The 138079-nt window shown below is 45.6% G+C and overlaps 2 protein-coding genes across 2 annotated transcripts; one reads left to right on the top strand and one right to left on the bottom strand.

The window, feature by feature from the left end:
* The first annotated feature begins 25867 nt into the window (after positions 1 to 25867).
* Positions 25868 to 36666, top strand: LOC142733368 (putative hydroxypyruvate isomerase). The gene is made up of 8 exons (XM_075849535.1): positions 25868 to 26263; positions 27371 to 27482; positions 28900 to 29014; positions 29579 to 29657; positions 30986 to 31035; positions 31425 to 31494; positions 32789 to 32923; positions 34395 to 36666. Exons 1-8 carry the CDS (start codon positions 26062 to 26064, stop codon positions 34463 to 34465), a joined length of 834 nt encoding a protein of 277 aa, XP_075705650.1. The 5' UTR covers positions 25868 to 26061; the 3' UTR covers positions 34466 to 36666.
* Positions 35144 to 136003, bottom strand: LOC142733369 (KICSTOR complex protein SZT2-like; the record flags this gene model as incomplete). Its single annotated transcript, XM_075849536.1, has 72 exons — positions 35144 to 35570; positions 37150 to 37218; positions 37680 to 37796; positions 38668 to 39118; positions 39710 to 39832; positions 41532 to 41929; positions 43715 to 43774; positions 51499 to 51573; positions 51656 to 51739; positions 53420 to 53498; positions 54047 to 54243; positions 54405 to 54527; positions 55518 to 55597; positions 57124 to 57385; positions 58067 to 58249; positions 58346 to 58476; positions 64687 to 64814; positions 64910 to 65042; positions 66712 to 66809; positions 66894 to 67054; positions 67158 to 67324; positions 68074 to 68259; positions 68341 to 68526; positions 68739 to 68817; positions 70067 to 70231; positions 70321 to 70439; positions 71908 to 72019; positions 72100 to 72217; positions 73979 to 74081; positions 74160 to 74312; positions 75323 to 75452; positions 78199 to 78298; positions 78381 to 78519; positions 80009 to 80083; positions 80755 to 80962; positions 82025 to 82255; positions 85318 to 85503; positions 85831 to 85894; positions 90693 to 90809; positions 91641 to 91779; positions 93180 to 93449; positions 93528 to 93609; positions 94888 to 94980; positions 95986 to 96133; positions 96232 to 96502; positions 96636 to 96748; positions 100038 to 100091; positions 102801 to 102990; positions 104508 to 104624; positions 105310 to 105445; positions 109498 to 109601; positions 110173 to 110364; positions 111704 to 111817; positions 112538 to 112652; positions 113994 to 114162; positions 115734 to 115825; positions 116212 to 116290; positions 117521 to 117751; positions 118763 to 118968; positions 121896 to 122010; positions 122895 to 123047; positions 124538 to 124680; positions 124766 to 124895; positions 127651 to 127876; positions 128305 to 128475; positions 129795 to 130005; positions 130359 to 130465; positions 130555 to 130693; positions 133963 to 134094; positions 134180 to 134350; positions 134958 to 135131; positions 135878 to 136003. Coding segments are annotated over 72 exons (10647 nt in total), but the record flags the coding sequence as incomplete, so codon positions are not given.
* Between the last annotated feature and the right edge of the window lie 2076 nt (positions 136004 to 138079).

The raw sequence follows: 138079 nt of genomic DNA, 5'->3' as shown, positions 1-138079 counted from the left end.
ACGGAGAAACTACCCGGGCGAGCGTATAACACGGAAACGTCCCGGGCGAGGGTATAACACGGAAACGTCCCGGGCGAGGATATAACACGGAAACGTCCCGGGCGAGGGTATAACACGGAAACGTCCCGGGCGAGGGTATAACACGGAGAAACGTCCCGGGCGAGGGTATAACACAGAGAAACGTCCCGGGCGAGGGTATAACACAGAGAAACGTCCCGGGCGAGGGTATAACACAGAGACACGTCCCGGGCGAGGGTATAACACGGAGAAACGTCCCGGGCGAGGGTATAACACAGGGAAATGTCCCGGGCGAGGGTATAACACGTAGAAATGTCCCGGGCGAGGGTATAACACGGAGAAACGTCCCGGGCGAGGGTATAACACAGAGAAACGTCCCGGGCGAGGGTATAACACAGAGAAACGTCCCGGGCGAGGGTATAACACAGGGAAACGTCCCGGGCGAGGGTATAACACAGAGAAACGTCCCGGGCGAGGGTATAACACGGAGAAACGTCCCGGGCGAGGGTATAACACGGAGAAACGTCCCGGGCGAGGGTATAACACGGAGAAACGTCCCGGGCGAGGGTATAACACGGAGAAACGTCCCGGGCGAGGGTATAACACAGGGAAACGTCCCGGGCGAGGATATAACACAGAGAAACGTCCCGGGCGAGGATATAACACAGGGAAATGTCCCGGGCGAGGGTATAACACAGAGAAACGTCCCGGGTGAGGGTATAACACGGAGAAACGTCCCGGGCGAGGGTATAACACGGAGAAACGTCCCGGGTGAGGGTATAACACGGAGAAACGTCCCGGGCGAGGGTATAACACAGAGAAACGTCCCGGGCGAGGGTATAACACAGAGAAACGTCCCGGGCGAGGGTATAACACGTTTCGTATAACACAGGGAAATGTCCCTGGCGAGGGTATAACACAGGGAAATGTCCCGGGCGAGGGTATAACACAGAGAAACTACCCGGGCGAGGGTATAACACAGAGAAACATCCCGGGCGAGGGTATAACACAGAGAAATGTCCCGGGCGAGGGTATAACACAGAGAAACGTCCCGGGCGAGGGTATAACACAGAGAAACGTCCCGGGCGAGGGTATAACACAGAGAAACGTCCCGGGCGAGGGTATAACACAGGGAAACGTCCCGGGCGAGGGTATAACACAGAGAAACGTCCCGGGGCGAGGGTATAACACAGGAAAACGTCCCGGGCGAGGGTATAACACAGAGAAACGTCCCGGGCGAGGATATAACACAGAGAAACGTCCCGGGCGAGGATATAACACAGGGAAACGTCCCGGGCGAGGATATAACACAGAGAAACGTCCCGGGCGAGGATATAACACAGGGAAATGTCCCGGGCGAGGGTATAACACAGAGAAACGTCCCGGGTGAGGGTATAACACGGAGAAACGTCCCGGGCGAGGGTATAACACAGAGAAACGTCCCGGGCGAGGGTATAACACGTTTCGTATAACACAGGGAAATGTCCCTGGCGAGGGTATAACACAGGGAAATGTCCCGGGCGAGGGTATAACACAGAGAAACTACCCGGGCGAGGGTATAACACAGAGAAATATCCCGGGCGAGGGTATAACACAGAGAAACGTCCCGGGCGAGGGTATAACACAGGGAAACGTCCCGGGCGAGGGTATAACACAGAGAAACGTCCCGGGGCGAGGGTATAACACAGGAAAACGTCCCGGGCGAGGGTATAACACAGAGAAACGTCCCGGGCGAGGATATAACACAGAGAAACGTCCCGGGCGAGGATATAACACAGGGAAACGTCCCGGGCGAGGATATAACACAGAGAAACGTCCCGGGCGAGGATATAACACAGGGAAATGTCCCGGGCGAGGGTATAACACAGAGAAACGTCCCGGGTGAGGGTATAACACGGAGAAACGTCCCGGGCGAGGGTATAACACAGAGAAACGTCCCGGGCGAGGGTATAACACGTTTCGTATAACACAGGGAAATGTCCCTGGCGAGGGTATAACACAGGGAAATGTCCCCTGCGAGGGTATAACACAGAGAAACTACCCGGGCGAGGGTATAACACAGAGAAATATCCCGGGCGAGGGTATAACACAGAGAAATGTCCCGGGCGAGGGTATAACACAGAGAAACGTCCCGGGCGAGGGTATAACACAGAGAAACGTCCCGGGCGAGGGTATAACACAGAGAAACGTCCCGGGCGAGGGTATAACACAGGGAAACGTCCCGGGCGAGGGTATAACACAGAGAAACGTCCCGGGCGAGGGTATAACACGGGGAAACGTCCCGGGCGAGGGTATAACACGGAGAAACGTCCCAGGCGAGGGTATAACACGGAGAAACGTCCCGGGCGAGGGTATAACACAGAGAAACGTCCCGGGCGAGGGTATAACACAGAGAAACGTCCCGGGCGAGGGTATAACACAGAGAAACGTCCCGGGCGAGGGTATAACACAGAGAAACGTCCGGGCGAGGGTATAACACGGAGAAACGTCCCGGGCGAGGGTATAACACGGAGAAACGTCCCGGGCGAGGGTATAACACGGAGAAACGTCCCGGGCGAGGGTATAACACAGAGAAACGTCCCGGGCGAGGGTATAACACGGAGAAACGTCCCGGGCGAGGGTATAACACGGAGAAACGTCCCGGGCGAGGGTATAACACGGAGAAACGTCCCGGGCGAGGGTATAACACGGAGAAACGTCCCGGGCGAGGGTATAACACAGGGAAACGTCCCGGGCGAGGATATAACACTGAGAAACGTCCCGGGCGAGGATATAACACGGAGAAACGTCCCGGGCGAGGGTATAACACAGGGAAATGTCCCGGGCGAGGGTATAACACGGAGAAACGTCCCGGGTGAGGGTATAACACGGAGAAACGTCCCGGGCGAGGGTATAACACGGAGAAACGTCCCGGGCGAGGGTATAACACAGAGAAACGTCCCGGGCGAGGGTATAACACAGAGAAACGTCCCGGGCGAGGGTATAACACAGAGAAACGTCCCGGGCGAGGGTATAACACAGAGAAACGTCCCGGGCGAGGGTATAACACAGAGAAACGTCCCGGGCGAGGGTATAACACAGAGAAACGTCCCTGGCGAGGGTATAACACAGGGAAATGTCCCGGGCGAGGGTATAACACAGAGAAACTACCCGGGCGAGGGTATAACACAGAGAAACATCCCGGGCGAGGGTATAACACAGAGAAATGTCCCGGGCGAGGGTATAACACAGAGAAACGTCCCGGGCGAGGGTATAACACAGAGAAACGTCCCGGGCGAGGGTATAACACAGAGAAACGTCCCGGGCGAGGGTATAACACAGAGAAACGTCCCGGGCGAGGGTATAACACAGGAAAACGTCCCGGGCGAGGGTATAACACAGAGAAACGTCCCGGGCGAGGGTATAACACAGAGAAACATGCCGGGCGAGGGTATAACACAGAGAAACGACCCGGGCGAGGGTATAACACAGAGAAACGTCCCGGGCGAGGGTATAACACAGGAAAACGTCCCGGGCTAGGGTATAACACAGAGAAACTACCTGGGCGAGGGTATAACACAGAGAAACGTCCCGGGCGAGGGTATAACACAGAGAAACGTCCTGGGCGAGGGTATAACACAGAGAAACGTCCCGGGCGAGGGTATAACACAGAGAAACGTCCCGGGCGAGGGTATAACACAGAGAAACATCCCGGGCGAGGGTATAACACAGGGAAATGTCCCGGGCGAGGGTATAACACAGAGAAACGTCCCGGGCGAGGGTATAACACAGAGAAACGTCCCGGGCGAGGGTATAACACAGGGAAACGTCCCGGACGAGGAAGCACATTATATCAGGACTGTAAGCAGGACGCACATTATATCCCGGGACTGTGCAGATGATACATTATACATCAGGAGACAGTAAATGTGCAAATCTGTATGTGACATGATGACGTCAGTGCTGCCTCCATGGAAGGCTATAGACCGGAGCTGGTGGAGATATGCTGCCATCTGTAGGTGACAAGGAGTATGACACACAGGTCTGCAGTGCTCCAACTATTCAAGGACAAACAAACTATTTATCTCTGGTCCTGACAGTGAAATTATATACATGGAGTCTGCAGACAATGAGAGATCCTGCACCGTGACACGAAAGCTAACCGCCAGGGAAACCCAGTCAACACAACAATGTTATTTATTCCCTTACAAAAGTGGAAAACCAAAATGGGACCTGGTTAAAGGGCATCTCCGGGGTCTATTAAAGTAATTGTAACATTCGGAAGTCATACAGATGACTCTTACTGATATGCATTACATCCTAAATCTGCAGCATTTTCTTCAGGAGGTGGAAACAATCATGTTGCACTATGGTGGCACCTAAATGATTTATCACTACCCTTCCCCTTTAATGGGATACAGATCTCCAAACTTGTAAAGAAAGCGTACCCAATATAGAAGTCTGCATGCTTCGTCTTGAATAGAAACGTGGTGACCTCCCTCCGGAAACTGGAGATAGAAAAGATGGACAAGTGCCAGTGGCGGGCACAAGGGGCTGAACAAATGTCTTCAGATGTAAACCCCTCCTGGAATCGATTGGTGACTCCATCTAAACCAGTGGTCTCCAACCTGTGACTTTCCGGCTTTTCTTCATCAAGACTGACAATGCTGATAGTGCTGCAGTGCCAACAATGCCAACCTCATAGTAGTGCCAACCTCATAGTAGTGCCAACCTCATAGTAATGTCATATTTGACAATCCCGGTAGAGCTCAGTATTGGCTCTACTTCCATTTTGTTGGAGCCTTCTGTCAGGGAACACATTAGGAGAATTTCCCAACATCTACCTCCAATGGACGGCTGCGACCTGTGCCACTATAGTCATACAGTGGCATACGTCATTAGTGGGCTCCCATGGTAAAAACGTATACCATGCAGTATACTTTTTTGGGGGGATGCCTCTCTATAGAATAGCATAGTAGACTACCCATTTCTATACAGTCATATTAACGTGCCGGCCTGAACGATGCCAAAAGAACAGTCTTTTCACATCCGTCAGGTGAATGGAGCACTATGGGTACAATTGCAGCAGGAGATTTCCCAGGGCGTTCTCTAAACGTGATGGAAACAACGGCTAAAATGTAAGGGGAAACTCTTTATCTGACACTGCTTATGGGGGCACACTGGCATTTATTATGGGGGCACTTTGTCACCGTTTATGATCTCTGTATATGGGGCCACTCTGGCTCTATTTATGAGGGCACTCTCTGTCTTTTTGGTGCATGCCCAGTGTTTGAGTGAGGGAATATCATATTTGGAGTCACCCTGTAGCTATTGACAACTGTGGTATGGTAGCCTTTCAATAGCCCCCCCCCCCCCCAGTGCCAGCCTCCATGTAAGACTCTAGCCGTTTTTCAAGTCCAAACTGCACCCGTTTTCACAGTTCCCCATAGCATATCTCCCAAACGTCCCGGATTCCGGGCAGTGTCCCACTGTCAACTGTATCTGCATCTTCAGGACGCAAATACAGTTAAACCCAATTCTGAAGAAGGGAACCATTAGCTCCCTGCTTCAGAATTAGTTCATAGCCGAGGAGCAGAGGGAGCTTCTCCGCTAGCCGAGGACTCACCGGGCACAGTACTACTTTAAGCTCTGAGCTCGGGGAAGCCCTTGACGTCACTGTCCATATATTGACAGTGACGTCAGTGGCTACTCCTTGAGGGGAATCCCCATTGCCAATGATATGGCCGGGGATTCCGCTCCTAGAGGAAACACCTGAGGTCACTGTCCATATATGGATATTGACGTCAGAGGCTCCTCCTGGAGTGGAATCCCCGGCCAGAGTTGGCAACGGGGATTTCGCTCAAGGAGTAGCCACTGACGTCACTGTCAATATATGGACAGTGACATCAGGGCTTCCATCTAGGAGCGGAATCCCCGGCCTATTCTCTGGCTGGGGATTCCGCTCCGAGAGGGAGTCCCAATGGCGCTATGTACAGGGTGGGTGGCGCTGTCTACGAGGTGTGGCGCTATCTTCAAGGGGAGTGTTTCACTATCTACATGGACACTGTGGCACTATATAAGGGCACTTTCTACAGGGGACTCTGTGGCGCTATGTACATGGGCACTATCTACATGGACACTGTCACTATCTACAAGGGCACTGGCACTAGGGGTAGCTAAAGGGGCGTTATACTGTATGGGGGCAGCTACAGGAGGGCATTACGCTGTATGGGGGAATTTGTTTGGGCATTATACTGTATGGGGGCATCTGTGTTGACTTTATACTGTATGGGAGCATCTATGGGGGCATTATACTGTGGAGGGCAGTTATGGGGCATTATACTGTCTGGTGGCAGTTATGGGGCATTATACTGTATGGTGGCAGTTATGGGGCATTATACTGGGTGGGGGCAGCTATTTGGTAGTATACTGAGTGGGAGGCACTATGGGAGCATGATACTGTGTGGGCTGAATCGGGTGTGTATGGGCGGGGATTGGGTGGGAATAGAGGCGTGGGTTAAAATAAAAAAAAATTGCACTGACGCGCTGCATCAATTGTTCCTCTGTGGAACTTGAAAGTTGGGAGGTATGCCATAGACTTGCGTCCATTGAGGGATATGTGGAAACGGAGGAAAATAGAACATGTCCTATTTTTCTACAGATCCTTTACACGGTCCTGTGAACGTCCCCAAAGAAATACATGCAGCCGTGTGACGGCCGTTGTTGTAACAGCCATCACTACGGTCGTGTGAATAAGCCCCGAAACACAACACACTGATCCCTCCAGCTCTGTCAGCAGCCAGCGTGTAGCATATGAGCCTATCAGCAGCTCTTACGTGTAACTTCCTCTTCCTGTCCCGATGCAGCAGAACCTCATTACTACTGATTGATGCTCTTGTAAGGTTCTGAAAAAAGCTGCAGGACGTACTTATCAAAATGCTGCCCCCTGCAGCCAGGAAACGAAGAAGCGGGCCACAGAGCTTATATCATCAGCACTTTGGCCCCAGAGAGATTAAGGCTCTGTTCACATCTGCGTCAGGAGCCTCTTTTGCAGATTCTGTTGTTTTTGAAGGACAATATAGCACAGCAAGGTGACAGAACCCATTAAAACCATGAATTCCGTCGGGCGCCGTTTCCATCATGCAACAGATCCAGCAGCTCAGCTTTTTTTTATTGTTGTGCTCCTATAACGGAGCAGAACAACAGGAAGCCTTGACGCAGATGTGAACGCAGCCTTAGATGGCGGCCAGGACCCAGTGCCAGATCCTGGATCTCTTTGGCAAATTTTGGAAGTTCTGGGCGTTGTGTGTCCTTGCTGGAGTCCCTCTCTAGATCCCGGTCTCCTGCCCGGACTTGTGGACTATTCATGCGATTCTCAGTGATTGGAGATGTAATTGTTTTTCTGGATTTCAATCCTGTAGAAGTTTGTAGATTTCTATTTTTATTACATACAAAGTATCTTATTATATTGCTGTAAAGGCGAGCGGTTTATAGGACTTCAGGGAGACTTTGTGGGGTCTCTTATTGTTACTTATTACAGATTTATTTCACTATTTTACGTTTTCAGATATGGATACAAATGTATCAAATGCAAACAGCGATCACTGACCAATCACAGTGCAGCTTCTAATAGCCCTACGTCAGTGGTCCGCAGTCTGTCGTGGGACTTGTAGTGTCACAATAGCTGTAGAGCCACTGATGGAATAAAGTCAAGACTGAGAAACACAGAAAGGAGCTAATAATTGGAGGACTGTGGTGGAACCAACTTTTATGTAGACTTAAAGGAACAGTCCAGGCAAAACTGATACACTGTGTGTTGCCTAGTGCAGGGGGCGGAGCATAAAAAAACGGATTCAAAGAACCCCAAAGAAAGAAGACCTGTGTCATGCTCCGCCCCCTCATGTCCAGCACTATGGTTACACAGCGTATTCATTTTGCCAGGAGAGTTGTTTTTTCAATCCTGTCTCATACTGGACTACACAAAAATAATTCTCCCCTTTAAAAGTTCAATATTGTGTTCCTTAAAGGGGTCGTCCAACTCCCATCATTCAGCAGCTCCCTCCATGATCAGCTGATCGTTGGGGGTCCCACTGCTTGAACGACCCTTCCACTGCTCATGTTGAGTAACTATGAGTAGCTTTCCATTGCTTATCTGAAATTACACAATGTTTTCTTCTCCATTCACCTCCAAAGCGAAAGGCCTTGATCACACAGTGCAGATTTTGCATCCATTTCTTTAAGCCAAAGCCTGAATTAGACCAGGAGAGCAGACCCATCAGGTCTTCCTTTATATATTTCTTCTGTTTAGGTTCCATTCCTGGAAAATACATGCAAAATATGCATCAAATCTGCACTGTGTGAACGAGGTCTAGCTTCAAATTCTGCTGCTGATACTCTATTTGACATAGCTGCAGCAATGTGGCGCGCTGCTCACACACCGTCATTGCTCCATCCGGCAAGGAGTATAAAGATGGGCTAATATAATAATATTATTACCGGAGGACCATAAATGTAGACAATTCCCGGATTCGCCGGCTCCTCGGGATTAGCGGTGACCTGCGTCTGGTAATAGTTAATTTCTTTCGCTTTCATTTGCAGATCTATTGAGCAGGTCCTTCGGAGGTACAATATAATTACACGGCACGCAGCGCGGCCACCGCCATCCATACATCAGGGACGGTGGCATTTGTCTCTCCACAGGTTGCAATTGATCTTGTGCCAAAGTGGCATAATGTGTCTTAGTCTGTTCACCGACTGAATGCGAAATGTCACCGCGTAGACGTGGCCGCCGCGTTTGCTGCATCGGGCTCATCTCTAAAACACACGAGACGCCGTCTCTCAGGCAAGATGCTCCGGTTACAAACATCATGGGGTTGAGGATGCACTGGGACTTGTAGTTCCACAATTGCCGTAGGCTTTAAGTTGCTTCTTTCTGATCAATAATTCAACTTTTAACAATCTGCAGAACGGATTTTAATTATTTTGCTTTACTGGTTTTGTTCCGATTTTGAGTCATTTTTTGTTATTCCCTCCAGTCACATCCAAAGCTGCTTTCAAAATTCATCTGGTTACCCTGGGAGACAGACAGCAACTCAGCTCCACCCCACGTGACCTAACAGCCGAGCTTTATACCTGTCATCTGAGCTCTCGCAATGTATTGCTCTCTGTAACTGTAAAGCAGCAGAATTCTGAATATGGCTTTGGAGGTGAACGGAGAATAAAATTTAAAAAAAATGTAAATAGGATCGGGAGGGGGTTTAGTCGTATTAACAATAGCTTTATATTTCTCCTCCAGCTTGAATCTGACCCCAGGTTTGGCCGATGATGGAAAACATAATACAACTGCAGTCTCAGGCCCCATTCAGATGGCCGTTATGCGTCCGAATTTTAGTGGCTGCAGGAATCGGACTCTTCGTGCTTCAAGTGAATTGAACTTAAATCATCGTAGGATTCTTATGATTTAATTTCGGTTCACTAAAACCGCAGGGAGTCCGGGTCATACGTCCGTAATACAGTCGATAAGAAGCGAATTATGGTCCCTGAACGGGTCCTTAGGTCGATTTCACACGAGTTCTATCAGTGCATTTATCTGTATGTACTACAGCCGCAAATCTAGGCTGGACCGCGGGACTTATGACCCAAACTAACAGCATCCTAGACCCCTAGTTCGGGTCATCAGACCCCCGGCTGGGTCAGGACTTGAGGCCATATATAGATATTACTTCCAATTCTTTGTTAGTATCGATTTTAGTCTTAAAATTTTGCCATCATTAAATCTGCCATCTTTTTGTCATGGTAAGGGATGTCTGTGATGTGTGTCAGTCTTCACTGTAGTTCTGGCATTCTATTCGTGAACCAGGCAATCAGGTATAGGTCCAGCCCATATAGTGGAGGTAATTATGGAAAATCACAGCAATGCCGCACCCCTGCCTGCAGTCTATAAAAATTTGCACAATAGCCTCCGCAGTCTGACCCTTCTGAAGTGTTTTTTTTGTGGCTATTGTCCTTGAAACCTATCTTGGCACAAAAAGCAATCAGCGCAGATTCCACTCCGCGTGATGTCACCTCCTTCACTTCAGGCACTTTACACAGTAAATATCCATATCAGGAATTATTTTCCTAGCAATCACTTGAAGATTGCAAGAAAGGAAAAAAAGCCCCAATGTTTAATCTCGGAGTGCAGAGATAATCTCTTCCTTCAGCTCCTTCCCGCATGACCATCATTTTTGTGAAGGGGTCGCGGGACCTCCTCACGTGTTTATGACCCCACCACCTGCCGGAGCATCCGTGGCGAGGCTGATGACTTCATCATGTCATATTTATATACGGCAGAGAGAGAAACGGGCCAGAAATAAATGAATTGGGATAAGGGATGGAAATCGGAGCCCGGCCTCTACCTTCCGTAACCATAGAAACGCTGCAACCTGCCGAGATGCTCGGTCTGATAGATGTCACCGCGCACCTTCCTCCGAACACACCGCCTCTCAGACACTTCATCTCCGGGATTTTTTTTTCTTTAACCCAAACCAAAAACTCATCTTTCCCCCTCCCGTCTACGCCGAAGCTCAACAGGAGATTTATCAACAATTCCCTTTCTGAGCACGTCCGCCCTGCTCACTCAGGGTATATATAATATTCATTTCATTTATCACATAACGCTGCAATTAAAAGTGATGGAAGCCGCGCTGCGTGCTGGCTCCGTAGACACGAGGACTGTGGTGTAGTATTGGGTTGCAGAAGCCGCAGTTGCAACGGGACCCTATGTCTTGAGGGCAACATGAGAACGGCCGGGTGACACGATAAATATCTTGTTAATTGCAAAATAGTAGTAGACACAGCTCTGATACACTTACTGTAACGAGCCAAGCACCTGTGTGTCCCTCACATGACCCTGTAACGAGCCGTGCACCTGTGTCCATCACATGACCCTGTAATGTGGCTGGCACCTGTGTGTCCATCACATGACCCTGTAACGAGCCGTGCACCTGTGTCCATCACATGACCCTGTAATGTGGCTGGCACCTGTGTGTCCATCACATGACCCTGTAACGAGCCGTGCACCTGTGTCCAGCACATGACCCTGTAACGAGCCGTGCACCTGTGTCCATCACATGACCCTGTATCGAGCCATGCACCTGTGTTCATCACAGGACCCTGTACGAGCCATGCACCTGTGTCCATCACATGACCATGTAACGAGCCGTGCACCTGTGTGCCCATCACATGACCCTGTACATGCCGTGCACCTGTGTCCATCACATGACCCTGTAACAAGCCATGCACCTGTGTCCTCATCACATGACCCTGTAACGAGCCGTGCACCTGTGTATCCATCACAAGACCCTGTAACGAGCCGTGCACCTGTGAGTCCATCACATCACCCTGTAATGAGCCATGCACCTGTGTGTCCATCACATGATCCTGTACAAGCCATGCACCTGTGTCCATCACATGACCCTGTAACAAGCCGTGCACCTGTGGCCCCATCACATGACCCTGTAACGAGCCGTGCACCTGTGTATCCATCACATGACCCTGTAACGAGCCGTGCACCTGTGTGTTTATCACATGACCCTGTAGCGAGCCGTGCACCTGTGTCCATCACATGACCTTGTAACGAGCCGTGCACCTGTGTGTCGATCACATGACCCTGTAACGAGCCGTGCACCTGTGTGCCCATCACATGACCCTGTAACAAGCCTAGCACCTGTGCCCCTCACTTGACCCTGTAACAAGCCGTGCACCTGTGTCCATCACATGACCCTGTAACGAGCCGTGCAGCTGTGTGTCCATCACATGACCCTGTAACGAGCCGTGCAGCTGTGTGTCCATCACATGACCCTGTAACGAGCCATGCACCTGTGTACCCATCACATGACCCTGTACATGCCATGCACCTGTGCCCATCCCATGACCCTGTAACAAGCTGTGCACCTGTGTCCATCACATGACCCTGTAACGAACCGTGCACCTGTGTATCCATCACATGACCCTGTAACGAGCCGTGCACCTGTGTGCCCATCACATGACCCTGTAACGAGCCATGCACCTGTGTATCCATCACATGACCCTGTAACAAGCCATGCACCTGTGCCCATCACATGACCCTGTAAGAAGCCGTGCACCTGTGTCCCCATCACATGACCCTGTAACGAGCCATGCACCTGTGTATCCATCACATGACCCTGTAACAAGCCGTGCACCTGTGTGTCCATCACATGACCCTGTAACGAGCCGTGCACCTGTGTGTCCATCACATGACCATGAACAGAATTGTATCCGCTGGAAGTGAACAATGAATGTTCCAAATGAATGACAACAAGCAGAGATCTTGAAAAACATTAATCTGCTAAAACCGGACAACCCCTTTAATTAGTTGTAATTAGTGCTGATATTTGCCATTGTTAAGTGTGTGAATCAGAAATGTTCCTCCTCTTTACTACTCGGTCAGATTCATCCGGAGGCCGGGAAATGCTGCAAAAAATCCCGATAACACTAAGATGGAGCGATCAAGAGAAAATTCTATTTTGTCTTGAGAAATCAACATACTTTTGGACCCTACTCAGGGTGTAGTTATAGGTAGTACAGAGGTAACACTCAGCACCGGGCCCTCGTGGCTGGGGGCCCAAAGTCCACATAACAAGTCACCAGTAATAGAAATGGTAGGTGGGGGCCTATTACAGATTTTGCATTGGGGCCCCGGGAGCTACAAGTTACGCCTCCAGTCATATCAGTCTCGTCCTCACTACATTGCCCCTACCTCTAGAGTAACTGCAAGTTGCGGCCCACCGGTGGGGGGGGGGGCTATGATTAAATCCCATTGGTTATGGTAAGGCCACACGTAGCGGCCGCCAGGTTAATGCTGCATGATTTTGGGGGTAAAACTGCTCTTTACTTGCAAATCCAAATCACCATTAACGAAACCGTGCCGATTTATGCAGATCTCCGCCACCCGGCGGCCTCTACGTGTGGCTCTGCCTCTAGTCAAGGGCATCAAATCCACTTTAATCTCCAGCAAACATATCTATAAGCACAATGTATAAAAACAATGGCGTAGTAACCATAAAGCCTGGCTACAACTGCCGCGTAGGGCCCGGAAGATGGGGATCCCAGCACTGACCCGCTCCACCCCAAATGACTTTGAATCTTCTACTTGGAGAGATGTTTGGGAGACCCGGTCCACCATTGTTCAATTGTCATCGCAAGGCGGAGAGGGGGGTATGGAGAAATAGGTTTCATGGAAGGTGGGTGCAGTCTACTGTGGATCTGCAGCGAGTGGGGGGGGGGGGTGGGGTGACATTTTGATTCAGTCACGGGGAACTCTTAAGGGTATGTTCACACGGCCAAATTTCAGACGTATACGAGGCGTATAATGCCTCGTTTTACGTCTGAAAATAGGGCTGCAATACGTCGGCAAACATCTGCCCATTCATTTGAATGGGTTTGCCGACGTACTGTGCAGACGACCTGTAATTTACGCGTCGTCGTTTGACAGCTGTCAAACGACGACGCGTAAATATACTGCCTCGGCAAAGAAGTGCAGGGCACTTCTTTGCCACGTAATTTGAGCCGTTCTTCATTGAAATCAATGAAGCACGGCTCAAGGTTTACGAGCGTCTCAGACGCCTCGTAAATTACGAGGAGGAGCTTTTACGTGTGAAACGAGGCAGCTGTTAACAGTCTGTCTTTTCACACGTAACTGCCTCTCAGCGTGTGAACATACCCTTAATCACTGCTCATATCTGTATAAACAGAAGAGACACTTATTAGGCAGCAAAGATAAGATAAAGATTAACCGAGATCAGAGTCATTTAATCACTGGTATTTGCTTTTCGGGTCTCTTTTCCTCTCGTATCTATAGAGCACAATTTACGTTTGCAGTAGAAGCCATAAAAGCCATTTACACGAGAACCCAGGTAACGGAGAACTGCGCCAAGTCAATCTCAGACTCAGTCGCTTTGATCTACCGGCACTCGTGATGGATTATTTCTTAAATTCTGCCATTTGTGGCACTCCAAGACCACAGTTTCATACTGCGGAAAGCAATTCCGACTGTCAACGTCTACCATAGAGCTCCACAGACGATATTACTGCCTGCTCCCGAGTAGTAAAAAATTACTTATACCGTGTAAGAAAATCCATTCACTTGGAATAATTTATTAAACAGGAGCTTGAACACTTCCCAAATTCAGCAGTAAATTTAGTGCACGTCACAGATCATGTTTCCCCTCATTCGAGGAGAGAAGTCTTCTCGTTTGATTAATTCAAATTAGTCAATTGGTTATGTTTAAAGAGATCCTTTAAAGAGGGTAGTCCTAAAGGTGACTTAAAGAGGGTAGTCCTAAAGATGACTTAAAGAGCGTAGTCCTAAAGGTGACTTAAAGAGCGTAGTCCTAATATAAAGGATCTGCCAGACACAGCTTCTGTGTCGACGCCCGTGAGTAATCAGTCTGCACCTGCTCCTAAGTCTGAGAGAGTGACACGATCTTCTACCAGTCAGGCTGGGAGGCTGAGGAGTGGGAGAGCCTATCACAGCCTGGCCAGACGGAGCTAGCTCCCGCCCTCTGTCTATTTATACCTGCATTTCCTGCTCCTCCTTTGCCTGTGATTCTGTCTGTTTCCTGGCTCTGCTGCTGCTGCTTGAACATTTTGTCCTCTGCTTCATTTTGACCCTGGCTTTACTGACAAGTGACAGCCAGCACGGTTTTACAAAGGACAGAAGCTGTCAAACCAACCTGATTTGTTTTTATGAAGAGGTAAGCAGAAGCCTAGACAGAGGGGCCGCTGTGGATATAGTGTTTTTGGACTTTGCAAAGGCATTTGACACTGTCCCTCATAGACGTCTAATGGGTAAATTAAGGACTATAGGTTTAGAAAATATAGTTTGTAATTGGATTGAGAATTGGCTCAAGGACCGTATCCAGAGAGTTGTGGTCAATGATTCCTACTCTGAATGGTCCCCAGTTATAAGTGGTGACCCCAGGGTTCAGTGCTGGGACCACTATTATTCAACTTATTTATTAATGATATAGAGGATGGGATTAATAGCACTATTTCTATTTTTGCAGATGACACCAAGCTATGTAATATAGTTCAGACTATGGAAGATGTTTGTGAATTGCAGGCAGATTTAAACAAACTAAGTGTTTGGGCGTCCACTTGGCAGATGAAGTTTAATGTAGATAAATGTAAAGTTATGCATCTGGGTACGAAAAACCTGCAAGCATCATATGTCCTAGGGGGAGCTACACTGGGGGAGTCACTTGTTGAGAAGGATCTGGGTGTACTTGTAAATCATAAACTAAATAACAGCACAATGTCAATCAGCTGCTTCAAAGGCCAGCAAAATATTGTCGTGTATCAAAAGAGGCATGGACTCGCGGGACAGGGATGTAATATTACCACTTTAGGGTATGTGCACACACACTAATTACGTCCGTAATTGACGGACGTATTTCGGCCGCAAGTACCGGACCGAACACAGTGCAGGGAGCCGGGCTCCTAGCATCATAGTTATGTACGATGCTAGGAGTCCCTGCCTCGCTGCAGGACAACTGTCACGTACTGAAAACATGATTACAGTACGGGACAGTTGTCCGGCAGCGAGGCAGGGACTCCTAGCATCGTATATAAGTATGATGCTAGGAGCCCGGCTCCCTGCACTGAGTTCGGTCCGGAACTTGCAGCCGAAATACGTCCGTCAATTACGGACGTAATTAGTGTGTGTGCACATACCCTTACAAAGCATTAGAGGCCTCATCTAGAATATGCAGTCCAGTTCTGGGCTCCAGTTCATAGAAAGGATGCCCTGGAGTTGGAAAAAATACAAAGAAGAGCAACGAAGCTAATTAGGGGCGCGGAGAATCTAAGTTATGAGGAAAGATTAAAAGAACTAAACCTATTTAGCCTTGAGAAAAGAAGACCTAAGGGGGGACATGATTAACTTATATAAATATATTAATGGCACATACAAAAAATATGGTGAAATCCTGTTCCTTGTAAAACCCCCTCAAAAAACAAGGGGGCGCTCCCTCCGTCTGGAGAAAAAAAGGTTCAACCTGCAGAGGCGACAAGCCTTCTTTACTGTGAGAACGGTGAATCTATGGAATAGTCACCGCAGGAGCCGTCACAGCAGGGACAGGAGATGGCTTTAAAAAAGGCTTAGATAATTTCATAGAACAAAAAAATATTAACTGCTATGTGTAGAAATTTTTTACTTCCCCTTTCCCATCCCTTGGTTGAACTTGATGGACATGTGTCTTTTTTCAACCGTACAAACTATGTAACTATGTAACTATGACAATTCTCCTGCCCTGCGTTTGGTACCTCGTACACTCCTGGTTTGACTCGGCTCGTTCACTACTCTTGTTGCTCACGGTGTTGCTGTGGGCAACTGCCCCATTTCTCTAACTTCTGTGTACCGTTGTCTGTTTGTCTGTCGTGCACTTATTGAGCGTAGGGACCGTCGCCCAGTTGTACGCCGTCGCCTAGTACGGGCCGTTGCAAGTAGGCAGGGACTGAGTGGCGGGTAGATTAGGGCTCACCTGTCTGTCTCCCTACCCCATCATTACACCTAAAGGTGACTTAAAGAGGGTAGTCCTAAAGGTGACTTAAAGAGGGTAGTCCTAAAGGTGACTTAAAGAGGGTAGTCCTAAAGGTGACTTTCAGAAGGTAGTCCTAAAGATGACAAAGAGGGTAGTCCTAAAGGTGACTTTTATGTCAGTCAAGTTGGCGGAGGTCTAGCAGCTGAGACACAGATGGGTCAGGAGAACAAGCTAATCCCAGTCCTGACTCTCGACAGTTGGCCATGAAGTTATGGAAACACTTGATGGAAGGCCGTTGAAGACTGTGAAGTCAACCCCTCCAGCAACACACCGGACAGTGATTGGCTACTGAAGTAAGGGCTCCATACACAAGCACCTCCAAAGAGTCTTGTCCAACACTGTCATTCCCTCCCCATCAGTCACCATCCACCAAGTGGAGCCGACCGTGATTGTTTAAGATGTCTAATCCATTTATTAGCAGATATCTGTTGGGTCCTGGGCTTGGAAATGATTATTTTTTATCTGGTGCCGTGTGAGCTTTAAGATGGAACACCGGAGCCTGTTATGTGGGGGACAGGGCAGAGTTATGATGAAGACAATTGCATGCACCACGCCACATCTTCTGGAGTCCGAGAAAACAATGACGGCTTGCTCCATCCCTCCAGCTACTTCCGTCAAAATTTTTTATCAGTTCCTTTTCACCTACATTAAATCACAAGGCCTCGGGAGAGAATTCAGGAGGATTTTGTGGTTTCCTTTCTCAATTATATCATCATTTTCAATTCTTGATGGAATATTTGCAGGAAATCCTACCTTGCAAACCGTCTATTTTTAGCAGGAATCTTAAAATGCCAAATCAATAAAACTGTTGTTTTCTCGAGTTGTGGATTCCCCTCTCTGCCGCGAGAGCACAGAACGGGGCCCGCGTGGAGCGCAGTATGATATGCATAAACAAGTTACACTCCATTTGTCCTCATTAAACATCCTCTTTGATGTCTAATTGTCTGTTTTTATCAGGCGTGACTGTCAGGGAGCGGAATTCCACTTGTCCCCTGAGAGGACCAAGGAAAGACTCCGTTACATCAGTTTCTCGGGAGAAGGATGGAGCGATGTATAAATAATAAAAGCCGACAAGACTCAAACAGGAAGCCTCCGACTAATGAGGACAGCTGCCAAACTTTACTTTATTATAAGTTTTGCAAAGAAAGAGGGAACAATTTTCTCTACTGGGTATTTACAGCAAGTCTACAGTCCGCTGAGCGACCTACAGGATCAAGTGCTCAAGTCGATTCCAATGCTTGAAGACCATATAAATAACCTGCCTCTGGAATGTTCCGACTTGTGTTCGCTTTCCAGTCTTCTTAATGGAGTGTTGATGATTTCCATGATCATCTCCATCCATCTTGTTGCCGGTTGTCCTCTTCTACTTCCCTTCATTTCTTTAGAGTATCATTGTCTTCTCCAGTTGGCGGAGTCTTCTAATAATACAAGCAGAACATAAAGCTTCAGGCTGATCATTGGAAGGTTCAGATGATCTGGTCAATGACCAACATCTTTGTCTTGCTGGCCGACCACCGGTTTCTCAAAACTCTACCAAGTATAACTACCTAGTGCAATAATCTGGGTCTTCTCATAATATGTCCAGAATAAAGTTCCATCGGGTCGATCAGGCTTCAACTGGAAGGTTCAGATGATCTGGTCAAGACTTTACTGGTTCATCTTCCATGTCGAAACTTCCAGGCATAATTGTCCAGTTTGTTCTCCTAATATATCCAAAAACAGAGGTTGAGGTTCGGGCTCTGTTCAGCCACTCGAGTTCCTCCACAACAAACTCCTTAACCCAATGTCATTCTCGAGCTCGCTGTTTGCACAGGGTCGCAGTCATGCTGGAACAGGAAAGGTCCGAACCCCAAACTGAAACCACAAAGTTGAAAGCCACAATGGTGTAAAGTGTCTTTGTATAAATTTTTCATTATTCGGCGGCTCCGCTCTGTGAGTTACGTGGTCTACCGCTTCGCAGCTGAGCTGTTGTTACTCCTAGACGATTCCACTTCACAATACTAGCACTTACAGGGGACTGGGGAAGATCAGAAATGTTACAACTTGACTTGTGGTAGAGGTGGCATCCTATGACAGTGCCATGGGTAAAGTCACTGAGCTCTTCAGTACAACCCATACTACTAGCAATGTTTCTCTATGGAGATGACATGACTGTGTGCTTGATTTTATGCACCCGTTTGTTATTGCTTAAACACCTGAACTCAATAATTAGAAGTATCCACGTACTTTTGGCCATATGATGGACCATTCGTGAGCCCCATATGTGCGCCTGGCGCTATCATAGGCACCATTTATGAATACGTTCTTGTCTACACTGTTTTATTTTCATTACTTTCTATATTTTGCCTTAAAAATGAACAGATCTCAGCAGAGGAAAATAGAAAAACCCTTCACCCAACATACACGTTCTACAAAAAAGATCAGATAGGTAGGTGGCTGATTCGCAGACCTGCTGCCATACCAGGGGCTCCGGAGGTATGATGGCCCACTGCCCTTCCCCAAGCACTGCATTCCAATTTTTGGAGTTTGGGAGAGGGATGTTCCTGTGTTGGATTCTGCTTATTGGGCAAGTTCACACAGGGGGGATAAGCTGCATAAAAGGTACACAGCATATCCGTCCTGTTGCGAGCAGGGAGTTCCGGATGAAAAACCGCTCCAAGTTGTGGTGCAGTTTTTCGCAGGGAACGTCCACTGCGGAAATCCTGCAATGAAAGAAAAGATGGATATTCTTACCATGGCAAAACGTCCTGCAGCCCTGGGATGATGTTTCATCCCATGTGACCGCTGCAGCCAATCACATCGGATGAAGCATCATCCCAGGAGGCCGGCCTGGATGAAGAAGCACCGAATTCTGGGTAAGTATAAGATGTTTTTTTTTCCTGAGTTGCGATTTTTGTTTCTTTTCCAGCGCAATAATCTCAACATCTGCTATTTGTTGCGGGTTTTACTTCCACATTGAATTCAATGTGGAAAACCCGCAAATAAGCGATTGCGCAAATACAATTGACATGCTGCGGATTTAGAAACCGTACGGCTGGTCAATTTCTGAACGTTTTTTTCCGCTCAGCATTTACGCAGCGTGTGGAGATTGGTTTAAATCTCATCCACTTTGCTGCTACTGTATTATGCAGCCGATTTTCCGCAACAAGATCTGTTGCGGAAAAGTCGCAGTATTTACGCTCCTCCGCTCGCCGAGGAATCCCTGGGCACAGCGTCCATATATGGACAGCGACGTCAGTGGCTACAGATTCAGCGGAATCCATGTTGCCGATGATCTGGCCGGGGATTCCGCTACTAGAGGAAACCCCTGAGGTCACTGTCCATATATGGACATTGAGGTAAGGGGCTCCTCCTGGAGCGGAATCCCAGGCCAGAGTCGGCAACGTGGATTCCGCTCAAGGAGTAGCCACTGACGTCACTGTCCATATATGGACAGTGACATCAGGGTTTCCCTCTAGGAGCGGAATCCCCGGCCTATTCTCTGGCTGGAGATTCTGCTCCGAGAGGGCGTCCCAATGGCGCTATCTACAAGGCAGGTATGGCACTATTGAGGGGCAAATTCTACAGGGGATACTGTGTTGCTATCTACAAGAACACTGTGTCACTATCTACAAGGGCAGTGGCACTTGGGGCAGCTAGGGGGCATTATACTGTATGGGGCATTATGCTGTATGGGGGGCAGCTATGGGGAAATATACTGTATGGGGCAGATATGGGGGCATTATACTGTATGGGGGTATCTGTATGGGCATTATACTGTATGGGGCAGCAATGTGGGAACTATGCTGCATGGGGGCAGCTATGGGGAATTATGCTGTTTGGGGGAATTTGTTTGGGCATTATACTGCATGGGGGCATCTGTGTTGGCATTATAGTGTATGGGGGCATCTATGAGGCATTATACTGTATGGTGGCAGCTATGGGGGCATTATACTGTATGGTGGCAGCTATTTGGTATTATACTAGGTGGCAGACACTATGGGAGCATGATACGGTGTGGGCTAAACCGGGTGCATATGGGCGGAGATTGGGTGGGATTAGAGGCGTGGCTTAAAAGTAAAAAAAAAAAACATTTGCCGTGACGCATCGTTGTCCCTCTTTCTGATACTTGAAAGTTGGAAGGTGAAGTGTCGGGTTTCTTAGTATCTGTCATCTTGAGTCAATCTTCAAGTATTTCCAAATATGACACTCGATTTTCCACACGCCCTCATTTACCAGAGGAAAAGTCAGGACTTGTTACCACCGGTGACGGTTCAGACAAACATTAGGTGAGTTAGGTGTCAACACAAGAAATTAAAAGCTGCTCATGACTAAGGAGCAGATGTTAGATGTTGCACGGCGCGGTGGGGAATGGTGTGTACCCAGTGACTAGATAGGAGAAGACAGTGTCAACTGAGGTCACGGCGTACGTGTGAAACGTGTTAATATAAAATGTATAATGTTGGTGGAAGCGAGAGGTGAAATGACGGCAAAGCATCAGATGGCGCTCGGCACTTCAGATTCATCAGGATAATGTGCGATACGGCGAGATCGTCAAAGGACTCGAGCACCTTCACTGCAGATTACAGATAATGGACAGCTCTCGAGACCGTAGTCATTTATTAGTGAGTAGGTCTAATATACGCGGTTGATCTCTGGCAGCGCAATCACACCCCGGTGGAGTGTCGCCTGCTAAAAAAATTATAGGGGTTTTCCAGGAGTTTAAAAAATTAGCCTGACAGTAAGAAATGGGATAAAATAAAAGAAATAACCAATATTTGCCTGTCATAATCCCCCGCCGTTACAGCGACAGCGCTCTGGAGTTCCCCGCCGCTCCAGTGATGATGTGCCGTATATCCACATGACCGCAGCAGCCAATCACTGGTCTCAGCCGTGATGATATCATGTACAGCACAAGTGATTGGCTGCAGCGTCATCACTACCGGACAAGTAAACAAATATTGGCGTGAACCAACGGCGGGGGATTTAACGAGCGAGTATTGGTTATTTTTTTATTTTATCCCATTTCCTAATGTCAGAATAATTTTTTAAACTCCTGGAAAAAAAACAAACACACCCAAAATATAACTGTGGTCAACCCCAATATATCACTCCCCTACGTCATATCTGCTGTATTTACGCTACGTGTGAACTCAAAGGGGTTCCAGGAAGCTGAGATATGGGGAGCTGTTTGGAGGGGTCTTCACACACGAAACCTGAAAAGGAGGGGGGGGGGTGTACTTAAAGGAATATTCCCATCATCCACAGAATATGCCATAAATGTCTGATAGGTGCGGGTCCCGTCCAGGGGATGATTGGAGAGGTGGCTGCGCACATTGAGGACATGCATTTTCCTGATAGGTGTGAGATCCGCAGCTATCAGACATTTATAGCATATCCTGTGAATACCCCATAAATACCTGTGATGGGAATATCCCCCTTAACCCTCAAAATCCTAGCCGAGCCAGCTGTGATATGGGGTGCTGTGTGGAGAGACCCTCACACTAAAGAGCGTCTTTGGCTGACATTGTGGTCAATATTCCATGTATATGTATCGTGAAAAATACAAACTCGTCCCCCAATATACAAGCCCTCTATACGGCTACGGCAACAGTCAGATATAAAAGTCAGGACTCTTGGAATGCGTGAAAAAATTAGCTGCGTTCATAGCGCCAAAACGGCTTAATTTAATGTGTTCCAGCCCCCATTGTTTTAAACTTGCCGTTCGAACAGTGGCAAATACAATGGACCCCAGTATAAGGCTCTGTCCATGATATCTATAACCACGACGCAGCGCTTGATCCGTCATACGAGATGCCATCGGCGCCCGACAGACCCCATTGACCTATAACAGGGTCCACTGGGTTCCATTGTTGTGACGGGGAGAGTAGCGCTGCACGCAATATTATTCTTCCTATTAAATCTGATGGAAACTGCGATACATACTGTATGTCAACAGATTAGGGGGTCCCCTGCACGCCATTTGGCTTTCTCATACGACGCTTTCAGCACCGCGTCATGGCTTATTTGTATGCATGGAAGCCATGATGCCGATGTCAACCACTCTGCTACCCGCTACATCTCTCCGCTCATACCTACCAACCGTCCCAGATTCAGCGGGGCAGTCGAGGATTCCGGGTGTTGTCCCGCTGTCCCGGGCAGCCAGGGGTATGTTCCGCTGTCAACTATATCTGAGTCCTCAGGACGCAGCTACAGTTTAACCCAATGCTGGAGCAAGGAACTGTCAGCTCCCTGCTTCAGCATTAGTTCAGAGCGGAGGAGCAGAGGGAGCTTCTCCGCTTGCCGAGGACTCCCCGGGCACAACTCTACTTTAAGTACTGTGCCCGGGGAAGCTCTTGAAGTAGAGCTGGGTGATTAATTGAATTAATTTGATTAATTCACCCTCAGGGGCTCTCACGATTCCATTTTTTAACAAAATTGTTGAATTGATTCTTTAGTGCCGCTGTGCTGCAGGAGGAAGCTCTGCCCCGCCGCCTCGTCACTGCCTGGTCTGCCCCGCCGTCTCGTCACTGCCTGGTCTGCCCCGCCGCCTCGTCACTGCCTGGTCTGCCCCGCCGCCTCGTCACTGCCTGGTCTGCCCCGCCGCCTCGTCACTGCCTGTTCTGCCCCGCCGCCTCGTCACTGCCTGGTCTGCCCCGCCGCCTCGTCACTGCCTGGTCTGCCCCGCCGCCTCGTCACTGCCTGGTCTGCCCCGCCGCCTCGTCACTGCCTGGTCTGCCCCGCCGCTTCGTCACTGCCTGGTCTTCCCCGCCGCCTCCTCACTGCCTGGTCTGCCCCGCCGCTTCGTCACTGCCTGGTCTGCCCCGCCGCCTCCTCACTGCCTGGTCTGCCCCGCCGCTTCGTCACTGCCTGGTCTGCCCCGCCGCCTCGTCACTGCCTGGTCTGCCCCACCGCTTCGTCACTGCCTGGTCTGCCCCGCCGCCTCGTCACTGCCTGGTCTGCCCCGCCGCTTCGCCACTGCCTGGTCTGCCCCCATCTGTCTCTGCTTCCTCATGGAACTGCTGTTCTGTACTGAACAAAATGATACAATACAGAATAGCGGTTCCCGCGAGGAAGCAGAGACTCCTAGTATATAGCCACACCGCCCCATTGTAGATAGCAACCCCCTACCTTGTAGATCGCAACCCCCCTCCCTTGTAGATCACAACCCCCCTCCCTTCATTGTAGATCGCGCCACTAGGAGCTGAATCCCTGGTTTAAAGCGTCGACAATCTGCTTGGAGATTCAGCTCCTAGTGGCAGCTTCAGCGGCACGATCTACAAGGGAGGGGGTGCTGCGATCTACAAGGGAGGTGGGCTGCTATCTGCTTGAGGGTGTGGCACTATCTACATTGGCACTGTGGCACTATATTGGGGGAGTGGCACTATGTGGGCACTGTATGTGGCACTGTCACTATATGTGGGCACTGTGGCACTATCTACAGGGACATTGCGCCACTTTCTAAATTATTTTTTTAACGGCCATGAAAAAACGGACAGACAGACTAGAAATGGATGAGAATTTGGAGACACTGATGCAAAATCGACATGAAAAACTGACAATTGATCAGTTTTCAATGGCCATTTTTTTCTCACAGTCGTTTGGAGTGGCCTAAATGACTGATGCCAGGAGTCCCGTTCACATGTACCGTGTCTGGGCTGGGAAATCACATGGATAATTTTTTACGGTCGTGTGAATCGGGCCTTAATGTCATTCATTTAACACCCCATGGTGGGGCCGGTAGTGACAGGGTCCTGCTCAGAATTCAGACACCGTAATGTGATCTCGCCCCAGAGTGACTGCTCAGCGCTATCTGCCCGGCCCTGCTGCTATTTACACTGCTCTCGTCTGCAATGTCGGAGTCCGGCTGAGGGGGTGACGGGCAGAGGGGGATGTTAGTGCACTCAGTATATAATGGATTATAGATTCTGTTAACCTGTTCCCTGCCGGGAACACAGAAGTTATAATTAGATAGACATTTTTCCAATTGTATTTATGATTTAAAAAAAAGTATTTGCAGAGCTTAAAAGTTGTGAAGTTACGTACAATAATTATAGCAATATATGAAGTTATTTATATAGAGAAAATTTATTCAATTATCTCTTGGTATTACTGATAAATCAGAAAAAAAATAAGAAAAATCGAGATTCAAATTGAAAATTGTCCAAAAAATATATCAAAATTTTTTTTTTGGGGTAAAATCGCCCAGCCCTACCTTGAAGTCACTGTCCATATATGTACAGTGACATCAGGGGTACCCTCTAGGAGCGGAATCCCCGGCCTATGCTCTGGCTGGGGAATCCACTCCTAAAGGGAGTCCCAATGGCGCTATCTACAGGGAACGGTGGCCATATATTCAAGGGGGTTGTGGCACTGTCTACATGGGCACAGTGGCACTATATAGGGGCAATAGCTACATGGGCACAGTGGCACTATATTGGGGCAATAGCTACATGGGCACAGTGGCACTATATAGGGGCAATAGCTACATGGGCACAGTGGCACTATATAGGGGCAATAGCTACATGGGCACAGTGGCACTATATAGAGGCAATATCTACATGGGCACAGTGGCACTATATAGGGGCAATAGCTACATGGGCACAGTGGCACTATATAGAGGCAATATCTACATGGGCACAGTGGCACTATATAGGGGCAATAGCTACATGGGCACAGTGGCACTATATAGAGGCAATATCTACATGGGCACAGTGGCACTATATAGGGGCAATATCTACATGGGCACTGGCACTAGGGACTGCTAAGCAATATACTGTATGGAAGCATTATACCATATGGGGGCATTATGCTGTATGGTGGCAGCTATGGGGGCATGATACTGTGTGGACTGAACCGGGGGTGTATGGGCGGGGATTGGGTGGGATTAGAGGCTACGCACGCCGGATCGGTTGTCCCTCTTTGTGATACTTGGAAGTTGGGCGGTACGCTGCCTGTTTTTTGTTTTTACAAATGGCGCGACCTTGGCAGCCAATCAGTGCAGAGTGCGATGATTTTTTTGTCCGTAGTGACGTCACAGTGGCGTACATCGACCTCTGATCGCTGTGCTGTGTACGAATGCGTTTTTATTATTGAAATTAATAAAGAAAACCTGGAGAAAAAAAAATGTTCATTCAGTTCGCACTGTGTTTATAGTATTTTATACACGTAGCCGCCTAGACTGTGCGGGAAATGAGACAATACAGAATACTCCACCTGCGCTTACATATATACACATATATATATGGAGCGTATATAGTAATGGAGGGAGGACCGGAGCTGCTCTCTTCCTTTACTTCATGGATCCCCGCCAGTTATCGGAGCTGTCAGGACTTTGCCCCCTGGCTCAGTGCACAGTACAGGCCGCGGCCTAGCTCCTCCCGCACATCCCCGGACTTTCCTGACAGCCGCACCTCGTCCTGCACCGCCCCCTCACCCGCCTGGTGCGCACCGGAGCCGCTCTCCCTCCATCCCCAGCTCGATGCCGCCGCCATTACGCTTCGCAGCCAATATCTCCTGGTTATTCCAGGACATTCCCGACCTCCCCGGGAGGATCACAGCTGCGGCCCGGGCCGGCTTCCAGGCGGTGGAGGTGGCCTGGCCCTATGCCGCTGATCTCGGGGCGATGAGTGCCGCTCTGAGGAAGAATAACGTGGAGCTGGTGCTGATTAACACTCCTGCAGGTGACTCTGTGTAAACATGGCGTTTGGGGGCTGCTGTGTGTTGCTAGGTTACAGGACGGTAGGCGCCATTTTTAATTTGCGCCATTTTCTTCGGTTTGACGCTAATTGATCACATAACTTATATTTACGGGAAGGTGTCCGGGCCGTATAAAGCTGTCCTTTTTTTTTATTTTACGGACCGTGCTGCCATACTTTATAATGGAAGCACGCGTGACTGTCCGCGGCCAGCCGTGCCCTTAAATACCGTGATTACGGGCATGGGGCCTAACTTCTTCTGTTACGGAATATTTTGCGCGGTAGTGGGCGACGTTTGGAGAACGTTGGTAAATCAGTTTCCTTGGCGCCGCTATAAAGCCACGTCTATTTTTCAGCACAGTTGGCAATTTTTTTTACGTCTGTAAATATGGGGCGGCCATCATCAATATCGCGATCAATTTGAACGCTATTTTCTAGACAGAGATTTCAGGAAAATTGGCGTCTCATTGCGTTAATTTTCTCACCAATTGAGTGAGTTTAGTATTGTGTGGTCTGGTTCCCATTCACTGACAGTAAGCAGAGATACAAAGTCACAGAACTTTTCATTATACAATGAATATGTGACGGCCGGGGAGGTCGGTGTCGTGTCTGGATCATTGGATGCTGGATAATTGAAATCCTTATTTTTTCAGAATTCTTGCGTTGTAAATTCGATCGTTCAGAAAATCGGCGCCATGTCAGCAGCGTGTAATATAAATCTGCCTGTACGTATCAGACCCGACCACACCTGCGGTAACGTGGCGTTCACTATTTGCGTCACTATGTCCCTTATAGGAGAATCTAACAAATCGGCTGTATGCTATAATGAGATTATCCTTATGGCGCAATAGTGCAGTTACTTAGCCACACCCCTAAAAAACGGTTAACTAAATATGGCGCTTATTATGTGAAGTCATTGCGCGATTTCTCTCAACAGCGGCTGAAATTCAAAATGGCTACTACGGTAGGGGAAAATTAACGTACAAACTAATAGGCTCACGTGCTGCGGCGCCTCCGGTCGGACATTTTTGTATTTAGACATTTTACTAATAAATCCTCATTGCAAAAACGGAAAATCCTTCTTCTGTGCAGGAGACGTGCCGGCCAGGGAACTGGGGCTCGCTGCTTTACCCGGGATACAAGATGAATTCCGCGCCGGTCTGGACCAGGCAGTTACTTGGGCTCGTGACTTGGGCTGTAAAAGGTAACTGGAGGGTTATAATATTTTTTCATAATTACATCCTGTATTTATACTCCAGAGCTGCACTCACTATTCTACATGCATCAAAGCTGAAATCTCCCAGCATTCCTTGCGTGTTCAGCATCTGCACAGAGCTCTGATGAGTTTCTTTGTACGGGGCCTGAGGTAGTCATCTGATATGGGAAAAACAAACTGACCCTGCATTATAGGAGCTCAGCTTAGCTGTTAGGGTGTGTCTGTCCACAAGCCTGCTGACTGTTTCCAATAACAACCAGCAAACTAGAGAATACAGCTCTGGAGTATAATACAGGATGTAACTCAGGATCAGTACAGGATAAGTAATGTAATGTATGTACACAGTGACTCCACCAGCAGAATAGTGAGTGCTGCTCTGGAGTATAATACATGATATAACTCAGGATCAGTGCAGGATAAGTAATGTAATGTATGTACACAGTGACTCCACCAGCAGAATAGTGAGTGCAGCTCTGGAGTATAATACAGGATGTAACTCAGGATCAGTACAGGATAAGTAATGTAATGCATGTACACAGTGACTCCACCAGCAGAATAGTGAGTGCTGCTCTGGAGTATAATACAGGATATAACTCAGGATCAGTGCAGGATAAGTAATGTAATGTATGTACACAGTGACTCCACCAGCAGAATAGTGAGTGCAGCTCTGGATTATAATACAGGATATAACTCAGGATCAGTACAGGATAAGTAATGTATGTACACAGTAACTCCACCAGCAGAATAGTGAGTGCAGCTCTTGAGTATAATACAGGCTGTAACTCAGGATCAGTACAGGATAAGTAATGTAATGTATGTACACAGTGACTCCACCAGCAGAATAGTGAGTGCAGCTCTGGAGTATAATACAGGAGGTAACTCAGGATCAGTACAGGATCAGTAATGTATTGTATGTACACAGTGACTGCACCAGCAGAATAGTGAGTACAGCTCTGGAGTATAATACAGGGTGTAACTCAGGATCAGTACAGGATAAGTAATGTAATGTATGTACACAGTGACTCCACCAGCAGAATAGTGAGTGCAGCTCTGGAGTATAATACAGGAGGTAACTCAGGATCAGTACAGGATCAGTAATGTATTGTATGTATACAGTGATTCAACTCTTAGATCATTGTCTAATGAAGACTTTTGCAACTTTCTAAAAAAAAAGTCTTTCAGTTCCCCATTTTTTAAGATCTCTGCTTGCTGTCAGATAATCTAATAAAAAAATGCAAAATCACATGTACTGAGATGCAGTTTTTCCACTGTGGCCTAAGGGAATGTTCCCACCATACACATTGAAGTTTGGGATAAACAGGGATTTAAAATAACAGTGCACCCGAAAAACTGGGCTGCTCCAATTGGCAGCACTGACCTTTCCTGTGGGCGTCCTCTCTTACAGGATCCACGTCATGGCAGGGCGGGTACCAGCAGGCGTTGACAGGGCAACTATTGAGAAAGAGATGGAACAGACGTTCATAGAGAACCTGAGATATGCAGCCGATATATTAAACCAGGTAAATGTGGGGTTAAGACTTGTCACCAGCCCGGGGTATGATGGGGGCCGACACGTCAATGTCACCCCCCCATAAAATGCAGAATTACAGCAGTACAGCCTGTATTCACTATTCTGCAGCTTCAGAGCTTAAATCTCCCAGCATTCTCTGCTTGTCCAGTGTCTGCACAGAGCGTGCTCTGGTGATTTGCATTCTGGGAAGTGTAGTCTTTACTCCAGGCTCCGCACACTTATCTGATGTGGGAAAAACTAACTGCCCGCCCCCCCCCCCCCTGCATTATATCATCTGAGCTAAGCTGCAAGACTGTCTCCGATGATAAGCTTGCTGACTGTTTCCAATAGCCATCAGCAGAATGGTGAGTGTATACGATATGATATGTATGTTATGTACAAAGTGACAACTGTTCATGTAGAATCTTTCTATAAACTGTAAAACCGAGATCAGACGGGGACAATGACTTTAAAGATAGAAAGCAAATAAGAAATTTTAAATTGGGAGGGGGGTGTGGATACTTTTTCGATGTGCTGTGTCCTGTCCCCGGTGTAACCTTCACTTCTCTCTCAGGCTGGGATGGTCGGTCTTATTGAACCTATAAACTGCCGCATCTCGGAGCCCAGGTATTTCCTAAACACCCCGCAGCAGGGTAAGTGAGAATCCGGCGGGTTATGATTTTCTGGCTTTTTAAAGCGAATGTTACGTTTTAATATCGTCATTTTCAGGTCCAAGATGCTTTGCTGTTTTTTATTTAGTTTCTCTGATACAAATCTCCAAATCCCCTGCATAGAATAAATGATACAATTCTGTCTGCCTGCAGTCACCACTAGAGGGAGCTCAGGATATCTTATTAAAGGGGTTGTACCACAAAACACATGTATCCCCTATCCACAGGATAGGGGATACATGTGTGATCGCTGGGGGTCTGACCGCTGGGATCCTCAACGATAAGGAGAATGGGGTACTGAGAGTCCCCCGAAGTGCTCCATGAGACGCATGGGACTTCCGGGGTCTGTGTCTGGCAGCTCCATAGAAATGAATGGAGCACTGCTCGGGCTTGTGCGCGTGCGTGACTGGCGCTCCATTCATTTCTATGGAGCTGCTGGACACACAAGCCGGACACAGACCCCAGAAGTCCCAAGCTTCTCATTAAAGGAACAGTGTCATCACAAATTATTTTTTAATATGTTAAAGATGTTAGTGCTTTATTAAAAACGTTTATATTTATTTGTGTGTTTGTGTTTTACTTTTTCTTATTTTTACACTTTTTCTTCCCTATGGGGGCTGCCATTTTTTGTTCCATTTCTGTATGTGTCGATTAACGACACATACAGACATGGAATACGGCAGCCACAGTCCCATAGGGACTGCGAACGGCTCCCGTCCCATTCACTTGTGTGTACGGCGTCTGTGTGGGAACTTCAGGGTACTCTCGGTGATCCCTGAGGGTCCCAGCGGTCGGACCCCCAGCGATCACACGTGTATCTTGCGGATAGAGGATACATGTGTTTTGTATATTAATATTATATAGTATAATATATTAACAGTATTTAGTCAGCTCCCCCTAGTGGTGGCTGCAGGTAGACAGAATTTCATCATCTAAGGCCCCATGCACACGGCCGTGCTCGTAATCTCGGACCGCGATTGCGAGCACGGCCGGCTGTCTGTATTTTCGGCCCGTGCTGTGACATGTCCCATCTTTTGCGTTACACTTCTACGGCCCGGACACTTTCCTGTAAACCAACGGGCAGGTGGGTCCGTAATTGCGGTCTGCAATTACGGATGATTTTTACAGTCGTGTGCACGGCGGCCTCAGTCTATGTGGAGGATTTGGCGCTCTTTGTCAGGAAAACTGAGCAGCTCCGACAGATGTGAAGTTATATAATGGAATCTCTGATCTATTTATATATAATAATATAATTTGCTGCTCCAGGGAGGACATTTCCTTTAAGTTTGGATGTATTTTGTTTCTTCCAGGGGCCTTGATCTTAGAGAAAGTGGGGAGACCCAATCTGAAGATGCAGATGGCAAGTATGAGAGACCCGGCCGCTGGAGCAGATTCCATTATCAGAGGCGACTGGTCACACAGGGCAGATTTACTGCAGATTTTGCATGAATTTTTTTTAAGCCCAAACCAGAATTGGACCCAAGAGAGCCGACCTATAAGGCCTTCCTGTAGATATTTCTTCTTTTTTGGTTCCGTTCCGGGTTTTGGCTTCAAAAATAATGGCAAAATTTGCAGCAAATCTGCGCTTTGTGGCCAAGGCCTTGGTATCATAGCTGATAATTATCATTAGTGATTGTTAACGCTGTTTCATTGTTTGGATCGTTAATGATCATCGCTTCATCTATGGACGGCTGCGACCGCCTGCCTGCGGCGTCTTCATAACCGGAAGTTTGTTTTTTTTTGTCGCAGGATCTTTATCATTGGCAGATAATGGACGGAAATCTCACTGAGAATATTAAGACGTATTTTCCGCTGATCGGTGAGAATAACGTTGTTACTGTTCCTTACCGCATAGATGTTCTTATATTAGAAGACGGTGTCTTAAAGGGGATGTCCATACAGAACTCTGATCGACCGCGCCAAAATGAGTGTGACTAACTGCCTAGCAACAGGCCCCACCCCCACAGGTGACCACCCTGGCTGGAGCCCACGGATCTGTGTTTTCTGTCCTATTAATCCACGGACATCGTATATTTCACAAGATGCAATCGTTGCTCCCCCCGTCACGTGTCTCTTGTCCACAGCCTCATTACTCGCCATCAATAATCCATTCATCATCCTGTTATATTGCACATGGCGGACCTTCCCTTGTAGCTTCTGGGCCCCAGTGCTAAATCTGTAACCAGACCCCCCATCTACCATACTCCATTTATAATACTGGTGTCTTATGTGGTAGAGGGGGCTTTGGAGCTCCTCGGGCACCAGGGCACGGCTGCTGCCTTTACACCCATTATAGCAGCGCCCTGACTGAGATGCTCTAATTAGCTTGTGCAGTTATTAACATACATGGTACCTTTAAATGAATGATTTACAGATTTATTTGCAATATTTTATTACAAAAAAAAAAGAGAATCCAGGATCCCAGCTCCTCCCCTTTGTTGAGGCCCCTCCCTCCTTTTTAAGGCTCCTCCCCTTGGCCTGTGTGTGGTAGGTACCTGATAATTTTTCTCATTGGAGGCTTAGTTGCTTTTCGTTTATAATCATTCTGTTCTTGCTTGAATATAACTAAGCAGCAATCACTGGTCATAGTTGTGCTCGAATGGAGCAGAGCTGCAGTGTAAAGCATTGAGGGACAAAGCCTCTTGATGAGAAAGGTGGAGGAATTCAGACTCCAATAGACAATGCGGATCAGCTGGAGTCACTTATCTTAGCTGTGGCCTAAATAGAGCAGATCTAAAAAGCAGCCGACACTGAAGAAATGAAATATCAGGTAATCAGTTCCCAGACGCTTGTTTATAATAATCCGGGATTCCGGGCTGCAGGTGCCGGATTATCAGATTATTATTGAACGGAAAAAAATGCCTCAACGAGTGTTTTGACAAGTTTTTGTCAAACCACTGTGCAAAAAACGTCTGGAGCAGTTTTTGCAGGAGGAATTTTCCTCCTGCAAAAAACTCTGTGTGAACACAGCCTTAGAATCGCTGATCTATTCACTGCGGGTTTTCTCCGGGTTATCGACTGATGTTTGCGCTTCGCTCTTTTCTACTATAACCCCCTCCGTCTCTGACAGAATGAGAGGTCACTGACGCCGGCGTCCTCTTATCTCTGCGCAGGTCACGTTCAGGTGGCTCAAGTGCCTCATCGCAACGAGCCAGACAGTCCCGGGGAGCTGAACTTCCTGTATCTCTATGACCTCCTGCAGGGACTCGGATACCAGGGCTACATCGGATGTGAATACAAACCTCGAGGTGAGTGTCCCTGAACCCCAGGCCGGATGTAGACTGTCATATAAAGGGGGCAGGAGGAAAAGTCAAGAAGCAGGGGGCACCGCAATGTGGGAGACCCTTGATTAGTTGGCACTCACCTTTTTATACAATCCAGACAAAAATCTGACCTTCAGACTCCTCCCCTATTATTGAGGCTCCTCCCCTCAGTCTATACTGCATTTTCCCAAAACTTTTTTTCGTTTCTTGTGGTTTAGAATCATTCTGTTCTTGCTGTTATTTTATCTCTATGTTCTGACTTCATGCTCAGCTTATATACAGCAGCCAATCTGAACAAGCAGAGCTGCAGTGTAAAGCATGGGGACAGAGCAACAGCATGAAACTGTGGCACAGTGGATTTCAAATGGAGGGGTGCTAACTGTGCAATACCCTTTCAGTGTGTTTGGTGCAACTTTGTAAATACTTTTTATTAAAAATTCTTTTTACTTTTTGAGATACAGCTGCTTTGTATCCGACCGTAGTGGTGTGCACGGCTGTGATTTTCGGCTCGGAAGGCTGCGGAGTGTCACCCGCGTGCATTCATTTCTATGAGCCTGGACCGCAGAACACGGGCCGTGATAAGGCATGTCCATTCTTTTTGCGGTCCAGGCTCCTGGGCAATGCACGGACCGTGGAAACCGCGGGCGTGTGCATGGGCCCATAAAAATGAATGGGGCCGCAATTCACCCGCAGATGGGGCCTAAGTGATTCACACGGCTGTGTTCAGATTGTGATATACAGACCGTATGGCGTTCTTATTTCCTGGACCAACCACAGTTCCGGGAGCCGGGCTTCCAGCATCATAGTTATATATGGCGCTAGGAGTCGCTGCATCGCCGCGGTAACACGGTCCCGTGCTGAAAACATGATTACAGGACAGGTCAGTAGTCCCACGGGGAGGCAGGGACTCCTAGTGTCATAGATAACTATGATGCTGGAAGCCCGGCTCCCGGAACTGTGGTCGGTCCAGGAGACACGGCCGACATACGGTCCCTATATCATGGACCGAACACGTGAATCCGGCCTAAGGCTCCATGATGATACGGAGCCACTCGTGATTCGTGGTCGTACAGAAACTCGCAGACAACTTAAATGTTTCCCTATGGAAAAAATGTTGCAAAACGTGGAGTCCCGGTGGGGTTTGTTGTAACGGTCACAGGAAAACATTGAATTCGTCTGCAATTCTCGGACGACTCCAATATTATAAAGAGCCGAAGAACATTTTATTGGATAAAGGATTCAGTGGGAGACATTGGGCAAGGTTTAAAAAATAATAAAGAAAATCAGCTACTACTCCCTAGTATAGAGGGATGCTGCCCCTTTAAAAGGGAGCGGATTGCACTTAAGTAATTGTGCTAGCAAAGTGTATATAAGCGCAATAATAAAAACGTGGATCAAACCTGAATTGAACGCCACACGCTGAGGTCTCCGACCGTTATTATTGTTGTTTCTTCAGGAGATACGGTGACCGGACTCAGGTGGATGGACACTTACAGGGGACGTGGAGATCAAGACGGAGCCGAGTAATCAGGAGATGGAGAACGTCAGCAATATCAAGACAGAGCCGAGTAATCAGGAGATGGAGAACGTCAGCAAGATTCAGTAACTTCTGCCTTGAGGAATCTTCTTCTGTGAATTTGTTACAAATCCCATTCAGCTGTGTCTTAGTCCTATCTTTTCTTGGGAAAGCCGGGTGACCACAATATGGCCAGAGATGACCTCCTAGGTGGTATATATGCCTAGTTATGCAACAGTAGAGGGGCAAAGAGATATATCACTGCATACCTAGACAGATTGACACTGGGAAAGCTGGGTGACAAGCAATATGGCCGCCATTAAAGCTACTAGAGAGATGGTCACCCAGCTTTTCCTTGCGCCTGTATGTCAGATATGCCTTGCTATGCATCTAAACAGGAGCAAGAGATAGATCACTGCATAACTAGGCAGATTTACCATTCAGGAGTCTGTGAAAGCTGGGTCACAAGCAATATGGCCCCCGTTAAAGCTACTAGAGCGATTCTCAACCAGCTTTTCTCCGCTCCTGTATGTCAGATATACCTTGGGATAGATCACTGCATGACTTGTTAGATTTGCCATTCAGGAGTCTGGGAAAGCTGGGTGATAACCCCTGGACTTCACTATAATTCAGACCATTAAGGAGACCAGTCAGCTGGTTATGATCACGTCAGACAGCGCTCGTGAAGCTTCTGTATAAGATAACATCATTTATTCATATAATTAGGACTCTGGGACATTTACATATCATTTACATAAAATCTTACAATTGTCTAATTAACTCCACATTTGGCTTCATCAGTTTTAAAAGTAAAGAAATTTGTAGTAACTCGGATTGTGGACACGACTTTCCTCCCTCCCGGTGGCGATCAGCAGAGGTTTATAGCAGCAGATACCCCTCCCCCATCTTACGGGATTTAGTCCTTTATAACGAGCGGCGGCGGTCAGAGGAGGCAGCGAGCGGCGGCGGCGGTCAGAGGAGGCCGCTCCACAGGTTGAAGCATGCAGTATTAATAACAGACTCCAGGTGGTGGTACGTAGAGACCAGCTGCGGTAATGGACTCTCGCTGTTCTGCGGCTGCTCCGGAAATGGCTCTCGGAACACGACCTTCAGACTCTGAGAAACGAGAGAGAAAAAGGTCAAAATAGGAAACAAACGAGACCATAAAGTTACACCGGCAGATATGGCCACGCCCCCCGCGCCAAAACAAAAAGACTAAAGTTGCAAAGTTTATAAATATTAGAAATGAGCCCCATTGTATTATTAACCTTGTTCCGGTTTTGCTTTGCTATGTACCTAGTGAATATTAGTGTCCCTGGACATGAAAACCTCCATTCTTTACACTGCAGGCTGCATCCAGAGAATGGCACCAAATAGAAACAAGGTTTATATTACAAAGTAACTTCTCTTACTTTAAGCTTTTATATAAAGAAGTTACATATGGGGGTAACAGAGGGTTCCCCACTAGGGACCCAGCGCTATGTAATGGTTTTAATCGAAGACTTTCAGCATCGAAGGCGATGGGACGACCGATGGGAAGATGGACGACGTGCCCTCCGCTCCGCTGACAACAGATTAAAGGAAGTTTACTGTATACTATTGCACTAGATGATTACAGGGGTCATCATTGAAAGTCTTATATAGATTACCACCCAGCTTTCCCAGGCTCCAGTGCGGCAAATTTGCCTAACTATGCAGCAATATAGGGGGTAATATGCTGTATAACTAGCCAGATTTGCCATGCAGGAATTTAGGAAAGCTGAGTGACGAGCAATATGGTCCCTATGACAGCTCTGTAGGAGGTTACCACCCAGATTTTCCAGGCTCCTGGGTGTCAATACAGCTCCTGTGTGGCAAATCTGCCAGCAATGCAGGTGATGTATTACTGTATAACTAGACATGTTTGCCATTCAGGGGCTTGAAAAAGCTGGGTCACTACATTTCTATTTTCCAGCAGATTTGCTGACTGCCCATGTTATTAGCAGCGCGCTCTTTTATTCGTGTTAATCGGATAATGACCGTATTAACGCAGCGACAATTTTTGCCCTCGGTGACCGTTTAAGTGACAGACTCCTGGCGGCGCCGCTTTCAGCGCAGGATTAATTTGTAATCCTCAAAGCTTCCTGTTCTGCGGATCCAGGCAGAAAAGAGACAGACAGACTGACACCTCTGAAATCTCCATCTTTGAGGATAAATTTATTCCGCTCCAGAACTTTCCCATTTGCTTTGATTTCTGTTTTCAGCCGTTTAATATACAAAAATGAAAATAACAGCAGTTCACAGTTACAAAAAGCGAGGACAGACGCGGGAGGCGGGGCTGAGCGGCCACGTTCTGCGCTTACACTGCATAATCCAATCATCTCACCCTCACATTTACAATTACACTTGTACACAGTCTAGACAATCCTCTGTGAGCGGAATACAGCAGCAGCGCAAATCTCTCTCCTGGCCTTAAAGTTTGTTACAATGTATCAGTCTGGATTCACAGATTATTGTCTAGAAAGGATACAATTGTAACAAATCCTCAGCTGTGAGAAACATAAGGTCGAGATGGGTTGTCAGCCTCTGGGTGTAAACAACAATAATGTTCCCATTCACTCACAGCAAGCAGAGATGTTGAAAATGGTGAGGAATATGAACACAAAAGTCTATTAGAAAGTTGCAGAAGTGTTTACTATACAATAATATCACTTACCGTTTTAGCAGAATGGGAGTCTAGAAAAACCAGTACAAAGCAATCAGTGAATTTCTGGTTGAGGACGACCTGTGCGGGAGGAAAAGCACAGATGTGAACGACGCCTTATATACTTTACAAGGTTTCGATGTTCCTCTGCTCCCCTCAATAATGTAGAAATCTCTGCTACCTGTTGTGACCACTAGGTGGCAATCTGTATGAGGTGCCTGTTTAGTCAATGGGAGCCATATACAGTTGTTTACAGAGCGCCTCCTAGTGGTGGCAACAAGCAGGTGAGATTCTTGTATGTGTGTGTACAGAGGAACAGCACTAAAGAAAATGCTACAGACATTCGTGCTGCTGGTCCCTTTCATCCTGATTGCAGCTTCACTTCATGTAGGAGCGGGAGTGAAACATCTACCATCCAAACCTAGGAAAACGCTGAATGTAAATCTGTTTCCTATACAAAAGCCCCAAGGAGGTTAAAGGGGTATTCCGATGTCATCCACATGATATGTCTTAGATGGGTCTTATGGGATGGGGCTACTCACCAGGTACTGCGTGCCACTGTCCGCGCTGTAGAAGTGCCGGCAGCTCTGAGGGAAGCGGCTCAGCAAAACTTTGATGAGACTCTGATACCACTGAACGTTCATGGAGAGGAGGAATTCCTGCGGAGGCGTAAAGAGTCCGTCATACACAAATTCAGCTCTGCTGTGCGGCATTGCAGAGGAAACGGTGTATGGCAATCTCACATAGAAGAAACATATAGCAGGGCATTATAGGATCAGCTAAGTAAGGTGTATCTGTCAGAACATTGCAAATGCAGCTCTGGATGTGACTAGACTATAGGACATGATGTTACAGCAGAACTGCAAAAGCAGCTTTGGATGTAAATGGAGTATAAGGGTTCACACCAAGTAGATTTCTTGCAGAAATTTCTGCGACAACTTCAAAACATCCGAATGTGGTTTGTAAAAATCCATGCACTTGCTGTAGAATCAACCTCAGTCAGATGTGTGAACATACCTTAAGGCATGATGTAACAGCAGAATTGGGAATGCTGCTTTGGATGTGATTGGAGTATAAAATATGATGTAATAGCACAACTATGAAAGCAGCTTTGGATGTGATTGGAGTATAAGATATTTATACAGCTCTGTATGTGACTGGAGTATAAGATATGAATACAGCTCTGGATGTGACTGGAGTATAAGATATGAAAGCAGCTCTGGATGTGACTGGAGTATAAGATATGAAAGCAGCTCTGGATGTGACTGGAGTATAAGATATGAAAGCAGCTCTGGATGTGACTGGAGTATAATATATGAAAGCAGCTTTGGATGTGACTGGAGTATAAGATATGAATACAGCTCTGGATGTGACTGGAGTATAAGATATGAATACAGCTCTGGATGTGACTGGAGTATAAGATATGAATACAGCTCTGGATGTGACTGGCGTATAAGACATGATGTAACAAGTTCAGTACATGATAAGTGAAACAATCTTCTCCATAATATAAAATCTCTTCCATCTTACCAGCTGGGGGTCAATCTCCGCCACGCTCCTCCCATGTACGGCGTCCAGCAGCTCCTTCAGTTCGCTTGAGCTCAGCTTGCCCAGCCGCAGCTTGTCGGAGGCGAGCGGTTCTAGGAGGTAGAGACGCTTCCATAGGTTGTCCCTGCGGCAGTGGCACTTTGCGAGCTGCACCATCTCTACCAGCTGCCTCCTGGCGGCGCTCACCTCCGTACCCAGCAGTGGGAACAAATGGGCATTATAGAAATTGCCGGAGCCCGTCCTGCTCCGATCCCCCTCACTGCCCTCTTCCTGGCTTTCCATTTCCAGTCTCTGGCACTTTGTGAGCTCCGGGGCCCCGTCCAGGTCCTGTGGGTCTCTCTGGAGCCTCGGAGGTTTTTTGAAGCGTCTCATGTCAGCGGTGAGACGGGGGAATAACTCGCGCTGACTCGTCATGATGACATAGAATCTGAGCCTGACAAACAGAGGAGGAGGGGAAGGGGTTAATGAGGTTCAAAATCTAATACCAAATTATTGATTGTTTTTCCTATAACTTCTAAGATCCCAATCAACATCTACATCAATATCTACGTCCTTGCAGGCAAATATGTGACTATGTCCGGACACTGATGTGGATGAGGAGTTGGATCCATACAGGGTTTTCAGGACAAGATGAAAATGGCAGACAACAGGGAGCAGTAGACGGCCGTAGACCTAGAGTGGCCACACATGGGTCCGTTTACCCCCAGTATAGCAGTAGAGCTCTGATATTTTTCACTTTTGGTTGTCATTAAAGGGACATACACGGTCAGATATCCACATGATTGGAATGATTCTCCTGGAGGTGTCGGATCATTACAAGTTATACTGGAGGAGCGTAAAGAAAAGTCCGTATCAGCCACGACGCGTGTTCTGACGGACGGAGCCGATCACTTTAGTAACGGACACAATCATTATCAAATGTTTTTCTGGTTGTCCCCATTATCATCATTAAGGGTTGTTGTCACTTTAAGAACGGTTATAATAATCAATAACCACCAGACCCTCCTGTAGTTCTTGTGGGTACCTGAGGACGTGTCTCTCCTGTTCAGTTTGCTCTTCGAATGGCGCGGCGCTGTGGCAGACCAGTAGCGATACGTCAAAGTCATCGTGGTGTTGGGCGCCTTCCGAGTCCTTGTACAGCCCGGAGCTGCCGGGCGGAAGATGCGAGGAGACAAGCAGAGGGCGGTCAGTGAGGAATTCATCTTTATAATCACAGAAACTAATAAAAAAAATCATCAGCGCCGTATAAAGAAGAAGTTCTACAACTTTCTAATAGACTTTGTTTAGACTTGACCATTTTTAAGATCGTGGTTTGCTGTCAATGAATGAGAACACGGTTTACATTCAGAGGCTGCAGACCTATATATACCAAGTCCTGCTCTCAGCTGAAAAGAGGATACAATGTATCCGTCCAGGCAGCGCTCTGTGAGACGGACGCCTCAACAGCACAAATCTCTCTGGTAGTTTGTTACAATGTATCAGTCCAGGCAGCGCTCTGTGAGACACCTCAACAGCACAAATCTCTCTGGTAGTTTGTTACAATGTATCAGTCCAGGCTGTTTATCTCAGAGCATTGTCTAGACTGGAAACAATTGTATCCACTTCTCAGCTGAGAGCAGGACTAGGTATGTAAAGGGTTTGCTGTCTATAAATGTAAACAAGTGTTCTTATTCACTGACAGCAAACATCTGGGAAATGGTTGTAGAACTTTTCATTTATACAGTGATTATGCTTTATTTATACAAGGGGCACAGAGTGTAGTACGGCCCTGTTCACATCACGATTCAGCGTTCCATCAGACGTACTGTATACCTGCCGCTGTATAGGCGTACATTAGCGTACGTCACTCATAGGTTTCCATGTTAAAAAAACAAATACTGCGCGGTATAATTTTTTTTTTGCGGGATACCTCTGCATAGAATAGCGTAGTGCGCTCCACATTTCTATACAGCAAAAAAATAATATATACCAACGTATACCCGCCTGACAGAGGCCAAAAGGTCACTTTTGATTTTCTTGGCGCATACGCCAAACGCAGGGCTCCATCGAGGTGTGAACAGAGTTTAAGAAGAACGCTAAACGAAGGAGAAGTTACACGCTTGCCGCAGCCCCTAGTGCGGCACCTTCGGCTACGTCCACACGGTGGAAACCGCCGCAATAACTCTGCATCCCATTCATTACAATGGGAGTCGGACACTTATTTTTCCCTCTGATTTTTTCAGCTACCGGACAAAATAAGCGGCCGGATGATCTTCCGGCGGATTCCGCCCAAACCTCCCATTGAAGTGAATGGGAGTAGGAATGGCAGGATGAAGGCTATGTTCACACAGATTTTTTTGACGCGGAAACCGCGCCGCAAAACTCGTCAAAAACGGCCCGAAAATGTCTACCATTGATTTCAATGGGAGGCGGAGGCATCTTTTCCCAGCGAGCAGTAAAACCGTCTCGCGGGAGAAAGAAGGACATGCCCTATCTTCGGGCGTTTACGCCTCTGACCTCCCATTGACATCAATGGGAGGCAGGAGAAAGCATATTCTCAAGCTTCCTCAATCTGCTTCCAAACGGAATTTTGAGTCAGAATTTCCGCCTGCGAAAAACTCTGTGTGAACACAAAGCGGATCTTTGGCGGTTTATGACGATTGCGATGAAGTCATCAACCCAGGCACCGGCTCCAGCATCAGGACGTCAGTGCCGGTTCTTGCGTTAGGGACTTCGCCGGGATCTTGAGGACTGACCTGGGCAGCGCATATTCTGTGGGTGATAATGCTAGAAGTGTCCGATAGTTTGGAATATCTGATAATCCAGCACCAGAGGATGCCAGATAATCGGAGCTCCTCGGGCCTCACCTGTTCCAGGCGGACACCAGGCCGTACTCGTTCTGCTCCGCGCCGCTGCTTTTTTTGCCGTTGCTGCCGAGGACAGACGGACGAACCATTCTTAGCGGCTTCATGTGGTAAGTGCTGGCGTGGTCCGCGATGTAGTTGTACAGCTGGTGGGCAGCGATGATCTCGGTGGGCACGGACAGCAGGCTCTGGTACACGTGGTTGCGGCCGTACTTGGGGATGTCGGGGTGCTGAGAGATGAAGAGTTGCAGGAAACTTGCGAGATCGTAGCTCTGGCGTAAGGACATCATGGATCCCAGCAGATACTGGTGGACGACGCGCAGGTGGAAGTCGTAGCTGAAGGAGTGGACGTGCATCAGGTCCCGGACCTTGTCACACTCCTCCGTGAAGAGCATGGAGAGCTGCGGAGAGAGAGGACATTATACAACGTATGTACGAGCCGGGTGAGGGTCCTGACAGATGCCCCTGTGCCCACCAACATCGCCTTTGAAAAGTGACCCAATATTCATGACGGTATACCTTTAAGGGGAGCTCCCTGAATGCTACAGTATCATCTACATATAATGTAACTTTGCTTTATGTATCTTGTTCTGATCCTGAGCTACGTCTAATACTCTACTCACATCCAAAGCTGCATGTGTTACTTTCATCAAGACCGTGACGTCTCCCTGCTGCCCCCTGTAATTGTACACAGTATGCCCCGCTGTAAGGCATTGATAGAGATGTAGCTCTTACACCAATCACTGTACAGCAGAACTAAACGTCTCCCACAATGCAACACAACTAAGCGAAAATTATAGGGATGTGTCTATTGGTAGAGTAGTGTTAGACTCTGAGATGCAGCTCTGGATGTAACTGGAGTATAAGACAAAATGTAACTCAAGATAAATCAAGTTCAGTGAAATTCCCTTAATCCGGCATCCGACAATCCAGAAAGTCTAATAATCCAGCACAGAACTAAAGGATCATCTTCTATTTCATTAGACGGAGCAGCAGATTTTGTAGTTACTATTTATTTTGGGCGTTTCTACGACCGTCTGATAATATTTGATAATCTGGCAGGTATCGGGTCTTGTTGATTCTGGATTAAAGGAATTTTTCTGTCGTTGCAAAGTTTCTCTGTAGATTTAAGCTGTAAAATGTTCAGAACAGGAGCCGCCGTGTCCGCGCTACATTCAGTGGCGGCGAAACCATTACAATGGCGTGTACGGGAACCGCAAATGTCCAATATTGGAGGAAATAAGAGTTGGATTTCAGCCTGTCCAATCCTTTGTCTCTCTCAGGGTATGTTCACACACAGTGGTTTCAGGCGTATTTCGGGGCGTTTACGAAATGCCCCCGTTTTTCGGGGTGGAGCCGTTTTTCATTGACTCTATAGAAAAACAGCTCCAAAAACGCGAGTTTGATTAAAAAAACACCTGAAAGTCAGGCGCTGTTTTCCCTTGAGGACCGCTCCGTATTTTCAGACATTTTTTTGTAAGCGTGTGAACATAGCCTTAGAGATAACCGGCGCCGGATGTGTTTGGCAGTCCCTTATCTCTCTGTACCTATGTTAGAGTGCATGATTATTTTGCCAACAGCTCCTTCACGTGTCCAGCCGTCTCGCAACGTCACTGAGACACGAGGTACCGGACGCCTCATTGGCTCTTAGTGACATTCTCATGAATATTGGTTCACCTTGAAGAACATGTAGGTGACAGGGGCATTATAATATACCGAGTAACACCTGCACATTGTACGGCCATTTTGCACCATCACCGATCTACCACAGCGCCCCCTTGTGGTTGTGAGCAGTGCATGAACTGATAAACGCACAAAACCAACCGTCACCGGCGCCACTGCCTGCGCTGCTTCCCCCGGCCAGCCAGCCAAGATGGCAAATCCACCTCTTGCCATCCAAAATTTTCCCGACACCAACACCAAAACAATGCCCAAAGCCCAGCACAAAGGAGGCAAAACCCATCCTGACCGTCTCAGGGGAGCGGCTATCCGCAGAGGAGAGGCAGGGTCCCCGGAAGCGCAGTGGTACACGGAGGGTTAAGGTGACAACACAGGACAGGGCCGGAGACAGGCGGATGGATGAAAGCGTGACAGGCGGCAGACACGACACACACTGCGCAGCATCAACACCAGGGGGAGACGTGCAGAACGGGGCGTAGCAACCGGGGGTGAAGCGGGGGACGTACCGCAGACTCAGAGGCGCTTTCAGCGGTACTCCTGCAATGGGATCGGATGGAGATCGTCCCCTGATAAGAGAGGACGGGAGACAGGTACACAAGAGGAACACGCGGCCGCTACAACCAAATCTGGAGCCTTAAAGGGATTGTCCACTTCCCAAATCACCGTATACAGAAAAGTTCTCCAGCTCTCTAACAGACTTTGCGTTTCAACGTCTCAGTATTTCCAAGATCTCCGCTTGCGGACATGGAATGGAAACATTCATGTTTGCACCCAGAAGCTTGAAAACCTGTACAGACCTAATACTCCACACAGCTGAGATTTTGCTACAATTGTACCCAGTCTAGACAATCCTCTGCGAGCTACACGTATCAGTAGCGCAACTCTCCTTCCTGCTCCAGCAAGCAGAGATCTTGAAACTGGTGAGAAATTGAAGCACCAAGCCTATTATAAAATTGCAGAACGTCTCACTATACAATGATTCAGCTTCATGTACATAAGGCTGGAAAAACGTTAATCATCTTATAATGGAAATAATATTGTGAAGATGAAGATGAAGAGGGAACGGCACACAATGTATATTCTGCACGGGGGGAGATACCGCAGGGGACGTTTATTGTAGTTACTTCTTTGCCGAGTTTCCATCCACATCAATGTCCACATGTATACAAAACGATCACTCAAACCAGTAAGGTGTGGACAGTTACATAGATCGTGATTGAGATATAAACAATGTCCCCATGACAAGGCTGATCAAGGCCGGTGCACAAGACAGGAAGTGTTGTCATGAGGACATAGGAGTAGTAATGCTGCCGGCAAGGAAGTAAACTATTAGTCTACGGCAGCGTCCTTCACCCAACATCTTTATCATTCTCCTTCGGGCGGCACCCGGGGTGATAAGTAACGAGCCCCCGTTTTCGAACGTCTTCTCTGATTTTCACACAATCTGATTTATTTCCTTGGACAGGAACAATTTTAGTGCGGAAAAAAATGTTTCCAATCCAATAAAAAAAGTTCCAAACTGACATGAATGACAGAAAAATAAACTGCCCTGTTTTTACATTGCAAACTGGAGAGAGCCTGAGAAGAAAATACAATCTACAGTTCTCTGTTATCAGCCATGTCAGTCCGGCGAGTCCTGAAGCTGCTGCACTGGGGTCTCCTCCGTCCAGTCGCTATTTATACAGTCACATTATAAGACAATAACTGCTGTAGTGATTTACATTATAAGAAACTTCCGATAATCCGGCATGTTCAGGACCAGCGCAATTCTAGCGCAGTAGAAAGACGCCGATACAGAGACAGTAACGCACGCTGCCCCGTCTCCCTCCCGCCGCCATCTTACTGAACCCTCTGGTGCTGGATTAGTGGATTTTTAGTCCGGGATCTCTAGACACACGAAAGACCAGAGATTTATGGACCACTGGATGTTATAGGCAGGTTACTGCATGTGCGCACATATATATATATTCATTGTATGCTGCAGCCCCCCTCACTATGGTATACAATACCTGCCGGTCACACATTCGTGGCTTCTTTCTTTCTGTTGGTCCAATCTAGAAATAAAATATACCGACCCGACAAATATTCTAAAAACTCATCGCTATTCAGCCATTTCCTGTTTCCCAATTCTGCGGGGTGCATTTAGAAACAGTCAGCGAGCTCCATATTAGACTTCTCCCTAACAGCTAGAGCGCTGTTCACATAATGATCATATGCACCAAGATACTCCCGCTGCATATGCTGAACAAGCTCATAAAACCCTATAGCCCCAGCAGATGTCAAAAGTATGTCCCTATGGCATCTGCCGGCAGGTAAACGTTATTATACTTTTCTATTTTTTTACTGTATGGAAAAAGCAAAAGTCTGCTTCACTTTGCTATACAGTGGTGAGTGCAGCTCTGGAGTACAATACAGGATGTAACTCAGGATCAGTACAGGATAAGTAATGTAATGTATGTACACAGTGACTCCACCAGCAGAATAGTGAGTGCAGCTCTGGAGTATAATACAGGATATAACTCAGGATCAGTACAGGATAAGTAATGTAATGTATGTACACTGTGACTCCACCAGCAGAATAGTGAGTGCAGCTCTGGAGTATAATACAGGATGTAACTCAGGATCAGTACAGGATAAGTAATATAATGTATGTACACAGTGACTCCACCAGCAGAATAGTGAGTGCAGCTCTGGAGTATAATACAGGATATGAGAAAAAAATGTGCCGAGGCACAGAGGTCCCAATTTCCCAGCCACCATAGAATGGTGTCAATGGTAGCAGTTAAAATATAACTTTTATTAGTGAATCAAACAGACAGACAGCAACACAAAGTTAAAATTGTATCAAAAGACGGCTCATGTGTATCGTAAAGATCAATGTGCACGCACCCAGCACATCGCTGGATGCAATGAGATAGACTGATTAGGCAGCTGCAGACTGCCGTTCGTGGGATCAGTCCCACACAGTTAGAGCAAGTAACTGAGCCGTCAGTGATTATTAAGATGGCGATAGCCCCCCCGACATGTTTCGTTACAGAAGTAACGTCCTCAGGGGATAACACGGGGCTAATGAGCGCGCGTGTAGAATCCTGCTCCTTATATAAGCTCGTATGCCTGACATATGTGTGACGTGTGTGGCAACGGCTCTACTCTCTGCCAATCAGGCAGTCATAAATGACGAGCCCCCATGCCGAGGAGAGTGACACGGCTGGGAGCCAATAGAGCACCGTGGCAATGTGTCAAATCATAACGGGAGCTGCGCGCGTGCGCACAGCAGCCGAAATGGGTAACTGTTATCCGAGAGTCTCTGTATGCAGGAAGAGTGACAGAACGGGCAGCCAATAAAGAGTTCAGAACGGCACTCAAATGAGGCAGACGAATCAAACGAGTAGATAACGCCGGGATACCCAATAAGTGGTGGCAATAAATGTCACACAAAAATTAGCGTATAAATTACGCATCAATTACAATACGAATGTCACAATATCCGAATAGAGAGCTCAGATACAATCGCGAGTGTCACACATAGGATAAATGTACAAAGGTACATAATAAGAAATATTCCCAAAAGGGTCTAATAGATATAACCAAATAGTAGGGAAGAGCAAGGAGCAAAATGGAGTTGTCTGTTATGACAATGACAACAATCAATAGTAATATCTACCGAACATTAATGTAGTGAAACTAGATATGCATCAGGACTGTATGAGTAGTAATCAGTGTGTCTCATAAACTGTCAGATCGACAGAGGTATCACACAAAAGAAAAAGTGATATTCAGCAAGAGTGGTATATATAGCAAAAAAAGGGTTTACTACGAGGGAAGAAGATATTTTAATATTCTCTACAGGAAGGCCATAAAGGTAAAACCCTCATTAAGGCCATTGGGGCTCAGAGAACCGAGCCTATGTATCCATCGAGCCTCCTCCTGTAATAGTCTCTTGTCTAGGTTACCAGCCCTAGGGCCAAGTTTTAATTGCGTAATGCCCCAGAATTGAAGGATCTTAGAGTCGCCCCCATGAACAGATCTCACATGTCTCGAAATAGAGGTATCCTCTTTCATATTAACACTGCTGACATGTCTGGAGATCCTTCTCCTGAGTTGCTGAGTGGTTTTGCCAACATACAATTTGGGGCACGGGCATCTGGCAACATATACAACATCGGTGGTTTGGCAATTAATAAAGTGTCTGATGGTAAATTGACAACCGTTTAGATGGTTAGTAAAACACTTGGTTTTGGGCATGTATATGCAGAAGGAACATCTGCCACAGGGGAAGGATCCCACTGCGGGAGATGAAAGCCATGTATCACGAGGGATGAGTGGTCTGGAGTAATGGCTCCGCGTTAAGAATTCTCGAAGATTTCTTCCACGTCTGAAGGTCACATTCGGAATGTCGGAAATAGCATCCGCTAAATCCGGATCAGACCGTAAAATGGCCCAATGCTTCTTCAAAATACAGGATATAACTCAGGATCAGTACAGGATAAGTAATGTAATGTATGTACACTGTGACTCCACCAGCAGAATAGTGAGTGCAGCTCTGGAGTATAATACAGGATGTAACTCAGGATTAGTACAGGATAAGTAATGTAATGTATGTACACAGTGACTCCACCAGCAGAATAGTGAGTGCAGCTCTGGAGTATAATACAGGATATAACTCAGGATCAGTACAGGATAAGTAATGTAATGTATGTACACAGTGACTCCACCAGCAGAATAGTGAGTGCAGCTCTGGAGTATAATACAGGATGTAACTCAGGATCAGTACTGGATAAATAATGTAATGTATGTACACAGTGACTCCACCAGCAGAATAGAGAGTGCAGCTCTGGAGTATAATACAGGATGTAACTCAGGATCAGTACTGGATAAATAATGTAATGTATGTACACAGTGACTCCACCAGCAGAATAGTGAGTGCAGCTCTGGAGTATAATACAGGATATAACTCAGGATCAGTACAGGATAAGTAATGAATTGTATGTACACAGTGACTGCACCAGCAGAATAGGGAGTGCAGCTCTGGAGTATAATACAGGATGTAACTCAGGATCAGAACAGGATAGGTAATGTAATGTATGTACACAGTGATTCCACCAGCAGAATAGTGAGTGCAGCTCTGGAGTATAATACAAGATATAACTCAGGATCAGTACAGGATAAGTAATGTAATGTATGTACACAGTGACTCCACCAGCAGAATAGTGAGTGCAGCTCTGGAGTATAATACAGGATGTAACTCAGGATCAGTACTGGATAAATAATGTAATGTATGTACACAGTGACTCCACCAGCAGAATAGAGAGTGCAGCTCTGGAGTATAATACAGGATGTAACTCAGGATCAGTACTGGATAAATAATGTAATGTATGTACACAGTGACTCCACCAGCAGAATAGTGAGTGCAGCTCTGGAGTATAATACAGGATGTAACTCAGGATCAGTACTGGATAAATAATGTAATGTATGTACACAGTGACTCCACCAGCAGAATAGTGAGCGCAGCTCTGGAGTATAATACAGGATATAACTCAGCATAAGTAATGTAATGTATGTACACAGTGACTCCACCAGCAGAATAGTGAGCGCAGCTCTGGAGTATAATACAGGATATAACTCAGCATAAGTAATGTAATGTATGTACACAGTGACTCCACCAGCAGAATAGTGAGTGCAGCTCTGGAGTATAATACAGGATGTAACTCAGGATCAGTACAGGATAAGTAATGTAATGTATGTACACAGTGACTCCACCAGCAGAATAGTGAGTGCAGCTCTGGAGTATAATACAGGATGTAACTCAGGATCAGTACAGGATAAGTAATGTAATGTATGTACACAGTGATTCCACCAGCAGAATAGTGAGTGCAGCTCTGGAGTATAATACAAGATATAACTCAGGATCAGTACAGGATAAGTAATGTAATGTATGTACACAGTGACTCCACCAGCAGAATAGTGAGTGCAGCTCTGGAGTATAATACAGGATGTAACTCAGGATCAGTACTGGATAAATAATGTAATGTATGTACACAGTGACTCCACCAGCAGAATAGAGAGTGCAGCTCTGGAGTATAATACAGGATGTAACTCAGGATCAGTACTGGATAAATAATGTAATGTATGTACACAGTGACTCCACCAGCAGAATAGTGAGTGCAGCTCTGGAGTATAATACAGGATGTAACTCAGGATCAGTACTGGATAAATAATGTAATGTATGTACACAGTGACTCCACCAGCAGAATAGTGAGCGCAGCTCTGGAGTATAATACAGGATATAACTCAGCATAAGTAATGTAATGTATGTACACAGTGACTCCACCAGCAGAATAGTGAGCGCAGCTCTGGAGTATAATACAGGATATAACTCAGCATAAGTAATGTAATGTATGTACACAGTGACTCCACCAGCAGAATAGTGAGTGCAGCTCTGGAGTATAATACAGGATGTAACTCAGGATCAGTACAGGATAAGTAATGTAATGTATGTACACAGTGATTCCACCAGCAGAATAGTGAGTGCAGCTCTGGAGTATAATACAAGATATAACTCAGGATCAGTACAGGATAAGTAATGTAATGTATGTACACAGTGACTCCACCAGCAGAATAGAGAGTGCAGCTCTGGAGTATAATACAGGATGTAACTCAGGATCAGTACTGGATAAATAATGTAATGTATGTACACAGTGACTCCACCAGCAGAATAGAGAGTGCAGCTCTGGAGTATAATACAGGATGTAACTCAGGATCAGTACTGGATAAATAATGTAATGTATGTACACAGTGACTCCACCAGCAGAATAGTGAGTGCAGCTCTGGAGTATAATACAGGATGTAACTCAGGATCAGTACTGGATAAATAATGTAATGTATGTACACAGTGACTCCACCAGCAGAATAGTGAGCGCAGCTCTGGAGTATAATACAGGATATAACTCAGCATAAGTAATGTAATGTATGTACACAGTGACTCCACCAGCAGAATAGTGAGCGCAGCTCTGGAGTATAATACAGGATATAACTCAGCATAAGTAATGTAATGTATGTACACAGTGACTCCACCAGCAGAATAGTGAGTGCAGCTCTGGAGTATAATACAGGATGTAACTCAGGATCAGTACAGGATAAGTAATGTAATGTATGTACACAGTGACTCCACCAGCAGAATAGTGAGTGCAGCTCTGGAGTATAATACAGGATGTAACTCAGGATCAGTACAGGATAAGTAATGTAATGTATGTACACAGTGACTCCACCAGCAGAATAGTGAGTGCAGCTCTGGAGTATAATACAGGATGTAACTCAGGATCAGTACAGGATAAGTAATGTAATGTATGTACACAGTGACTCCACCAGCAGAATAGTGAGTGCAGCTCTGGAGTATAATACAGGATGTAACTCAGGATCAGTACAGGATAAGTAATGTAATGTATGTACACAGTGACTTCTTATTAATACAGGTTAGATATATAATTCATCTACATAAAGGTGATCAGAGGTGGTTATGGGCTCTATTTTCTGATGCAGAGAAGTCACCTAAATCCTGTGCTGAACGCTGAACATTACATAATAATGAGCTTGTTACATTAAGAGCTAATAAATCCCGTCATACAGTGATAATCAACCAGGCCAATTAACCGTGATCACAACATCTGTGTAGTAGACTGAGAAGCGCCGGGGATCCCCAGTGATGGGAGCGCTGAGTGTTTATACCCCTACAAAAATATAAATCTGCGCCACTTTACCTCATTACCGGTAAGATAAATAAGAAAAGTATTCAGCCATCTGCATCTGCTGACTCCACCATCCCCCGCACATCAACTATACTTCAATTTCAAGGGCTTTTACCAGTCCAACCAGAGAGCAGCGGTGACATCACTGAGAATGCAGCCTATCCATTCACTAGAGAGCAGTGACATCACTGAGAATGCAGCATATCCATTCACTAGAGAGCAGTGACATCACTGAGAATGCAGCATATCCATTCACTAGAGAGCAGTGACATCACTGAGAATGCAGCATATCCATTCACTAGAGAGCAGTGACATCACTGAGAATGTAGCCTATCCATTCACTAGAGAGCAGCGGTGACATCACTGAGAATTCAGCCTATCCATTCACTAGAGAGCAGTGACATCACTGAGAATACAGCCTATGCATTCACTAGAGAGCAGTGACATCACTGAGAATGCAGCCTATCCATTCACTAGAGAGCAGTGACATCACTGAGAATGCAGCCTATCCATTCACTAGAGAGCATCTGACAATTGTCCAGTACCTGGGAGTTGACGGACTGGCCCATTGGTATACGGGAACACTCCAGAGCGTACTGCTTCACACAGAAGTAACAGCCCTGTGGGATAGATACAAATTATTAGAACAATGAGACCAGCACCACTGTACCCAGCATTCCCAGTTACCTTCCACTTTACAACCTGGAAGGAGAGTTCCATCAGCACGATCCCTCCAGGCAGCGCCCTCTGCAGGTGGTATGTGGTCACTGCAGAACTTGTACTCTGCTGGATATAAACACAATATAGATACAATAATACATCTTGTAAATGGACGCTATGATCTACAGATACCAGGCCGGCTCATGCTTTACTGTTGCTGGGGGTCTCAGCACATCTTACATACCCTCCTCAACATGGAAATTGTAACACCAAGAAGGAAAGGTTTTGGAATTGTGGAAATCACAGGATCGATAGACATGTTAATGATATGCAAATTATAAAAAAAACGGAAACAAAATAATCCAAACATCTTGATTTATTCAGTACGGAGTATAAGCGCCACGCGCAGAAATCCACGCACTTCCACGCCTTGGCAGCGATCGATGAGGTTATTAATGGTTGTCTGACGAATGTTCTGCCACGCTGAATGCACTTGGGAACGTAAATCATCAGGATTAGCCGCTGGCCCCTACCCTTGCAACTGCCGACCAATGACGTCCCAGATGTGCTGCATGGGAGACAAGTCCGGAGACGCTGCAGGCCATGGTACCACGTTTAGGCCACGCCGGCTGCTCACAGCAGCACGAGCTACATGCGGCCTGGTGTTGTCCTGCTGAAAAATGGCTTCTGGGACACTTTGGAGAAATGGCCATCCACTGGTTCCACAACCAAATTAATGTAGCGCCGAGCTGTTAGTGAACCTGAAATAAAGACTAGAGGGGTCCGGCTACCGCACATTATACCATCCCACACCATAATCCCGGGAGTAGGACCGGTGTGACGTTCCCTTGTGAAGGCCTCTTCATGGCAATGCCCACGTGGTCTCCAGACCAATCTCTGGCTATCATTGCGTCCAAGACAAAAGCGGGACCCATCGCTGAAGAGGATAGACCTCCATTCCAGCCTCCATTGCCGTCTTGCTGTGCACCATGATAGCCTTTGAGACAGGTGGCGTGTGGTCAATGGAACACCTGTAGCTGGACGTCCGGCTCGTAGCCCAATGTCGTGTAAAAGCCTTCTGATGGTTTGTGTGGACACTGTTTGCCGCCCTAGGCTTGGGATGTGACGTCCAATTTCACTTGCAGTACAGAATGTATCACTACGCGCCAATCTTCCAATCAGACGATCCGTCCGTGCAGAGGTTCATGCCCGCGCACCTCTTGTTGTCATTCCCGTTCGTTTTTCTCCCAACCTCCGGGACACACAACGTTGAACAGCGCTGACATCTCGGCCCAGGAGCGTAGTGATCCGCCGGAGTGATAAACCAAGGTCTCCAGCTCAAGGATTCTGTCCCTCTCAGTTTGCGACAAGTGGCGATAACTGGTACGTCGACCAACAGGAGGCGACGCACAATCACCCAAAACCACGCAATCCGATTTTTGAGGTTACACGAAGCTAAAAAACTTTGCTTTCAACCTGACTTTTATGCCCCCCCCCCCCCCCCGACCACCACAGATTGGAGCTCGGTGCTTGACAATATCATAATTTTCAGATTTTAGCGACACCTGCGACTTCGTCGATTTGCAGAATCTCACGGCTCGTCCTTCTTGGTGCTGCAATTTCAATGTTGAGAAGTGTATTTATGGACAAGCGAGACCTTTGCACTACAACCCCTATCATAAGTGCACAGAACCGGACTGGAGTGCAATACTCTGCTATACTCCTTTGTACCTGCATCTGGCAATGGTACATGGGTAACACTTGAGTCCCTGCCGTTCCTATATGGACAGCGGGGACAGGACTTACCTTAGGACTGCCCTCGTTTTTGGGTTTGGAAGCTCTGCTCTCCGGAGCCAGGGAGGCCACAGCTCTAATCCGTGCCGTGCTGCAAATACAGGATGAAAGCTCAGAAGAGACCAGAAATGATGCCGCCTAATCAGCTACTTTCTTGATGGGGATTCCTCTCCCATAAGAAGGGGACCCCCTGGTCATGAGGTCTTCCTGCGGCCAGCGAGGCTCGGTGGGACCTGCCTAATGGATTGGGGGGGTCCAGTGCCATCAACTGAATTTCTGAATCTTAACTTAAAAAACGGAAAGATTCAGAAACTCCGTTGATGTCGCTGAATCCCCCAACCCATTAGGCAGGTCCCACCGAGTCCAGCTGACTGCAGGGAGTCCTAACGACCTTGTGACCCAATATAGATTTACCCACCTCCCACTAAAATCAATGTGGGTCTATGTAATGCCAGAACGGCAGTGGTACTGCAGAGTAGACTTTTGTGCAGCAAAGACAATCCGTTTTAAATATGAAGTCTTAGCCCGATATTTCCTAAATCCAACCCATCGGTTGTTCGAGCGACTGAATAGGTTTCCTTCACTGGAGGATTTCGTTGCTGCTTCTCATTGGTCACAAGTCACATGACGGGCACTCACCTGCGAGCGGGGGAGGCAGGGCGCAGCTGCACAAGAATAAATCCGGTGCTCTGCAGGTACTGAATGTATTGCTGCATGAACGCGGTGCGCAGCTCCTGCAGCCAGGGCTCTTCTTTAGCTTTGCTGGGGGGCATGTCCGCCGAATCGCAGCTGTGACTACGATCTCTGCCGGATGAGTCATTGGACCGGTGTCTTTTCTAGAAAAAAAAATATTAACCGTTATGAAATGTGAAACTTTGTCCTGATCTTATCGACTGTGTCAAGTCAAGCAACCGGCTGGGGGTTGTAGAACTACAAGTATCAGACTGAGAGTTGTAGTACTTCACAGGTTCCAGGAACCCGTGTCATATCACTATACCTTGCCCTCACTCCTTTCCTGGTCATTCTGGACTTGCGCTTGAAACGATGGATCAAAAAGCAGAGGGGTGGCACAGTAATGAACCAGCCGGGCAGATTGTTTCAGGGTGTCGAGGTCCGCCGCCTGCAGGAACAGATGTCAAATATAAGATGAGGAAATACCAGCTCAGAATAACTGCAAATCTATCAGACAACGGGTGCGGTGGCAGGAATATAAATCAGACGTCCCGTCCACCACTCCGAGTAAAGGACACGGCAGTCGGCGCTTTCCCTTATACTTATGGCTGATAACATAGAACAACAGTTATAATTTGGATACACACAAGAAATCCTTAATTGTACCCCAGTTTGTACCCTAGTACTTACATTGTCCAATGCCAAGCAGCACCCATGTACTCAGATGCATAAAGTGCCCGGGCAGTGCCATTCATTGCCCAGATACATAGTGAACACTACATACCGGACGGATATGGGTTGAAGGTTGTTGTTCCTTATATCGGTTGTCTCATGAACACAAGCCCTGTCCACATGTTCTATTAGGGCACATGGACGTCATAGAAGGGGCTACCCTGTTCGGGACCCCTCTCTATGAGACAGAAAGGACAGCCGCTCTTTAAGAGCAGTTACCGCTCTGGCAGATCGAAGTTGTCCACGTATCACATCTGAGCGGCCGCCATGTAGTGCTACAACGCCTCTTTATTTCCCTAAGCAAAATCAGCTGTTTCCGGGAGATGGATGCATCCGAAAATGGTTGAAGCGGATGAGACAACCCCTTTAAGAGGCCGGACATCGACTTACAGGGTAGTCACCTATAGGTGGCACTAGAGAGACGGTTTTATTTCTTCTGGGGAGAACTACTTTGCATACTTTTTTCCCAGGGAGCATTGCTCTAAAGGCTGGGTCTCCGCAAGTAAGTCTCTGAATGGCCGAGGCCTCCAACGGCAAAATCAAAAAGATTGTATCCCCACACAATGTGACACATCTGCACGGACAGGGGGCCAGTACATTTTCACACATTTCTCTATGACTTATGTCTGTGTATGTTCTTTATAAGTCCTGTAATGAAATGTATTGATGGAGCGTCTGGGAGGAGGGGACAATAAGCGTCACTCACACTGATCGGCATGTTAGACTGCGCTGATCTCTGCTGCCAAGTCACAAACAGATTTTCGATCTTAAGTTGTTTCTCCACCTCTACAAAAAACAAAAAGAATAAGAGATGAGAACTTCTAATAACTACGAACGACCCCGGCCCAGGAGGGATCAAGCATTTAATGGAATCGCCTTTTTTTTATTTTTATAAAGCTTAATCGTTGTATTGGGAAAAGTTCAGCAATTTTCTAATAGACTTTGTGTTTCAATTCCTCACTATTTCCAAGACATCTGATTGCTGTCAGTGACTGGACACACACTATTTTACATTCACAGACCTAATATTCTCACAGGTGAAGGTTTGATACAATTGTATCCAGTCTGGCTAATCCTGTCCAGAGCTGTACAAACTGCACTGCAGACTGATACATTTACCTGCACTGATACATTGTAGCAAACACAGGACAGCAAAGATTTGTGCAGCGGATGTGTAGCTCACAGAGGATTCTCTAGACTCCACAACATTTTTACACACCCTCGGCTGCGAGAAGTATTAGGTATGTGAATGTAAATCAGTGTGTCCATTCAATTACAGCAATCAGAAAGCTTGAAAATGATGAGGAATTGAAACAAAAAGTATATTAGAAAAATTGCAGAACTATTCATGATACAATGATTAAGCTTTATTTATATAAAACCGGAAAATTATTATGATTAGTGTTAGGTCAAGATGGTTTTCAGCCTTGGGAAGCAAACAAAAATATTTCCATTCACTGAAAGCAACCAGATCTCTGGATGAGTATATTAGAAATGATCAAAAATCTTCACTAGACAAAGAATAAAGGCTATGGACACCTTTGCACTGAAATTGTTTAATCTTTTTTTTACTGTGCAGCTCCTGTACATAGCTGGATGTGCCGCTGCTTCTGACATAGATCCGACACACTGCTGGTGGACCTACAGGGCTGATCAGTGGTGAGAGGGGGTCAAGCATTGGTCTTAAGGTAGGGCATATCACACAGGTGGTGTATGTGTGTAATGACAGAGCAAAGCACCCACGGCAGAGTCTGCCTCATGTGCTATAGAAAGCAAAGCAGTACAGGGATGAAGCTGTGACGATACATGAGAACTAGTGAAGACAGCAGCATCCTGGACACACGGACCTCAAATCCAGCATGTATTACGGGACGTCCTAAGAAGTTTGAAACTAAGAGCAGAATGCAAATTTAATACCCGGGGGCCTGAAAATAAATGAAGGAATGAAGACTGCAGGCTGAAACTTAGTGCAATGTTTTTAACTCCCGGTAACTACAAACATCTATAAAAATCATTCCTTCCATGTCGAAGGTGTCCACAGCTTTTAGGCTTTACTTATAAACAACTGAAAACCCCTTTAGGCTGGTGCTCCATGGCGACTTACGTTGCGAGACCTCAACGTCCTTAAGGGACAAAAAGTCACGTGACAATTACAAGATTTCCGACATTCTTCCCCATTGAGGAAATATTCGCGTTGCCTGGCGGTCGCAGGATCCCGTGATTTTACCGTGACCAAAAGCCGCCATGAAGCCCGACCATTAAGCCGCTCTGTATATTTAATATGTCTGCTCCAAACCGCTTTCCCTTCTCACCTCTTTTTTCTGTACTTTTAATTTCCAGAAACTGAGCTCCATGGCGGGAGACGATGTCCATCTCCGGGGAGAGGTGCAAAGGTTTTACGGGGATGACGTCCCTGAGAACCTCATCGAAAGGCACAATGTCTGGGGGATAGTGCAAGGATGGGAGGCTGCGTCCGGAGGTACCCAGCCGTGTCTGCTCCTTGTAAGGAGGGGGTGTGGGGCTTTTGATAAGGGCATCGACTTCTAGGGTGGAATTTAGGAAAAGGTTGGGATCCTGGGAAGAAGAGGAGGAAGCACAAGGTAACAACGATGATATGAAATATTATGTGCCCTGTGCCGGGTTGTCTCACAGTCTCACTCACAATCACTGGATAATGAAAAGTTCGGCAACTTTTTAATATTCTTTAGCTTTCAATTCCATTTTCAAGATCCCTGCTTTATGTCAGTGAATAGAAACATTCATTCTTTACATTTAGATGCGGAAATCCTCGTGGCCTAGTCCTGTTCAGTGTATCAGTTATCCCTTCATATGAGCCATTCAACTGTGTGAGCAGGACTAGGTCAGAACAGGTTTCAGCCTCTGAATGCAAACAATAACTGTTTGAAGTCACAGACAGAAAGCAGAGATATTGAAAATAGTGAGAAATTGAACAAAAAGCGTATTACAAAAGTTGCAAAACTTTTCATTTTGAAACGATTAAACATTTACATAAAAAGTAATAGGGGTTGTCCAGGATTAGAAGTAGACGGCTGCTTCGCTTCCTTCCAAAACAGCGCCACATTTGTCAATGGGTTGTGTCTGGTATTGCAGCTCAGCAACATTGAAGGAAATGGGGCTGAGTTGCAATACCACACACAACCTGTGGACGGACGTGGCGCTGTTTTGGAAGGGAGCAGCCATGTTTTTTCTAAAAATGAAGAAGAATTTTTATCACATTTAGTACACAGGAGTTACCTGCTTGCTCTCTTCATGCCAGGGGGTGTCCGAAAAACTGTAGTGATGGAAGAGTCCCAACTTCTGACTTAGAAGACAATGCACCACGTGCGCCCGGGCATTCTGCCACTGGATCAGACGTACCAGGGAGCGGCTCAGTGATGCGCCCAGGTCTGGAGACCAGTTGTACGTGTACAGGGTAAGCTGACGAAGGAGAAAAACGGAGATGTGAATCCAGCCGCAAGGAGAAGCGGGGGAGGGGAGTCATAAACCCTGGACGCGGTTATATAAACGCGTCACCTTTTTATCTTGGATGTCAATGATCAGGAACCTTTGTCGAGGAACCAACCCACGCGGTGAGGAAGACGGGTCCAGAGGTCTATCGGCCGATTCCAGCTCCATGGCCTCAAAACGCTGGAATCCTTTCTGAGCTGCGAGTATAAAAATAATCCATGAGAGTCAACAGATCACAGTAGCTGCATTATTAACCCCTAGACCACCACAGTGTATATAGATTTATGTTCCAGCTGCCCCGGGAAGTTAGATCGTAAATAAGTAGTCTTTAACCCCTTGGTGACACTTGCTGTACATTTACGGTGCTGACGCTATGTAGTTTGTTCCAAACGCAGTAAATGTACGTCACGGGGATTGCGCCCGCACCACCTGAAACGTGTGTGTCAGCCGTATCTTACAGCGAACACTCTGCTGCAACGGCCGGGAACAGAGAAACGCTCCAACAATATAAAATAAATAAAAATAATAAAAAGCGCCTTTATTTTTTTCCCCTTTTTCCCCCTATATAAAACGTAAAAAATGTAACGATGCCGGTTCTGCTTTGGTATCACATTAAAGCTCCATCTGTTCCGTAAAAAATAAAAGAATGGATTTATGGCCAAAGTAAAAATACAAACCTTTATCCTCCTCAGGTTCAGTTCACACGTGTAAATTATGCGGTTTTACAGCAACGGAATTAGTTGCGGAAAATCCGCAGCAAAGTGGACGAGATAAAACAAATCTCCTCCGTACGCTGCGTAAATACTGAGTGGGAAAAACGTGCGGTGCAGAATTTTATTCCGCAACATGTCAGTTGTATTTGTGTAAACGCGACGCTGCTTATTTGTTGCGGGTTTTCTTCATTGAATTCAATGGGGAATTAAAACCAGCAAAAAAATAGCAGTTGTTGCATTTTTTTGCGGCGGGTTCGTAGCGATCCCGCTGCAAAAAACGCAACTCCGAAAAAAACAAAAGCTCATACTTACCCAGAAGTCTGTGTTCCTCCCTCCAGCGCGGCCTCCTGGGATGACGTTTCATCGCTAGCTAAGTGCTGCCGTTTTCCGCAGCGGAATTCCCTTCGGCGCACAGGGCGGATACGCTGCCTGCTTTAACGCAGCATATCCTCCCCGTCTGAACACGGCCTTAGAATGTGGCCAAAAGGTGAAATTTTGCTGCGGACAATCAGACATCGGAAGGCCTTGGCCTTGAAAGGGTTAAAAAATATTCCTAATGTGATATGGAAAAACCGTCGTTTTTCTTAAACGTTTTCTTAGTATCATCTGGGGCTTTTAGGGCAATGGTCAACTATATTCAAGTCAATGGGAAAAAAATTTGGCAAATATACAAAAAATAAATAAATCAGCATTTCCTAATAACTGTAGGGTTTTTTGTTACAGGATTTTTTAAAAATGCTGTTCACTTCCACGTAACATCCGTCTGCCACGTAAAAATACTGCAGCGGCCAAAACAGCGGTATGTGACTGCATCAAACTCTGAGCGGTTACATAGACACAGTCCACATCAATGTCCACGGTGACCTGATCAGCAGCAGTCAGGATGTGGACATTGATGTGGATGGTGACGTGGACTGAGGTGAAGATGTGCATCGGACAAGGGCCCATAATGTGATGTTTGGGGAACTGGTCAGATGGGGGTTCCAATAGTCTTGGTAGGTAAAAAAAAGTGGCATAAAAAAAGATATTTCAAATGGTGTAAAGGATTAATGGAAAAACTTCCAGTATAGTGGACACAATGACACTTCCTTTGGTCTGCAGCTTTGCTGTGTAGACTGAGACAGAATCAGCAGAGGGCGGGGGAATTAATGACAGATCTATTGTACTACTGGAGACCTAGACAAGGCAGGATAGTAACACTATACGCACAGATAAGGCGCAGTATGCAGCTCCCCTGTAACTCCCCGGTATCTGGGGGAAGGGATATAACACTCTTGTAAATTTCTCTGTAAAATGAATCCCATTCATTGCAGCTGCTATTAAAGCACGCACACCCTGCTGTACAGTATATACAAACAAGACAGGAAGGAAGTGTGTGCCTCCAATATGTCCTCCCCCATACAGAGAATACAGGAAGGAAGTGTGTGCCTCCAATATGTCCTCCCCTATACAGAGAATACAGGAAAGAAATATGTGTCTCCAATATGGGGATATTGCCCTTGGGATTTTTTTTAAAAACAAAATAATAAGTAGCTCTCCTCCAGAAGTACCACGTATAGGTGACTACATAACGTTCCCAGATATCGACTGACGGGCTGGTTCCCGTTAGTTACTTCCAATTATAGTATAATATAGAGGAAGTATTCATTATAAAACGTTGGCTTTTATTAAGCTTGGATAAAACATGGAACATCACATGCTCTGTAGTGACCCATGTACCGACATACAAACATATAAGTATCGGAGAGGCAGTGGTATATATCACTAGGCTTTGTGGACAGTATTCTTATCTAGCATGCTTAGTCTTGTGGATTACTGTGCACTATATCTGTCCTATCTATTATCAGATCTGATAGACTCTCTCAAAGCCGGATATCTAGTCTGCCTAAATTATATTCTGAGTGCAGCGAGCAACTCCACCTCCTACGCGTTTCACCCTATTCTGGGTTCGTCAGGGAGACGTCAGGAGTTTATATGATCTGACTCATTGGTGTTTGGCAGTGAATGCTTCATTTCCGCGTCTTTTTGTGTATCAGTAAGACCCTCCCCTTCCGGAGGTTCGGCCGTCCGATAGCCAATCACTGACAGGTTTACTTACTTCCTCACCCTTCATGATTCCCAGCATCTCATTGGACCGATTCTATTTCCGTCATCCTGGAATGTTTATGCATCATCCCTATTGGTCTAGAGCTCTGTCAGTCACTGTGCCGATTCTGAGTATTCGTTCCCATGTAATGTATTGTCACATTAAGTTTATATCGCTATGTGCTGTATAAATGAATGGAGAGAAGTGCATGACGCTGATTGGTCGCTGACTGGTCGCTGATTGGTCACCGATTGGTCAGCGTCATACACTTCTCTCCACAACGCCCACTTGGTCATATAGTAAAACACGCACAGTTGTCCATTAAGAAACTCATTAGCATAAAGCTAAAATAGGTCATAACTCCGTCAAAAATGATTGTTTTTCTAAATAAAAAAAACACTGCTGTAATCTACATTACAGCGCCGATCACATCATGTACAAGAGAGGCCACTTATAATGTGGTGACAGAGACTCTAAGAACAGTTCTCGCTCTGGTCGGTCGTGAGCAGTCAATGTATTACATGAAGGTTTTTTTTAATGTGAATGGCCTCCATGTCATACTACACTTCCCAGGCAGCGGATTGAAGGGGGAGCTGGGAGCCGGAACCATGACAATCAGCTGATCGTCGCGGAGGCTTCATTATCAAAGTGATCATCCCTTAAGACAACCCTTTTAAGGGCCGGACATTAAACTTACAGGGTAACCACCTTCTGGAGGAGAGCTAATTTGCATACAATTTTCCCAGGGAGCATTGCCCTAAAGACTTCCTACCAGCTGGATCTCCGCAAGGAGAATCAGTACCTTACTAATAAATACGTTATTTCTCTTCTACACATTCACATCTAATTAATGAAGCAATCATGACATACAAGATCAGAGGGTCACAGAATAATTATGCGGGGCCTCTCTCTTTTAAGACTAGGGCTGCGATAGACCGCATCATTTGTGCACTTTTTTTGAACTTTGGGTGATAGACCGCACGACTCGAGCTTTAAAAAAATAAAAATAAAAAAATATTTCCCCTTTAAATGGCTAAACTGCTTTTCTGATAAACGAAATGGTCTTTTATCCATAACTTGCAGGAGAAGCAGCGTGCTCGGTCTAGACCTGACTCTTTGTACCCCTGGATTTCACAAGCAATTGAGTTGTATTATATCCCAGGGCAGCAGACAAACACTTTATTCCTGGAAGAATGTCGTAATAAACTTAAGATGCAAGAGAGTTTCTGAACAAACAATAAAGTCGTCTGGAAACGGTAATTTATGAGAATTACTCTTGTGCACCCATCTGTGTGTCTCATACCACAACCATCACCCGGTGCAGTGCTCAGGGCAACAACGACAGAGAAACTTACACGTTTTCAACTTGCAGCCCTCATCATCATATTTATCCTCATCCCAATCCTCATCATCCTCACTCGAATACGCTGGGAGTAAAGAAAAAGTAATCACCTGTATACTAGAACATCAGTCCTTTATCACTCAAAGCATATGTCCCCCTTTAAACATAATTTATATATACATACATATACACACACACACACACACACACACACAAAAACACACACAATCTACATGATAAGTGGTCACTGTATATTATATTTCAGAGCTGAACTCACTTTTCTGCTGGTGAAGTCACTTATCTTGTAATGATCCTGAGTTATACTCCAGAGCCACACTCACTATTCTGCAGTCTTCAGAGCTGAAATCTCCCAGCATTACCGGCTTGTTCAATGTCTACCCAGAGCTTGCTCTGGTGATTTTCATTCTGGCATGTGTCAATTTTACACCAGGCTCTGCAGAGTTATCTGATGTAGGAAAACCAAACTGCCCCCCTGCATTATAGGAGTACAACTAAGCTGTAAGGGAAGTGTCTGCCAACAAACATACTGACTGACTGTTTTCAATATCAGCAAGCATAATGGGGTATTCAGCTCTGGAGTATAATACAGGATGTAACTCAGGATCAGTACAGGATAAGTAATGTAATGTATGTACACAGGGACTCCACCAGCAGAATAGTGAGTGCAGCTCTGGAGTATAATACAGGATGTAACTCAGGATCAGTACAGGATATGTAATGTATGTACACAGTGACTCCACCAGCAGAATAGTGAGTGCAGCTCTGGAGTATAATACAGGGTGTAACTCAGGATCAGTACAGGATAAGTAATGTATGTACACAGTGACTCCACCAGCAGAATAGTGAGTGCAGCTCTGGAATATAATACGCGATGTAACTCAGGATCAGTACAGGATATGTAATGTATGTACACAGTGACTCCACCAGCAGAATAGTGAGTGCAGCTCTGGAGTATAATACAGGGTGTAACTCAGGATCAGTACAGGATAAGTAATGTATGTACACAGTGACTCCACCAGCAGAATAGTGAGTGCAGCTCTGGAGTATAATACAGGGTGTAACTCAGGATCAGTACAGGATAAGTAATGTAATGTATGTACACAGTGACTCCACCAGCAGAATAGTGAGTGCAGCTCTGGAGTATAATACAGGGTGTAACTCAGGATCAGTACAGGATAAGTAATGTAATGTATGTACACAGTGACTCCACCAGCAGAATAGTGAGTGCAGCTCTGGAGTATAATACAGGGTGTAACTCAGGATCAGTACAGGATAAGTAATGTAATGTATGTATACAGTGACTCCACCAGCAGAATAGTGAGTGCAGCTCTGGAGTATAATACAGGGTGTAACTCAGGATCAGTACAGGATAAGTAATGTAATGTATGTACACAGTGACTCCACCAGCAGAATAGTGAGTGCAGCTCTGGAGTATAATACAGGCTGTAACTCAGGATCAGTACCGGATGAGTAATGTAATGTATGTACACAGTGACTCCACCAGCAGAATAGTGAGTGCAGCTCTGGAGTATAATACAGGATATAACTCAGGATCAGTACAGGATAAGTAATGCCATGTACACAGTGACTCCACCAGCAGAATAGTGAATGCAGCTCTGGAGTATAATACAGGATATAACTCAGGATCAGTACAGGATAAGTAGTGTAATGTATGTACACAGTGACTCCACCAGCAGAATAGTGAGTGCAGCTCTGGAGTATAATACAGGATGTAACTCAGGATCAGTACAGGATAAGTAATGTAATGTATGTACACAGTGACTCCACCAGCAGAATAGTGAGTGCAGCTCTGGAGTATAATACAGGATATAACTCAGGATCAGTACAGGATAAGTAATGCCATGTACACAGTGACTCCACCAGCAGAATAGTGAATGCAGCTCTGGAGTATAATACAGGATATAACTCAGGATCAGTACAGGATAAGTAGTGTAATGTATGTACACAGTGACTCCACCAGCAGAATAGTGAGTGCAGCTCTGGAGTATAATACAGGATGTAACTCAGGATCAGTACAGGATAAGTAATGTAATGTATTTACAAAATGACAACTATTTCTGTAGATTAATTCTATATTTAAACTGTAAAATGGTGTTTAGAGGAGGACATGCAGTTTAAGAGGTCCATAGTATACTGTAATTCCCACCAATAAGGTTCAGCTGCCCATTTTCATAGTTATCTGGGGTATATTACAGAAAGATCGGGGAGTATGGAGGAAACTCACCCTGTTCAGTGTTGTATCTCCACTGGCGAAAGTTACGCCCCAGAAGGATCAGCTCGCGAGCTGCCGCTGGTCGAGATGGGCTATGCTGGTTAATAGAGAAAGGCACAAACGCTGGTCCTTCTGGGCCACTGATAAAAAAAATAATAAAATAAAATGGATTCAGCAGATGCCCACCAGACGCAGAATTCAGCTCATTACAGTCCACAAGGCCCTCACAACTTACTTGCTTTTTTCAAATACTTTGACGCTGGTGTCGCTGGCCAGGGAGGTGATGATGTTGAAAAGTTCTGTAAGAACGGATGGAAGAAGGAACCGAGAAACAGTCTGTGCGGAGCAGAGTTGGATGGAAGGACACCCTGCACGAGAACAGAAAAAACAAACACCTTCAAAGATCCCCCCACAAGGAACTAACACCGGGAAACAAGGAGACCCGATGCAAACGAGGACGAAGGAATCGGACACCAAACAGCAGCAACCGCTCTATGTCCTGAACCAACATCTTTACAACACAAGGTCTAATGTAATGACTTAAAGGGGGACTCCAACCAAAACCAAAGCCTTCTGTGTGTCAGTTTCTCCCGTTTTCTTTTACTATGTATGCAGCCTCCTGCCACGAGGTTATAATAGAGAGGATCACAGCTCGGCCTCCCTGACTATATACTTATAATCTCTTATTTAGGAGAATTCGGAGGGAAGGATAATCACACTGTCCTCCCCAGCAGGCAGAGTTGGTCATGTGATGCTGTGCTGAGGCATCATGGGATTGATAGCATAGAACAGAGGAAGAAAAAGCAGGGAGAAATCTAAAATTCAAGATGGCGTCTGATCAGATGCAGACAGGAGGCCGGACCGCAGGGGAGTAGAATATACATAAAAGCAGGACAGAGCTGCAGGGACCAGCTGTGATGTCATTATGTAGAGCTGCAGAAAATCCACGCTAGGAATATACACTGTGCTGTGCGCATTCTTATAGAGCAGTGTGCAATACAGTGAACCTTATAGGGGTTGTATCTTCTGGGCGACCTCGTTTCATATGCCCATGACCGGGCACCGTGTAACACTGAACTGTGGTCGCCCACCGGACAAACAGCGATCAGCTAATTATCCCGATTAGACAACACCTTCTAAGTGATTCTCCAGTTTTATGTAACTAAAGTTCATGAATTGTATAAGGAAAATTTCCACAACTTTCCAATATATTTTGAGTTTTAATTATTGACCTTTTTCAAGATCTTTGCTTGCTCTCAGTGAATGGTAGAATTCTTGTTTGCATTCAAGAGCTAAAAAAAACATCCAGATCATATCCAACTGACAATGGTGCGGGACTCGTTCCAAAAGAGTGTGCGGATACACTGTAACGAACCTTGCAGGACATGATCTGGACAGGTTATCAGCTTCTGAATGTAAACAACAATGCACCTATTCACTGACAGCAATAACGTTGAAGATGGTAAGGAATTTGAACAAGATATAGGAGAAAGTTTCAGAATGTTTCATCTTACCATAATAATAATGTTCACACGTCTTAACAAATTACGTCTGAAATTACGTCTGAAATTACGGATGAATGTCAGACGTTTTTGCAAGTACTTGCGTTTTTCGTGGCGTCTTTTACGGACGTAATTGGAGCTGTTTTTCAATGGAGTCAATGAAAAACGGCTCCAAAAACGTCCAAAGCAGTGACATGAACTTCTTTGATGCGGGCGTATTTTTACACGCCGTCTTTTGACAGCGACGCGTAAAATGACACCTCGTCTGAACAGAACACCGTAAAACACATTGCAGGTAATGGGCAGATGTTTGCAGGCGTAATGGAGCCGTCTTTTCAGGCGTAATATGTGGCGTAAAACGCCCGAATTACGTCTGAAAACAGTGCGTGTAAACATACCCTGAAGTGGTGGACCCCACTCTATTACCCATGCCGGCACATCACAAGGAATATCTGAGAGCAGACTACAATCTGAAAATAAGTTATATTATCGGTATATCCCGTGTGTGACATTCGGCGATCACTACTGCACATACCCAGCTGACTCATGAAGTTCGTCCATTGCAGGCAGGTGTGGCTGTATAATGGGTGCAGGGTGCCCACCTCACCCTCGTCCAGCTGTGTCTGGCGCTTCCTGTAGGGGGCACACATTAAGAGGACTGTGATTCTGGAGTCTGCACAGACAAGGTTTCTGGAGCCTGCAGATAAGAGACAGTACCTCTGAGCATGCTCCAAACTGATCCCGGGTCTGTCCGGATAACTCGGGACCTTCAGACTCTCTGTCTTGTGTCGTCGCCTCGTTCGCGGTTCTTCTGAGCGTTCGCAGACTATGTCGTCGGTGGTTTTTGGGGGGCCCAGCTCCGCACTGTCAGGCTTACTCTGGAAAAAGAATACAGATAGATTACAGGGGTGACAACGAAGGGCTCTTGCTCTCGCATTAATCCAACAGTCTGGTGTGAAGAACCAACCGTTTCATCCTTACCAGCATATCCCAGAAGCTCCTGCGCCCCCCGGCTTTGCTGGGAGGGGTACTTGGGTCAGTGCTGGGGGGTGACACTGACGAAGGAAGGCCTATCGGGGAAGGACGTGGCTTGCTAGATGGCTGAGCCAATCCCTTCATATCTGGAAGAGACTGAGAGGGAACCTTTCCTGAAGGCAAAACAAACAAGACAGATTATCTGCAATGAATGTGGACAATTAAAGGAGTTGTCTGAAAAAAAAAAAAAAGGTAGAGTTATTTTTTCAAACAAGATGTTGGAAGATCAGTGAATGACGTAGGACGGGTTTTGTTCATGCTTTTCTCTGTCCAACTGGGAACTGAAGCCAGTGATATCGAGAGGGGATCATAGGGCAGATCTGGGTCCGTTATTCCCACCTGTCCAGGCTGTTTTTAGGAGCAGAGGGAACGAATTCCCCCACTTGAATGGTGTGAACTCACCCTAAGAATATTTAATGAAGACAACCACTTTGAAATAGAAGCTAGCCGGGTGATCAGCCACGTGTCCAGCTTCAGATTTCCCCAGATACATATCTTTATAGGGGTCAGAGCGCTGTTTTTCTGATCAGAGCTCCAAATCTACTTCCCTTCATACAGAATAGAATTAAATAATAATTTTAGCTGCCTATAGTCACCACCAGGGGGAGCCGAAGGGCTTACTGGCAATGGTTGTCTAATGGAGCTCAATGAAAGCTCCCCCTAGTGGTCATGTATCGGTCTGTGAGAAGATTTCAGAGCTCTGTCTTTCTATTACCCAGCTCGGTGCCCTATAAAGATATTTTATGAAAAAAATTCAGAGCAGAATTTTGGAATTATTTATATGCAGAAAAAATGTAAACAATTTAATTTTTATTTTAACCCTATTTACTTACAGGACCCCTGTTCTCATTCAGGCTATTACCATTTGTTGATGCTTCTGGGTCTAGCGGCTTCGTAGGATCCACACAGAGCGGCATCTGCAGGATATGAAACTCGATGATGACATCACAGAGCGCATGGCGCAATGAACTGGAGAGACGCTCAGACAATTGGGAAGAGCTGATGTTTCCCTTCTCCCAGACATCAAATCGCACCAAAGTCAGAGGCGCTGAAAATCAGAAAAAATAAACATGGCGTCATAATACGGCATTAAGGGACTGGGGCCGTGGTGAACAGCAGCGCTCTCTACCTGAGCCGGCAGCGCTGGAATCTGGGGTATATCTGCTGACTTTGGTCAATGACTCGAAGGTGCTGACACTGAGCAGATGAGATGCAGCAGAAGGACAAACAAGAGGAGGTCCTGACCGCTCGCCATACGCCTGCGTCACTAGAGCGCCGTGCGGATCCACGAATGACAACGCAATGCAGGCGATACCTAAACAGCAAATAGACGTTACTAGAGAATCCCACAGCGAAGGACAGAGGAAAACCCTACAGAGATGTAATAACATCATACACGGTGGAGGGACTGAACATTATAACGTCACTATATCCGGGGTGGGGGATGGGAGCCTGATGTATCCTCTAGTAACAGATATATATATATATACACAGATGACAGGAACGCGGGGACGGAAACACTTTTACCTTTCCCTCCGGTGCCTTGTCCACCAGGCTTATTATACAGGAACAGGTCCAGCTCCGGGAGGGAGTGGTGGTAATAATGCTGCAAAATAAAGGGTCCGAACTCAGTATGAGGGGATCAGACAGCGGAAACACGTAGAGAATCACGTAGATCGCAACTGCTGACCCTGCGCTGAATGAACCCTGCCGATCACACAGGATAGACGTATCTATCTATCTATCTATCTATCTATCTATCTCATATCTATCTATCTATCTATCTATCTATCTATCTATCTATCTATCTATCTATCTATCTATCTCATATCTATCTATCTATCTATCTATCTCATATCTATCTATCTCATATCTATCTATCTATCTATCTATCTATCTATCTATCTCTCTCATATCTATCTATCTCATATCTATCTATCTATCTATCTCTCATATCTATCTATCTCATATCTATCTATCTATCTATCTATCTATCTATCTATCTATCTATCTATCTCTCATATCTATCTATCTATCTATCTCTCATATCTATCTCCTATCTATCTATCCCATATCTATCTATCTAATATCTATCTATCTATCTATCTATCTATCTAATATCTATCTAATATCTATCTATCTATCTATCTATCTATCTATCTATCTATCTATCTCATATCTATCTATCTCATATCTATCTATCTATCTATCTATCTCATATCTATCTATCTATCTCATATCTATCTATCTATCTATCTATCTCATATCTATCTATCTATCTCATATCTATCTATCTATCTATCTCATATCTATCTATCTCATATCTATCTATCTATCTATCTATCTATCTATCTATCTATCTATCTATCATTATTTGGTTTATTTCAGTATCAGTATATCCTCCCTAGATACGGATTGTATACAGAAACATATTTAAAGTGGATCTGTCATGACAATTTGAGCAGTATATTATAGGGACAGGACTATTATAACAAACAGAACTAAAATAATATTGTGCTGTTTGGTTAATATCCGATAAGAAAGAACCGTGCGAACCCCCAGTTATGAGTCTGCTGAATTCACAAGCCCACCCCCCCCCCCCCAATAATTGACGGTGACGGCTGTGCCTGCTGCATACATGGCTGTCAGTGATTGCGGGGGGGTCGGGGGGAGAGTTTGGGGTGTCAGGCTCATGAACACAGCAGACTATGAGCCGCTGGCTGCATTATATTTTGATGTGGTTGTTTGGTATAATAGCCCAGCGGACCGGTCACTATAATAAGCCGCTCATCCTCACGACTGATCCGCTTTAAGCCGCTGTCGCTATGAAGATGGGCGGTTATCCGGTCCCTCACCTGGAAGTGATGCTGTCCATTACTATCTGTGTATTTTGGAGTGTGCAGGAAGATGAGCAGGTTCTGACGCAGATAGTAAGCCATGGCTTGTAGGCACGGCAGTGAGGACTGGGGGATGGTGAACTGCAGGACTTCTGTCGGCGGCGTTCCTCTCGGCTGGATAAACTGGTAGAAGAAATAACCCAGAATTATTAGGGGAGGGTCTGCGGCTCACAATATATATATATATAGTCCTGACAGGCCCGGGTCCTCACCTCCACATCCGCCGGGGTCAGTTTACAATTTCTCTGCAGCATGACTGTAATAATGTCCAGCGTGGCCTCATCCAGGCGCTTCCGGAGAACCTTCACCAAATCATCCGTGATCTCGGAGCCTGAGGACGCCATCAAAACGGTGACAATCTGTGGAGCCGTATCTAAAAGCAGCAGCCCCACGTCTGGCGCGTTTCATGCGGATCGCCAGTTCTCAGTTTGGAGATGTTGTCTGAGGCCTCTCGCCCACGACCACAAAACCACGGATATTTTATATATGTTAATACACTTTCTCCTCTAGTCTATACTGGATGTAGGAATTCACACATCTATAGAGGAGCCCGGTCATAGTCACGACTACTAGGGTTGTCACGATACCACAATTTGGACTTCGAGACCGATACTTCGTGTAGTATTGCGAGTCTCGAAAATCAAAACAATACTTTTCCAATAATAATAATATTTAAAAAAAAAAAGTTCTTCCATTTTCGGATGCGAGGCGTGATGAATTTTAAATGTCCATTTGCCTCACATCATAAATGACGCTATAAATTTGTTGTTACGGTTGCGACGATACGGAATGTGTGTCTATTTTATGTATTGAGCCTTTTATTTTAATGTTTATTGTATGAAACGGGCGTGTGTCGTTTTTTAAATTTTTTTATTTAACATTACTTTATTTTAACTTTTTTTTTATTTTAAAACTTCGATGTACTGGCACATATGTATATACTGATAGGACGCAGAGAGTTGTAGGGACGTACCCAAGTATGCCCTAACAACAGGAAATATGGTCAGACAGCCCTGGGGTCCTTCAATGGACCCTGGGCTGTTTGCCCATATATGGTATGTTCCTCAATCACATCAGAGGGATTCCCCGTGGTGGGATCCAAGGGGCATCCCCCTTCTCATTTACCCCTTGAATGCTGCGGTCAGCTTTGAGGAGGGAATAGCGGCTGAGATGAGAGGTTTCTCTGATCTCCGCCGTTAGAGCGGGGCTGCGGCTGTGTAATACAGCCAATGCCCTGCTCCTGACAAGTGAATGCGCACGATCAGCATGAGGTGATGCGGCCGGCGCTGCACTAATGAGCGGCGGCACTGGCCCTGAAGACAGAGAAAATGGGGGTGTTTTGCAGTGCACCCGCCATGTTTTTTCTTCAGTGCCAGTGCTCAGTAGTGCAGCGCTGGCCGCATCATATCATGCTGACCGCGCGCACACACTTGTTGTCAGGAGCGGGGCAATGACTATATTACACAACCGCAGCCCCGCTCTGACTACATTCATGTATTACAATACTAAGCTGTGCAGCCGCACAGCTTAGTATCGAAATACATGAATTAACGGTATCGAACCATTTGAGGGTACATGGCATCGAAATGGTATCGATATTTCAATGCATCGTGCCACCCTAATGACTATCAGAATGAAAAACCTCCATTCTTTACACTGCAGGCTGAGTTTAAGTTACCGGAGAATGGGGAAGACAGAGAAAAAAAGTTTATAATTCCAAAGTGACTTTGTGTATTTGACCACTTGAACCCATCAAACACCAGAGAAGCACCCAGGATTAGTCTACATCTTAGTCTCACCCGCTTCCCCGACGCCATGGACCAGCAGGAGAATGTGCTTATCCATCTGACCCACGGGCCGTGTAGAGTCTGTGCTCCGGGATGAAGGCAACTCCAGCGATAACCGGCTCCCCTAAAAAACAAGCAAGTGTGAGGAACCAAAAGACAAACAGATTATTTCTTTAGGCTCAGCCTCGGATGTCGCCATCTCACCGTCACGTCCTCTGTGAATATTGGTTCTTGACTACGAGACAGCGCCAAAGAACGAGACATTATAGGCTGGGATAAGTCCAAGTCCCATAGTCTGCCATTGCCGGACGTCTCAGAAAGCCTAAAAAAAAAACATTCAAAAAATAAAGAAAATGTTAGAAAAGAAGATCATTAACCCTTAAGGATCAAGCCACTTTTAGCCGCAGGGACCGCGAGAATTTTTTAGGCATTTTGCTAAACCCCATTCTGTCAAACATTGTAGCTATTTGAGGCCTTGTTTTTTGCAGGACAAATTGTAGATTTATTTTTTTTTGGTTATAATATTTCAATGCTGAATTTGTAAGAATTTTTTGAGATGGCATAAAAATAAAAAATAAAGTGTTTTTTTTTTATGCCATTTACGGTTTACTTCAATTGACAAAGTAACTTTAGTGTACGGTTCTTTATGAGTAATGGGATGCATAATATGTAAATGTTTTTTTACTGTTTATTCAATAAAAATGTCATCATAAAAACGATTTACTTTGACATTTTTTTATTTTTTTTTTAAACGAACGTGATGTCATACGTCTAATACTGCATATAAAATGCACTGGCATCTGTGAGGGTATATATAGGTAAAGACGAAAAAAAAACCAATGCCGCAGCCCTCTGCGAACGCCAAGACTACCTAATACACTATAAATAAATCTGCATTGCTGCTGAATCAACTTACAATAGGGAGGTTCTTAGCGCACATTTTGATAAAATTGTGTGAGCCCACCTGCCACGACAAGGCGACCTCTATGAGGTGAGTCTCTAACCTAAAAATACACCTCTGTTCTGGGTCTAAGCCTGCAGAATATACTGGGGTTAGATAGGAAACAGCTTTACTCTAATTAAAAGCAGCCTTGGGCGAATGGGAGGAGTGCTAGACCAAAAAGGAGGCCGTCACCACCTCTATGCACAACTATTGGAAGCAGATTCAGCAGTAATGCAGACTTATTTACATATAGAGTATTATGTAGTGCTGTGGCATTGATTTTTCTTCTTTACATGTAGTATTTACGGTCACAGCGTAACGTGCACAGGCACATTTTTCATTTGGTAAAATGTGCAGGATCAGACTGGGGGGGTGGCTGTCAATCACAACTATTCCCCAGTGGGCAACCCCCACCATCGCTTCCATGTACGGGATTCTGTGGGAAGAGGTTAAAGGGGTGTTTGACAGTAATTATTGATACTCCATAATTGTTTACTGAGTGGAGGGCCCACCAATCAGAATCTAAGGGACATGAGACCCCTTTTTTTTTCGGGCATAACCTGGTCACAAAGCGGAGAAGCAGAGTTGGTGCCGGAGCCTCCATTACAGTCTGTGGACCACCCATATAGTCAGGGACCCCCTATAAGAGATTTCCGGGTATGTTCACACGCAGTGTTTTGAGGCGTAAACGCCTCGAAAAACACCTAAAAAAAAACTAAAGATGAACGTCTCCAAACATCTGCCCATTGATTTCAATGGGAAAAACGTTTCGTTCAGATGGTGCGTTTCTTTATGCGGCCATTTGAAAAAACGGCGCGCAAACCCCCCCCCCCCTCGTAAAAAGAAGCGCATGTCACTTCTTGAGCCGTTTTTGGAGCAGTTTTTCATTTTATCAATAGAAAAACAGCTCAAAAAACAGCTGAAAATCGGAGGCTGTTTTCCCTTGTAAAGACCTCCATAATTTTACAGCCGTTTTTACTTTTGCGTATGAACATGGCCTTATAGTATATTCTATGGATCCGGACATTATATGGGGTTATGAAGCTTTTGGGAATGAATAAACAACCCTGTCAATAGGACCTCATTATATACATTTTTAACATGATTGGTTATTACAAGAAGACGCTGCACAATACGCACCGGAGGTAGAAGACGGATTTGGTGGAACGCTCCTGATACACGAACATGTTCTTCCGGTTGACGACAGAGAAGGCGTTGAGCACGGAGCGCAGGGACTGGATGGCTGCAGATACACGAGGCATCAGGTATAACACGGTCCCCGCCACACGGGTCCAGACCACGCGGCAGAGCGGACACTAACCTCTGGACACCCCCATGTTGGGTCCCATCTTCAGTCGGGGGTGGATATGAATGACTGTGCTCCACACCATGTCACAGGCAAAGTGCCCCGGAATAAACTGCATGGTGGCAGCGAGGTAATCGCGGGGCTGGTAACTCTCCTCCCCAGAATAATCTGCAAAGACAAATGAGACATCATAATAGAAGAACACAACCCCCCAAATAACAAGAAGAGCTGGCGCCCCCTGCAGAGTATATTAGGAGGAGTACTGGGGACCTTACCCTCCAAGTGCCGCCCCACAAAAAATTCCCAGTAAACAAGCAAGACGGGTGTCACTTCAGTTCTTATTGTGATGGTCACCCAGCTCTCCAAGACTTCTGAATGGCAACTCCTGAATTGATTTTTTTTTATTCCTCTCTGCTTGCTGTCAGTGAATGATTTGCATCCAAAAGCTAAAAATATCCCTGAGTTAGTCCAGCTCAAACAGCGGATGGTCTTGTGCAGGACAGTAGGTAGATTTGTGTCACTGCTCCACAGATAATTGCCTACAATGATACAATGCAACATACCCAGCAGCTGTGTGAGCAGGATTAGATCAGGATGGGCTTTCAACCTCTGAATGTAAAAAAAAATATTTCCATTCACTAACAGCAAGCATAGATCTTCAACATGTTCAGGAAAAGCCATTTAAAGGGTATGTTCACACGGCCTATTTTCAGCCGTTTTTGGGGCGTTTACGAAAAACTCGCTGTAAAAAAAGAAGTGCATGTCATTTCTTGAGCAGTTTTTCATTATCTCAATAGAAAAACAACTTTAAAAAACGGGCGGAAAAAAACGCATAAAAAAAACCGGTTGTAAATTGTAAATCACAGGCTGTTTTCCCTTGAAAAGCTCCGTATATTACAGCCGTTTTTTGTTTGCCGTGTGAACATAGACTAACTAAACGTTCAAAAAAACTTCTGACGTTATAGTGACATGTCGGAGGTTCTGATTGGTGGGGGTCAGAGTACTGAGATCCCCACCAATCGCTAAAACGAAGCGGCAGAAGGTCTCGTGTGAGCGCTCAGCCGCTTCGTGTCTGTTCGGCTTTTTATGGAAATCGATGTAGCGGAGTACAGACTCAATAGAAAGTCTATGAGCCCGTACTCCGATACATTGGCTATAATGATCCCTGTAGTAATCACCTTCATTCGTAAGCATCCTGGGCCGATACGAGGCGTAGGGACTTTCACTCTTCCAGATATCCTCCTCGCTCTCGGCCACCAGCAGTGTGTTACATAGATGTGTGTCATGCAGGTCCTGCAGCAGGAGACGCTGAGGGGGGAACACAGAGGATTTAAAGGGGTATTCCAGAGAAAAATGACTTACGGTATATAAGGATATGGGATTAAGATCTGGCCGGTGGGGGTCTGACCATAAGGATCACCACTGATTGGGAGAACGGGGTCCAGTGAAGCGGAAGGAGACGGCTGCTACTCCGGCCGTTCATGGCTGTCTATAGGAGTCTATGGAGAGTGACAGAGACGCCGGCTCCAGGGCAGCCACAGAGGACACAGGAGCCTGATCTCCCGATCACTGAGGGCCAGGCTCCCAACGATCAGACACTTATGGCATATCCTATGTCTTTCCCTGGAATTCCCCTTTAAGGATACAAACAACATATACTCCGAAACACCAACAGATCAAAGGTCACAATGGTCTAATAATAAAAAGTAAATTTTCACATCTTAATCATAATGTATATACTCAATCTGTGCTGGTGTCAGCTAGGGGCTGAAAACCTGTCCTGACCTAATACTTCTCACAGCTGAGGGTTTGTTACAGTTGTAACCAGTCTAGACAATCCTGTGTAATCATATGTCAAAAGCAAAAAAAAAAAAATCTAAAAAAATCTTCAGTGCAGGTAAAACGTCCGGGCTGTTTAGCTCACAGAGAATTATATAGACTGTATACAATTGAAGCAAACTCTCAGCTGTGAGGATGTATTAGGTCTTTAAAAATTGGTTACCAGACATAGATGTAGACAAGAGTGCTTCCATTCACTGACAGCAAGCAATGATCTTGACATGAACATAGAGTCTATTAAAAAGTGGCAGAACATTTCATTATATAAAGATTAAGATTTATTTAAATACGACTGGATGATCCTTTAAAGCCTCCCTACACTTTAATAATTCTCCTGCCCGATGTGACACGGAGCGTGGAGAGGCCCGGGGAGCGGAGAGGCACGGGGCGCGGAGAGTTACGGAGAGGCGCGGGGTGCGGAGAGGCACAGGACGCATGGTGGGCAGAAGTTGTCGAGGCACCCGTACCAAGCCCGGAGAGTCTCCTGCCCGGGTCCTATTCTAATTAATATTATTGCCTCACCAGCCGTACTGTCCCGCGTGCACCCTGCGCCTCTCCTCGCTCCACGTCAGATCAGGCGGGAGAAATGAATCGGGGGGACACTTTAAGGTCACATCGTTTTTTTTGCGCTGTTTTTGACACGAAACCTGCACCAAAAAACTTTCAAAATTGACACCCACCGATTTCATTCTGAGGCGGAGGCGTCTTTTTCCCGCGAGCGAAAAAAAACCACCGCAGGAAAAAAAAGCGACATGACCTTTCTTGAGGCGTTTTCTGCCTCAAAAACCCCATTGAAATCAATGAAATTGAAATAGGAGACTGAAAAAAATACCGCAAACGGTCGCGGTGGCTTTTGACGCGGTTTTCGACACGGTTTATGCCAAAAAACGCTCATTATTTCCATTGCCTGTTGAAGAAAGACGTAAAAAAACGCAAAAAAAAACACGTGTGGTACCAAACCACTTAAAAAAAACGGAGCTGATTTTTCCAGGCAGAATGTTCTCCCTGCAAAAAAAAAACTCAGTGTGAACAGGGCCTAGTAGATCAGACAATGTAATTAAACGTGAAGGTTTGTAGAAGGATCGCCAGAAATGACATTCTCTCCTCGCTGTCTGGGGCGCAGTACGGACGTTCTTGGGAGAAATATCACATTTAATAACCCCCGGGCGTCAGGCCGGATCCGGTCCTTTCTCGAGGAGACGCGGGTTTACGTTATTCCTTTATTTCCGGCTGCTCTTAGAGGGTTAAACGTGGATGGTAAAGCGACTTCTGCTCTGATTTCCGCTTCAGTGATCCGCCGCCGCCTGTTTACGAGATTTTATCTGATATATCTGCCGGCCGCCGCCGGCTTGTTTTACGCTCATCGCTGTTTAATGCGCGGTACAAGAGTTTAAGTGCAGCAATTTGGAGGAAACATTGGTATTTTAATGCTGCGGAGACGCGACGGAGACGAACACTTTCTGTAACGACGGGACGTGCCGAGGAAAAGGCGAACGCGGCGAGACACGGATATTCCATCAATTAGGGGGAGTCATTGTTAACCCTCAGCGCCCTGACCAACCAATGAGTCCTAACAGAACCGCTGGACTGGGGGTCCTGAAAAACGTTGCGGATATTTATCAAATAGTTGCGCCATTTCTTGAACCTGCTGACAGCAGTTAAGACCCTTCCGTGTATCAGCAGGGGCTTGGATTATTTGAGGATGTCAGGAATTAAAGGGGTTATCGGACAATGGGAACCCATGTCCATATTAGGACATCGCAGACGAGGGTCTTCAACTCCGGACACCCGCTATGAGCAAGGTGAGCAGTTCTGGAGGACTTGGCCCGTCCATACGTTACATGATTGGCAATTTATTTGATTGTCGGACACGTAACGCTCCATAAATTGTATGACCGGACACGCTTTCGATAACAGCGACCGTGGTTTCAAATACATCACGCCCCTTACTCCAGTCTCCTGAATCCAGTGCTTCCATGTGGCCAAATAAGAGCCTGTACAAGGTCTGGCCACCTGTACATATATGTAACACTCTGTACATGTATGTAACGCTCTGTCACGTGACCACCAGAAGTAACAGACCCGGCACAGTCATTTACCTTAGCTCTAAGCGTGAATTGTAAGTGCAGCTCTGGATGTGACTGGAGTATAAAAGATGTAACAGCGGCGCAGGGGACTGTAGCTTAAGTTTTACTTCAATTATAAAAGTCTTTACCTGGTTGACCACACGGCAGATCTCCCCCACCTTCCTCACCACCAGCTGGTGCAGCCGCTGACTCTCTCCGAGCTCCTCCGCTTCTTGAGCAGCCACAGCGCTGTCAGCAGAGGAAATGTAAAGCTGGGACAAGGAGCAGGGATAGACAAGAGAACGAACAATACCAGACATAAAGGGGGTACCTGGCATGGGTACACACTTCCACCCGGTCCTGATGAATCTTCACAATCAGCCAAAACTTTGGCATCACCGGGCAGCGGGAGTCCTGATCGCTGATGAGGGCGTCTTCACACTCCGAGTCACTGCTGCCTGCGTCGTATCCTGCCACATGAGGGATTAAAGGGCTCGTCCAGTTAAACAAAGTGCAATTATTGTACAGTGAAAAGTTCTGCATCTTTCTTATATACTTTGCGGTTCAATTCCTCAGCACTTTCAAGATCTCGGCTTTCTGTCAGTGAATGGAGTGGTTGTAAAACGATATCAGTCTTGATGAGCTAAACGCAGCAGCAGCCTGAACCTCTCGCCTGCCCTGGACTCAACTCTTTACTTGTGCCGATACCTTGTAAAAATGTCTTAGGCCAAGTAATCCTTCCCTTGGCGTAGACTGAACCTGCGCGCGTGACTCTCCGGGCTTCGTGCGGTTTCCTCGGACACTGTACTGCCCAGCGTGCCTCTCCACACCCGATGGAGAGATGGCAGCAGAAAACCCGGATACTCAGTCTGGCGCAGCCCCAATGAAGAGATTATTACCGCCGCCATTCCGAACAAACAAGCAGATTCCACCGTGTAGGCAACACGATAAAAAAGCTGAACACGCAGGTCAATTATACACCAGAAAGGCTAAGTGTTAGGCCCTGTTCACATGGTGTTTTTTGCTGCGGTCTAAATCGTCTCCCATTGATTTCAATGGGAGGCGGAGGAGTTTTTTTCCCACGAGCGGAAAAAAAAACGCTCGTGGGAAAAAGAAGCGACCTGGCCTTTCTTCAGGCGTTTCCGCCTCTGACCTCCCACTGACATCAATGGGACCAAAGAATGCGTTTTTCGCCCGCGGCCGAGAAACGCAGCGAAGAACGCGGCAAAAGGCGTGCAGACACGTCAAAATCTGCCTCAAAATCCTGGATGGAATACGGCTATGCATCAGGGTTCAGCCTCGTCAGCTTTCTTACACTTGGCCTTTGTTGTATAAATGACCTGCATGTACAGCTTTTTATCACATTCACTTGACCTGAGGGTTCGGCCCCGGAACGCGTTGTCTGTGTGTACAATAATAAATCGTGTTTACTACACGGTGGAATCTGCTTGTTTGTTGGGAACGGCGGCGGTAATAATCTCTTCATTGGGGCTGCGCCAGACGGAGTATCCGGGTTTCTCCTGCTCTCTCTCCATGCCAACACTGGACTATGTGTGATCCAGACCGGACTCCAGGCTGCCACCCACAGGGCACATCTCATCTTTTACTGTATTGGATGTTGCGCTCCCAGCGTATTTGACCGCCATTCATCGCCTCATCCCTGTATAGTTTGATGCACCATGTGCGCTTTGTGTCTTTTTTCATCTATATCTTAGTTCTCCGCACCGATATCAGATCGGGGAGGAGAATTGAACTGGAGGGACACTTTAATTTTAAATGTATTGTCCAGTTTAGGCAACACTCCAGCTGCGGGGCCAGACCAGAAATGCCTCCTCGCCCGCTACCACCGTGTGCCGTACCGGGATAATGAATAGGGGCAAAACCTCTTAAAATTCCTCATTGAATCGTATGACAAAAAGATAACATGTTCCATCCAGACTCCAGCACAGCAGAGCTCACCTAAATGATCGGAATCCATACTGCCATGACTAGAAACCAGACTCTGGACGCGACTGGGACGCTGCCGAGACCCCCCTGTAAGAACAATAAACAAAAGCGTTTAAGTGCATCTCTACCCGAACACACTCATACTCCTCATAAATGTTCCTGTCGTCTTAATCTGCGCAGTACGTAACTTGCTAGAGCAGCAGTCTGTACTCCAGAGCTGCTCTTCCTATTGGAACGAATTACAAGTAATTGCAAATTGAACAGTTTGGAGCTACAGATATTTTGCTCAGGACTTATACTGTATTTCCAGGTACTGTGTTACTTCTAAAGGGGTTGTCAAGTTTAGAAAACCGATAACATTCTCCTATTCGTGAATTCTGGGGTAATAGAGGGGGGTCCGCTGTTCAGGATCCTCATTTCTTGGTCAGAGTGGAGAGCGGTTACATAGAGCGTCTCTCTCTCTCTGGAGGACCCGTCCTGTATTACACAGACAACACATTGATATGAATAGACACTGTGTAATGCTTCATTTCTCCTGTGGTGGCGCTGCAGGGAAATTGAACACTTACTGCCAGGTTTCCCCACAGATCACAGCTGATCGCTGGGGTCCCACACAGAAAGGGGATGCTTTCTGATCTGCTTATTGTCAAGGGACCCTTCTAACAACTAAGGGTTAAGAGCCCCTTTAATAGCTGGAGGAAATGTGTCAGAGATTTGCAGCAATGCTATGACTGAGAGCACAGACAAGGTGGTATTACCTGTGCTATTGACGGTGCTGGACTGCACAGACTCGGGGAGACTGACCACAGATGAGGTTTTGGGTGGTGAATGGGATTTATCCAGCAGGGAACCTTCATGTGCGCTTTTGCCGCCCTGGTCTAGGACAGATATTCCTGAGAACACAGAGGACACGTCACTATCAGACACTTCCACTGCCTGAGTCCATTCACCCGGATCCTCTTCTGCCTGTTACAAGAAAGACAAAAACAACCAAAAACACATTGTTTAGGGTGGAGATATACGCGCTCCTGTATAAGAACTGCATCCCCTTATAGGGGGTCTAAAACTTGTTTTTTTCTTTCTATATAAAGACCTGTAGACATAAAATAAAGCTACTTTGTAATATAGCACTAATTTCTATTTTGCAGAATTTTTAAGTTCTCTGATTGCAGCCTGCAGTGTAAAGAATGGGGGTTTCATTGTGGTTGTCATGGCTACATTAAGAGTCATATCTAATGTACACATGTAAATAAACACTTTCTTCTGAGGTCTATACTAAAAACACAAATTATATGAAAAGTTTAAGTTGCGGTAAAAGTTTTCTTATATGAATAAGATACAATTACAATAGAGGTGAATACAGTTCACTGGGCGCAGTCATGGCAATAAAAACCTCCATTCTTTACACTGCAGGCTGCATTCAGCATACGGAAAACGGTGAAAAATAGAAAAGGTCATATTTCAAAGTGACTTTTATTTAACCCTCTCAGGACCAACGTCTGAATATACACAGCAAAATGTCACCTTTTGGACTGACACATTGTAAGGGGGAATATTTTTTGGGGGGCACAGATGGGGCTTTTATGTAATACTGAAACCGAAACACAACCAATCTTTGCTTTTTGTCAAGTTTTATATATAATTAGTTGAGCCGGACACATTTATTCCACAAAATAATCCCGGTACTTTTTCCAACCTATTCGCTCAAGATCAAAGTTCTCCATTTATTTCTAGGATTGATTGGGATCGGATCACTTGAATGTGACAGCGACAAAGTGTCAGCCCAATCTATTTGCGGCAGATCGCTAGTGCGTGCAACAAGACGGGCTCTGCTAGACGGAGTATATTAGGACCGGCAGAACATGTGACCAGAGGATGCATGGAGTTTGTATGTTCTGCGTGTTTCATGGCCATTCATAGTACTGGGGTCTTCATATGTGGCAGACAGATCATTGGGTCCACTAGTGAATAATCTGCTCTCTTGCTGACCGGTTCGGGGTCGTCTCACTTTATCCCGTGGGGACGTACCTTGTCCACAGGACGGCCATTCTTTGCCGCTTTGTGATCAGTGTTGTGCTCCAGGCCCTCAGGGACTGCGCTTACATCGGGCTCCTGCCAGGGGACCCCTCCCTGCGCATGAAGATGTGGTGAACGATCATTTTCTACCCTGTGGACATGAAGTCGGCTCAAGGAGACGTAATAATAATCCTCCTCCTCCTCGTTCAGCTGGTAGCCCGGCAGCGAGAGGCGCCGGAACTCCTATATAAAAAGGTAAGAAACGTGTAATGAGGGATGGGAGAGAAAGGACGGGAACCAAAAGAAAGAAGCGGACGGCATTGCCACCCAACTTTCCTAAAGAACTGAACGGCAAATCTAATTAGTTACGCAGTTATGGTTCGGGTTAGGTTCACACGCTTAGCAAAAAACGTCTGAAAATACAGAGCTGTTTTCAAGGGAAAACAGCTCCTGAATTTCAGACGTTTTTTAAGCCACCCGCGTTTTTCACGGCCGTTTTTGGAGCTTTTTTCGATAGTCAATGAAAAATGTCTACAAAGACATTTTTCGCAGCAGTTTTTTACGCGCAAAAAACGCAGCGAAAAAAGCTCTATCGGAACAGAACACCATTTTCCCATTGAAATCAATGGGCAGATGTTTGGAGGCGTTCTGCTTCCGATTTTTCGGCCGTTTACGGCCCGAAAAACGGCCGGAAATAGGCCGTGTGAACATACCCTAATAGTAGATGATGTACAATTGAATAACTGGGTGGATTTGCAATTCGCAGTCTGGTAAAGCCGGATGACAACCCCCAGCTTTCCAAGAAACAGATATAACAAGCTGCCACCAGTATGTCAGGGACTTCTCCAAGACCTGACATACTGGTGGCAACTAGTTATGTCTGTTTCTTATATATGGACAATCCCTACTTGTTAGAAGGGTCTCCTGACAATAAAGGCCCTATTACACCGGCCGATTTTGGACCGTGCAGTGAGCGCCAATCAATGAGACAGCTCGTTGATCGGCGTTCGTTTGCTCCGGTCACAAGGAGCTATGTATGGGGATGAGCCATACGTCCCCATACGTTATCATCATGTCGGCAGCGCGTCTCCCTGTTTACACACCAGGATGTGCTGCCGCTCACTTTTTTAGAACGATACGATCAGCAGATGATTGAGCGTTTTCTCGTTCATCTGCTGATCGCTGCCCTGTTTATACAGCGTTCTATCACCGATTGTTTGCCTAATAATTGCCCAGTATAAAACCCCCGTAAGCTGATCACTCAGTGTCCCCCTGCTCAGACCCGCAGCGATCAGATGTAATCTATAGGGAATGCTGGCAGTAAGCGTTCAGTTTCCCTGCAGCGCCACCGCAGGGGAAATGAAGTATTACACAGTCACAGTCCATTCATATTAATGTGTTGTCTGTGTAATTCAGGACATGTCCTCCAGAGAGAGACGCTCTATGACCAAGAGATGGGCACCCTGAACAGAGGACCCCCTGCTATTAACTCACAATTCACTAATAGGGGGTATGACAATGGGTTTTCTAAACTAGACCTCCTCAGTTATGCCTGCAATACTGTCTGCTATGACTGCAGCATTCTGCTTATATACAGAGGAGGGTAACGGTCCATAAGTCGGGATATCAAGAGGAAAATTGAGTCACAACAAAATCACAACAATTACTTTTTTTTTTTTCTTTGCTGCCAGAGGGACTCGGGATTATGAGCTTAAAATATGGGAAATAACAACAAACATTTTACGGCACTAAAAGCCTCTCACGGGATCATTAAAGACTCAGTTCAGCGGGACAAACGTAGCCTGACTTATCCATTTATGGTTTTATTAGTTTCTAAAAATATCGCCCGGCGCTCCTAGACGGGGCGCTCAGAAATACAAGCTCAGTCATTCCACACACAGCGGATCCCTCACAGCTGTCAGAGACGGCTCAGAATCCGCGCCAAAGAAAACGGGCGATTCTGGATATATATTTAGAATGTGACTTTTTTTTTTTTAATCCCAAAAGGGAGAAATGAATGTTTACAAAAATGTCAAATATTTGAATGTAATTCTTCATGGAAATCATTATTACGCCTCACTGGCTCCCAGTAGTGATAGAGACCACATAATGGTATTAACCGGACACTGACAGACGATCGTATGCAGCATGGCCCAGCGCAAGAACAAAATGTATGCAAACTACCCCCCCCAAAGTCTGTAAGACGAGTGCTTGCTCCCCCTGCATGTTAATGTGGAGCGGCTGCTGGCGGTTTACACATTTTGCAAAAGGTACATGATAGAAAGCTTAAGACCTGCAAGCTACTTAAAGGAACACTAACCCTAGAAATGAACGATAAAGATAAAACAGGAGATAATCTCGCTCACACGGTTTGTCAGTCTGCAAGATTTTCTGCAATTTCCTGAAATAAACTATTGTAAAATTCCTGCAGAGAACACAGGGGTTAAATTATTGCAGATCTCTTTTATTTTTGCCTGAAAGGGCGGTGCTAAGCCAAAGGGTGGGGTTTAACAATCCTTGTGTCCTACTGCAGACAGGGCAGTGGGGTGAGGTTCCTTCTGCAGCCAGTTGTCTTACAACCAGACACAAGATTGTGACAGGGTATATGGCAGGTCTAAATAATTATTTTTATATTTCTAAGTTTTAATTGCAATAGGAGCAAAGTAAAAAAGAGGAGATTAAGGGAGGAAATGCTGGGATATTTTTATTTTTTGTGTTTCTTTAAGACAACCACCTACATTACAATTGTGTATGAATTTGAGCCACCCCTAGGGGGAGGCTACTTATCATCTATGTAAAAAAAAAAACGTATGCAGTGAGCTCCCCCTAGTGGTGGCTGCAGACATCAATTTATCATGTAAAATTTAATAATAGTGGCATATTTTGAGGCAATGAAATTAGAGAGGATAGATGGTGGGAACTGCACCTAATTTATTAAAAGACTCATGTTATTGTCATTTATTAAATAACTTTTTATGCTGCTATTTTTTAACATTTGCCTTTATTAAATGAGGCTAAAAGTAAGTTTACCTTTTGACCACTGCTACGGTTGGACTTTGTTTTTCTTTTTCGGAGGGAGAAAACAATTGTTGCAAATTTTGGCACAAATTTTGGCTAAATTTTAGGTGCTACTTTTTAACCTGTGCAATTTGTCCAAATCAGGCAAAAACTGAATATAAAATCTGGGCCTGTGTCTATGCAGAAGATTTGGAGCTACGTAACTGTTAAACAGCTCTCTGACCCCCATAAAGATGTACAATGAAATAAATCAGTGCAGAAATTAGTACTGATCAGGATTTTCGCACCTCTTTGAATTTCTGCAGCGAATGCTCTGGACCGAACACGAACTGTAGCTGTACCAGTTCTCTGTGACAATGCGGCCGCCCATCCGACTCACACACGTGGCAGAGCGCCTTCCGTAGGATGGAGCGAGTGATGACATGCGAGTGACGCAGGGCTGACACCAGTTCATCCTCGAGCAGCCAGCGAAACTTAAAATAAAACAAGATCAGAACGGTTTAGTCCCAAACAGATGGGACCCCCCCCCGGCTGCAAAGAAAAAACATAATAGGCTCTGTTTACATCTGTGTCGGAGACTTCGTCGCAGATTCTGTAAGACTTGACACGGAGAATGGCGCTGCATGCAGTGCAATCCTGCCCGCCAAAATGACAGACACCTCGACGGAATCCGATGGACCACATTATAAGTCAATGGGGTCTGTCGGGCACGGGGGTATTTCGTATGATAGATCCGGCACGGCAACATTTTTTTTTTTTCATAATAAGCTTGGACAGAGCCTTACATTGGCGGAACCTACCTCACTCATTGTAACCTCGATAGCCTGCCTGTGCTCTGCTGGGAGCCGGGAGAGAGCCGGGAACCTAATGGTAAAGAGAGAAGGGAGATTAATGCTGGATTCGAACAGTTTTGCGGTTACGTAAAATTCCCCCTTCCCGTCCTAGGACATAATAGTACGTCGTGGTGAGCGAGTCGTCATGGTGTTGGTGCAGGCACAGGAGCCGGGTCCACGCCATCACCAGCAAGTGCCAGGAGCGGAGGTTACTGGGATGCCGGTCATTTAAACTCTTAGGCTGTGTTCACATCAGTATTGGTTTCCATTGAGGGGTTCAGTCGGAGGAATCCCTCAACGGAAAAGCAAACGGAAACCTTCGCTACATTTTGCATCACCGTTGATCTCAACGGTGAATGATACCTTGCTAATGGTTTCCATTTGTTGTGAAAGGGTTCAGTTTTTTTGACGGAATCAAAAGCGCAGTCGACTTCCATCAAAAAAAACTTAAACCTTACACAACGGTGACAAACGAAAACCATAAGAAATGGAAGGATTACCATTGAAATGAATAGTAATGCAAATTGAACCTATGGTTTCCGTTTGCCTTTGCGTTGGGAGCTTCTTCCAGCAGAAAGGTCCGATGGAACCGGTCAACGGAAACCAACACTAATGTGAACAGGCCCTTAGATGCCGCAGTCATAAGCAGCCTGATAGTAGAACGCCGACAGGAAATAATGCACTGCAATATAGGAGTACTGACGTGAAACCAAAATAGATCTATAAAAAATCCGTTTATAGTAGAAGTAAAAAGACAAAACACATTTTCTTTCCATTAACACTCGGCCTATAAGGCAAAACGAGTAAAATGGTAGAAACATATACATCTATAATATCGTCACTTTCATAACAATCCTTATAAACAAGTTCAAATGTTTCATTACAATGTAAATAAAAAACACAAAAAAAGAATAATAAAATGTCGGAATTGCTATTCTTTCCCATTAAAAGTTAATCAATGATTTATATGTAACCCAAAATGGTGCAACTGAAATATAGAACTCGTCACGCAAAAAACAAGCACTCAAAGCTACGTCGACGGAAAAAAAAAGGAAAAGTTTCGGCTCTCTGAACTTAGATGAAAAAAATTCAGAAGGCATAAAATAGACCGTGTATTTAATGGGTTAACACCTTGAAGTTTTGTCCTTGAGAACCTGAGGAATTTTTCCATTTTTCCTCTTTGTCTTCCTGCGGTTACTACTATTGTTTTGGGCGGTGCCTTGTACTTTCGGGAAGGGGTCATTTAGTGGTACAGATACATTAGCCTTTAATTCATATGGATTTTAATTTGGGGAAAAAATGCATAAAAAAGAAATTCTAACCGGTTTTTTGTTTTGTTTTTACATCATAAATTGATCCTGATCAATAATGTTACAAAATGTTTTTAGCGGTGGTTACAGTTATGGGGGCACTAAATATGTCTGTTATCTGGTGACTTATATTTAAAGGGGTTTGCCTTGGGCAGTCAGAAATTTGCCTTCGGGTTGAGAGACACGTTAAGCACTTTGTCTATAGTTTAAAGGGCCCCAAATGCACTGAGATTGCACCTCCCCCACCCAGCGACACACAATGCTGACAAACCATCCTGATTTTGTGGCCATACAACAAAAGAGTCGCTATGGATTTACGCATATAGGAGTTATGAACGGTCTGAAATAAGAAATCCTACGTCTCAAAGATGTGACGGGGAAAATAAAGTTAAAAATAAACATATAATATAAATATACACAAAATACAATTCTACCATTAAAGATCCCACCACAGCATTAGTAATTCAAGGCATCTGACAATCTTCCATTCACTGAACCTACACATTATAAGAAATGCTACGGATATTAGACACCCCTGTTATTGTGTGACAGTATTCACTAGAATTATCTAATTAAGTACCCATTAAAATGTTAGCTCTTTATAGCATTACTTATCCTGTACTGATCCTGAGTTATATCCTGTATTATACTCCAGAGCTGCACTCACTATTCTGCTGATGGAGTCACTGTGTACATACATTACATTACTTATCCTGTACTGATCCTGAGTTACATTCTGTATTATACTCCAGAGCTGCACTCACTATTCTGCTGGTGGAGTCACTCTGTACATACATGACATTACTTATCCTGTACTGATCCTGAGTTACATCCTGTATTATACTCCAGAGCTGCACTCACTATTCTGCTGGTGGAGTCACTGTGTACATACATTACATATCCTGTACTGATCCTGAGTTACATCCTGTATTATACTCCAGAGCTGCACTCACTATTCTGCTGGTGGAATCACTGTGTACATACATGACATTACTTATTCTGTACTGATCCTGAGTTACATCCTGTATTATACTCCAGAGCTGCACTCACTATTCTGCTGGTGGAGTCACTGTGCACATACATTACATTACTTATCCTGTACTGATCCTGAGTTATATCCTGTATTATACTCCAGAGCTGAACTCACTATTCTGCTGGTGGAGTCACTGTGTACATACATTACATTACTTATCCTATACTGCTCCTGAGTTACATCCTGTATTATACTTCAGAGCTGCACTCACTATTCTGCTGGTGGAGTCACTGTGTACATACATTACATTACTTATCCTGTACTGATCCTGAGTTACATCCTGTATTATACTCCAGAGCTGAACTCACTATTCTGCTGGTGGAGTCACTGTATACATACATACATTACATTACTTATCCTGCACTGATCCTGAGTTACATCCTGTATTATACTCCAGAGCTGCACTCACTATTCTGCTGGTGGAGTCACTGTGTACATACATTACTTATCCTGCACTGATCCTGAGTTACATCCTGTATTATACTCCAGAGCTGCACTCACTATTCTGCTGGTGGAATCACTGTGTATATACATTACATTACTTATCCTATACTGATCCTGAGTTACATCCTGTATTATACTCCAGAGCTGCACTCACTATTCTGCTGGTGGAGTCATTGTGTACATACATTACATTACTTATCCTGTACTGATCCTGAGTTACATCCTGTATTATACTCCAGAGCTGCACTCACTATTCTGCTGGTGGAGTCACTGTGTACATACATTACATTACTTATCCTGTACTGATCCTGAGTTATATCCTGTATTATACTCCAGAGCTGCACTCACTATTCTGCTGGTGGAGTCACTGTGTATATACATTACATTACTTATCCTGTACTGATCCTGAGTTACATCCTGTATTATACTCCAGAGCTGCACTCACTATTCTGCTGGTGGAGTCACTGTGTACATACATTACATTACTTCTCCTGAACTGATCCTGAGTTATATCCTGTATTATACTCCAGAGCTGCACTCACTATTCTGCTGGTGGAGTCATTGTGTACATACATTACATTACTTATCCTGTACTGATCCTGAGTTACATCCTGTATTATACTCCAGAGCTGCACTCACTATTCTGCTGGTGGAGTCACTGTGTACATACATTACATTACTTATCCTATACTGCTCCTGAGTTACATCCTGTATTATACTTCAGAGCTGCACTCACTATTCTGCTGGTGGAGTCACTGTGTACATACATTACTTATCCTGTACTGATCCTGAGTTACATCCTGTATTATACTCCAGAGCTGAACTCACTATTCTGCTGGTGGAGTCACTGTATACATACATACATTACATTACTTATCCTGCACTGATCCTGAGTTACATCCTGTATTATACTCCAGAGCCGCACTCACTATTCTGCTGGTGGAGTCACTGTGTACATACATTACTTATCCTGCACTGATCCTGAGTTACATCCTGTATTATACTCCAGAGCTGCACTCACTATTCTGCTGGTGGAGTCACTGTGTATATACATTACATTACTTATCCTGTACTGATCCTGAGTTACATCCTGTATTATACTCCAGAGCTGCACTCACTATTCTGCTGGTGGAGTCATTGTGTACATACATTACATTACTTATCCTGTACTGATCCTGAGTTACATCCTGTATTATACTCCAGAGCTGCACTCACTATTCTGCTGGTGGAGTCACTGTGTATATACATTACATTACTTATCCTGTACTGATCCTGAGTTACATCCTGTATTATACTCCAGAGCTGCACTCACTATTCTGCTGGTGGAGTCACTGTGTACATACATTACTTCTCCTGAACTGATCCTGAGTTATATCCTGTATTATACTCCAGAGCTGCACTCACTATTCTGCTGGTGGAGTCATTGTGTACATACATTACATTACTTATCCTGTACTGATCCTGAGTTACATCCTGTATTATACTCCAGAGCTGCACTCACTATTCTGCTGGTGGAGTCACTGTGTACATACATTACATTACTTATCCTGTACTGATCCTGAGTTATATCCTGTATTATACTCCAGAGCTGCACTCACTATTCTGCTGGTGGAGTCACTGTATACATACATACATTACATTACTTATCCTGTACTGATCCTGAGTTACATCCAGTATTATATTCCAGAGCTGCACTCACTATTCTGCTGGTGGAGTCACTGTGTACATACATTACTTATCCTGTACTGATCCTGAATTATATCCTGTTATATTATTCTATTATACTCCAGAGCTGCACTCACTATTCTGCACTGTATACATTACATTACTTATCCTGTAGTGAGTTACCGCCTGGAGTATAATAGAATAATTATTTTAGGCTATGCACTGACTTATACTTTGTCACTGGGCTGCCTGTCTCCTCCTTTATGACTTCTCTATGTCCGTCTGATAATCTGGCATGTTTTGTTAAGGAATGTTGCTGTATTATAGTAAAGCAGTGAGGAAGTGTTAGTAGCAGAGGGCGGGCACGGATATTTCACCTCTGCTCCACATTGGATGGGAATCTCTCTAGCGTTGGTGGCATCTCCTCGTCGGAGCGATAGGAGGATGGCTGTGCGGGGGAACGAGGGAAGGACACACTGCTCTCGGAGGTGTACCTGGGGTAAAGGAGAGGATATGGAGCAAACTAAAAATCACAGCACAATGGAAGGGAGTGCAGGGAAGGATAGAGCAAGCATACTAAGCGGGAGACACGGCAAGCACAACGGAGCGGGGGAGGGGAGAAATTATAAAAGCAAAAACATAAAAGGAGCACAATTCTTTTAGACTATATGCAGATGTTAAAGGGCTATTTCCAACTCAGACATTTATGGCATATTCTATCTGGTGAGTGGTGGTCCGCTGGCGGAGAATGAATGGAGAGCTGTTTCACGCTTGCTCGGCTGTTTCCATAACTTCTATAGATATGGAGAAAACCACCTCTCCATTCATTTACCGCCTGGATGCAGCACTTCACCAGGTGGTACTGGGGGGAGGGGGGACTGGCTACAAAGAGCGTCTCTCTCCGGAGGACCCAGCAGGTTTGTGCCTTATACAGAAAAGCCCAATGATTTAAATGGGAACTGTGTAATTCTTCACTTCCCCTGTGGCGGCGCTGTTGGGGAATTCAACACTTGCTGCTGGATTCCACACAGATTACAGCTGATCGCTGGGACAACCTGACAAAGAGGTGATCACGTGATCAGTTTTGGAAACTGAAAAGATCTGACATATAAAAGATCGGTAAAATCTGCTGCCATGAGCAGTAATCTAGTAACTGGGATACTGGAGCAAAAAATCTCAAACGAGAAGCTTAAAATCGCAATGACCAAGCTATTTTTTTCACAATCTGAAAGGATATTTCAGTGACTTGATGAGGTCGCTCTGTGTGGACTCTTAAGTCACGGTCCGGTATAAGGACTACACCAAGGACTGGACTTGCTTCGTACCGGGTATGTTGGGAGTCGTCGCTCACCCCCTCTATTTCCAGGGGTAGAGTAAGGACATAGATATCCAGCATAACGCTCAGATCCGCCAGCGAGATGCTCTGCAGATTTTCACTGTTTTCAAGGCAGCCGATCACTTCACCTGAAAAGGAGGCAGAGCCAATCAGAAGTTTCTACCGTCTCCACCTGCACAGGAAGCGCAACATCATTCACGTGACCGCAGATGCAGCAGATATTGTGTCACCTCACTAAATTACTTCATCCGAGGAGAGTAAAGTCTGTCTACTTTCTATCTCCTGTGTAGTTTCCTGCAAGCTATTGTTCCCTGTTATCAGCCATTACAGGCTGTGGAGTGTAGTCTTTTCTCAAACGAATGAGTAAGGGTATGTTCACACGCAAAATCAAAAACGTCTAAAAATACGGAGTGGTTTTCAAGGGAAAACAGCTCCTGATTTTCAGACGTTTTTTATGCCACTCGCGTTTTTCGCTGCGTTTTTTAGGGCCATTTTTCTATAGAGTCACTGAAAAACGGCTCCTGAAAATGAAGCGTAAAAAAACGCCCCGTCGGAACAGAACGCCGTATTTCCCATTGAGATCAATAGGCAGATGTTTGTAGGCGTTCTGCCTCCGTTTTTTCAGGCGTAAACGCCCCAAAATACGCCTGAAAACACTACGCCTGTACATACCCTAACAGAAGGTGCAGTAACATCAGCACCAAAAATCTCTCTCCTGTCCTAATAGTTTGTTACAATGTATCAGTCTGGAGGCAGGATGTTTAGCTCACAGAGGATTCTCTAGATATAAGCGTCACATGCCAGAAGTATTAGGCCCTGTTCACACAGTTTTTTTTTGCAGGCAGAAAAATTCTGCCTCACAAATTCTTCAGGTCGTTTTTCGACCGCAGCAATTGTAGCGAATTCTAGAACTGCGGACGAATAACGCTGCAGAAAAAGCACAGCAGTTTTTTTTTTTTATAGATCTATGGGAGGACAGAGGCGGAAACCGCGGCAAGAAAAAGACATGCCATTTTTTTTTTTTCCGACGAGCGGCCATGAGCCACCCAGGAAGAAAACCACCTCTGCCTCCCATTGCAATCAATGCGATTTCGGAAGTTTATTGGTGCTGATACGACGCGGTTTCTGTGTCAAAATCAGCACCAAAATCAGTCAGTGTGAACTGACCCTAAGATTGTATGGTCCCGTGGACAGGGCTCTCCTCTGCCAGTCTGTTCCTCAGTAAACTCACGTATATTGTACGAGCTTCTTATCATTTATTCATGTTATGTATGTAAACCCCTCTCTATTTCATATGTACAGCGATCCGGAGGTCAATGTGGCTTCCAAATAAACCAATCATTAATGATCAGTACAGGTGTACAACCTCTGCATACAATCAATACCTGTTCCCATTCACTGACAGACAGCAGAGATATTGTAAATGGCGAGGAATTGGAACACACTTAATAATCCTAGCGATTTTTTCCTTTTCTCCTCTTACTACAGTTTTTATGATCTTGACATGACGGTCTCTCTGTGGACTTACCCAGGCAGGTGGGCAGCGTGAGTACGGGCATGGAGCCGTGCTGGTTCTTGTGTGTGACCGAGCAGATGAGATGCACAAACAGAGGAGGCATCTCCAGCTCGGACGTCTCCTGACCATTCAGCGAGTCTCCTCCAAGAACACTGAAAGAATCATCGTCCTGATTTACTGTATCCGACCCGGACATGGATTCTGCGTTATCCGAGTGCTCGCGATATTCAACCTCTAGATCGGGGTCGCTCTCGGTGGCAATGCCCCCGGTCGATGTATTACCTGTGGACGTGTATGGGTAAATTACAATTCACGGGAAGCTGTAGTTCCTACAAATGTTAAAAGGGCCAGCGTCCTTACCCTCCTCTGTTGCCTGTTCTGCTTCTGACACTTCCATATCCTCGCTGGGCTTCCTGTCTCCGGGGTCCTGAGTGGGGTCCTCCTATTATAAAGAACGAGGCGAGACGTCATCTCAAAACCATGAAAACCACTCGACTTTTACAGACTGGATACACCATAAATGGCCAAGATGTGAATTCCCCTTTAAAATACAATTCCCCCTAATTAGTGTTATTAATGGGATTGCCCTGGTTTCACGTATTTCATCCAGTACAGCAGTCTGGGAAGATTTTAAATACCCGGTTTACTTGATTTAGGCGTGCCCCAGGTCTTGGCGCGGGTAGCAGACCACTGGTGTCGTAGACATTTACCGTTTCTGGCACAGAAAGAATTTGGGAATTTTATACTTTTTAATCAATGAAGGTCCATACCCGTAGACTACACCAATGTGATCTAGCAAAAAAAAATAAAAAAAAAGATCACTATTTAGTGTTTCAGCCCTTCAAGGAATTGCTATTTAAGATATTTCCCAACACGTTCTGTAAAGGATCGGTGAACGATGCTTACAGAAATGCGGAGAGAAACGCTCAGCAGTGGTGCAGAGTTATGGTCTTCTTACACGGACCATGTAAGGGCTAGTTCACACAGTTATTTGGCGCTGTTTTTGGCGCGGAAACCGCGTCAAAAACCGTCCGAAATCGTGTCCCATTGATTTCAATGGGAGGCGGAGGATTTTTTTCCCGGTGAGTGGAAAAAAACGCCACGGGGAAAAAAGCGTCATGCTCTTTCTTCCCGCATTTTCCATCTCTGACCTCCTATTGACATCAATGGGAGGCAGAGAAAGCGTTTGTCACTGCATTTTTCCCACGCCACTCAATGACCGCGGCCGAAAAGCGTGGCGAAAAACGCTGCAAAGAAAGTGCAGGCAGGTCAAAACCTGCCTCGTAACTCTTGAAGGAATTTTGAGGTAGATTTTTCTGCCTGCAAAAAACTGTGTGAACGAGCGCCAATCAATGAGACAGCTCGTTGATCGGCGCTCGTTTGCTCCTTTCACAAGACGCTATGGATGGGGACGAGCGCTCGTTACTCCTCTCGCTCGTCCCCATACATTTCCATCATGTCAGCAGCGCGTCGTTGTTTACACGGGGAGATGTTCTGCCGACAACCATAATGATTTTTGCAGCATAAACGATACGATCGGCCGATGATGGAGCGTTTGCCGTTCATTGGCTAATCGTTACCCTGTTCACACAGGGCAACGATCGGGTACGAGGGTTCACACGAGCGCTCGTTTGGTTGATAATTGGCCGGTGTAAAAAGAAAGCGACTGCCAACTGGGGCTTTAATTTCAGCCACATTGGGATATGTATAGGAGACTCACCTCCCTCCTCTGGGAAGACGGAAAATAGAAGAAGTAATGGGGGTTTGATGGCACCGTCTTGAAATGAAGACTCCCAATGGCAAGAAATTTATCCTATAAAGTATAACATATAGAAAAACAGGTATAAGAAGGAATAGCACTGGTGAGGGGGGCAAAGACTTACAACAACAACCGTCAGCGGAATGCTCTTTTAGCCGGCAGCTTTTCCTTCCGACTCCCCCACACACATGCAGGCGGCTCAGCTCAAGCGGTTTCCAGACACCTCCGGCAGCGGCTTATCTGCGCGGGAACCAAAGATCCGGCATGTGGAAATCCAACAAACCACCAAACACATTAGATGGTGGCCGGTCCCACCAATATCAGTAGGTTTGGCCAACTTTCATCTAATATCTATGGGCACCCTTAATCTGGCAATAAACATAAGATATCTGTCCAACAACATCTCCGGTTCAGGGCAACAAGGATTAGGCTTCGTTCACATCTGCGTCAGGGCTTCATTCCGTCAGCTTTCCGTCAGAACGGAGCCCTGACTGACACAAACTAAACCATAGGTTTCCGCTTCCATCACTATTGATTTCAATGGTGACGGATTCGGTGCCAATGGTTTCCGTTTGTCTCCGTTGGGCAAGGGTTCCGTCGTCTTGACATGATCAATAGCGCAGTCGACTACGGTATTCATTCCGTCAAAACGGCGGAACCCTTGCACAACGGAGAAAAACGGAAGCCATTGGCACCGGATCCGTCACCAGTGAAACCAATGGTGATGGAAACGGAAACCTCTGGTTCCGTTTGTGTCAGTCAGGGCTCCGTTCTGACGGAAAGCTGACGGAATGGAGCCCTGACGCAGATGTGAACGAAGCCTTAGATGGGTTTGATTTAAACACTCAGTAAAAGGGATAAGCAACACCAGTGTCAGCAGTCACCACTTATCTCTACTACTGAAACAACGTGCTCATTCAGCCAATAGGATATCGCAGGATATATATTTATAGTGGAGTTCAGGAAGGTAGCTGATCAGATGAACAAACATTCAGCCTACAGCTGTGTGTACGGCCAGACGTGTGGCCCAGTAATAAGGGAGTAGTAGTAAGAAGGTACCTGTATGATCCTGTGGAGGTCTGGAGACACCTCACACGCCTGTCCTGTTTCCAGGTGAGAAAGCTGAAATTCTGAACACAGCCGGCTGCTCGGTTCTGGGGTCGGCACCTCACTGGCTTCTTGTTCCGCACACTCTTCTATATCCACGCTGAAGAAAAAGGGATTTTTAGGACTTGTTATAAAATACAACAACCCCGACACATAAGAGAAGATGAACAGCGGACGTGTAGAGGAGACGCTCGTTACCTGGACTCCGAGTGTAACGCGGCGTGGTCACGTACGCTCGGCTCGTCCTCCTGCTCCAGGCTGCCGATGCGGAAGCTGGCCTTACAAAGCCGTCCGTTCTGCGAGGGCCCAGCATCTGTTTGGGTGTCTCGGAAGCTACGCAGATGTCCGCACAGAGTCATTAGGAAGTTGGTGATATCGATCTCCTGCAGTTGTTCCTCGCAATAATCCACCGCTGTCAGGAGGTCTTGGTGGGACACCCAGAGGGACTGCTGCAGAGCCTTGAATAAGCCTAAGAGTGTGCAGAGAGACGGAGCAAAAACACAAGTCAGGATGAAGGACGGAGGATACAAATAGAGGGTCAGGGTCTGTATAAAACAAGTCGACTCTGCCCATTCAGTGCCCATTCAGTGCCCGGCTCTGACCTTTCACATAGCACTGGTGATAATGCTCCTGGAGCAGGTTGCAGTAGTTCACAAGTTCCTTTTGCCTGTAGTGAATGAATGGATTTGTTGATGGTCGCTCCTGAGACTGGGACCTGGTGTAGAAAATCAACTTAAGTATACATGAGAATTCTTATACAGAACATCACCCCTCCGTCTTAAAGGGACAGTATCACGGTAAAAATATAGGTCAATATGGAAAACTCCTTGGAAATCTATGTGACAGTCATGGTAGCGCAGCAAGCTTAAAGGGTAACTATACTTTAAAAAAACTTCTGACATGTCGTAAGTTTTGATAGGTGAGGGTCCGAGCACTGAGACCCCACCGATCGCTAAAACGAAGCGGCAGAAGCGCTCGAGTGAGTGCGGAGCCGCTTCATTTCTGATCGGCTTTTCTCGGAAACAGTGTACAGGCCCATAGACTTTCTATTGAACCTGTACAACACTTGCTCAACTTTCAGAAGAAATAAAGGATCATAAACGAAGCGGCTCAGCGCTCACCTGAGCACTTCTGCCGCTTCGTTTTAGCGATCGGTGGGTTTCAGTGTTCAGACCACCACTGATCAAAACCAATGACATGTCAGAAGTTTTTTGACAGTATAGTTACCCTTCAATGTTTCTAAAATATTCTTCCATTGTGTTGATTTTGCTATATTTTCTTAAAGGGGTAGTCCGGCTTTTAGAAAATTTAACTTTGTAGCAATCGCCAAAATCAGCAACTTACTGATGTACATTGTGCTCCAAACCTTCACGGTTTCTTCACTCTGGGTGATGTATACAGACACGGCGGCCGTACATATTATATATACTGTGCGCTCGGTGTTCAGGGATCTCCCAGCACAGGACCTGAGGGTAGAGCTCTCCCATTACAGACAACATAGTGGTGGCCTGTACCGGATTGTAGAGGCAGATTCCATCGTTTATTATAGAATGTCATAAAACTTCATCTCTCAAACACTGCTCAGCCATGACGTTAAAACCTCCTGCCGAATATCGTGTAGCCGTCCTCGTGCCGCCAAATCAGCTCCGACCTGTCGAGGCCTGGACTCCGCAAGACCGGTGTAAGTCCCTGTGGTCTCTGGCACTGTGACATTAGCAGCAGATCCTATAAGTTCTGTAAGGTGTGAGGTGCGGCCTCCATGGATAGGATTTGTTTTTCCAGCACATCCCACAGATGCATCTCCCAAATCAACACCTTGATCTTTTCATCATGCTTCACAAATTATTCCATTAGGGTTATACCGCTGCCATGATGGGGGGTCTGCAGCAACGTTTAGGTCGGTGGTACGTGCCACATCCACATGAATGCCAGGACGCAAGGTTTCCCAGCAGAACATTGCCCAGAGCAGGCGTCAGCAACCTTCGGCACTCAAACTGTTGAAATACTACAACTACCAGCATGCCCTGACATCCAAAGGATCAAATTATTCCAGCCAAAGGCTGTCCGGGCATTCTGGGAATTGTAGTTTCACAACAGCTGTAGGTTGCTGACCCCTGGCCCAGATCACACTGCCAGCGCCGGCTTTCTTCCCATCCTGGTGCCATCTCATCTCCAGGTAAGCGATGCACACGGCCATCCACATGATGTAAAATGCGATTCATCAGACCAGGCGCCTTCTTCCATTGCCCCAGTCCTGATGATCACGTGCCCATTGTAGAAGCTTTTGGAGGTGGACAGGGATCGGCATGGCCCCCCTGACCGGTCTGCGGCTACACAGCAAGCTGCGATGCTCTGCGTGTTCCGACACCTTGCGATCATTGCCAGCAGTAACTTTTTCAGCAATTTTTGGTACAGTAGATCGTCGGTGGGATTGGACCAGACAGGCGAGCCGTCACTCCCCACACAGTAACAAGCCTTGAGCGCCCATGATCATGACGCCGGGTACCGGTTGCCCTTCCTTGGAGCACTTTTGGTAGGTGCTAACCATTATATTCCGGGAACACCCCACCAGACCTGTTATTTTGGAGACGATCTGACCCAGTTGTCTGGACACCCCAATCTTGCCCTGGTCACAGTCGCTCAGATCCTTACACTTCTCCGCTTTTCCTGCTCCCAAAACATCAACATCTGACTAGTAACTCGGTGCTGAATATACCACCCCCCCCCCCGGTCAGACACCATTTTGGCCAGATCTTCAATGTTATTCACTTCACCTGTCAGTGGTATTAATGTTATGGCTGCACGGGTATGTTATACTCTATACATCTATAATTAAATCTCATATAAGAGCCGGGCACGTATGTATATTTAGTTGGCACTCTATTATCCACTAGTGAGTGGTGCTGGTCCGCAGGGGTCACGAAGGGCCTAAAAACCAGATACGAGAAAAATGAAGGATATGGTAGAATTACACGAGCGGTGACGAGTTGCTGCGGGGGAGGGGGGACTACTCTCTCATCAGCTGGAAGTTGTACAGGACTAAACCTTTAGACACCTCTGTAGATTGTCTCCACTGTACATGAATCGTCAGCTATACAAACAGCAATGGTAACATGAAGCGTCACATACACACAGAGAAGCGCAGTCTATGATTCGCTCAGTATGTGGAGCTCGGACACCCCCAACTTCAAAGACGAGACGTGACATGAGGTTCACTAAGAACAAGGATCGGAGAATAGAAACACAATTATGAGATTTGACTATTGTGCCAATGATACAACAGGAACCACGAAGGTCCAGCTTGGGGGCAGCTAGGCTAAAATATTTGGCTATCACCTTCCTAATATATTGCGATGGACTGAGTTGTCCCTAAAATATCCCATTCAAAACCTGCTGGAAAAACCTCTGGGAATGTAAAGGGGTTTTCTGGGTTTATGTAGACCTATAATGAAACATTCGGCAACATTCCAATATGCTTTGTGTTTCAACTCCTCACACAGTTTGCTGTCAGCGAATGGAAACTTTATGTACCCACCTAAGACCTCTCAGCAGCACAAATGTCTCTCCTGTCCTGATATTTTGCTACAATGTATCAGTGCACGGAACGTGTATCAGTTTAAAGCCCAAGCTGTTGAGTTCGCAGAGGATTGTCTAGACAGGATGCAACTGAAGCAAACCCTAAGCTGTGAGATGTATTGGGCCGGGAGAGGCTTTCAGCCGCATACAAATAGCACCATTTTTGAAGAGGGAAAGTTACACTGCTTTATAAATGTGCTGCAGGGAGAAGTGGGTGAGCGACATTGAATGCTCTGAACCTCATCGGCGAGTTGTAGTAGAAGCCGGGGACGAATCCCACAGGACGCGGTGACGTGAACGCAACAAACTTCATACAAGGAACACGCTCAGCACATGCAGCACAAGCACCGGTTAGGCCCGCCGTCCCGCTAAACACCCCCAGACTCCATCTCCTGCATAGGCAAAGCACTGCTGGGAACGGATACTACCTGGTGTTCAATTCTTGAAAGATTTCCCACGATACAGACTCCTGTTTATACTCACTGAAGAAGAGAGCAGGGGGTTAGCAGCTGCCCCGGACAGAACAGTAGCCGCCGCCGCCACCGCAGTGTAAAGAATACATCATCACAATCCCTACAATCAGAGGGGTCATACCAAGATGAACATTTATCACCTATCCGCAGAATAAGTGGTAAGAGTCTGATCGCTGCCGGGACCCGCACCATCACTAGAACAAGGGTCCCGAAACCCCAGTCCCTCCTCACTGCACGATGGCAGTGAAAAGAAGCTTAAATGGAGCACGCGCCCAGCCTCTCCCATTCAATGTCTATGGGGCTGACGGAAATAACCGAACACTGTCACTGTCAGTCTAAGAGACTTTGAATGGAGCGGCAGGGCGCGTGTGTGACCGCAGCGCCATTCACTGTTCTCCTCCCACCGATCGTGCTGTGAGAAGGAAGGGGGGGCTCAAGACCCACATTCTAGTGATCGATTGGGATCCCAGCGGTGGAGGCCCCCAGCAATCAGACATTGATCACCTATCCTGTGGATAGGTGATCAATATTAATCTTGGGATAACCCCTTTAAACAGTATTACTATATAAAATCAGAGAAAGGTCATCATTTCCATTCATTTCTTTTTTCATCTGGTGCACATGGATGTCATAAGAGGGTCTCTCGTCAGGATCCCCAGATTACCACTAGAAAGAGCGCCCCCTTCTCTGGAAATGTAATACTACAATGTATTACGGAGGCTACAATTCATTTAAATGGGCTCAGTGTAAGGCCCGGTTTATGATGAACCTTCAGCGTGTACGCCAGGAAAGCTTCTTGTGTACACACTTAATGTGTCCATGGGGTTACATTAGACCGATGGAGGCCAGAAGAGCGTCCTATAGGCCTCCGTCAGGTTGGTATATCTCAGTATACTGCAATAGCGTAATAAACCACGCCATGCAACGAAATCCCGTAAAAAAAAAAAGTTATGTTTTTATAGATGACGAATGCCACTGTATGGCATCCGTCACAGGCATTTAACATACCGTATATGTCGGCGTATAAGACGACTGGGCGTATAAGACGACCCCCAACTTTTACCCTTAAAATATAGAATTTAAGATATACTCACCATTTCGTGCAGGAGCGCTTCACTATGGCCATCGGCGGCAGGACCCAGGACTCTGTCTCTTTGAACTCGCGCATGCGCAGATAGGCGAGGTACATGATGGGGTTAATTACTATTAATGTGAGGAACATGGAGGGTAAATTCATCGCACCTCGCGCCTCACATTAATAAGTGAATGAAAGCCGTGTTTATTTCATTTTTTTACAGCGTACACATCATAAATGATGCAAAAACATTGTTGTCCGCGCCAATACTGAATGTGTGTATTTTATGTATTGAGACTTATTTTAATGTTTATTGTAAAAAAGGTGAAGGTGTATTTTTTTTTAAAATGTAACCATACTTTGTTTTTACTTTATTTTTAAACTTTAATGTACTGACATATATCAGATATGTGCCAGTACATTATCCTGTATACTGATAGTACACAGGCTGTTGTTAGGACATACTTGGGTATATCCTAACAACAAGAGATATGGTCAGACAGCCCTGGGGTCCGTCAATAGACCCTGGGCTGTCTGCCCATATATGGTATGGCCCTCGATCGCGTCACAGGAATTCCCTGTGACGCGATCCAGGGGCATCCCCCCTTCTCACTTTCCCCTGAATGCTGCAGTCAGCTGTGATCGCAGCATTCACGGGAATAACGGCGGAGATGAGAGGTTCTCTGATCTCCGGCGTTATAGAGCGGGGCTGCGGCTGTGTAATCCAGCCATTGCCCCGCTCCTGACAGGAAGTGCGCGCGCGGTCAGCATGAGGAGATGCGGCCGGCGCTGCACTAATGAGCGGCAGTTCAGGCACTGAAGACAACATGGGGGTGCTTTGTAGCGCGCCCGCCATGTTCTGTCTTCAGTGCCGCAGATCATTAGTGCAGCGCCGGCCGCATCACATGATGCTGACCCCGCGCGCATATGTCAGGACTCAGGAGCGGGGCTGTGGCTGAATTACACAGCCGCAGCCCCGCTCTCATAGTCATGTGTACTATACTGAGCTGTGCGGCTGCAACGTGCATCCCTAATATCCGACAATATCCGTCATATAAGACGACCCCACACTTTTGACATTTTTTTAAGGGTGTAGAAAGTCGTCTTGTACGCCGATATATACGGTATATGTCATGACCATTTCATGACATATACATTAAATAGATGTCGTAATAACCTATGGGTGACATACAGAATAAGTTTCCTGGCATATACGTTTAATTTATGGCCAAAAAAAAACAATGTGAATGGGGCCTAATACTGCAGGGGTAACGTGGCCACCCACAGCCACTAAAGGAACAACCGGTGTATAGAAGCAGTTCAAGGAAATTTTCCCAGAACTGGTTCTATGGAAAAAAACATACATTTTGCATATGGTTTTGAATGCTGAACTTTTTGCTGTTGAAATCAATAAGCAAAAACGCAACAAACAAGAGTATACGGAGGGTTAAAACACCTAAAACATGTCCTGAGAAGTCCCCCGTATTCTGCCACATTGACGCTTAACCCCCAGAACACTACAATGTAACAATGTAACTATGAAATCCACAAAGGCCAACATGGAAGATAACTGGCTATATTGTGACCATGGAGATTCACATGAATTACTGAGGACTAGTTAAGGTCCTGGTAATGTAACTCACCTGAAGAACACGTCGCAGGACACTCTCTGCTGCCGGGAGCTGACTAACAGCTCTCGCAGCGCCTCCAAGGGACAATTATACACATAGACAGGGCAGCGTAGTCGGCGGCTGGAGACCATGTCTTGAAGGGAGGATTGGCGGCTGAAGGACGTGTGCATTTCCCTCCTGCGTTCTGTCTCTGGTCCGTTACCTAAAGCGCAAAGTAAAAAGTTTATCTTTACGCAGTGTTTAATTATCACACATAACAATATCTATATAGTTAGCTCTGGAGTATAATGCAGGATGTAACTCAGGATCAGTACAGGATAAGTAATGTAATGTATATACACAGTGACTACACCAGCAGAATAGTGAGTGCAGCTCTGGAGTATAATACAGGATGTAACTCAGGATCAGTAAAGGATAAGTAATGTAATGTATGTACACAGTGACTCCACCAGCAGAATAGTGAGCGCAGCTCTGGAGTATAATACAGGATATAACTCAGGATCAGTACAGGGTAAGTAATGTAATGTATGTACACAGTGACTCTACCAGCAGAATAGTGAGTGCAGCTCTGGAGTATAATACAGGATGTAACTCAGAATCAGTACAGGATAAGTAATGTAATGTATGTACATAGTGACTCCACCAGCAGAATAGTGAGTGCAGCTCTGGAGTATAATACAGGATGTAATACAGGATCAGTACAGGATAAGTAATGTATGTACACAGTGACTCCACCAGCAGAATAGTGAGTGCAGCTCTGGAGTATAATACAGGATGTAACTCAGGATCAGTACAGGAGAAGTAATGTAATGTATGTACACAGTGACACCACCAGCAGAATAGTGAGTGCAGCTCTGGAGTATAATACAGGATGTAACTCAGGATCAGTACAGGATAAGTAATGTAATGTATGTACACAGTGACTCCACCAGCAGAATAGTGAGTGCTGCTCTGGAGTATAATACAGGATGTAACTCAGGATCAGTACAGGATAAGTAATGTAATGTATGTACACAGTGACTCCACCAGCAGAATAGTGAGTGCAGCTCTGGAGTATAATACAGGATATAACTCAGGATCAGTACAGGATAAGTAATGTAATGTATGTGCACAGTGACTCCACCAGCAGAATAGTGAGTGCAGCTCTGGAGTATAATACAGGATGTAACTCAGGATCAGTACAGGATAAGTAATGTAATGTATGTGCACAGTGACTCCACCAGCAGAATAGTGAGTGCAGCTCTGGAGTATAATACAGGATGTAACTCAGGATCAGTACAGGATAAGTAATGTAATGTATGTGCACAGTGACTCCACCAGCAGAATAGTGAGTGCAGCTCTGGAGTATAATACAGGATGTAACTCAGGATCAGTACAGGATAAGTAATGTAATGTATGTGCACAGTGACTCCACCAGCAGAATAGTGAGTGCTTCTCTGGAGTATAATACAGGATGTAACTCAGGATCAGTACAGGATGAGTAATGTAATGTATGTACACAGTGACTCCACCAGCAGAATAGTGAGTGCAGCTCTGGAGTATAATACAGGATGTAACTCAGGATCAGTACAGGATTAGTTATGTAATATATTTACAGAGTCCTTTAAAAGTCCCAATAATAAACACATCGCAACAAATTTTTTGTCTAGTCTTAGTCTTAGGATATTGTCCTCATGCACCAAATATATAATATATATGTTTAAAATGTATTCCTCTTACCCCCTGCAGGAGTGATGCTCAGTGTGGGGATTCCAGCATTGGACAGGAGACTTTCTGAGTAAGAATTTTCTTCTGTGGACACGGAGGCTTCTAGGGGAATCATTAACTTTTGGACGTCTACGGTGAAAATTATGATCATCAACAAAAACTTAGATAGCATTAATTCTCAACACACCTGCTGTAACACCTGCTAAAAAGTAGTACAGTGCCAAAACAGTCCTAGCAGGTTGCACATTTATACAATGTATCCATCAACTTCTTATAGAAATGACAGCTGATCTCCGAGTCTTTAATAAAAATGTCCTACCGTTTTGTGTATACAGCTCCTATAGGTCTCCATGGTAACAAAGTACAAAAAAAACAGCCTGTGTAGTCAGATCCTGCAGTCATGTGTTACATCTTTCCATTTGTCACCTATTGCTTGCTAACCTACCGAACAGTACGGACAGAAGTAACACATGCGTGCAGGATCACTAAAACCAAGCTTCAGAAGCGCTCGGGTGAACGCTGAGCTGTTTCGTTTCAGATCGGCTTTTCTTGGAACGCCGATGTAACGGTGCACAAGCCCAGAGACCTATTGAGTCCGTACACCGTTACTTTGGCTTTCCGAGAAAATACGATCAAAGACTAAGTGGCTCAGTGCTCACCCGAGCGCTTCTTCCCCTTCGTTTTAGTGATCGGCGCAGTCTCAGTGCGCGGTCCCCCACCGATCAAAACGTCTGACACATCACTATGACACGTCAGAAGTTTTCTGAAAGTTTAGTTACACTTTACCAGATGAGAATTGTTCAGTTTTCTGTACCTGTAAAAGATGCTGGCAGGAAGGTGAGGAGCAGGTGCTGTGCATTCACCAGTCGAGCATAGCAGCGCCACCGTGGCGGCTCCTCCGAGTGCGACAATGTTCTGCCGTCCTCCGTTTCCTCTGTAGGACATGGACTCTAAGAAAAGAATTCTCTGCAGGTTATCACATGAAGCATCTACATAGGAACAGACAGCACTTACGCGTCTATGACGGCGCGCGGTACGCATGAGACGGCGGCGCAGTACGCATGAGACGGCGCGCGGTACGCATGAGACGGCGCGCGGTACGCATGAGACGGCGCGCGGTACGCATGAGACGGCGCCCGGTACGCATGAGACGGCGCGCGGTACGCATGAGACGGCGAGCGGTACGCATGAGACGGCGCCCGGTACGCATGAGACGGCGCCCGGTACGCATGAGACGGCGCCCGGTACGCATGAGACGGCGCCCGGTACGCATGAGACGGCGCCCGGTACGCATGAGACGGCGCCCGGTACGCATGAGACGGCGCGCGGTACGTATGAGACGGCGTGGTACGCATGAGACGGCGCGCGGTACGCATGAGACGGCGCGCGGTACGTATGAGACGGCGCGCGGTACGCATGAGACGGCGCGCGGTACGTATGAGACGGCGCGCGGTAGCTATGACGGCGCGGGGTACGTATCACAGTCATGATAGGTCTATTATTTCTGCCTGTTCCCAACCACTGCCAAACGAGTCCTCCGAACTCTCCCTCCCGAACACTGTACCCTTAAAGCTTATGTCCACATTACAAACATTTGCAAATTCTTTGCTTAACTTATCTTAAGACATTGCGTTATTTCATGTTTTATACTTCAGTCACAACCAAAGCTGCATTCAGAAATCTGCTAGCTCCCACAATCAGTCTATGGGCTATCTGCATTCTGCAAACTATCATGTAACCTTCCGACAAAGATCTAACTTTCAATTTCAGCTCCCATAGTATGATATCAGCAAACCAGAATTGTGAATGCAGCTCTGGCTGTGACTGGAGTCATGATGTAAATAAAAAATCCATACAAGAACCATTTTATGTAAATTCACAGAGAAATGTTGTTAAACCGTCTGCGTTTTCCTTCTATGTTGACAGTAAAATACCATTGTGTTCCGTCTGCTTCATGTTACCGGTGCCTGGTAAATCTCTACATAAGGAACGCAACTGATCTTTCCAGTATAGCCATGCAAATCGTTCTATGTAAATATCCAGCAATGTAATACAATATGCAGCCGTTCAGCACATGGGATAAATATGAATATGAATTTGCATATTTGAAAATAAATACATTTGCCTAGCTGAAAAATATGGGGGGGGGGGGTTGACTGCAATTTCACTCTGAAAAATACTGCAAGCCGGTATAGCCTCGATAAACGCATGAGGTAGCGCAGCGACTGCGACGCGGCTCTGGATGTAGATAAGTAAAGTGCTTATCAGTCAAAAAAATTCCCAGCAGCTAAGGCTTCGTTCACATCTGCGTTCTGGCGTTCCGTCGGCCCTGAAATAACAATTCTTGAGCATCTTTGCTTAGAACCCTGCATTGTGCCGTTCCTCTGTTATTCCTCCGAGAAACGTATGAACAAATTAACAACTGGAAGTTAGCAGTTGGGGGTGTGTCCATACACAGACTGACAAGATCCAATCAGAGCTGACAGAGTGAGACGGTGTAGGGACACGCCCCTTTGTCAAGGGGAAAAGTAACACCCAGATGTCAATTTATTTATACATTTCTAGGAGGACTAACAGAGGAATGGTACAACAGAGTTCTAAGAGAACATATTCCAGAATTGCTATTTCATGGGGTTTACGAGAATTTACTAAAACAGACGTGTCAGGAGAGGCGACAGGTCTTCTTTATTTGGCATGATGACATCACCATACAACTACTGTCCCCTGCACTCATTGGCATTGGAGGAAGGGGGACGTAGCCATTCTTGCTCTGTGTGGCCTCTACTTGATTCTCTACATCCCAGTGGCGTAACTACCGCTATAGCAGCCGTAGCGGCTGCTACGGGGCCCGCAGAATAAGGGGGCCCGTGTTGCCCGCCGGCACGGGCCCCCACCATGGCCGGAGGCTCCGCTAGTAGCCGCTATGGCTGCTACAGCGGGACGCCACTGAACACTACGGCAGAGCAGGGAGGTATCTCCCCGCTCTGCCATTAAACAAAAGACGTTCTCCCTATCGCTGCCAGCGATCACTCATGTATCCCCTATCCTGTGGACATCCTGTGGATAGGGGATACATGTCACTGTAGGTCCGATTTTTTGGGGGGAGTTGGGGACTATGTATGGAGTTCCCTACAGGGGGGGGGGGGGGCTGTATGGCGTTCCCTACAGGGGGGGGGCTGTATGGCGTTCCCTACAGGGGGGGGGGCTGTATGGCGTTCCCTACAGGGGGGGGGCTGTATGGCATTCCCTACAGGGGGGGGGCTGTATGGCATTCCCTACAGGGGGGGGCTGTATGGCATTCCCTACAGGGGGGGGGGCTGTAAGGCGTTCCCTACAGGGGGGGCTGTATGGCGTTCCCTACAGGGGGGGCTGTATGGCGTTCCCTACAGGGGGGGCTGTATGGCGTTCCCTACAGGGGGGGGCTGTATGGCATTCCCAATAGGGGGGGCTGTAAGGCGTTCCCTACAGGGGGGGGCTGTATGGCGTTACAGCCCCCTCTGTAGATAGCGCCATACAGCCCCCTCTGTAGGTAGCGCCATACAGCCCCCTCTGTAGATAGCGCTATACAGCCCCCTCTGTAGATAATGCCATACAGCCCCCCCTTAGATAGCACCATACAGCCCCTCTGTGGATAGCGCAATAAAGCCCCCTCTGTAGATAGCGCCATACAGCCCCCCTGTAGATAGCGCCACACAGCCCCCCTGTAGATAGCGCCATACAGTCCCCCCTGTAGATAACACTATACAGACCCCTCTGTAGATAACGCCATACAGCCCCCCCTGTAAATAACTCCATACAGACCCCCTCTGTAGATAGCGCCATACAGCCCCCCTGTAGATAACGCCATACAGCCCCCTCTGTAGATAACGCCATACAGCCCCCTCTGTAGATAACGCCATACAGCCCCTCTGTAGATAGCGCCATACAGGGGGACTGTATGGTGCTATCTACAGAGGGGGCTGTAAAAAAGGCACTATCTACAAGGGGGGGGGGTTGTGTGACACCCAGGGGAGGGGGGGCCCCAGTCAAAAGTTTGCTATGGGGCCCAGTCTTTCCTAGTTACGCCCCTGCTACATCCAATAGAAAACAGGAGGGTAGCCACAATGACTGACGGGGATATGAAGGGAGAGGGGGAGAAGCGCTCAGACAACATGCTTATGTAATCGCACAGGCTTGTGGGCTGAGGAGGAGACTGGGAAACCAGACAGCAGCTTGATGCCGACCTCCCACTACTTAGAATGTGAATCTAACTTTTATATTTAAAGAAGACCTCCAGTGGTAACAACTTTCCAGGTCTGCACCCCCACCTGCCTGTATACCACACCCTACACGTCTTTTATGTATACTGTACTTACTTTTTGAACTGCTGCCTTGTCTGAGCTTTAAAAAAAGCTTCCATCTTGATTCTTAGATTTCCCCAGCTTTCTCTTCATCTCTGCTTTGCTATGAATCCCATAACTCAGCACATAAATCACATGACCAGCAAAAGACCATACCATTTCTGCATGCTGGGGGACACCGTGATCTCTATATTCTCCTAAATATGCTGAGAAGCCATAAATAGAGATCGGGAGGCTGCACTATATTCTGCCCCCCTCCCCGTGTAATACTAGTGAGGTTCAAGAACTGCTGAAGCCTGTGATGGGTGACACATAGATCTCCATAGACTCAAGTAGAAAAAGTAGTCACCGAGCCGGATTCACACTGCTGCTAAGCAACCGTCCCAGTCTGATGTGATCGAACAGGGAGCCACTCTATAAGACTCAAGCTGTCCATGTATTACATTCATCTGAATGGCGGCCATGTAATACTACATTTCCAGTGGCTGCTGCAGGGGAAACTTCTGGCCAGAGAAGTGTCCCCCCGGCTAGATTAGCGGTTTTCTGGGGGTGCCACGAGCCGGAAGGCTGCAATAGGAAAGGGATGGACTCTGATGAGATGACCCCTGTAACACTGAAGCTACAAGGACTGGTATAATGAGACGGTCAGTAAACTGCTATACCTGTAATGTGGTGGATGAATTCGTTGGTTCATAGCGACTGTTATTATGTGAAGACAGAGAAGAATCTGCAGCGTCTGATTGGACCGTGCTCCTCGACGTTTCCCCTGTAAGAAATCAACGACATTTAACTTCTAAGGCAATCTCCAGACTCCTCCTCCTTATTTAGGCTCCGCCCCTCAGTCTATGTGCATCATATCTTTCTCACCTGTGATTTTGTTACCTGTGGTTTATAATCTCTCTACATTCTCGGCTTAACTGCAATGTCTAATTGGTGTCTGTGTCACAGAGGATCCGGCTGATGCGCTGTCAACCCATGCTTTACACTGCAGCTCTGCTTGTATAGATTTTCTGCTACATTAAGGCACAGCTACGACCAGTGACTGCCGCATAGCTGCATGGTCTACTCTAGACTAGTCTAAAATTCACCTTCCTTATCATAAGAGACTCAGGCTTCTGTTCTGTCCCTTCCCTATGCTTTATACTGCAGCTCCGCTTGTTTAGATTGTCACGGCAGTGTAAGGCTGAGTTTACACATCGCGGATTTGTCGCAGATTTTGTTGCGGATTAGAGCCTAAGACCTAGAAGCCCCCTTTAACATCTATGACTATGTCACTATGTGAGCTCATACAAAGGGGCTACGAGCCACTCATTTTGGAACGCTGGTCTTGAATATACCTTGTGAGTACGTGAAGGGGGAGGGTTGCCCGTCACGGTCACGTTGTAGAACTTGCTCCATAAAAGTCAGGTGGTCTTGATCATCAAATGGGATCTCCTGGTCATTGAGCTCCCCCTGCAGGCAGCTGTGGAATAAGCTGAGCAGCATATCGTTCGGCAGTGAGGCCTCCACGGATGAAACTTCTGCTTCAGCTTTGGAAAAGAAACACAGACTAAGTTTATATTCAAAGTACATTCACTTATAAGTCACAGTCAGACATTAACCCCCTCAGGACCAAAGCCGTCTGATACCAAAATATCCACAACCAATTTCACCTTTTGGAATGACTGGTTCTAAGGGTTAAAAATTTGTATTTTACACTTTGGTCGAAAAAAAATTTGGGTTTTCTTGCGGCACAGATTTGATTTTAATAAGGAGCCAGAACAGAAACTGGATTGTAATAATTTTTTTTAAAAGCTAAAAATATTGGAAAGTTGGTCAGGGCAGGGGGAGACGAACCAGTTTATGGCTGGCTGGTTAAGCCCCAACTGTGTAGATATCACGTTAGCTCTCACAATCGACTGCCCTCTGTTATCAGGACGCCAGCAGGTTTTTTTGCTTAGCTTTAAGGCCCTTTTACACCGGCCGATAAGCAGCCGATCCAGCGAGCGCCAATCAACGAGGGAGATGCGCTGCCGACAACAACAACAATTCACTTTTTTTAAATCGATACGACCAGATGATCGAGCGTTTGCTCGTTTATCTGCTGATTGTTCCCGTTTACACTGGGCAATTAACGGCAACGAGCGTTATATGAACTATTGATCTGTCCGATAATCGTCCTGTGTAATTGGAGAAGAAATAACATCTTATGCTTCATGATCAGAGTAATGTGAAACACTAAAGGGGTTTTGAAGTAAAAAAAGCTTATTCTCTGAATAAATGAAAAGTTCTACAACTTTCTAACATACTTTATGTTACAATTCTTCACAATTTTCAAAATCTCTGCTTGCTGTCAATCAATAACAAACACTCGTTTACATTCAGAGGCAGCAAACCTATACAAACCGAGTCTTGCTCTCAGATGAGAAGTGAAAAAAACCGTCTATGTAATGCTCTAGGAGTCCAACACATCAGCAGCTGCACAGATCTCTCTGGTAGTTTGTTACAATGTATCAGTCTGGAGTCCAGGCTGTTTATATTACAGAGCATTGACTAGACTGGAGACAATTGTATCCACTATTCCACTGAGAACAGAACTATGCATGTTATAGGCTACATAGCCTGTGAATGTTCTCATTCACTGACAGCAAACAAAGATCTTGAAAATGATGAGGAATTGAATCACAAAATATATTAGAAAGACCCAGAATCAGGGACTTCAGGGATGGAGAAGAAGCAGGTAATTGTGTGTATGTATGCAAGATAGTCCGGTAGGTACGGAAATCTGATAATTCGGCACCTCGACAGTCTGGAGGATTCCGGATTATTAGTATTTTACTCTCGGATTTTCTTTTTACTGTACAAAACAGCCCTTATTATAATCATTACCTCGGCTCAGGGTTAAGAAGAACATTTCAATCTGTTGACATTTGGGCAGAAGTTGCATTAGGTCAAATTGAAATGGGACCTCTCTAATGCACTGCCCGCTGCTCTCCGGGGGGTCTGCAACAATGTAACACACCAATGTTAATACAGATCACAAACCGATACATATTTATTTACATATCACATAGCGGAATATGAAACACAATATAGAGAACGTAGTCAGTGGGAGAATAATAACACATTCACATGACAGAACTATAATCATCAGATCTACGGTAATCCTGCAAACTCTTGGTGTTAAAGTGAATGCCCAGTTTTGGGCATAAAAACGATCCAAAAGTCACAACTCTCTGGGCAATGTCTGTTGGAGTCTATGGTAGTCTGACTAGTTTTCGTTCAGTTCCATCAGGACACAGCTATGACCAGTGACTCCCGCTCAGCTGCATTGTTTATTGGAGTCTGATCTGGTCTAAAATCCACCTCTTGTCTCATCAAAGGCTCAGGCTGCGGATCTGTTCACCCCCATGCTTTACACTGCAGCTCTGCTTGTTCATATTGGTTGCTGTGTATAAGCACAGGCTCAGCAGAAGGTCAGTGCATGGAGAGATGATTACAGTAAGGACAGAATGATTATTAACTACAAGTAATTAAACTACCAAAGATTGAGGGGAGGAGCCTCAATAAATCGGGAGGAGCCTGGAGGTCTATAATATACGAAGAACTTCACTATAGCCAGCCAGTAAAAGACAAGGTTAGATCTGGCGGACGTGTCATAAGTCGGTACATACAATTCTAGTAACACTGCTTGCTGTAAGGTATGACTGTACGTATTCTCACCTGCCCTGTCATTCTTAGTCAGGATGGGAGAGCCGCCATCTTTGTTTTGGCAGAGTTGAACAATGTACTCGAATGTCAGCATGACGTTAATACAGCTCTGATCTCTGGGAAACAGCTGCAATAAAGAAAACGCAAGCAACGAAGATCATACAGGGAAAACACAACATTCCCAATTATATCTGGTAGAGCTGGGTGAAAACCAATATGGCCGCCATCACCGCCATGCCTTTCCAATCCAAAACAATTCTGCCTAGTTATCTAACATGAGAGGTGATGTATTCATCGCTTGATCGACCAGCTGTATTTCTGAATGGCAGATTTGCCCAAATTAGATTTTCGGGGTTGGATCCGGATGACAATCTCTGGTCCTGACAGTCGCAGGATGAAGCAGGTTGTATTTAGTCCTGTCCTATTCTTCATGGAAGTCGCTTATCCACTTATAGAGTTGTCCAGGATTAGAACAACATGGCGGCTTTCTTCTAAAAACAGCATTACACCTGTCCATGATGTGTTGCAGCGTACTTTGAAGTGAATGGGGCTGAGCTGCAATACCACACACAACCTGTGGACAGAGGTGGTGCTGTTTTTAGAAAAAATAAGCCACGTTTTTTCTAATCCTGAATAACCCCTTTATTCATTTTCTAATACCCAGCCACTTACTAAAATATTCCTTTTTCAAGATCTCTGCTTACTATTAAAAAAAAACATTAGGCTGTGAGAAGGCTTTGGTCTCTACTGGTTTTTGAGCCTCTGGATGTAAACAAGAGTGGTTCCAATTTTAACAATGTGTAAGGTGTCGACTTTCATAAAATATATGGGTTGGGGGGGTATAATAAGATTGTTTTGCGTACATCAAAAGTGTGAAAATTGTTGCGGCAATGAACGGGTTAAAAAACTCTTTTAGTGGATGAATCATGGAAGATCTGTCGTTTGATCGATCCTATATCTTCCGTCTATGGTTGGTTTTGCATATTAGGCCTCATGCACACGACCGTATTTTTCATCCATCAGTAAATACGGATCTGTAGTCATTTATAGTCATCTGTAAATCATCCACAAGGGTGTGCGTAAACGGGGTCCGTATTACAGATCCACTAAAAAGCAGGGAGGAATCTAGGGTAATCTCCTGGTGTTGCATAGCAACGCTTCCGTAATTACGTAAGCGCCCATAGACATCTATGGAGAGTCCGTGCCGTAATTACGGTTAAAAAAAAGGACATTTTCTATCATTTCTACAGCACGGACACCCATCCGTAAATACGCGGAAAGGTGTCCGTAGCCCATAGAAATGAATGGGTCCATAATGAAGGATGAAAAATACGGTGGTGTGAAGGGGGCCTTATAGGCAGTCTATAGCTTACAACCCGATATACGTCATATTACACGGCACTGAATCCAATTACTTCCCAAATGTCCATTGTTTTAGAAGCCCCTCGCTGCGCGCCCATATACTCACCGCCTGCGGGATCTCCGAGTACATAAGACCTTGAAGGTGTTTCCAGCGCTCCGAGGTCCCCATGATGGAGCCGCTTTGAGGTTCCACCCAACATTCAGACACCAGATGCAGCTCCGTGTCCTGTTCTATGGCCTCCACCTCCAGGTCATTATCTTCATCCGTAGAGAAGCTGCAGACGCAAAAAAAGGAACGATTTAAAGGGGAACACCTGGAATTACCGACAAGTTAGACTAGGGGTGGCAATGTGCTGGAAATAGAACGAGAGTAAACTTACCTATAGATATAGGACCTATAGATATGTATTATAAGTTCTGCCAGCAATCAATCTGCCCGATGTCACCTGACTGATGTCACCATAGCAGATACGTTGGGCAGATTGTTGCTGAATTTGTCATAGAAACCAATAGGTATGTTTATTTATTTTTAATTTCCTCCTCATTCCCCTTTAACCCCTTCATGACCAAGCTATTTTTTACGTTTTTCCATCGTCTCATTCGAAGAGCTATAACTCTTTTATTTTTGCGTCGACATCGCTGTGTAAGGTCTTGTTTTTTGCGGGACAAGTTGTATTTTTTTTAATAGCACCATTTTGAGGTACATATTATTTATTGATTAACTTTTATTAACTTTTTTTGGGGGGGGGGGGGGAATAGAATCTACGCTGTTTACCGTGTGGTATAAATAACACTAACAGCGGGTTGTCACGATTGCAACGATACCAAATTTGTATAGATTTTGTATGTTTTACTACTTTTACACAGTATAAACGCTTTTTTTTCAAAGTTATTTGTTTTTGGGTCTCCATATTTGAAGAGCCGTAACTTTTTTATTGTTCTGCCGATGCGGTTGTACGAGGGCTTTTTTCTTTTTGCTGGAAAACTTGTAGTTTTTATTGGTACCATTTTGGAGTAGATGCGACTTTTTGATCACTTTTTATCACACTTTTTTTAAGTCAAGATTCACAGAAAACAGTAAATTTTTCCATAGGTTTTTTGTTAATTTTTTTACGGCGTTCACCGTGCGGGTTAAATAGTGTAATAGATTTATAGATTTATAGTCGGGGTCGTTACGGACGCGGCGATACCAAATATGTGTAACTTTTTTACTTTATTTTTGTTTTTTAATAGTAAAGCATTTTGTAAGGGGGAAAAAGTGGGTTTTTCATTTTTTTCCACATTTTTTTTTAAAATTAACTTTATTGAACTTTTTTTTACTAGTCCCACTAGAGGACTTTAATATGCGATCATCCGATCGCTATTATAATACACTGCAATACTTTTGTATTGCAGTGTATTACTGCCTGTCCGTGTAAAACAGACAGACATCTGCTAGGCCTGTGGCATGATCTAACAGGCATTCGCTACAGGCAGACCTGGGGGCCTTTATTAGGCCCCCGGCTGGCATCGAGAGACACAGACACTCAGTGATCTTCTCACTGGGTGTCGGTGGGATGAGAGGGAGCTCCCTCCCTCTCTCCAAAGCCACTCAGATGCGGCGCACGCTATTGAGCGCTGCATCTGAAGGGTTAAACGGGTGAGATCGATACTTATATCGATCTCACACATTCGAGCAGGGACGCCCCCAGCCCTGAGCTACCTCTGGCAGCTGAGAGCAGGGAGATTTAACGGCTCCCTGCTCTGTTAATTTATTCTGATGCAGCGCCGTGAAAAGGCGTATTGGCGGTCACTTACGGGTTAAGAATGTATAATGGAACGGTCGATACAGGAAAAGAGAACGCACCTGTCCTTGGTGGATGTGACATGTGGCGGAAAGAGAATGTACTGGATGATACAGCTGTGCTTCTCTATACTGCCTTCACCTATAGAATCGTCCTGCAAGAAATGTGCACAATGATTGCATAAAGAGTTATCATTACCAAGGTCAAGTTCACACTTTGCATTTCATAAAAACAAATTTCCTGCTGTGTTTTGTTTTTGCAATGGGAAAACCAGAAGCTGGATGTCACATAAATGTGGTTTGTTACAATGTATCAGTGTAACTAAAAAACTATCAGCCAACGGTCCAGGCTATTTAGCGGACAGAGGATTTCCGAGTCCTTTGTTTCCCAAAGAGATGAGCAGCTACGGAGGTGTCTAGAAGCCGCTTGTCTCACTCCCCCTATTAGAATAGTGAGCTGAACACACATGTTTTCGGGGCAGTCAGAGCTGCTAGAGATCCACGAAACAGGTCTATGGACGGGATAAGATAAGACGCTCACCTGAATGGGGACCTCTAAGACCATGTTAATGATTCCTTCTCCACTTGATGCAAAATGGAAACCTTCAGAGAGTCGGATCCTGGCAAAATAATAGGACAATAAGGACCAGCATTAAGGCGCTGCATCTGTAATATACCAGTTTATCAGAATACGATCCATCCATGTAAAGGTTCTCCCCAATCCAGAGAGAGTTGCAATATTTTTTCTGCTTGGAAAGCTTGTCAGGAAAGGAGCATTCAGGGATAGCTCCCGTCATATCAGGGACAGCTCCCGTCAGATCAGGGACAGCTCCCGTCAGATCAGGGACAGCTCCCGTCAGATCAGGGACAGCTCCCGTCAGATCAGGGACAGCTCCCGTCAGATCAGGGACAGCTCCTGTCAGATCAGGCATTGCTCCCGTCACATCAGGGATAGCTCCCGTCACATCAGGCATAGCTCCCGTCACATCAGGGACAGCTCCCGTCACATCAGGGACAGCTCCCGTCACATCAGGCATAGCTCCCGTCACATCAGGCATAGCTCCCGTCACATCAGGCATAGCTCCCGTCACATCAGGCATAGCTCCCGTCACATCAGGCATAGCTCCCGTCACATCAGGGATAGCTCCCGTCACATCAGGGATAGCTCCCGTCACATCAGGGATAGCTCCCGTCACATCAGGGATAGCTCCCGTCACATCAGGGATAGCTCCCGTCACATCAGGGATAGCTCCAGTCACATCAGGGATAGCTCCAGTCACATCAGGGATAGCTCCAGTCACATCAGGGATAGCTCCAGTCACATCAGGCATAGCTCCCGTCACATCAGGCATAGCTCCCGTCACATCAGGCATAGCTCCCGTCACATCAGGGATAGCTCCCGTCACATCAGGGATAGCTCCCGTCACATCAGGGATAGCTCCCGTCACATCAGGGATAGCTCCCGTCACATCAGGGATAGCTCCCGTCACATCAGGGATAGCTCCAGTCACATCAGGGATAGCTCCAGTCACATCAGGGATAGCTCCAGTCACATCAGGGATAGCTCCAGTCACATCAGGGATAGCTCCAGTCACATCAGGGATAGCTCCAGTCACATCAGGGATAGCTCCAGTCACGGATCTGTGAACTCTGGTCCCGCACGGTTGCAAATCGGCAGTGAAAAACAGCTGTTTGTTTTTCACGGCCGATTTAACACCTGTTCGTGTGAATAAGCCCTAACTATACATGATGATTCTGGACCAATGGGAATGAAATGACAATTTTGGGCTGTAAAGTCCATTTTAAAGGTAATAAAGTTCATTTTAAAACGCTCAGATCCAGAAACGTACTCGGTCAGGGTGGACAGGATATGTGCCATGGCAGTTGTGGGTACAGTGGTCGTCAGGCCTGACTGCACAGACCAGATCCATCTTTGATGATAGAAGTAGCGGGATAAGGAGGCCAGGGTGGAGGAGGCCGAGCGATTGGTAATCAGAGGTCCAGGTACAGACGTGTGTTGTGCCAGGCTCTCCAAGTTCAGGATGAATGGCGTCCTGTAGTCCAGAGGAAGCTTGTCATACCTGGGAGAAGAAAAGAGAGCGGTGACTGAGAAATGTAAGTGGTTTGGAGTTATTAGGGGTCTGGGGTCAGAACTTGCCTGGCATTAAAGGGATCGTCCTGTCTTATGTAAATGAAGTCTAATAATTGTATAATAAAAACTTCTGAAACTTTCTAATATACTTTGCGTTTCAATCCTCACCCTTTTCCAGATTACTACTTGCTGTCAGTGAACGGAAAAAACAAAAACTTGTTCACCTCCAAAGTCAGAAAACCAGTACGGACCTAATACTTCTCACTGCTGCAGATAAATTGAGTCTAGACAATCCTCTGTGAGCAAAAAAAGCCTGCACTCCAGGCGGATACATTTTACCTGCACTGATACATTGTGGCAAACCTTCAAGACGGAAAAGAGATTTGCGCTGCTGATGTATTTAGCTCACAAGGCATTAGGCCTGTATGGGTTTTCAGCCTTTGGATCTATGAGAGAATGTTTCTATTTACCGACAAGCAGCAAAGATTTTGAAAATCTCAAGAAAGTAGATTAGAAAGTTGCAGAACTTTTATTATACAACGAAGCCAGAAAATCCCTAAAATGTAACCGGTTATTCCTCAGCGTGGCAAACTTCTAAAAGCCTCGTCCAGTGTAAATAAAGCAAGATCACCGTATAATTAACATTTCTGCAACTTTCTAACATACGTTGTGTTTAATTCCTCACCATTTTCAAAATGTCTGCTTGCTGTCAGGGAATAAAATAAAAACCCAATTTCATTCACTGATGGCAAGTAGATCTTAATAACATTTCATTATACAATGAGAATTTATTAACATAAAACTGGATAGCTGAAAACTAAGGGTTATTTCATCACAGACAACCCCATCATACGGGAAAAGGCTCCTGAAATCTCTGCTAGCCGGGAAACATAGATCACCAATTTTATCTCCAATTTCTTTGACTGTAAGTGGAAATCTAGAGGAGACAGAAGTCATTACTATCTGATTCCACACATTATTATCCGGCGTCTGCACTCACTTGATGAGCAGCTTCTCCAGGGGTTTGTGCAGCAAGACCAGGCAGCAGCGGTCAGAGAAGGCAGGAGGTGCGACCTGCGGAGGAGGGGATTTGGAGGGAGAGCTGACCCCAAACATCTTTCTCTTGACCCGAGGGGTGGTCTCTTTGCTCTGCACCCTGTGGGGGAATCGCAGCAGAAGGATCCGGTCTCTCAGCTCCTCCACGATCTGTGAGGTTTATATCCGGTCATTTATCTCAAGGAATAGCTATAGTTTTTCTAAGAATGAAAATATTCTCTACACAGGACTTTAAAGGGCTTTTTCCACATAAAAGTTTTATGTCTTATTTACTGGATGCCCCACAACAGCCGGAACAGTGAGGACCCGACTGACTTCCACCAATGCTAAGTATTATACTCCAGAGCTGCACTCACTATTCTGCTGGTGGAGTCACTGTGTACATACATTACATTACTTATCCTGTACTGATCCTGAGTTACATCCTGGGTTATACTCCAGAGCTGCACTCACTATTCTGGTGGTGGAGTCACTGTGTACATACATTACATTACTTATCCTGTACTGATCCTGAGTTATATCCTGTATTATACTCCAGAGCTGCACTCACTTTTCTGCTGGTGGAGTCACTATGTACATACATTACATTACTTATCCTGTACTGATTCTGAGTTACATCCTGTATAATACTCCAGAGCTGCACTCACTATTCTGCTGGTGGAGTCACTGTGTACATACATTACATTACTTATCCTGTACTGATCCTGAGTTACATCCTGTATTATACTCCAGAGCTGCACTCACTATTCTGCTGGTGGAGTCACTGTGTACATACATTACATTACTTATCCTGTACTGATCCTGAGTTACATCCTGTGTTCTACTCCAGAGCTGCACTCACTATTCTGCTGGTGGAGTCACTGTGTACATACATTACATTACTACTCCTGTACTGATCCTGAGTTACATCTTGTACTATACTCCAGAGCTGTACTCACTATTCTGCTGGTGGAGTCACTGTGTATATACATTACATTACTTATCCTGAGTTATATCCTGTATTATACTCCCTAGCTGCACTCACTATTCTGCTGGTGGAGTCACTGTGTACATACAATACATTACTTATCCTGTACTGATCCTGAGTTACATCCTGTATAATACTCCAGAGCTGCGCTCACTATTCTGCTGGTGGAGTCACTGTGTATATACATTACATTACTTATCCTGTACTGATCCTGAGTTACATCCTGTATTATACTCCAGAGCTGCACTCACTATTCTGCTGGTGGAGTCACTGTGTACATACATTACATTACTTATCCTGTACTGATCCAGAGTTATATCCTGTATTATACTCCAGAGCTGCACTCACAATTCTGCTGGTGGAGTCACTGTGTACATACATTACATTACTTATCCTGTACTGATCCTGAGTTACTTCCTGTATAATACTCCAGAGCTGCACTCACTATTCTGCTGGTGGAGTCACTGTGTATATACATTACATTACTTATCCTGTACTGATCCAGAGTTATATCCTGTATTATACTCCAGAGCTGCACTCACTATTCTGCTGGTGGAGTCACTGTGTTCATACATTACATTACTTATCCTGTACTGATCCTGAGTTATATCCTGTATTATACTCCAGAGCTGCACTCACTATTCTGCTGGTAGTCACTGTGTACATACATTACATTACTTATCCTGTACTGATCCGGAGTTACATCCTGTATTATACTCCAGAGCTGCACTCACTTTTCTGCTGGTGGAGTCACTGTGTACATACATTACATTACTTATCCTGTACTGATCCTGAGTTACATCCTGTATTATACTCCAGAGCAGCACTCACTATTCTGCTGGTGGAGTCACTGTGTACATACATTACATTACTTATCCTGTACTGATCCTGAGTTACATCCTGTATTATACTCCAGAGCTGCACTCACTATTCTGCTGGTGGAGTCACTGTGTACATACATTACATTACTTATCCTGTACTGATCCTGAGTTACATCCTGTATTATACTCCAGAGCTGCACTCCCTATTCTGCTGGTGTAGTCACTGTGTACATACATTACTTATCATGTACTGATCCTGAGTTACATCCTGTATTATACTCCAGAGCAGCACTCACTATTCTGCTGGTGGAGTCACTGTGTACATACATTACATTACTTATCCTGTACTGATCCTGAGTTACATCCTGTATTATACTCCAGAGCTGCACTCACTATTCTGCTGGTGGAGTCACTGTGTACATACATTACATAACTAATCCTGTACTGATCCTGAGTTACATCCTGTATTATACTCCAGAGTTGAACTTACTATTCTGCTTAAACAGTCAGCTTGTGAACAGACGCTCCCTTAAAATCTTAGCTAAGCTCCTATAATGCGGGATGGCGGGGGGGGGGGGTTATTTTTCCTACATGAAATTAATGACACTACCCATAATGCAAATCACAGGCTTTGTGAAGACACTGAACAAGCAGTGAGTGCTGGGAAATTTCAATAAGCCAGCAGAACTGTGACTGCAGCTCTGGATCTACTCTTGACGTTGGCCACTTTATCTTTATTTTTCCATATGTGCTGGAAACAGCACAAAAAGTAACGTACAAATATAATGATGTTAGAAGATCGGCGCTAATGTCCTTCACGTGTATAATGCCGCCACCTTGATTACTCCAATCTTCACTGCCTGCACTTTATTCCAGTCATGGACGCTGATGGAGGGGCATGTGACCGCACCTGTCCACCCGCAGCCGTAATAGAATAACACTGCACACAGCAAGGAAACATCCAATGGAGGCTGCTGATGGACGGCTCTGGTCACATGTCCCTCCGTCAGCGGCCATGTTGGCACGGAGTGCTGCTTCTAGAATATTTGGAAAAATTTAGATAAAATCGGGCAACCCCTTTAAGCATAAACTATGAAACATTTATAAAATCTCTCTGCTGAACTTGCTGCATAGAAACGTCTCCTCCTGGGGGGACTGTGAACCGCGCAGTGAATGAATCTATTGCAGAAAGTCTTAACCCTTCATAGACCACATGCTTGCTTTTCTCCAAAGAGTCTTAGACCAAAAAGCAGAGCTAATAATTTTTTTTTTTATATTTTTGGTTTCACCTTAATTCTGCAATTCGCAGGAGTTCCCAAGGGAAACCCCAGCCGGAGGACCATGCAGGGGGCTTTCCAGATTATTCGTACCACACAGAAAGAGGAAGGGGTCTGATTGGGATCGCTGTGAAAATTGAAAGGAGGAATAGAACAGAATTAAGAAATCCACACATTAAAGTTCATGCAGTGTATGATGAAAAGTTCTACAACTTTCATCTTTTATATTTTATGCTTCAATTCATCACCATTTTCAATTTCTGTTTGCTGTCAGTGAATGGAAAAATTATTGTTTTCATTTGGTGACTAAAAAATCTGCACAGACATGCAGGTGTATGCCAGCCAGAAATATTTATCATCTATCCAATGGATAGGTGATAAAAATGTTAGATTGCTGAGGGTCCAACCACTGGGACCCTCATTGATCGATAGAACAGGACCCTGGTCCTCCATTCCCTCCAGTTGCACGACCGTGTCTAGAAGATTGAATTGAGGAGCAGTCGAGCGTGCACCTTGCTGCTCCATTCAAATTATATGTCACTGGCAGATACAGCCGAGCTCCTGAATAGAGCGACGGGGTGCACGATTGATTCAAACTCCTCATAGCTGAGTGCGTGGATTTATAGCCATCAGTGGGGATCCCAGCGGTAAAACCCACAACAATCTAACATGTAAGACCCATCCAGTGTATAGGTAAAAAAAACTTCTGACTGGAATACCCCTTTAATACTTCTCACAGCAGCGGATTTGTTACAGTTGTATCCAGTCTAGACAATACTCTGTGAGTTAAAAACTTCAGCACGCCAGACTGTGTAACTCACATTGTCTAGACTGAATAAAACTGTAACAAACCCTCAGCTGTGAGATGTATTTGGTCTATAAAGGTTTTCAGCTACAAGATATAAACAAGAACCTTCCTATTAACTGACAGCAAGCATGGATCTTGAAAAGGATGAGAAAATGAAACACAAAAGTATATTAGAAAGTTGCACAAGAAAACATTCAGGTTACCTCAGCATTAACTTGACGTAGGAATAACTCTCCACCAGCACGAAGCTGCTCCAGTCTCGCAGGAGGGAGGTGAGCGCCGTGTGTGAGATACGACACAGAACTGTGCTATAGCGACCATTGTTCCCAGGAGTATGGAGGTGCTTGGGGACAGGCCTAAAAAGAAGGAAAAATAGATCAAAAGGTCCATTCCTTAGGCCACGTGTCCGTTTTGCGTGCGTTGCAGTTCCGTGTGACCTCCGTGTACGGTGCGCGTCTGCGTTTTTTTACGTCAGCAAAAAAAAATTTGAAAGAGGCGTTTATCTTTTTCTCATCATTTCTTTAGCAACTGTTGCGTGAATCACGGACAACACACGGATGTGCGTCCGTGTGTTGTCCGCGATTTTCACGCACCCGTTGACTTCTATGGGTTGCGTGATGCGCAAAAAATGCACAAGCATAGGATATGCTGTGAATTTCACGCGGCGGACACACGCCGCGTGAAAAACACAATGTTTGAATGGCCCCATTGAATTGCATAGGTCCGTGTGACGTCCGTTTTTTTAACGCGCGTAACACGGACATGAAATACGCTCGTGTGAATAAGGCCTTGAAGGCGTATCCCCCATCTCGGATATTTATGGCTTATCAATATTAATGTCCGATAGATGCAGGTCTCACCTCTGGGACCCGCAGCTTCCTCTATAACAGGGCCCCGGTCTTCCCTTCTGCCGCTGGGTTCCGACCACTGACTGACGAGGTGGCCAGGTTTTCTGGAAACAGCCAATCGTGTCTTGCTACGCCGTTTTATAGACGGGAATGTGAGTTCCGGAAACAGCGAGCCAGCTGCAGCAGAAGTTAGGATAGGAATCAGCGGGCCCCGTTATAGATAGGTGTGGGTCCCAGAGGTAGGATCCGCATTTATGGGACATTTATGGCATATCCTATGGATTTCCGATAAATGTTGGGGATGGGGACACCCCTCTAACTATTTGGCTGCTGTGACAGTTTTCACACTTTTGACACAAATGAATCCTGAATTATAAAATGGCAAAATGATAGTAAACCGCCATAGCAAAATATTCTATGAAAGTAGATGCGTCAAAAACATCATTGTAAAATCATGGGCGCCTTCATGCAACTTTGCATCCAAGCCTAACCCTGCGTAAAAAATGTACAGTCATGTTTAGGGCTAAAAGTCTGACCCCAGCCGAGCCTGAGACACACAATACCTCCCAACAAAGAAGGTAGAAGATGCGCAGCGTTCACACACGTCACTTATGTCCACACACAATCCCCAGAACTGAAGAGACCAGAACGGACTGCGATCCAGATGCCAATAAACATCCGAGTCATGAAGTCGGCAAATAGTCTGATTAGGTGCAAGGGGTATTAGATGTGTAACTGTGGGGGAAAAAAAGACCCCCCCCCCTAAATGTAAGCTCATATCCTCTCTGATTGGTAAGGTGGGGGGGGGGATTCCATGAAAAATTTTAATTTTGGAAAAAAGGATTTGACATTCAAGACTCCGCTTCCCACAAATAGATATAATTCATTTAAGATCGTATCTTATTATTTGTATTTATTTAACTTGGGGAGGGGTACCCCAAAAAGAAAAAGGTGTCGCTTTCTCCTCCCCAGCACATCGGTACGTCGATCACACTTACAAGTCATGCTCCAGCAGTAAAACAATGCGGTGCACGTGTAGCCAGCGTTGCCAGACATTGGCGTCCATTGAGAGGATGGGTTTCCAGTAGGATGAAAACTGTGAATGACCGGAGTCGGAGTCGCTGTGCTGCAGGGACAACACCTATAGAAGAAACGTAAAGAAACAGACACTGGCCGGTAACGTGAAATGCCAAACACCCCGCACCTTCACACTCCAGGAGACTTACTGGGGTTGTCGATCCCGGGGGGATGTAGAAGAGGGGAACCCCATTCTTGGTGCTCTCCGGGATTTTGAAATGCTCTGGTACGCTGTCAAATGATTTCAGGTGAACCAACATCTGATCTGTCTGACTGATGCTGCAAAACAAGAGCCGCCAAAGTAAAGAACTTCTCCTCGAATAATCTTAAACTTCAGCAAAACAAAAATCTGATGGGAGGAGATGCTGAATACTGAAGAGGACGTTTAATGCGCAGTTCCCTATAGCTGTAAGACAGCGCTCTGTAATCTGCAGCTCTCACATGTAGCAGAACTACAACCCCCAGCATGCCCTGATATTATACCCTACTGGTGTACGGAGCTGGTTGTTATTGACACCAGTCAGCAAGCATGTGGACAGACTAGCGCCTAACAGCTTATCCGAGCTACTATAATGCAAGGGGTAGTTTGTTTTCCCTAAATCCAATGACTGTCCATTGCCTGGCGTAAAGACTATTAACCCCTTCCCCCTGCTTGCATTCTGGGCCCTAATGTCCAAACCATTTTTTACATTTTTCCATTGTCACATTCGAAGAGCTGTAACTTTTTTATTTTTGCGTCGGCATAGCTGTATAAGGTCTTGTTTTTTGCGGGACGACTTGCAGTTTTTATTGGTACCATTTGAGAGTAGCTGCGACTTTTTGATCACTTTTTTTTAAAGTCAGGATTAACAGAAAACAGCAATTTTTCCATTGTTTTTTATTTTATTTTTTACGCCGTTCATCGTGCGGGTTAAATAATGTAACAGCTTTATAGTCGGGGTCGTTACGGACGCGGCGATACCAAATATGTGTAACTTTTTTGCTTTATTGTAGTTTTTTTTTAATAGTAAAGCATTTTGTAAGGGGAAAAAGTGGGTTTTTCATTTTTTTTTTTATTAACTTTATAAAACTTTTTTTACTAGTCCCACTAGGGGACTTCACTATCCTCCGATCGCTATTATAATACACTGCAATACTTTTGTATTGCAGTGTATTACTGCCTGTCCGTTTAACACGGACAGGCATCTGCTAGGTCATGCCTGCGGCATGATCTAGCAGGCATTCGCTGCAGGCAGACCTGGGGGTCTTTATTAGACCCCCGGCTGCCATAGAAGACACAGACACTGGGCGATTTTATCGCCGGGTGTCGGTGGGAGAGAGAGGGAGCTCCCTCCCTCTCTCCAAAACCACTCAGATGCGGTGCTCGCTATTGTGCACCGCATCTGAAGGGTTAAACGGGTGAGATCGATACTAATATCGATCTCACCCGGCAGAGCAGGGACGCCCCCAGCCCTCAGCTGCCTCTGGCAGCCGAGAGCAGGGAGATTTCACGGCTCCCTGCTCTGTTTACTTTATTCTACAGCAGCGCCGTAGAATGGCGGCGCTGTAGAATAAAGCCCACTAATGACCGCCGTGAAAAGGCTAATCGGCGGTCATTAAGGGGTTAAGAGAATATAAAAACACCAAAACAAGTTCAGTGCAGACACCGGAACAGCAGGTAATCCTGAAAGATTTCAGCTATGAAGCCTGAAGAATTATGAATGCAGCTCTGCAGTATAATACAGGATGTAACTCAGGATCAGTACAGGAGAAGTAATGTAATGTATGTACACAGTGACTCCACCAGCAGAATAGTGAGTGCAGCTCTGGAGTATAATACAGAATGTAACTCAGGATCAGTACAGGATAAGTAATGTAATGTATGTACACAGTAACTCCACCAGCAGAATAGTGAGTGCAGCTCTGGAGTATAATACAGGATATAACTCAGGATGAGTACAGGATAAGTAATGTAATGTATGTACACAGTGACTCCACCAGCAGAATAGTGAGTGCAGCTCTGGAGTATAATACAGGATGTAACTCAGGATCACTACAGGATAAGTAATGTATGTACACAGTGACTCCACCAACAGAATAGTGAGTGCAGCTCAGGAGTATAATACAGGATATAACTCAGGATCAGTACAGGATTAGTAATGTAATGTATGTACACAGTAACTCAACCAGCAGAATACTGAGTGCAGCTCTGGAGTATAATGCAGGATGTAACACAGGATCAGTACAGGGTAAGTAATGTAATGTATGTACACAGTGACTCCACCAGCAGAATAGTGAGTGCAGCTCTGGAGTATAATGCAGGATGTAACACAGGATCAGTATAGGGTAAGTAATGTAATGTATGTACGCAGTGAGTGCAGGTCTGGAGTATAATACATGCTATAACTCAGGATTAGTACAGAATAAGTAATGCCATGTATGTACACAGTGACAACTTCTATGGGTCATCTATGCAAAGTAAAATGATGTTCAAAAGATTCTTAAAGGTGCTATCCTAGAAGTGATTTTTTTCCCCTTAGGGGCTGTAAATTAAATAAAAAAAACAAAAAAGCAATACTTACTTATCCGTGCCCCTGGCGATCCAGCGCTGTCGCTCCGGCGTCAGTCCCGATGCTTGTTCACTTTCATGTAGCATGTGACCGCTGCATGTAAACAAGCATTGGGTCGGCCTACGGAGTGACAGCGCTGGATCTCCAGGGGCAAGGATAGGTTAGTATTACTTTTTTGTTTTATTTATTTCATCTGTAGCCCCTAACCAAAAATGTTCACTTCCCGGGTAACCCCTTTAACTTCCCAAACTCCTTATGCCACCTCACCCATTACAGAAAAGATCTGCCACTACATGACCAGAAAGAAGGTACAACGATGGGCACAGGTCCCGTTATAGTCCTGTCAAGTCCTATTGCAAAACGAGGATGATATTTTGACTTCTGCCCTTCGTTGATGATTTTCTAATTTGCTAATTAAGTAAATGAAGCAATGGGATGAGCGTGGCGTTCCCATCCTCTGGCTATAGGTGACGTCACTACATTACCTCTGCAGAGTGTTCCAGAAGCGGCGTATTACACTGGTCCTATACATGCTGGTGATGGGTTTTTTCAATGTGCAGCTGATGTCGTGCAGGATATCATAGCTCCCTTCCATTACCACTTCTACCCTTGTGCTGCGCTTGGCGAGGTCCAGGGGCCACGGAGCTACGGCGAGGTACTCGACACGCATGTTGTGCTTCCATAGCAGAACCAACTTTACCTCCAGCAATCCTACCAATGAGATAACACGGTCAGTAAATGGCTCCACACAGATATAACTCTGTATTTTAGGAGATGTGCTCTATCACATTGGTATAGGAAAATCTTATTGGCCTTATCAGAATAACATGGGTAAATATAGGAAATGAGGACTAATAGGGGTCCCAGTGGCCAGACCCCACAAGTTACTCTATTATGGCTTATCTAGTTGAAACAAATAGTGACATAGTAAGATGGAAATACATGAGTCCATCTAGTTCCCCCGATTATCCTGCAGTGTTGACAGAGGAAGGTAACAAAACCCCTCTGATATATAGTCCCCAATTGTCCTCATCTTAAGGGACACATTTCTTCTCGACTCTAAACATAACAATCAGTATAAATTCCTCATAGTCATCGAATAGAAAACTTATATTCTAATATTATGTGCACAAAACCACCTTTTGTAATGCGGATCTCCCGGATGCTGTATCCTTCCCTGAGCCGCACGGACACCACGCTAATAATGTCAGCGTGCACCTCTTTCTCTGCATGCTTCCTCCGGCGCGTGGCGAGGGCAGGGTTACTGCTGGCAGACACCAGGTGCTCATTGAACAGTTTATGCTGAGAGCCTGAGGACATAAAATGTGATTCATAATCAACTACATAAAGAGATTGTAAAGACTAAAACATAACGATGGTCATTATTCTTTTAGGGAAGTTTAATTATTTTCCGATTTATAGTTCATTCAACGCTGATTACCATTTTATAACTTGCATTCAGAAACTACCCAAAAAAACCAGTACTGATCTGGAGTTATATCCTGTATTATACTCCAGAGCTGCACTCACTATTCTGCTGGTGGAGTCACTGTGTACATACATTACATTACTTCTCCTGTACTGATTCTGAGTTACATCCTGCATTATACTCCAGAGCTGCACTCACTATTCTGCTGGTGGAGTCACTGTGTACATACATTACATTACTTATCCTGTACTGATCCTGAGTTACATCCTGTATTATACTCCAGAGCTGCACTCACTATTCTGCTGGTGGAGTCACTGTGTACATACATTACATTACTTATCCTGTACTGATCCTGAGTTACATCCTGTATTATACTCCAGAGCTGCACTCACTATTCTGCTGGTGGAGTCACTGTGTACATACATTACATTACTTATCCTGTACTGATCCTGAGTTATATCCTGTATTATACTCCAGAGCTGCACTCACTATTCTGCTGGTGGAGTCACTGTGTACATACATTACTTATCCTGTACTGATCCTGAGTTACATCCTGTATTATACTCCAGAGCTGCACTCACTATTCTGCTGGTGGAGTCACTGTGTACATACATTACATTACTTATCCTGTATTAAACTCCAGAGCTGCAGTCACTATTCTGCTGGTGGTGTCACTGTGTACATACATTACATTACTTATCTTGTACTGATCCGGAGTTACATCCTGTATTATACTCCGGAGCTGCACTCACTATTCTGCTGGTGGAGTCACTGTGTACATACATTACATTACTTATCCTGTACTGATCCTGAGTTACATCCTGTATTATACTCCAGAGCTGCACTCACTATTCTGCTGGTGGAGTCACTGTGTACATACATTACATTACTTATCCTGTACTGATCCTGAGTTACATCGTGTATTATACTCCAGAGCTGCACTCACTATTCTGCTGGTGGAGTCACTGTGTACATACATTACATTACTTATCCTGTACTGATCCTGAGTTACATCCAGTATTATACTCCAGAGCTGCACTCACTATTCTACTGGGGGAGTCTCTGTGTACCGACATGACACCAGCAGAATAGTGAGTGCAGCTCTGGAGTATAATACATGGTAATCAAATGTGCAGTTACGCTATAAGGTAACAGAAGATTTAAATTACAGCAATAAAACAAGAAACACTCGGCTCTCACCACAGTAATACTCAGGATTTAGGGCCTCCCCCGTGCGTAGAAAAGAATACAGTAAGAACGCCTTGTGATAAACATTCATGTCCGTCTGTCCGGCTTCTACTTCCGGACAAGAAGAGAGGTAAGACCCCAGAGTCGCCATAGCAATAAACTTCATCAGCTCAACGTTAGGAACGTAGCCGAAGCTGCAGTCGTAAGAATATACACCACCGACCTGTAATAAGAGGGCACAGAGACATGTTCATGAATGATGGGGTTCAGGGAAGCCCTTTCTACAGACATTATAAGGTTTTCCCATCAGGATCAGATCTACCAGCGAGATCTATACAGAGCGGCTCTGGGTTGGAGACTCTCCGCATTGGTGCAGTTCACAGTCACCTATTATTTCAAGGAACGCCGTCATTTGATACATTTTCCCTACAGTATCAGGAACACTTTCCTGAAAATAGTTGTGGGCGTCCAGGAGCACGCGCATACCCATCCCCCCTTCATTCTACTGTTGGTGACCTACCCAATGAAGAAGGATTGACCAAACCGGACATTTAAACTAACCCCTGCAGCTTTTACCTGGACGAAGGAGCAGGCGATGGTTCCGCTGCGCAGCTGATTCAATAACGTCTCGCACACGGCAACGTCCGGGACACTGGTGACGCCGTCGGTGATCACGATTATTCCTATAGGAGCACAGCAGAGTCAGAGGAGTTCATCTCATTGGAATCGATTATGAAAGGACAGGATTCAATAAATACAGAGACGCACTCACCTGCGCTGGAGTTGGCTGGTAACAGCTGTAAAGCCAGGATCCCCTGCCGTATCATACTGACCAATCCAATGTCAGCCGTGACCATGGAAACGCCCATCTTTCTGCCTGGATGTTGGTTTTCGTAGTTTGGTATGCAATCCTAATAAAATAATCAGAGTTTAACCCCTTAGTGACCAGCCCATTTTAGGCCTTAATGACCAAGCTATTTTATTCGTTTTTCTATAGTCGCATTCAAAGAGCTATAACGTTTTTATTTTTTCGTCTACATAGCTGTATGAGGACTTGTTTTTTGCGGGATTAGTTGTGCTTTTTAATGGCACCATTTTTGGGTACATATAATTTTTATATTAACTTTTATTAACCTTTTTGGGGGGGGGATTATAAAAAAAAACTGAAATTCCGCCATTGTTCTATGCGTTTTTAAATTGACGCCGTTCACTGTGCGACGTAAATAACTTGTTACCTTTATTCTATGGGTCGGTACGATTACGGCGATACCACATATGTGGAGGTTTTTTTATGTTTTACGACTTTTGCACACAAAAAAACACTTTTGAACTAAAATTATTTGCTTTTGCCTCGTCGCTTTCCAAGAGCCGTCATTTTTTTATTTTTCCATCAATGTAGTGATTTTTTGGGCTTGTTTTCTGCGGGACAAGACGTAGTTTTGAATGGTACTGTTTTGGGGTGCATGGGACTTATTGATTCATTTTTATTATGACTTTTTTGAGGGGCAATGGAAAAAAATTGCAATTTCGCCATGTTTTTTTTTTACGGTGTTCACTTTGCGGTTTAAATTACATATTAACTTTATTAATGGAGTCATTACGGTCGCGGCGATACCACATATGTGTACTTTTTTTTTATTTTTTACACTTTTACTAAATAAAACCACTTTTTATGGAAAAAAATGGTTTTATTTATTTTTTTACTGTACTTTTTATTAATAATCTTTATTTCACTTTGATGACTGATTTTATTAGTCCCACTAGGGGACTTTACTGTGCGATGTTCCGATCGCTGCTATAATGCTCTGGTATACTTCGTATACCAGAGCATTATTGCCTGTCAGTGTAAATCTGACAGGCAATCTGTTAGGACGTGCCTCCGGCGCGTCCTAACAGGAATATGTCCAGGGCAGACCTGGGGGCTTTTATCAAGCCCCCGGCTGCCATGACACCCCATCGGAGACCCGCGATTTCATTCAAAGTTAAATGCCGCGGTCGCTATTGACGGCGGCATTTAACGGGTTAAACGGCCGCGATCGAAGTAAACTTCGATCGCGGGCGTTGGAGCAGGAGCTCAGCTGTCATCAGACAGCAGAGCCCCGGCTCCTGCCTGCACGGGGGACCCGTGCAGGACTTAGACTAGGCTGACGTGAAAAGGCGTCAGCCTAGCCTAAAGCCCATTAGTGACCGACGTAAAAAGGCGTATTAGTGGTCACTAAGGGGTTAATTAAAGTAGACCGCTGCCGTCTACGTGACCTCTACGGCGCCCCCTGCCTTTAGGTGGTATATGGGATCTGTAAACGGACGCAAATCACCCGTGTACAGAAATCATTACTGTAGGCGTAACAGCAGATAGACAAAAACAAGTGGAAGATGATATGTGTATGGATTTGACATATATTCTGCCATATGGATGCATTATTATACGGGTCCGTGACGCACACGACAGAGGAAGCTCCAGGAGTGCGGATGAGTTTTCCTAGTAGCTGGAGGAAGCAGCGGTGACAGGATCTGTGTCCCCCCCAGTATTCCTCTGTATGTAGATCAGACTCTGTTCACACTGCGTTTTGAGCCTTCCGTCGGAAGAACACGTCAGGAGGACTATAGAGGTAAACCTGTGACTCTCCCACTGTATAGGCAAACATTGGGATACGGGTCGCCTCCGCTGCCCCCTTCCCCCATCTTACAACTGCTCGATCCAGGCCGGCACCATTACGGACTCTGTTAAATGTTTTTTACTGGATGGAATAATGTGGTTGGTTACACTATTCTATCCACGGCGGGGGGTTCGGGCATTCGGGTCCCAGTGCTAGACACGGACTATGAGCGCTGTGTTTGGCATTTTATGTGGCTGATTTTCACGAGGATCGAGCTGATGATGTGTCGGGCGGATCGGCTTAATCACAGAGCACTCTACATATACATGACCACATATATTTACATTCTAGCTGCACGGGGCATTGGCAGCTGGAATGTAAATATACAGATTGTGGTCACCTATGGGTTAAAGGGGAATTCCATCCGGAGTAAAAAAAAAAAAAAAAATGTATCAAATAGTTGCAACAGGAAATTGCAGCCATTAATGCTACTATATTTTTTTTTTCCAGGCCGGCGAGGATACAGATAAATCTGCCTGGTCATGCGCCGCTGCTTTGTTGCCTCCTCATTGCTGCTCTGTATGGCAGATAAATATGCGACAACCCTCCAGGAAAGCTGTAATGGCAGATATTAATAATGAGCACTCTAATGATGGGACATGCTTGCTGTCAGTGTACGGGAACATTCTTGTTTACATTTGGAACCTGAAAACCCGTACAGACCTAAGGCCTTGTTCACATCTGCTATGGAGGCTCCGTCACAGATTCCACCGTAAATAACAGAAACAATAGCGCAGCATGCTGCGCTATTATTTATGGTAAAACCTCGGACACCCCGATTGTAAGCCAATGGAACCCATTAAAGTCAATGGGTTCTGTCGGCCGCCTGTGGCATCCGTGGTGCTCCTCTGACGTAGCAGAGAAACGGAATACCGAGCACAGATGTGAACAGGCCCTAATACGGCTTACAGCTGAGGGCTTGTTACAGAAAATTGTATTTCGTTTACACAATCCTCTGCAAGCATCGGAACACATCTCTCTCCTGCCCTGATAGTTTGCTACAATGTATCAGTGCAGGTAGAATGTATCAGTCTGGATTCCAGGCTGTTAAAGAAGATAGTCTAGACTGGATACAATTGTAGCAAACCACCAGCTGTTACGTGTGTACATCTGTTCTGATTTAATGACAGTAAGCAGAGATTTTGAAAATGGTGAGGAATTGAAACAAAGTCTATTAGAAAGTTGCAGAACTTTTTATTAAACTATTTTGGTTATTATTTTTGGCAGATGCTCAGAATTTCAACAGGATTCACTGAAAATGAAATGTGTGGAGGGTCTGGTAAGGTTTGGGGGCAGCAGGGATTTGATAAAATAGCTTTATACTTATATTATCCCATTGCCTCCTCACAGTGAATGGGGAGAGGCCGGCTGTGACCTCACATCTGTTTTGAGTAAGGTTCGACGGGTCGGATTTGAACTAATGCAATGCAGTGGATTTTTTTTTTAAAGAGATAAGCGGCATTATATGTGTTTGGGTGCTGCTTATCTCCACCCATAATAAATAATACGCCCATTATGCCCACCTGAGTAAATGGACGATACTGTTGCTGGAGGATTTCTGCAATCTTATTCTCGAAGGTGCCTAACTGCAGGTAAACATGTTGGAGAAACGCCGGCAGCTTCTGTTCGTCCAATCGACAGCCCTGAACAAGCACCTGAGGCAGCAAGAGAAGGCGGCACGTTACTCGCACTGCAGAATAAAAGGTGATGGCGCAGTGCGACCATAGCTTCCATTATTACCTGATGAGTCTGCAGTCCAATAATAGAGGAATATGCCTGAATGGTAACAAAGATTTCAGGCCGGAAAGCCAAGCTGGATCCTGGGATACGAAAATGCCTGAGGAGTCCCAGCAGACAGCGGGAGAGAGAATGGAAGATCTCATCGAAAATGATCTCCTCTGTGGAGTCGTCCTGGAGAAAGAGAGAAAATCTGCGTCAACGGAGAAGGTGCAAGTACAGACTTTATTCCATAATCCAGAATCTGATAATCCGGAATAGTTTCCAGAACAGAACTGCAGAATGGTCTTGAATTTCACAAGAGCAGAAGACAGACCCTTACCAGAAATATCTAATAATCCGGCACCCATCAAGTCCCATTAAAGGGGTTTTCCAGGACTGTAATATCGATGGCCTATCCTTAGGACAGGCCATCAATATCTGATCAGCTCCAGGCACCTCCACCAATCAGTTACATAAAGGAGATGCGCCCATTTGTTGCTTACAGAGACACAGCGCCTACATTTGGTTGTGGCTGTGTCTGGTACTGCATGTCACATCAGCTCAAGTGAACGGGACTGAGATGCAATATTATGTACAGCCACAATAAAATGTACCGCGCTGTGCCTGAGTAAATAATGAAGCCCCTTCATACAGGTGATCGGCGGGGGTGCTGGGAGTCGGACCCCCACTCATAAGATATTAATGGCCTATCCTAAGGAAATGCCATACATTTTACTGTCCCAGAAAACCCCTTCAATGTCAATATCCATCATATCTGATAATCCGGTCCCTTAATTACCACAATCACAGTAGAAGGACTGAGGTCGAGCTCTATCACGAAGCGGTACTGCCGCGCCAGGAAGGTGACCAACGTTGATGGCACTAAAAGGAACAGGCCAGGGCGGACAGGCTCATCGGGCTGCCAGCCATGAGGTACGACGCTCACTACTTCTAATTCGCTGCCACGTAAACCCTAAAAGAGACAAAGATCAGGAGAAAAAAATGATAAGCAGCAACACATTTTGCAACTTTATAACATACGTTGTCTTTTATTTCCCTATCATTTCCATGATCTCTGCTTGCTGTCGGTGAATTTATACAAATGTATCCGGGTAGGAGTCTTTAACCCGGAGACCAGGACCAGAGAAAGGTTTGTGCTGTTATTAGGTTTTGCTCACCAACGACTGATACACTATAACAAACACTCAGCTGTCTGTGTAGGACTAGGTCAGGATAGCTTTTTAGCTTGTGAATGTAATTAAGCATCTTTCCATTCACTGACAGCAAAAAACCGCTAAATACAAAATAACTTGATAGAAGAGAACGACTTTTTTTTTTTTTTTAATAGGATATTTTCATTTAGGGTGAAACGTTTCTGAAGTTAGAGCCTCTGTTCATGTACAGGGAAATCAAAATAATGCCCTTAAAATAAACACATGATTTTTGGCTGCATTGTGTGAATAGGGTTTTAGAAAAGGGAACATTTGCCCACAGCGGCAAATCCCCAAACTCAAGATACTAAAGGCGTATTCACACAGTGCAGTTGCACATATGGCGTTTTTGCAGCAATTTTCGTAAAATGACGCACGTTTTTGCCTGGATAGTGTGAAAATTGTGGTAAAAAAAAAACCCATTATGACCGCACCGTGTGAATACGCCCTAACGCTTCGCATGGTCTAATGACTTGCCCTCTACCCTTCACATTTAACCCACACTTACCAACTCAGATTCAGGGACAGGAGAAATGGACTGGTGAAGGTTGCTGAGGAACCAGGCCAAGCGGACATTGCGAGAGATGCGGTAATCCTTCTTCATCAACAGAAAGACTTGTCCGGCCTCCTCCACCTGCAAATCAACGTCAAGTGACAATGTCAAAAGTGCCACGAAGAGAAAATCTGTGGGGGGGGGGGGGTTGTCAATAAGGAGATCATGTCGGCTTAAAGGGGGTGATCCAGAACTTTCTAATATACTTTGTGATCCAATTTCTTATTGTTTTCAAGATCTCTAATTGCTGTCAGTGAAGTGAAACATTCTTGTACTAGTACTTCTCACAACTGAGGGTTTGGTACAATTGTATCCAGTCTAGACAATTCCATGTTTCAGCAGCACAAATCTCTCCTGTCCTGATAGTTTGTTACAATGTATCAGTGCAGGTAAAATGTATCAGCCTGGAGTTCGGGCAGTTTATATCACAGAGAATTATCTAGACTGGGTACAGTTGAAGCAAACCCTCAGCTGTAAGAAGAATTTGGCACTACTCACATCTGCATTGGAGGCTCCGTCTCAGATTCCGTCATTTTAAATAACGGAAACCCGACAGAGCCCACTAAGGGCGATGAGTTCCGTCAGGCGCTGTTGGTTTCCTTCATGCGACGGATCTGTTGGTCCGTTTTTTTCCTTTATACTGTTCCTATTACGGAGCAGATTAACGGAAATTGCAGCGCGGATTAAACAGAGTCCTGGGCACGCATGGGTTTGCAGCCTCTGAATGTAAACAGTTAATGATTCCATTTACTTACAGCAATCAGAGATCTAGAAAGTGACCTCTATTCCGGTTTTACCAAAAATTGTCTATCTTGGGATTACTATCTCGGACAATCTGCAGGACTATGTGAAATTAAATATTGCGCCTTTATTAAAAGACATGTGACCGAAATGTAAAAATTGGCGCAGACTTAATCTTCCTTTTATGGCTGGAATTAATCAGGTTAACTCCTCATCCATACGACCGAGTCCCGTCAGTGATCCGAGGAAAGACAGGACGCGTTCTATCTTTTCTCGGATCGGAGACTCGGACCATTTTTCACGGACCCGATTCACCCGTCAAAGTGAATGGGTCTGTGAAAACAATCGGGTGGCACTCAGATGCCGTCAAAAACGGCCCGAGTGGCACAACGGTCGTGTGCACGAGGCATTATTACAGGTGCTAAACATAATGCTCCAATTTGGTTAGAGGCCAAAATATGAACCACTATGGAGTCCATTATAAGATTGATATGGGATGGGTAAAAAGCCACGTATTCAATTGTTGATACTTCAGGAACAAGATACAGAGGGAGGGGAGGGCGGTGCATCTTCCGAATTTCTTTTCGTATTTTTTGGATACAATATATATGTTTTGAATTTATTCTTCAGCGGAGTTATAAATATAGATCTGATAATATTTTTCCCTCGCTAGAAGCCGGGCATCTTGACGCTCTCCTATACAAAAATATTCCTTGTGTGTGTTTTCCTATATGGGATGTGGTCCTATATGAAAAAGTTATTAGGTGTTAAAGGGTAACTAATGTTTCAGAAAACTTCTGACATGTCATAGTGACATGTCAGAAGCTTTGATCGCTGGGGGTCCGAGCACTGAGACCGCCACGATCGCTAAAACAAAGCGGCAGAAGCGCTCAGGTGAGCAAGTAGCCGCTTAGTTTCTGATCAGCTTTTCTCGGACAGCCCTTGTAACATAAACTTTCTATTGAGCCCGTACACCGTTACATCGGCTTTCTGAGAACAGCTGAGCAGAGACTAAGCGGCTCCGCGCTCACTCCAGTGCTTTTGCCGTTTCGTTTTAGCGATCGGTGGGGGTCTCAGTGCTCGGATCCCCACCAATCCAAACTTCTGACATGTCAAACGTTTTCTGAAGGTCTCCTCTATCAATATCGCCCCTTTGGAGTAATAGATACTTGGTTCCAGTGAGTGGTCTTGAGGTGGGAACTCGCTGCATCAGTTCTGGAATTAGATTCTTATCCGACTTATTTGTTAAAAGTGGAATAAAAACATTTAGTCATTTGCAAACGGAATAAAACTTATCTAGGGGGGAACTTGTGGGGTACGATCAGGTTAGATCTGCAGCAAATGGTATTCCTGGTATAATAAATGTAACTATGGGGAACCACTATTTGGTGGATTTCTTAACTACTTGCTGATATC

This window comes from Rhinoderma darwinii, unplaced genomic scaffold (genome assembly GCF_050947455.1).
Source record: "Rhinoderma darwinii isolate aRhiDar2 unplaced genomic scaffold, aRhiDar2.hap1 Scaffold_943, whole genome shotgun sequence".
Taxonomy (NCBI): domain Eukaryota; kingdom Metazoa; phylum Chordata; class Amphibia; order Anura; family Rhinodermatidae; genus Rhinoderma; species Rhinoderma darwinii.
This window is presented reverse-complemented; position numbering and strand designations above follow the sequence as displayed.

Bases quoted from the DNA above. Each gene is read 5' to 3' on its own strand.
- LOC142733368 (XM_075849535.1), top strand. From the start codon at position 26,062: ATGCCGCCGCCATTACGCTTCGCAGCCAATATCTCCTGGTTATTCCAG. The intron at 29,658-30,985 runs GTAAGTGAGAAT...TGTTTCTTCCAG, and splicing joins CCTAAACACCCCGCAGCAGG to GGGCCTTGATCTTAGAGAAA. The intron at 31,495-32,788 runs GTGAGAATAACG...ATCTCTGCGCAG, and splicing joins GACGTATTTTCCGCTGATCG to GTCACGTTCAGGTGGCTCAA.